Source organism: Anolis sagrei, chromosome Y, assembly GCF_037176765.1.
Source record: "Anolis sagrei isolate rAnoSag1 chromosome Y, rAnoSag1.mat, whole genome shotgun sequence".
In the NCBI taxonomy this organism is placed as follows: Eukaryota; Metazoa; Chordata; class Lepidosauria; order Squamata; family Dactyloidae; genus Anolis; species Anolis sagrei.
In genome coordinates this window covers 23721728-23860497 of record NC_090035.1, presented here as the reverse complement: position 1 = coordinate 23860497, position 138770 = coordinate 23721728, and the positions used below count along the sequence as shown (strand labels likewise).

The following is a 138770-nucleotide window of genomic DNA, read 5'->3' as shown; positions in this document are numbered from 1 at the left end:
GGTCACTGGATGACCCCTGGATGGTCGCTGGATGGACCCCAGATCACCTTTGGATGATCCCCAGATGGCTATTTCTATTTCCCCGGAAGGTTTTGAGGAATAAAGCCTTTCCTACGGGACTAGCTGATCTGCGTCCTATAGACTGGCTTCTTTTTGCGTGACTGAAAAATGGCCCCTTCCCTCCAAAAGGCAAAAAGGGGGCGGGACCAGGGACCTAACTATGACTGGCAGGTGGCTTACCCTATAAATGCAAATTATAACAGGAAACCCCCTGCTGCAAAATCCCAAGCATGGGTTTGCACACAAACATATAAACACAGCAAATAAATCTGGAGCTCCTGGAACAGCTGTTCCAGAACAAGAGACCATATGCAAATTTCCTTCTCTCATGTCTCTGTCATGAACCCTTTTCTCCACCAGGGGCTCCTGTAAAGCTGGCCAATCCAAGACCAATCAGAATGCTGGCACATACTCCTCCACACCGCCACACGTCCGCCGCATACAAACTTTGACTTTTATTATATGTACTAGCTTGGGGACCCGGTGCTGCCCGGGTTATTAGAGAAAGTGGGTAATGGAGCTTCTGTATGCCAAGTTTGGTCTTTTTGGTCATTGGATGATGGTGGCATTGTTTTCAGGAAGTGAGTGAAGGTACTTGAAGTGCCATCATCCATGGTCCACCCTCCTCCAAACAGCAGCAGGATATAGAGTGGGTCATGGGGCTCTGTGTGCCAAGTTTGGTCTTTATCAGCCATTGGATGAGGGTGGTAGTGGTTTCAGTAAGTGAGTGAAGGTAATGCAAGTGCCATCATCCAAAGTCCATCCTCCTTCAAACTGCAGCAGGTCATGGGGGCTCTGTGTGCTAAGTTTGGTCTTGATTAGTCATTGATTCGGGTCGCAGTGGTTTCAGTAAGTGAGTAAACGTACTGCAAGTCCCATAACACATGGTCAACCCTCCTCCACAACTGCAGCAGGATGTAGAGTGGGTCATGGGGGCTCTGTGTGCCAAGTTTGGTCTTGCTCAGTCATTGTATGAGGTTCGCAGAGGTCTCAGAATGAGACACATCGGTGTGAGCTGCAGCGGGGAGTTCCGCAGTTCCTGGTTGTCACAATTGGAAGAAACAGATGAAATGTGCCCCAACAGGCAGCTCAATAATAAGACTGCACTCAGCCTTTCTTTGCTTTCCCTTCTCCTTACATTGTATCATTCCCCTAATAAGGCACTTGAAACTTGCAACATTTAATCTTTCCGCTTGATACTTTTGTATCTTTCTTTGCCTCAAACTAACTTAACATTAAAATAACCCTTTTTCCAGGCTCCGGAGAGCCGTGAGCCTGCGGGGAGGTGCCTCCAGGCACCCCCCGGACCCTGGATCTGTGTTCGCCCAATTCGTGGATACTGAAACCGCCATTTTGGACCCCAGTAACCACTAAAACAGTACTTTTCTGCTATTAATTCTAAGACTAACTGCTATCTCGCTTTCCTCATTTTGGACTCCTGCGCTCAGGGATAATCATTTTTGTTTAAAGTATTATTATTAGACAGCAAACAGCTGATTGGCAAAGCTCTGCTGGCTCGGTGAAAGCGGCCAGGCCGGCCCCCGGCCCCAGCGCGGAAGATCTAGTTCGCCAAGGGCCGGGCAGTGGATTCTGTTGCTTCCTGACCCAGCGCACATAACTGGGTTCCTGTTTCCTCTTTGTGAACTCTCTGACTTATGCCCTGGACTATGGACTCTGCTACTACCCAACCCAGCGCCCATCACTGGACTTCTGCCTTTTCTTATTGACTCTCTGCTTCATGAACTGAACTGTTTGCCACATCCCTGGCCACGAACTTCCTTCTGGTGCTTGCCTTGAAATGCAAGCAGCCTCCGTTACCACGCACCTTTGCCGCAGGACTATGAGATCTCCAGTTTGCGTTATAATAAAGATCCAACATTGTAATAAACTTTGCTTGGGATGGGGATGGGATTGCCTTATGAAATATATGTAATGGGATATTATATGAAATGTACTCTGGTCCCCCTCCCTGCTTCTCCTCTTTGACCCTTGCCCCAAAAGGAATGTAACCTAAGGATTACTGTGACAGGGAGGAAACCCTTTGTCCTCCTGAAATGGTTCATATTTACATTTGCATGGGCCATGCAGTTGATCCCTTCTCAAACTAACTTTCAGAGCAGACAGTAAGGGAGGGAAGGGTCAACAAAAACTCAGGAAGAAAAGACTGATTGTATCATTTTTAGGTATTTGTTGATCCCCCTTGTTTACAAGGCCCTGAGGTCCAAATACCATCAAAAGCTCCTTTTCATACTTCCTCCCAAATCCAATCATAAACCAGGAAACTCATTGTTCTCCTATCCAACACCCCGCCGCGTAGAAAACAAAGCCACACAGATGCCCCAAAGGCTGTCATTTCCTCAGTCTTTGTCAGGCTTCGTCCCGCCTCCTGGCTGCCGATTGGTCCATCTTCAGAGGCACTAGAAAGGCACTGATTGGCCTCCCAGAGGCAGCGGAGCCCGCTGATTGGTCCAGAGGTGAGGCATGCTGCCAAGCCTCCTCCCAGCTGTTCCACGGCCAGCCAACCAGCCCGAAGCCGGCTGACAGAGGGTGGGCGGGGATTTTGAAACTGTTTTCCTTTGTCTGTGTACTATAAAAATGCTTGGAAATTCTGTAAAATTATGCTTGCAGTGGAATGATTCCTGCAATGCATCTGATCTCAGCTGAATCACAATAAACCTCAGTTGCTGAAAAGAAACTTCTTCCACTTGGATGAGGCATTATTATTTACAATATTTTTACTCTTTGGATTGGCTCTCGCTGGCCTCACCAAGGGACCCAGAGCCCTTTAGGCGTGGTCCTCGGGCTTCTCTCTCTCAAGGGGACCCCACTAAAAGCAGCTCGATATCAAGAATGTGAGTGAAGGTACAGGAAGTCCCATCATCTATGGTCAACCCTCCTCCAAAACTGCAGCAGAATGTAGAGTGTGTCATGGGGGCTCTGTGTGCCAAGTTTGGTCTTGATCGGACATTAGATGAGGGTTGCAGCAACCTTGAGGAGTGGAGATACTTGAAGTCCCATCATCCATGGTCTGTCCTCCTCTAAAGTGCACCAGGATGTAGAGTGAGTCATGGGGATTCTGTGTGCCAAGTTTGTCTTGATCAGTCATTGGCGAGGGTCTCAGTGATCTCAGGGAGTGAGTGAAGTGACTGCAAGTCCCATCATCCATTGCCAAATTCTTCCAAACCACACCAGGATGTAGAGTGGGTCATGTGGGCTCTCTGTGTAAATTGAGGTCCTGGCCCACCATTGTTGGCAGTTGTAATGGTCTTAGGAAGGGAGTGCAGGTATTGCAAGTCCCATCGTCCATGGTGCATCCTCTTCCAAACTGAACCAGGATGTAGAGTGCCTCATGGAGACTCAGTGTGCCAAGTTTGTCTCCTATGCTTTTTAACATCTACATGAAACCGCTGGGAGAGGTCATCTGGGGTTTTGGAGTTAGGTGCCATCTCTATGCAGATGACACACAACTCTATTACTCCTTTCCACCTAATTCCAAGGAGGCCCCTCGAGTGCTGAACGAGTGCCTTGCCGCTGTGGCTATCTGGATGAGGAGGAACAAGCTGAAGATCAATCCTGACAAGACAGAGGTCTTCCTGGTCAATTGTAAACCGGATCGGGGTATAGGGTGGCAACCTGAGCTGGATGGGGTTGCACTCCCCCTGAAGTATCAGGTCCGCAGCTTGGGAGTTCTTCTGGATTCACCACTTACGCTTGATGCTCAGGCGTCAGCGGTGTCTGGGAGGGCTTTCGCACAATTAAGACTTGTGCGCCAGCTGCGACCGTACCTTGTAAAGGCTGATTTGGCCGGGGTGGTCCACGCCTTAGTCACCTCCAGATTGGATTACTGTAATGCGCTCTACGTGGGGCTGCCCTTGAAAACGGCTCGGAAATTCCAACTAGTTCGACGGGCGGCGGCCAGGATGTTAACTGGTGCTCCTTACAGAGAGAGGTCAACCCACCTGTTTAAGGAGCTCCATTGGCTGCCGTTCACCTACCGAACCCAATTCAAGGTGCAGGTGCTTACCTACAAAGCCCTAAATGGTTTGGGACCTGCCTACCTCCGTGACCGCATCTCCGCTTATGTACCCACACGCTCCCTTCGGTCATCTGGAGAGGCCCTGCTTGCAATCCCACCTGCGTCGCAGGCGCGCTTGGTGGGGACGAGGGATAGGGCCTTTTCTGTGGTTGCTCCCCGACTTTGGAACGATCTCCCCAAAGACATTAGACTAGCTCCCACGTTGGCAGTCTTTAGGCCTGGCTATTCCGACGTGCCTTTCCAGAATAGGATAACACAGCACTTTTGTCCCAGAAGCACTTTACTAGAGTTTAAGACTCTCTGCACATTGCACTTGCCTAGAATTTCAATACACCTCCTGTCACACCCAGCACTTTTTTAACCTGTACCCATCATTGGACCGGCCATGGTTTTTATTGTGTAATAGTGTAATGTTTTGTTATTGCTTATGTTTTTAATTTGCTTTCTTTTGTATTGTTGTTGTTGACTGTTGTTGTGTTGAGGTCTTGGCCTTTGTAAGCCACATCAAGTCCTTCGGGAGATGCTAGCGGGGTACAAATAAAGTTTAATAATAATAATAATAATAATAATAATTTATCGCTAATTGGATGAGGGTTGCAGTGGATTGAATTGAGAAAAGGTACTGCAATTCCCATAATCCATGGTCCATCCCCAGCCAAACCACACGAGGACGTAAAGTGGGTCATGAGAGGTCTATGTGCCAAGTTTGGTCCTGATCAGTCATTGGATGAGGTTAACAGCGGTCTCAGAATGTGAGTGATGGTACTGCAAGTCCCATCATCCATGGTTCATCCTCCTCTAAACTGCAGTAGGATGTAGAGTGGGTCTTGTGTGCTCTGTGTGCCAAGTTTGGTCTGTATTGGTAATTTTCTGACAGGGCCTTTTCCTTTCCTCTCTTTCTCATCTCGGAATCTTGGAATTGAGGCTGGCCAGTCAGAGACCATATGCAAATTTACTTCTGTCATGTACCCGTTTCTGTCATGAACCCTTTTCTCCACCAGGGGCTCCTGTTGAAGCAGGCCAATCAGGGACCATATGCAAATAGCACCACAGCAGCAGCCAGTCAGAATCTTGGAACTTTCAGGCTGGCCAATCAGAAATCCGGCACATACACCACCACACATCCGCCGCATACAAACTTTGACTTTTATTATATACTAGCTTGGGGACCCGGCGCTGCCCGGGTTATTGGAGAAAAGAATTGTGTTTCAAGGTTGGTCTTTATCAGTTATTTAGATGGCTCGCAGTGGTCTCAGGAAGTTAGTGAAGGTACTGCGAGTCCCATCATCTGTGGTCCATCCTCCTCCAAATTGCACCAGAATGGAGAGTGGGTCGTGGGGGCACTGTGCGCCAAGTTTTGTTTTTGATCAATCATTGGATAAGGGTCACAGTGGTCTCAGAAAGTGAGTTTAGGTACTGCAAGACCCATCCTCCATAGTCTGTTTTTCCCCAAACCTCACCAGAATGTTGAGTTGGCCAAGGGGCTCTCTGTGTCTTTCTTGGTATTTGGATAAGTGACAATGTGTTTTCAGGAAGTGAGTGAAGGTACTGGAAGTCCCATCATCCATCGTTCGTCCTTCTCCAAAAAGCATTGGTATGTTGACTGGGTCATAGGAGCTCTGTGTGCCAAGTTTGGTCTTGATCGGACATTACATGAAGGTTGCAGCAGTCTTGGGAAGGGAGTGGAGGTACTTGAAGTCCCATCATCCATGGTCTGTCCTCTTTGAAAGTGCACCAGGATGTAGAGTGGGTCATGGGGACTCTGTGTGCCAAGTTTGGTCTTTATCAGTCATTGGGGAGGGTCTCAGTGGTCTCAGGAAGTGAGTGAAGTGACTGCAATTCCCATCATCCATCGTCCGTCTTCCTTCAAACCACCAGGATGTAGGGTGGGTCATGGGGGCTCTGTGTGCCAAGTTTGGTCTTGATTGGTCATTAGATGAGGGTTGCAGCAGTCTTGGGAGGGGAGTGGAGGTACTTGAAGTCCCATCATCCATGGTACGTCATCCTCAAAAGTGCACCAGAATGTAGAGTGGGTCATGGGGACTCTGTGTGCCAAGTTTGGTCTTGATCAGTCATTGGCGAGGGTCTCAGTGGTCTCAGGAAGTGAGTGAAGTGACTGCAAGTCCCATTATCCATTGTCTAATTCTTCCAAACCGCACCAGGAGATAAAGTGCGTCATGCCGGCTCTGTGTAAATTATGGTCCTGATCCATCATTGTTGGCAGTTGTAATGGTCTTAGGAAGGGAGTGCAGGTATTGCAAGTCCTATCGTCCATGGTGCATCCTCCCCCAAACTGCACCAGGATGTAGAGTGCATCATGGAGACTCACTGTGCCCAGTTTGGTCTTTATTGGTAATTGGATGAGGGTTGCAGTGGTCTCAGGAATTGAGCAAAGGTACTGCAAGTCCCGTAATCCATGGTCCATCCCCGGCTAAAACACACCAGGACGTAAAGTGGGTCATGAGAGGTTTACGTGCCAAGTTTGGTCCTGATCAGTCATTGGATGAGGTTAACAGCGGTCTCAGAATGTGAGTGATGGTACTGCAAGTCCCAACATCCATGGTTCATCCTCCTCCAAACTGCAGTAGGATGTAGAGTGGGTCATGGGGGCTCTGTGTGCCAAGTTTGGTCTGTATTGGTAATTTTCTGACAGAGCCCTTGGTCTTTCCTTTCCTCTCTTTGTCATCTCGGAATCTTGGAAATGAGGCTGGCCAATCAGAGACCATATGCAAATTTCCTTCTGTCATGTCCCTGTTTCTGTCATGAACCCTTTTCTCCACCAGGGGCTCCTGTTGAAGCAGGCCAATCAGGGATCATATGCAAATAGCACCACAGCAGCAGCCAATCAGAATCTTGGAACTTTCAGGCTGGCCAATCAGAAATCCGGCACATACACCACCACACATCCGCCGCATACAAACTTTGACTTTTATTATATACTAGCTTGGGGACCTGGCGCTGCTCGGGTTATTAGAGTAAGGAATTGTATATCAAGGTTGGTCTTTATCTGTTATTTATATGGCTCGCAGTGATCTCAGGAAGTTAGTGAAGGTACTGCGAGTCCCATAATCTGTGGTCCATCCTCCTCCAAACTGCACCAGGATAGAGAGTTGGTCATGGGGGCTCTGTGTGCTAAGTTTGGTTTGATCAGTCATTGGATGAGGGTCACAGCAGTCTCAGAAAGTGCAGTAGGATGTCAAGTGTGTCATGGGGGCTTTGTGTGCCAAGTTTGGTCTGTATTGGTAATTTTCTGATGCAGCCCCCTCTGGCTTTTTCCTTTCCTCTCTTTGTCCTCTCGGAATCTTGGAATTGGGGCTGGCCAATCAGAGACCATATGCAAATTTCCTTCTCATGTCCCCGTTTCTGTAATGAACTCTTTTCTCCACCAGGGGCTCCTATTGAAGCTGGCCAATCAGAGACCATATGCAAATAGCACCACAGCGGCAGCCAATCAGAATCTTGGAACTTTCAGGCTGGCCAATCAGAGACCACAGTGGCAGCCAATCAGTAAGCTAGCACATACACCGCCACACTTTTGTCCTCCGCATACAAACTTTGACTTTTATTATATACTAGCTTAGGGACCCGGCGCTGCCCGGGTTATTAGAGAAAGTGGGTAATGGTGGTTCTGTATGCCAAGTTTGGTCTTTATTGGTCATTTGATGACTGTTGCGTTGTTTTCAGGAAGTGAGTGAAGGCACTGCAAGTCCCATCATCCAAAGTCCATCCTCCTTTAAGCTGCAGCAGGATGTAGAGTGGGTCATGGGGGCTATGTGTGCTAAGTTTGGTCTTGATCAGGCATTGGATTAGGGTCGCAGTGGTTTCAGTAAGTTAGTGAAGGTACTGCAAGTCCCATCATTCATGATCCACCCTCCTCCAAACTGACAGGATGTAGATAGGGTCATGGGGGCTCTGTGTGCCAAGTTTGGTCTTGATCGGACATTAGATGAGGGTTACAGCCATCTTGGGAAGGGAGTGGAGGTACTTGAAATCCCATCATCCATGGTCTGTCTTCCTCGAAAGTGCACCAGGATGTAAAGTGGGTCATGGGGACTCTGTGTGCCAAGTTTGGTCTTGATCAGTCATTGGCGAGGGTCTCAGTGGTCTCAGGGAGTGAGTGAAGTCACTTCAAGTCCCATCATCCATTGACAAATTCTTCCAAACCGCACCAGGATGTAGAGTAGGTCATGCGGGCTCTCTGTGTAAATTGTGGTCCTGATCCATCATTGTTGGCAGTTGTAATGTGCAACGTGTGCAACTTGTGTCGAATCTCTGCCATCCATGTGACGCCTACCATCGCGTCCACTGTTCCACCTCCGGAAGGACTAGTTTTAATCGGTGGTCATTGTATTATAATTATATGCTATAATTAATTTTTATCAACGATTTGAACGGTGCTGTTATTTCTATCTCGGCACTTTAATCTACCAATCACTTATAATTATATGTTACAATAATTCTTATCAACATTGAACGGTGCTGCTAAATTTCAATCCTAGCACTTTAGCTGCCAGCACTTTAGCTCATTTGCACTGAAGTGGTCCTTTTAACCTGCCTTACCTCAGCACTTTTTCTCCCTCCATGATGCACTTTATGTAGACACGTCAGAATCAAGTGTTATGCCTATTGCACTTTAACAAGTGCTATGCCTATTGCACTTTAACAACTTTCTATATCTGTGTTATGCCTATTGCACTTTAACAACAAGTGTTATGCCTATTGCACTTTAACAACTTTTTATTATCTGTATAGTTGATATAATTTTGTGTGCACTTTAAGAACGAGGGATAAGCGGATTGACAGTGTTTTATTGTGAATTTTCTACATCCCCACCCATGCTACTATCCATTCCCTGGTATTGGTATCTGTTAACCCTTCTTGTAACCAGTGGTAGTATAGGTAAGGAATGGAGTGGACTGAGGAGTCCCGGAAGTAATATAGCATGGGATGAAGCTATGAATGTAGACTGCGTCATGGAGGAGGGAGGGTGGCCGGGGAGCCCCCATAGAAGTCGTGGTGGGGAGGGGGAGATACGGGAAAGGGAGACCTTTAATTCGGCCTAGGGAGTGTGGATCAACATTAGTAATTCCAAAGCGGTCTCCTGATGTGGGAAGTCGGTGTAACCAGGAAGGCGGTCCCTCCGGGTTGAAGGTGGTGCTGTTGAACGCCAGATCTGTCAATGGTAAAACAGCTTTCATCCAGGATTTGATCCTGGATGAACGGGCAGATCTGGCGTGCATCACAGAGACCTGGCTGGATGAAGCTGGAGGAGTGAATTTGACCCAGCTTTGTCCACCAGGTTTCTCTGTGCAGCACCAACCGAGATCCGGAGCGCGGGGAGGCGGGGTTGCAGTGGTCTATAGAGATTCCATTCGTCTGACCAGGGGCCCCATCCCGCAGTCAACAAAATTTGAATGCGTCCACCTGAGGGTGGGTGACCGGGACAGTTTAGGGATTCTGTTAGTGTACCGTCCACCTCGCTGCACTACAGACTCCCTGACTGAGCTAGCGGGGGTGGTCTCAGACCTGGCGTTGGAGTCCCAACGGCTACTTGTGCTGGGGGACTTCAACGTCCACGCCGAGGCCATCTTATCGGGAGCGGCTCAGGACTTCATGTCTGCCATGGCAACCATGGGGCTGTCCCAACAGGTATCTGGCCCCACCCACAGTGCTGGACATACATTGGACTTGGTTTTCTGTCAGGGATGGGAGGAAGGTGGCGGTGTTGAGGACCGACCGTTGCCATGGACCGACCACCACCTGGTCAGCTTTAGACTCACTGCACCCCCTAACCTCTGCAGAGGTGGAGGACCCATTAAGTTGGTCCGCCCCAGGAGGCTTATGGATCCGGATGGATTCCTGACGGCTCTTGGGGAATTTCCCGCCTCCTCGGTTGGTGATCCTGTCGATGCCCTGGTCGCTCTCTGGAATGGGGAGATGGCTAGGGCAATAGACACGATCGCCCCAGAACGTCCCCTCTCGAGTAGCCGAGCTAAACCAGCTCCTTGGTTCACTGAGGAGCTGGCAGCGTTGAAGCGAAAGAAGAGGGTACTAGAGAGCGTGTGGTGTTCGGATCCGAGCGAGCCAAATCGAACACGGTTTGTGTCCTTTTTAAGGGCATACGCCGCGGCAATAAGAGCCGCAAAGAAGACCTTCCTTGCGGCCACTATTGCGTCTGCAAAGAACCGTCCGGCTGAACTGTTCCGAGTTGTCAGAGGCCTGTTAAAGCCCACCATGCAGGATGGGTGCCCTGATGATTCGGCAGCTCGCTGTGAAGCCTTTGCTCAGTTCTTTGCAGACAAAGTCGCTTTGATCCGCTCTGGTCTGGATACCATATTAACGGCAGTCTCTGAGGATGTAACACGAGCATCTGCTTGTCCGGTTTTGATGGATTCATTTCAATTGGTTCAATCCGAGGATGTGGACAAAGTGCTTGGAGGAATGAGAGCTACCACATGCATCCTAGACCCCTGCCCATCCTGGCTTCTGAAGGAGGCCAGAGGGGGATTGGCCGAGTGGGTGAAGGTGGTGGTTAATGCGTCCCTTCGGGAAGGCATATTTCCAGCCAGCTTAAAGCAAGCTGTGATAAAACCGCTGTTGAAAAAACCATCACTGGACCCCACTCAATTCGTCAACTATCGGCCTGTTTCCAATCTCCTCTTCTTGGGCAAAGTCCTGGAACGTGTGGTGGCCTCACAACTCCAGGCATTCTTGGTAGACATGGATTATCTGGACCCGGCACAGTCTGGCTTTAGGCTGGGGCATGGTACCGAGACAGCTTTGGTCGCCTTAGTCGATGATCTGCGCCGGGAGATCGACAGGGGAAGTGTGTCCCTGTTGGTGCTGCTGGACCTCTCAGCGGCCTTCGATACCGTCGACCACGGTATCCTTCTGGGACGCCTCGCAGGAATGGGTCTTGGAGGAACTGTTCTACAGTGGCTCCGCTCATTCCTCGAGGGTCGGTCTCAGAAGGTGTTACTGGGGGACTCCTGTTCAACCCCACAACCTTTGTCTTGTGGGGTTCCTCAGGGTTCAATATTGTCTCCCATGTTGTTCAACATCTACATGAAGCCGCTGGGTGAGATCATCCGGAGTTTCGGGGTGCGATGTCATTTGTATGCAGATGATGTTCAACTCTGTCACTCCTTTCCACCTGCTACTAAGGAGGCTATCGAGGTCCTGAACCGGTGCTTGGCCGCTGTGATGGTCTGGATGGGGGCGAACAAATTGAAATTGAATCCAGACAAGACAGAGGTACTCCTGGTCAGTCGCAAGGCCGAACAGGGTATAGGGTTACAGCCTGTGTTGGATGGGGTCGCACTCCCCCTGAAGACGCAGGTTCGCAGTTTGGGTGTGATCCTGGACTCATCGCTGAGCCTGGAACCCCAGGTTTCGGCGGTCACCAGGGAAGCATTCGCACAGTTAAAACTCGTGCGCCAACTGCGCCCGTACCTTGGGAAGTCTGACTTGACCACGGTAGTCCACGCTCTTGTTACATCCCGTTTAGACTACTGCAACGCTCTCTATGTGGGGTTGCCTTTGAAGACGGCTCGGAAGCTCCAATTAGTCCAACGGTCGGCAGCCATGATACTAACTGGAGCGGAGCGCAGGGAGCACACAACTCCTCTGCTGCACCAGCTCCACTGGCTGCCGATTTGCTACCGGGCTCAATTCAAAGTGCTGGCGTTGGCCTTTAAAGCCCTAAACGGTTCTGGCCCAACCTACCTATCCGAACGTATCTCGGCCTACCAGCCCACCAGGACCCTAAGATCTTCTGGGGAGGCCTTGCTCTCTATCCCGCCTGCTTCACAGGTGCGGCTGGCGGGGACGAGAGACAGAGCCTTTTCTGTGGTGGCCCCTCGGCTCTGGAATGCCCTTCCCATGGAGGTAAGATCAGCCTTCTCGCTGATGGTATTCCGAAGAAGACTAAAAACTTGGATGTTCAAGCAGGCATTTGGCTAATTCGGTGCAATGAATGTGTTGATTACGGATTGGTAATATGGATGATGCAATTGGACCACGATTTTAGTTAGGAGATGTATTGGATTGTGATTTCGTGTAATATTGTGTATTATGTTTTTTATGGTTTTAATTGTATACTGTGCACTGTATATTTTGTTGTAAACCGCGTTGAGTTGCCAATTAGGCTGAGAAACGGCGGTATACAAGGACAGTAATTATATAAATAAAAAAAATTGTAATGGTCTTTGGAAGGGAGTGCAGGTATTGCAAGTCCTATCATCCATGCTGCATCCTACTCCAAACCGCACCAGGATGTAGAGTGCATCATGGAGACTCAGTGTGCCCAGTTTGGTCTTTATCGGTAATTGGATGATGGTTGCAGTGGTCTCAAGAATTGAGCAAAGGTACTGCAAGTCCCATAATCCATGGTCCATCCCCAGCCAAGCCACACCAGGACGTAAAGTGGGTCATGAGAGGTCTATGTGCCAAGTTTGGTCCTGATCAGTCATTGGATGAGGTTAATAGCGGTCTCAGAATGTGAGTGATGGTACTGCAAGTCCCATCATCCATGGTTCATCCTCTTCCAAACTGCAGTAGGATGTAGAGTGGGTCAATAGGGGCTGTGTGTGGCAAGTTAGTTTTGTCTGTATTGGTAATTTTCTGACACTTAAGGCCTTTTTCTCTCCTCTCTTGTCACCTCAGAATCTTGGAACTTTCTGGCTGGCCAATCAGAGACCATATGCAAATTTCCCTCTCTCATGTCCCCGTTTCTGTCATGAACCCTATTCTCCACGAGGGGCTCCTATTGAAGCTGGCCAATCAGAGACCATATGCAAATAGCACCACAGTGGCAGCCAATCAGAAAGCTGGTACAAAGTCTTCCACCCTACGTCCTCCCTCTGTCCTCCCTCCGTCCTACTTCCATCCTCCCTCTGTCTTCCCACACATACAAACTTTGACTTTTATTATATATATAGATGTAGATATAGATAGATATAGATATAGATATAGATATAGATATAGATAGACTAGCTTGGGGACCCTGCGCTGCCCGGGTAATTTGAGAAAGTGGGTAATGGCGGTTCTGTAGGCCAAGTTTGATCTTTATTGGTCATTGGATGATAGTTGCATTGTTTTCAGGAAGTGAAGGTACTTGAAGGTACTATATCCTCCAAACAGCAGCAGGATATAGAGTGAGTCATGGAGGCTCTGTGTGCCAAGTTTGGTCTTGATCAGTCATTGGTTCAGGGTTGCAGTGGTTTCAGAAAGTGAGTTTAGATACTGCAAGTCCCATCATCCATGGTCTATCCTCCTCCAAACTGCAGTAGGATGTGGAGTGGGTCATGGGGCTCTGTGTGCCAAGCTTGATGTACAATTCCTTTCTCTAATAACCCGGGCAGCACTGGGTCCCCAAGCTAGTCTATATCTATATCTATCTATATCTATATCTACATCTATCTATATCTATATCTATCTATATCTATCTATCTATATCTATATATCTATGTATATAATAAAAGTCAAAGTTTGTATGCAGAGGACAAAAGTCTGGCGGGAGGAGTATGTGCCAGCGTTCTGATTGGCTGCCGCTGTGGTGCTATTTGCATATGGTCTCTCACTGCGAGTCCCATCATCTGTGGTCCATCCTCCTCCAAACTGCACCAGGATGGAGAGTGGGTCATGGGGGCTCTGTGTGCTAAGTTTGGTCTTGATCAGTCATTTGATGAGGTTCACAGCGGTCTCAGAGTTAAGGTACTGCAAGTCCCATCATCTCTAGTCTCCCTCAAACATCACCAGAATGTTGAGTTGGCCATGGGGGCTCTCTGTGCCAAGTTTGGTCTTTCAATTTCCTTCTTTCATGTCTCCATTTCTGTCAGGAACCCTTTTCTCCACCAGGGGCTCCTCTCGAAGCTGGCCAATCAGGGACCATATGCAAATGGCATCACAGCGGCAGCCAATCAGAAAGCTGGCACATACCTGGTTGCACCGCCACACTTCTGTTTGCCGCATACAAACTTTGACTTTGGGGACCCGCCGCTGCCCGGGTTATTTGAGAAAGGAATTGTGTATCAAGATTGGTCTTTATCAGTTATTTATATGACTCACAGTTGTCTCAGGAAGTTAGTGAAGGTACTGTGAGTCCCATTATCTGTGATCCATCCTCCTCCAAACTGCTCCAGGATGGAGAGTGGGTCATGGGGGTTTTGTGTGCCAAGTTTGGTCTTGATCGGTCATTAGATTAGTGTTGCAGAGGTCTTGGGAAGTGAGTGGACGTACTTGAAGTCCCATCATCCATAGTCTGTACTCCCCCAAACCTCACCAGAATGTTGAGTTGGCCATGGGGGCTCTCTGTTCAAAGTTTGGTCTTTATTGGTTTTTGAATGAGTGTCGCTATGGTTTCAGGAAGTGAGTGAAGGTACTGCAAGTCCCATTATCCATTGTCCATCCTTCAAACAGCACCAGGATGTAGGGTGGGTCATGGGGGCTGTGTGTGCCAAGTTTGGTCTTGATCGGTCATTAGATGAGGGTTGCAGCAATCTTGGGAAGGGAGTGGAGGTACTTGAAGACCCATCATCCATGGTCTGTCCTCCAAACTGCACCAGGGTGTAGAGTGGGTCATTGGAGCTCCGTGTGCCAAGTTTGGTCTTGATTAGTCATTGGCGAGGGACTCAGTGGTCTCAGAAAGTGAGTGAGGTTACTGCAAGTCCCATCATCCATCTCCATTTTTTCCAAATGACACCAGGACATTAAGTGGGTCATGAGAGGTCTATGTGCCAAGTTTCGTCTTGATCAGTCATTGCATGAGGTTTGCAGAGGTCTGAGAATGTGAGTGAAGGTACTGGAAGTCTCATCATCCATCGTCCATCCTCCTCCGAAACTGCAGCAGGATGTAGAGTGTGTCATGGGGGCTCTGTGTGCCAAGTTTGGTCTTGATCGGACATTAGATGAGGGTTGCAGCAACCTTGAGGAGTGGAGATACTTGAAGTCCCATCATCCATGGTCTGTCCTCCTCTAAAGTGCACCAGCATGTAGAGTGGGTCATGGGGACTCTGTGTGCCAAGTTTGGTCTTGATCAGTCATTGGCGAGGGTCTCAGTGGTCTCAGGAAGTGAGTAAAGTGACTGCAAGTCCCATCATCCATTGCCAAATTCTTTCAAACCGCACCAGGATATAGAGTGGGTCATGCCGGCTCTCTGTGTGAATTGTGGTCCTGATCCATCATTGTTGGCAGTTGTAATGGTCTTAGGAAGGGAGTGCAGGTATTGCAAGTCCCATCGTCCATGGTGCATCCTCCCCCAAACTGCACCAGGATGTAGAGTGTGTCATGGATACTCAATGTGCCAAGTTAGGTCTTTATCGGTAATTGGATGAGGGTTGCAGTAGTCTCAAAAATTGAGCAAAGGTACTGCAAGTCCCATAATCCATGGTCCATCCCCGGCCAAACCACACCAGGACATAAGGTGCGTCATGAGAGGTCTAAGTGCCAAATTTGGTCCTGATCAGTCCTTGGATGAGGTTAATAGCGATCTCAGAATGTGAGTGATGGTACTGCAAGCCCCACCATCCATGGTCAACCCTCCTCCAAAACTGCAGCAGGATGTAGAGTGGGTCATGGGGGCTCTGTGTGCCAAGTTTGGTTTGTACTGGTAATTTTCTGACAGAGCCCCTGGCCTTTTCCTTTCCTCTCTTTGTCATCTCGGAATCTTGGAATTGAGGCTGGCCAATCAGAGACCATATGCAAATTTCCTTCTCTCTTGTCTCTGTTTCTGTCATGAATCCTTTTCTCCACCAGGGGCTCCTGTAAAGCAGGCCAATCGAAGACCATATGCAAATAGCACCACAGCGGCAGCCAATCAGAATATTGGAACTTTCAGGCTGTCCAACCAAAATGCTGGCACATACACCGCCACACCGCCACACCTTTGTTCTCCGCATACAAACTTTGACTTTTATTATATAGATAGATAGATAGATAGATATAGATATAAATATAGATAGATAATGTAATACAATATAATACTAATAATATGATATTATAATTACATATTATTATTATTAGAGGAATCCTATTAGAGTCATGGGTTGTACATGCCTGTAAAAGCCCATCTCAAACAAAAAAAAAGTTGGAGAGGTAAACAAGCTATAGGATGCATGTTTGGAGACCTCCCTTTTTCTTTCTGATCTTGGTGGCCTCTTTTGGGGCCCTTTCCAGGTGATAGCCAGAGGAGTCCCATTGGATCCAATGTGTTTACACGAGTGCAAAGCCTTTCCCCAATCCTGGTTTGTAAACCACTGCGGTTGACTTGTTGTTGTTGTTCATTCGTTCAGTCGTCTCCGACTCTTCATGACCTCATGGACCAGCCCACGCCAGAGCTCCCTGTCGGCCGTCACCACCCCCAGCTCCTTCAAGGTCAGTCCAGTCACTTCAAGAATGCCATCCATCCATCTTGCCCTTGGTCGGCCCCTCTTCCTTTTGCCTTCCACCTTCTCCAACATAATTGTTTTCTCTAGGCTTTGCTGTCTCCTCATGATGTGGCCAAAGTACTTCAACTTTGTCTCTAGTATCCTTCCCTCCAGTGAGCAGCCGGGCTTTATTTCCTGGAGGATGGACTGGTTGGATCTTCTGGCAGTCCAAGGCACTCTCAGCACTTTCCTCCAACACCACAGCTCAAAAGCATCGATCTTCCTTCGCTCAGCCTTCCCTAAGGTCCAGCTCTCACATCCGTAGGTGACTACAGGGAATACCATGGCTTTGACTAGGCGGATCTTTGTTGCCAGTCTGATGTCTCTACTCTTTACTATTTTATCGAGACTGGACATTGTTCTCCTCCCAAGAAGTAATCGTCTTCTGATTTCCTGGCCACAGTCTGCATCTGCAGTAATCTTTGCACCTAGAAATACAAAGTCTGTCACGGCCTCCACATTTTCTCCCTCTATTTTCCAGTTGTCAATCAATCTTGTTGCCATCTTGGTTTTTTTGATGTTTAGCGCAACCCAGCTTTTGCGCTTTCTTCTTTCACCTTGATTAGAAGGCTCCGCGGTTGACTTAGTCTCTACTTTAGAGGAGCCCCATTGTAGGAGGGGAAAGGAGGAGGCGGGGCTTCCTCCCAATCCCTCCTCCCACCGGGTTTTCTTCCCGTGATGCTCCACGCGCCTCGCTGGCAGTTTAAACCTGGGCCAGCCAATGAGGAACGCGTTTGGGGGCGGCATAACGCTTCGGCTCCGGGTTTGAAATCCTCGAGGAATGGCGAAGGCGGAGGAAGGAGGACATATACCAAGCCCGGGCCGGGTAAACCGTGGGTAAAAAAGGCACCCAACTCGGTCCCAAATCTCTCTGAAGAAGGAAAGATAGAAGAAGAAGAAGAAAAGGAGGGAAAGAGGAGAAGAAGGAAAGAAAGGGAGGCGCGTTAGCTTCCTTCCAAACTGGAAACCCTCGAGGATCGGGGCCGGGAAACTTGTGCGTTGAGGCGGCACCAAAACTCAGCCACACTGTGCGGAAAAGCGGAGGAAGAAAAAGAAGAAGGGAAAGAGAAGAGGGAAAAGGAGGAGAGCAGCAAGGGAGGCGTCTTCGCTTTCTCCTCGACTGGAAACCCTTAAACTTTCCATTGTCACCGGGCGAGGATCGAGGCCGGGAAACCGCGAAAGAGGCACCAAACTCAAGCCAACTTTGGTGCGTAAAAGCGCACAGAGCAAGAACCAAGGAAGGAGAAGAACAGAAGGAGACGAGGAGAGGCGTCTTAAAAGGAGGGGAGAGGTGTCTTGGCTTCCTCCTCGACTGGAAACTCTCGAAGTTGGGCGAGGATCGGGGCCGGGAAGCTGTGCGTAAAAGAGGCACCAAACTCAGCCCAACTTTGGTGCGTTCAAAGCGCACAGAGCAAGAACAGAAGAAAGAAAGCAAAGAAGGAAGGGAAAAGAAGGAGAAGTATCTTAAAAAGGAAGAGGGAAGCAAGAGAGGCGTCTTGGCTTCCTCCTCGACTGGAAACCCTCGAAGTTGGGCGAGGATCCGGGCCGGGAAGCTGTGCGTAAAAGAGGCACCAAACCCAACCCAACTTTGGTGCGTTCAAAGCGCACAGAGGAAGGAGAAGAACAAGGAAAGTAGAGAAAGAGGAGAAAAGAAGGAGAAGCGTCTTAAAAAGAAAGAGAGAAGCAAGAGAGGCGTCTTGGCTTCCTCCTCCACTGGGAAGCCTCGAAGTTGGGCGAGGATCCGGGCCGGGAAGCTGTGCGTAAAAGAGGCACCAAACCCAACCCAACTTTGGTGCGTGAAACCACATAGAGCAAGAATAGAGAAGGGGAAACGAAGAGGAAAGACGGCAAAGCATCTTTAAAAGGAGGAGAGAAGAAATATAGGCGTCTTTGCTTCCTCCTTGACTGGAAACTTTCAAAGTTGAGCAAGGATCGGGGCCGGAAAGCTGTGCGTAAAAAGGCACCAAACTCAACCCAACTTTGGTGCGTCAAGGCGCACAGAGCAAGAACAAAGGAGGAGGAAAAGGGGGAAAGAAGGCGAAGCGTCTTAAAAAGGAGGGAAGCAAGACAGGCGTTTTGGCCTCCTTCTCGATTGGAAACCCTCGAAGTTGGGTGAGGATCCGGGCTGGGAAGCTGTGCGTAAAAGGCACCAAACCCAACCCAACTTTGGTGCGTCAAAGCGCATAGAGAAAGGGAAACGAAGGGGAAAGACGGCAAAGCATCTTAAACAAGAGGAGGGAAGAAATATAGGCGTCTTCTCTTCCTCCTTGACTGGAAACCTTCAAAGTTGAGCAAGGATCGGGGCCGGGAAGCTGTGCGTAAAAAGGCACCAAACTCAACCCAACTTTGGTGCGTCAAAGCGTACAGAGCAGGAACAGAGGAAGAGAAAAAGGGGGAAAGAAGGCGAGGCGTCTTAAAAAGAAGGAGGGAAGCAAGAGAGGCGTCTTGGCCTCCTTCTCGATTGGAAACCCTCGAAGTTGGGTGAGGACCGAGGCTGGGAAACTGCGCGTAAAAAGGCACCAAACTCGACCCAACTCCGTGCGTAAAAGCGCGCCGAACTTGGCACCATGAGCGCCGCTGTGCCCAGCCGGGCGCCTCCTTCCTCCGCGAAGGAAGCGGCGGCTAAAGCCTCGATCCCGGAGCAAGTGCTGGACCCTCGGAGCCGGCGCCGGTACCGCCTGGGCCGCTTCCTGGGCAAAGGGGGCTTCGCGCGGTGCTACGAGCTGACGGACACGGCCACCGGGGAGGTCTTCGCCGGGAAGGTGGTGCCCAAAGCGCTGCTGCTGAAGGCGCCGCAGAAGGAGAAGATGTCCATGGAGGTGGCCATCCACCGCAGCCTCCAACACCGGCACGTGGTGGCCTTCCACGGCTGCTTCGAGGACCCCAACTTCGTCTTCGTTGTCCTCGAGCTCTGCAGGAGGAGGGTGAGCTGTTGCATGGTCCAGCGTCTGACACTCTAGAGGAGTCTACACCAGGTATGGGCGAACTTTGGCCCTGCAGGCCGTGTTGGACTTCAACTCCCATTATTCCTAGGCTGAGGCTGTTAGGAATGGTGGGAGTTGAAGTCCAACATCCCCTACAGGGCAAAAGTTTGCCCAAGCCTGGCCCACTGTCAGATAATAATCTAGTTTGAGTGCATGGTTTCTGGTCCCCTTTTATGTTGTCCTTAGAATGTCCAAAAGGGGATACTGCAGGGCCCATCATCCACACACACACACTCTTCAGCTGTGGGGCTTGGAACCCCCACTGGCTTTCTCAAAGGTCAGGGGTACATCCAGCTGTAAACTGGGGTTTAGTGTTGGTTGGGGATTACAATTCCTAACAACACAACTTTTGGACCAAGGGGATGGGTAAATGGTGTAAATTGTGGCCCCTTCAACCCTGTCATATAATCCGGATTAAAGGAGATAATCCGCATTATTCACTTTGAGTTGGGTTATATGAGTCTATGCTGCTAAATAATCCAGTTCAAAGCAAATACGGATTTTATACATCAATGTAGAAGGATCTTGAGTTGTCCTATAATGCTCAGAATGTTTACATTGTAAGGGGATCCCCATAGGGATAGTCCAGGGCCCATTATCCATGCACTTACACTTAGGCCCCTTCTACACTGCCATATAAACCATATTATATCCACTGAACTGGATTATGAGTCTACACTGTTAAATTGTTGTTGTTGTTCATTTGTTCGTGACCTCACGGACCAGCCCACGCCAGAGCTCCCTGTCAGCTGTCACCACCCCCAGCTCCTTCAAGGTCAAGCCAGTCACTTCAAGGATGCCATCCATCCATCTTGCCCTTGGTCGACCCCTCTTCCTTTTACCTTCCACTTTCCCCAGCATAATTGTCTTCTCTAGGCTTTGCTGTCTCCTCATGATGTGGCCAAAGTACTTCAACTTACTTCAACAATGTTAAATAATCCAATTCAAAGCAGATAATATGGATTTTATATGGCAGTGCAAAAGGAGCTTGAGTTGTCCTTATAATGCCCAGAGTGTTTACATTGTAAAGGGATCCCCATAGGGACAGTGCAGGGCCCATCATCTATACTTTTGCTCTTAGACCCCTTCTACACTGATATTTAATCCAGATTATCAAAGCAGATAATGCACTTGATCCGCTCTGAGGCTGTATTATATGAGTCTACACTGCTTAATAATCCAGTTCAAAGCAGATAATGTGGATTTTATATGGCAGTGCAGAAGAGGCCTGAGTTGGCCTTATAATGCCCAGAGTGTTTATATTGTAAAGGGATCTCCATAGGGACAGTGCAAGGCCCATCATCCATACTCTTGCTCTTTGGCCCCTATAATCCATATATTTCCCACCGTGGTCAACTGTGAATCACATATATGGTAAATTGCTTTGATCTGCTTGGAACTGGATTATATGAGTCTACATTATATAATCCAGTTCAGAGCAGATAATCTGGATTTTGAATGGCAGTGTAGAAGAGGCCTTAGACTTTGGGGCTTGGAAACCCACCAAAGCCTTGACTGGCAGGCATTCTCAAAAGTCAGGGCTCACCAAGATGTAATGGCTGGGGATTCTGGAGATTGCAGCCCCAACAGTACACCTTTGGGGTGAGGGGGTGGGGTCCCTGGTTATACAACAAGGGCAGCTCCTGCCTTCTAGGTGCCCCTAAGTGTCTCCTGCTCTTTCAGAATGGCAAAGAATGTGCTACAAACAAAGCCTGGGTTGGGTCCTGTCAAAAACCTGGACATGCCTCAATGTAAACAAGGTTTGGTGCTGGTTGGGGATTCTGGGGGCTGCAGTCTGGATAGAGTACTTTTTGCCAAAAGGTCCCTGGGAGCTTCAGGTATCCTTAAGTATCTCCTGTGCTTTCAGAATGTGAGCAAGTGGTCTCTGGTATTGTGCAGAGTGTTTACATTGTTCTTATAGGGGTGGGGGCTGGCTTTCCTTAGTCTTCAAATGTATGTGTGTCCTTATCTTCTCCAAGTCAACAGCTGCCTCACTTTTTTATTGGAAACTCCATTCAGTCCCAACAAAGACAGTGTGACCAAATGGAATTTCCAGCCAAACAGCCGGGAAAACTCACAGCAACGCAAAAAAGATCCATTCAGTTCCACATTCATTTGGTGGCTTTGAGTGAGAAAAGAAGAAAAATAAATCTCCAGCATATTTGGCTTGGATGCAAATCCATCTTGTGTCTGGAGAGCATATGAATCTTGCATTTTAAAAGGGGGCTAGATCTGTTTTAGGAGCAGCCTCTAGGTTTCCTGGGAACAGGAGAAGCCATGCCAGAAGCAGCCATTGGCTCCCTGTTTTGAAAACTCAACAGCTGGCTGCCCTTGGAAAGGAATGCAAGACGCCTCTCCATCCTTGGCCCCTTTGTACAGCTGTGTCCAGACCAGCCACTTATCCCTCATTCATGCCTTGTTAACATGATTTCCTGGTTTCCTCTGTTGAGTTTTGGAATTTGTAATTTGAGAAGGGAAGGGCTCAGAATTCTCAGAACTCATTCAGAGAGAGTTGGAAAGCACTTGCCAAACTGGAAATCCCAGGCTCGTGCGACTCCTGAGAGTTCTCAGTCTAGAAAACAAACTTTCTCAATCTCATGTAGGAGGTTGTGAGTTGCATTTAGCTAAACTGGGATCTGGGAAAACTGGGTGAAAATCCAGATGAAACTGACATTCCTTTGAAGAGAGGAGAAGTCCTGTTGGGAACTCCCTCTCAAAGGAGAAAGATGAGAATCCCAATGCACTTTCTGATTCCTGGCCTTTATTATTAGTATTCTTAATATTATCAGTCATTTACATCCCACTTTTTCCCCATTATTGGGATTTGTTACAATTTATACCAGGGAGCAGGGTGAGCTCCCGCACTTAGTCCCAGCTTCTGCCAATCTAGCAGTTTGAAAACTTGCAAATGAGAGTAAATCAATGGGTGAGCTCCCGCTGTTAGCCCTAGCTTCTGCCAACCTAGCAGTTTGAAAACATGCAAATATGAGTAAATCAATAGTTACCGCTCCAGTGGGAAGGTAAACAGTGCTCCATTTAGTCATGCTGGCCACATGACCTTGGAGGTGTCTACGGACAATGCCGGCTCCTCGGCTTAGAAATGGAGATGAGCACCATCCCCCAGAGTCAGACACGACTAGAGTTAATGTCAAGGGGAAACCTTTACCTTATACAAATTTAAAACCAGAACATATATTTAAAAAAAGATTTAAAATGCAATTCCAAAGTTTGAGAGCAGCCACCGATGAGGCCCCATCTCCCTCCCTTTTTTCTACTGGGCTTCCTTTTCTAATGGTGGGTTTTTCTGGTCCTCTTCCCTCTCCTTTTAGTCCCTTTTGGAGCTGCACAAGCGCCGGAAAGCCCTGACGGAGCCAGAGGTCCGATACTTCCTACGCCAGATCATCCAGGGCTGCCAGTATTTGCACAGCAACCGGGTCATCCACCGGGACCTCAAGCTGGGCAACCTCTTCCTCAATGATGACATGGAGATCAAGATAGGTAAGGGCTGAAGAGATTAGCGGCTGGTGTCAACTAATACAATCCCATCAAAGGGGCTTAAATGTCTTCAACCGAAGGCCTGATTCATGTCAAACTTCATTTTTAAAGAACTCAAATCCCACGATGCAGTGTGTTTCTGAGGACTAAACCGAGGCTGTTCTTGGTCTTTCTTGCAGGCGACTTTGGCTTGGCCACCAAAGTGGAGTATGACGGGGAGCGGAAGAAGACCGTCTGCGGGACCCCCAACTACATTGCCCCCGAGATCCTGAGCAAGAAGGGCCACAGCTTCGAGGTGGACATCTGGTCCCTTGGATGTATCATGTACGTACATAGGACACATGCATGGGTCAACCATGCCCACTTTGTCATGCTAAATTGGATGTAAATGCTGAGCACAAGTTTACTTACAGCTCCCTTGTGTCTAGGACATAGTTTTTGCACTTTGGGACTCTTTTTTCCTGTGCAAAAAATAGCCCCCAGCATTTCTTTCGCATAGAAAACCATTTATTTAGTGTTCCGTATGTACTCTTTCTGATATGAAACAAAAGTTGCATTTCACTGGAGTTTTGTGCAAAGAAGCAACCAGATAAAAAATTTAAAAAATGTTTTAGCACGAACACATTTTTGTGAGTGTAAAAAATATGATCTCTCTGACGGCTCATTTACTCAGCTCAAGGCATCCTTTTTCCCCACCAAGGTTGAAAATGTTTTGCAAGATAAATCTTGGTTTATCTGCTGCTGAGGCGATATTCATTGGTTTCTTTTTGCAGGTACACCCTTCTTGTTGGCAAGCCGCCGTTCGAGACCTCGTGCCTGAAGGAGACCTATATTCGGATCAAGAACAACGATTACACCATCCCACAGGTACAGCCTAGGTGCTAAATGGTGGCATGAAATCCTTGGTCTTTAATGCAGCCCAAAGGAGAAATTCCAGGCCTCTCCCAAAGCCACAGTTGGGTTGAAACTTTGATGAGAACAAAGGCAAGAAAACTAGAATAATACTAATTAAAATGGGTCCCAAAGGCCATCTAGTTCAACCCCTGTATCTGTGCCATTATTATTATTATTTGTAGTTATGCCCCACTTTTTCTCTCTCAAAGGGGACTTAAGGTGGCTTCGCTAAGACATATAAGTAGTAGTAGTAGTAGTTGTAATATCCTGCTTATCCTCTCCCAAAAGACACTCAAAAGTCCCGATTTCATGAAGGCATCATCATTATTATTGCTGCATGTAGTTATCTCTTGCTTCTTTTTTCTCAAAGAAGACTGAGATCCCTTCTACACTGCCATATAAAATCCAGATTATCTGCTTTGAACTGGATTATCTGGCAGTGTGGACTGATATAATGGTGGATTATCTGATTTGATAATCTGGATTACATGGAATTGTTGAAGGAACCTCAAAGTGGCCATAGAATCATAAGAGTTGGACGAGACCTCGTGGGCTATCCAGTCCAACCCCCTGCCAAAAAGCAGGAAAATTGCATTCAAAGCGCCCCGACAGATAGCCATTCAGCCTCTGCTTAAAAGCCTCTAAAGAAGGAGCCTCCACCACACACCAGGGCAGAGAGTTCCACTGCTGAACAGCTCTGATGGTTAGGAAGTTCTTCCTGATGTTCACATGGAATCTCCTTTCCTGTAGTTTGAAGCTATTGTTCCGTGTCCTAGTCTTCAGGGCAGCAGAAAACAAGCTTGCTCCTCCCTATGACTTCCCCTCACATATTGATACATGGCCCTCATCCTGTCTCCTCTCAGCCTTCTCTTCTGCAGGCTTAACATGCCCAGCTCTTTAAGCCACTTCCCAAAGGAATTGCTGCCGCTGGTGCTATATGTATTTATATCCCACTTTTTCTCTCTCAAAGGAGACCTGAAGCAGTAAACACTAGAAGTCATGCAATGTGTACACTTAAACCTAAACATTAAAATAGAATGAAATACAAGGAATTATGAAATACACATAGCTAAAGGCCTCCAAAGATGGAGAACCCTCAATTCCTGTTTCCAAACCCAGATTGGGGGTGGGGTGGGAATTACGTAATTGTGGCATGTGGATGATAGAAGTGGCTGCCATGGCACCTCCATTCATGAGACAGATTTGGGCAGACTTTACAAGGGGAAGCTGGGAGCTCCGGCGCCCACTCTGCTCTGGGCCTGGCCTTCATCCTCTTCCTTTTCCTGCAGAATGTCAACCCTGTGGCTAGCAACCTGATCCAGAAAATGCTGCGCTCGGACCCGGCAGCCCGCCCAACAGTGGATGACCTCCTGGGAGAGGAGTTCTTCATGACCGGCTACACCCCCTCACGGCTGCCCACCACCTGCCTGACCGTGCCCCCCAGGTTCTCCCTGGCCCCCACCAGCCTGGACCTCACCACCAGGAAGCCCCTCACCGTGGTCAACAAGGGTGAGTGCCAAGGAAGGAAGAAAAGGGCGGCGGCATGAGACGGAAAGGTGGGTGGTGAGGGGGTCAGGCTTACAATTCATAGGGTTACAAAGTTGGATGGGACCTCTATCCAACAGCTCTAATGAAATAGATGGATGAAGGAATCTTAAGAATGTGAAGGGTTCCCAAGGGGCCATCCAGTCCAACCTCTTTCTGCCAGGCAGGGATACTTAACAGATGACCATCCAGTCTCAGCTTAAAGATGTCCAGAGAAGCACTCTGTCACAATCTGAATCTGAGAGTTGGAGGGAACCCCAAACGCCATCCAGTCCAACTCCCTTCTACTAGACAATCCAAGCCCTCCTAACAGATCACCTGCTGTACTTTAAGAGCTTCAATGATGGAGACTCCACCACTGTTCATTCCATCTTGAACGTTTCCAGAGGCCCAAACACCTGAAATAACAAAGCACAGTGAGAGGTTTTTCAAGTCCCCTGCCTCAAACTGCAAATGTGGAACCGTGGTGGGAGTTAAAGCTGAAATCAATGTGCAGTAATTTTGTTGTGTGGCTCAAAAAGGACAATGTGTGGGGCTCACCTGAGTACCTTGTTTCCCAATCCAGGCCCGGAGAGCCCTGCGCTGGAGAAGGTGGTGGCCGAGAAGGAGGAGGAGGTGGCCCTGAGAGAGACCACTGACAGCCACTTGGCCGACCTGCTCCAGCAGCTGGCCCTGGTGAATGCCTCCAAGCCCTCCGAAAGGGCCACCATCCGGCAAGGTGAAAGCGGCTGGCAGTGGAAGGGGAAAATGGGCTTTGAGCTGGCATGATTCCCTCTAGTAAACTGTCTGTTTCTCTTCCAGAGGATGCTGAGGACCCGGCCTGCATCCCCATCTTCTGGGTCAGCAAGTGGGTGGACTACTCAGACAAGTACGGCTTAGGTGGGTAAGAATAAATTCTGAGTCTGGGCCTGCTTTTTCTTGACTTTGGGATCGCTTTCTTCGCGCATTTTGGCCATTGCATCCTGTAGCCTCATGGACCCTCAGCCCACAATCTCAGTGGGCCTCTCCTCCTTCCTCCCCACATGCTTTTTATCATTGGCTGGGACCAATGAGCCCCAAATATATTTCTCATCCATGCTTTCAAAAACAGACTTAACTAAAAGTAGTGTGTCTCCTCTGAATGAAACTGAAGCCATGACTATACAGAGGTGTTTTCCATTAAGGGTCTTAACTTTGTGTTTGGATGACTTGTATTGTTATGGTGATTGAACAAGAGTGTAAAACATTAAAACAGAGTTTTTGTTTTTTTTAAATCCCCTACCATGAGCATACATGCCCACGCAGTATGGAGAGAGTAGAAACTGCCAGACATGTCCTTTTACAATGGCACTTCCATAAGGATATTCAATCTGTTTTTATTACTCCCATTGTGCAGAAGATCCCTGGCAGAAATGAAGAATATTATCTAAAACTCTCATAAAGGATGGGGATCAACTGATCACTTCTTTTTATTGTGTCAGAAGCAAATTCAGAATATACTGCAAGTTGCTTCTGGTGTGAGAGAATTGGCTGTCTGCAAGGATGTTGCCCAGGGAACACCTGGATATGTTACCATCCTGCTGGGAGACTTCTCTCATGTCCCCACATGGGAAGCTGGGACTGACAGGCAGGAGCTCACCCCGTCTCGCAGATTCAAACCTTCAGGTCAACAGTTCAGCTGTTCAGCTCCAGTGGGAAGGAATCCCACTGGAGCATTGCAACACACCCAAATACCTGGGAGTCACTTTGGATCGTGCTCTGACCTACAAGAAGCACTGCCTGAACATCAAGCAAAAAGTGGATGCTAGAAACAACATCATAGGAAAGCTGACTGGCACAACCTGGGGATCACAACCAGATACAGTGAAGACATCTGCCCTTGCGCTATGCTACTCTGCTGCTGAGTACGCATGCCCAGTGTGGAACACATCTCACCACACTAAAACAGTAGATGTGGCTCTTAATGAGACATGCCGCATAATCACAGGGTGTCTGCGACCCACACCACTGGAGAAATTACACTGCTTAGCTGGTATTGCACCACCTGACATCCGCTGGGAAGTAGCAGCCAATGGTGAAAGGACCAAGGCAGAGACATCTCCAGCTCATCCCCTGTTTGGGTATCAGCCAGCACGCCAACGACTTAAATAAAGACATAGTTTTCTTAGATCTACAGAGACACTCGCTGGAACACCCCAGCAAGCGAGAGTCCAAAAGTGGCAGGCCCAAACCCAGCATCTCAGTCCATGGGTGATACCAGATGAGAGACTCACCCCTGGGCACACAGAAGACTGGGCGACTTGGAAGGCGCTGAACAGACTGCGCTCTGGCACCACGAGATGCAGAGCCAATCTAAAGAAATGGGGCTACAGGGTGGAATCCTCCGCATGCGAGTGCGGAGAAGAACAAACCACTGACCACCTGCTGCAATGCAACCTGAGCCCTGCCACATGCACAATGGAGGACCGGAGGACCTTCTTGCGGCAACACCAGAAGCACTCCAAGTGGCCAGATACTGGTCAAAGGACATTTAACCAACTACCAAGTTGCAAAATCTGTGTGTTTTTTTTCTTTTCTTTTTAATCTGTGTGTTTGTTTTGTTCTGTTAGAATTGAAATACAATGGTATGGTTGCTGATGACACGATAAATAACAGTTCAGCTGGGTTTAGCCCATTGCACCACTGCAGCTCCCCATCGATCACTTACTGAGTGGCTGAGCTATAGGGCCCCCTTGTGGTGCAGCAGGGTAAGCCACTGAAGGTTGGTGGTTCAAACCTGGGGAGCTCCCACTGTTAGCCCCAGCTTCTGCCAATCTAGTGGTTTGAAAACATGCCAATGTGAGTAGATAAATAGGTACAGTGCTTCATGCAGTCACGCTTGCCACATGATCTTGGAGGTGTCTATGGACAATGGCGGCTCTTCGGCTTAGAAATGGAGATGAGCAACACCTCCCAAAGTTGGACACGGCTAGACTTCATGTCAGGGGAAACCTTTACCTTTAAGTTATAAAAATAAAGGAAGCAGTTTGTGGATGAATTTTAGCAGATGAAGTATTAACATACTCATTTTCTGTATTGTCGAAGGCTTTCATGGCTGGAATCGCTAGGTTCTTGTGGGTTTTTTCGGGCTATAGAGCCATGTTCTAGAGGCATTTCTCCTGACACGTTTCGCCTGCATCTATGGCAAGCATCCTCAGAGGTAGTGAGGTCTGTTGGAATTAGGACAATGGGTTTATTTATCTGTGGAATGGCTGGGGTGGGGCAAAGAGCTCTTCTCTGCTGGAGCTAGGTGTGAATGTTTCAACTGACCACCTTCATTAGCATTTGAAGGCCTGGCAGAGCCTGGGAAAATGTCTTGCTGAGAGGTGTTAAGATGTGCCTGGTTGTTTCCTCTCTGTTGTTTTGCTGTTGTAATTTTAGAGTTTTTTAATACTGGTAGCCAGATTTTGTTCATTTTCATGGTCTCCTCCTTTCTGTTGAAATTGTCCACATGCTTGTGGATTTCAATGGCTTCTCTGTGTAGTCTGACATGGTGGTTGTTGGAGTGGTCCAGCATTTCTGTGTTCTCAAATAATATGCTGTGTCCAGGCTGGTTCATCAGGTGCTCTGCTATGGCTGACTTCTCTGGTTGAAGCAGTCTGCAGTGCCTTTCATGTTCCTTGATTCGTGTTTGGGCGCTGCGTTTGGTGGTCCCTATGTAGACTTGTCCACAGCTGCATGGTATCCGGTAGACTCCTGCAGAGGTGAGAGGATCCCTCTTGTCCTTTGCTGAACGTAGCATTTGTTGGATTTTCTTGGTGGGTTTGTAGATTGTTTGTATGTTGTGTTTCCTCATCAGCTTCCCTATGCGGTCAGTGGTTCCCTTGATGTATGGCAGGAACACTTTTCCTCTGGGTGGATCTTCATCTTGACTCTCGTGGCTTGTTCTTGGTCTTGCAGTTCTTCTGATGTCTGAGGTGGTGTATCCATTGGCCTGGAGAGCCCAGTTGAGGTGGTTCAGTTCATCTTGGAGGAGGTGGGGTTCACAGATTCTTTTTGCACGGTCTGCCAAGGCTTTAATGGTGCTTCTTTTTTGACTTGGGTGGTGGTTGGAGTTTTTATGTAGATATCTATCTGTGTGTGTGGGTTTTCTGTAGACGGCGTGACCCAATTGTTGATCTGGTTTGCGGATGACTAGGACATCTAGAAAAGGCAGTCTTCCTTCATTTTCATTTTCCATTGTGAATTGGATTTTTGGGTGGATGCTGTTAAGATGGTCCAGGAACCTGTTGAGTTCTTCTTCTCCATGGCTCCAAATGGTGAAGGTGTCATCCACATATCTGAACCATATAGTGGGCTTTTTGGTTGCTGTCTCCTACCAGGAGACAGCAAAACAACAGAGAGGAAACAACCAGGCACATTATAACACCTCTCAGCAAGAGATTTTCCCAGGCTCAGCCAGGCCTTCAAATGCTAATGAAGGTCAGTTGAAACATTCACACCTAGCTCCAGCAGAGAAGAGCTCTTTGCCCCACCACAGCCATTCCACAGATAAATAAACCCATTGTCTTAATTCCAACAGACCTCACTACCTCTGAGGATGCTTGCCATAGATGCAGGCGAAATGTCAGGAGAAATGCTTCTAGAACATGACTCTATAGCCCGAAAAAACCCACAAGATCATTTTATTATCCATACCCACTCTTTATATGCGTCATAGATGAAGCTGTGTAGATTGACTCCATATTGTGGACTTTCTGCTTTTAATATCCTAGTCTTAATGTTAACCTTTGCGTTTCAACTGTTGTTGTTTTGTTGTTGTTGTTGTTATTATTAGAAACACAACAAGATGAGTCCACAGCAGACACTCTGCTGGCTGTTGAATTGGATCACACGTCAGACACTTCCCAAGTGTCTAGGACTGTGTGATGTATCGGCGAATAATGCGTGCAGATCCCTGTAAGGTGGCCTTCTGCAGATGGTAATTTTCTCAGCACTGATTGTGTTTAAAGTGCAGGCCAAGGTCTTTAGGCACTGCACCCAGTGTGCCAATCACCACTGGGACCACCTTTACTGGTTTGTGCCAGTCTTTGCAGTTCGATTTTTCAATCCTCATATTGTGTCAGCTTTTCTAGTTGTTTCTCTGCAATCCTGCTGTCACCTGGGATTGTGACATTGTGTGGAAGGGCCTTCTGTATCTATTCTTGTGCCCCACTCAATTCCCAGGCCAAAGGGGAGTGTGTTTTGTTTTGTTTTTTGGGAAGTGGGGCGGCAGGAAGGAAAGGGCACCCAAAGTATGTGGACTCCATACTTTGTTTTTTAACATGATTGTGAGGTCAGGAGTATTATGTTCCAAAACTATCTTTCTGAATCCGGAAGTCCCATCGGAGTTTGGCGTGTTCATTCTCTGTAACTTTTTTCGGCTCGTGATCCCACCAGTTCTTTGTCGCAGGCAGATGGTATTTGTGGCACATGTTCTAATTAATCATCTGAGCAACGGTATTATTATTGTTATTATTATTATTATTATTATTATTATTATTATTATTATTCAGGTTACCAGCTCTGTGACAACAGTGTCGGGGTGCTCTTTAACGACTCCACCCGCCTCATCCTCTACCAGGATGGCGACAACCTCCAATACATTGAACAGAATGGCTCAGAGTCCTACTTCAACGTCCGCTCGTACCCGGAGTCCTTCAACAAAAAGGTCAGTCAGTTACCAATAAGGGGGGGGGGGGCAGGTTGGGAGCTGCCAAAAGCCTTCCTGCCTGAGTGGAGAGGACTGGCCCCAGAGCCTTATGTTTCCCAAAGCCCTGACGCTTCCGGTCTCCTTGCAGGTGACGCTGCTGACATACTTCAGCAACTACATGAGCGAGCACCTGTTGAAGGCTGGGGCCAACATCATCCCAAGGGAAGGGGACGAGTTGGCCCGCCTACCCTACCTCCGGACCTGGTTTCGCACCCGCAGTGCCATCATCCTGCACCTCAGCAACGGCACTGTCCAGATCAACTTCTTCCAGGTGAGGCCTGGTAGGACCTTCCTGCCGCCCCACTTCCCAAAAAACAAAACAAAAAACACTCCTCTTTGGCCTGGGAATTGAGTGGGGCACAAGAATAGATACCGAAGGCCCTTCCACACAGCCGTATAACCCAGAATATCAAGGCAGATAATCCCACAATATCTGCATTGAACTAGGCTATCTGAGGCTGGTTGGCCATCTGCCGGGAGGGTTTGGACGGTGCCATCGTCCTGCATTTAAGATGGGCCTTAGCTTTCCAAAAAAGCTATGATTCTATAGCCCTATTTCTGCATGTCCCTTCTAATGTCTGTGAGGCTGGATGGCCATCTGTCAGGAGGGCTTGTATGGTGCTTTCTGTATTTTGGAAGGTCCTTTGGGTGCCCTTTCCAAATATATGATTCTGTAGCCCTATTTCTCCATGACCCCTCTAATGCCTTTGAGGCTGGATGGCAATCTGTCAGGAGGGCTCGGAAGGATGGTGCCTCCCTCCTGTATTTCAGAATGGGGTTGGACCAGATGGCCCTTGGGTGCCCTTTCCATCTCTTGGATTCTTTAGCCCCATTTCACCTTCACTCTGTTTGAAGAGGTTGGATGGCCATCTGCCGGGAGGGCTCAGATAGTGCCTTCCTCCTGTATTTTGGAAGGGCCTTTGGGTGCCCTTTCCAAATCTATGATTCTATAGCCCTAATTCCCCATGACCCCTCTAATGCCTATGAAGCTGGATGGCCATATGCTGAGAAGGGTCAGAAGGATGGTGCCTTCCTCTTGTATTTCAGAATGGAGTTGGACCGGATGGCCCTTGGGTGTCCATCTCTTGGATATTATAGCCTCATTTCTCCTTGACTCGTCATTAGAAGAGGTGAATGGCCATCTGTTGGGAGGGCTCGGATGGTGCCTTCTGTTTTTCAGATGGGCCTTTGGGTGCCCTTTCCAAATCTATTGGAAAGGGCACCATAGCACCATTTCTCCATGACCTAATGTCTATGAGGCTGACCTTCCACCTCTCAGACCCTTTTTAACCCCTTCCTGCTTCATCTCCCTTAGGACCACACCAAGATCATACTGTGTCCCTTGATGGGGGCCGTGTCCTATATCGATGAGCGGCGGGGCTTCCGGACCTACCGCCTGAGCCTGTTGGAGGAACACGGCTGCTGCAAGGGGCTGGCCAGCCGCCTCCGCTACGGCCACACCATGGTGGAGAATCTGCTCAGCTCCAAGTCAGGGGCCATGGCCTGCCCCAAGCTCCCCGCAAACTAGACCTCCTGCGTGGCAAGACAGCCTCCACCACCTCCTGTTGAAAGGCCATTTGCACACAGGCAGAAGGGCTCTACCTTGGACTGGAGAACAAACGCTGCTGTTTCTGTTTCCCAAAATGGATCTGTTTCCTCCCCTTTTTTTGGCCGAGAAAAAGTGGCCCTCCCTTCCCACTCGCCTCCATAGTAGCTGGACCCCAGAGCATTATTTCTATATGGGGTCAGGGTGAGCCTTTCTCCAGGGAGGGTTGGCCTTCCTCTTCTTATCGTTCCTGCCCTTGGCCATCGTTTTGTCGTTCTTGAGTCTTTTGAACTTACACACTTTTTAAAAATATTGCACCAAATTAAAATGTCTGTTTTCTGTCGTCCCCCTTTTGTACTTTACTCACTAATGAATAAAGAGAATTCTCAAAAATTGCAGGTCCATGGAGGTCCTCCGCATGGCTTTTCTAGTTTGAAATCTAAGGCCAGCCCTGGTGAAATTTGGGGATGGGAGGGGAATTTCAGTTGGAGAGTTCAAAATTAATTGCCTTATCAGACAGAGTAATCTAGGAGAGCTTCAACTGTCCCAGGCAGTAAGAAAACACTACTACTACTACTACTACTAGAAGATGATGATGATGATGATGATGATGATCAAAATGTAAAGACTCTGGCACAAACAAGTAAAGGTGGTCCCAGTGGTGATCGGCACACTAAATGCAGTGCCTAAAGACCTTGGCCTGCACTTAAACACAATTGGCGCTGACAAGATTACCATCTGCCAGCTGCAAAAGGCCACTTTACTGGGATCTGCATGCATTATTTGGTGATACCTCACACAGTCCTAAACACTTGGGAAGTGTCTGACATGTGATCCAATACAACAGCCAGGAGAGTGTCTGCTGTGGACTCATGTTGTTTCAAGTAATAGTATTTCATTGATTGCAAAGTGCCATTGATTTTAAAATGCAATTTTGGGGCTCCGATTTCAGGTGGAGAAAAGTTGTCTCAAACCCAATCCTTGTTTCCACAACAAGCCATTAAAAAAAAATCTAATTATTACAGGGACACATAGCGGGGTGAAATCCTCTGAATGTGGCCATAGACAGCCAAACAAACATCACTTGGTTGTTGTGTGTTTTCCGGGCTGTATGGCCATATTCCAGAAGCATTCTCTCCTGACATTTGCCTGCATCTGTGGCAGGCATCTTCAGAGATTATGTCAGACCCCACATGTTGTAGTAGAGCCTGTTAGTAACACTGCAAGTGCTAGTATGAGTGTCAGAAGGGGGGAAATGGGTGTTTCCTGTCGTAGTTAACTGTGAATTGCACATTGTGGTATTCCTGCGCCTGCGCAGGCCAGCCTCGGAACCTTCTAGAAAGCTTAAAGAATTGTATCCCCCTCCTGGCTCCACCTCCCTCTCCTCGAGTATATATGACCCCTGGGTGGAGCCAGCCTCCATCCTCTTTTTTCCGCAGTAGCAAGATCAGCAACGAACCTCTAGATTCATCTCTTGGCTTTTGACTTGGACTGTTTTAACGGACTTTGCAAGGTACTCTATCCCCCTTCGACCCGGATCGCAACAGGACTTCTCTCTCTCGCTTCCCCGAAGTTGGGCCTGCTCGAAAGGATGGCGACTACTTCTTTTAAGATGTGTTCGGCCTGCCCCAATGTGATCCCCGACACAGATGGCCATACCCTCTGCCTGGCTTGCCTGGGAGAGGGGCACCTCTCTCAGGCCTGTGCTGTGTGCGTGGCTTTCACGCCTCAAACGCGCAAGAACAGGGAGCTTCGCTTAAAGGCTGCCCTGTACGAGAGGGCCCTGCTACCCCCTCTCCCCAGCCCCCAAGCAACGGGAGAGAGGCCTAACTTACCAGCGGCAGCTAGGCCGGAGCCTGCAGCCCCCAAAATGAAGGCGAAGAAACAAGGGGACAAAACCCGGCAAGATGGCCGCTCACAAACCGCCCAGGGAAAGATCCTCGAGAAAAGAGCAGGAAAATCTGCGGCCGTTCTCCCAGTGGCCACACAGAGGAGCCCTCCTCCAATGGCCGACCACATGGTGACGGAGGCCCAGCCTTCCCCCAGGCCTGTCCCCTCGCCGGCATCGATGCGCTCCCCGGCTTCAGCCCAGTCTCCGCCTACCTTGTTTCCAGTACCGAGAGAACCAAACGCGGCTGAGCGACTCCCGGACGCGCCGCTGCCGACTCCCGAGATCGACTTGCTGAGCTCGGCCAAGCTCCACCTCCTTGAGCCCGAGATGCCTCCCTCTCCAGGGGGCGTGGCTTCTGGCTGGGAGCCACCTGCCCCTCCCGTCAGGAGGGCGGAGGAAGGGGTGGCGACTCCAACAGGAGTTCCCTTGGCGCTGGTGAACGGGGCCGAGTTCGCGGTCCCTATAGCGCCGGTACCGAGGGCACAGAAGGGGAAGCGAGCCAGCAGCAAGAGGAGGAGGTCGAGGTCGCCTTACCGCCACAGCAGGAAGCGCGGCCATTCCCGGCGCCGGCGCGCATCGAGAGGAAGATCGGGTGCAGCCTCGCGCTCCCCTTCCTCCTCGAGTGACTCTTCTTCCTCCTCCTCCTCCTCCAACGATAGTTGGGCCAGTATCACCACGGACAAGTGGGTACTAGCAATCATCCAGGCTGGTTACACCATCGAATTTGAGACTACCCCTCTGGTGGGAAAGGTTAGGAGTACTACTCCTTCGGAAGTTTTACTCAGTGAGATTAACACTCTCCTGGCAAAGGGTGCTATTTCACCAGTTCCGGATCTACGGGATGCCTACTTTCACTTATCTATAGTGCCTCACCACCGTAGATTTTTGACGTTTATGGTGGGTACCAGAGCCTTCCAGTACAATGTCCTCCCATTCGGACTCAGTACTGCCCCGAGAGTGTTCACAAAGTGCATGGCGGTGGTGGTAGCACACTTACGAACTCAGGGAATAGTTATTTACCCGTATATTGATGACTGGCTTATTATCGGGAAATCAGCTCCCCAGGTGCAGAAACATGTGCATATTACTTTATGTCTCCTCCAGTCCTTGGGCCTGATCGTCAATGTGGAGAAGTCCTCTCTGGAACCATCCCGTGGCATCCTGTTTATTGGGGCGTTCCTCGATGCATTGACGCGCAGGGCCTACCTCCCAGCGGAGCGTTTCTCCAACCTACAAACACAGGTGAAGTCGACCCTGGATTCTGCCAGTGTCAGCCAAACAGGTTCAGACACTATTGGGGTACATGGCTTCCACTACCTCAGTGACTCCCTTTGCACGCTTGCATATGCGCCCCCTCCAGTCATGGTTTGGGTCGGTCTTCAATCCCCTCAGGGACTGTCCCCAACTCAAATTTACACTACCGGAGGAGGTCCGTATGTCCATAGCATGGTGGCTGCAACTCCAATTCGTATGCTCAGGCCTCCCTTTCCAACTACCATACACCACCAGAATAGTCACAACGGACCCGTCCCTGACGGGGTGGGGTGCCCATTCACAAGGGCTAGTCGCACAGGGCAAATGATCCCCAGACGAAGCACTCCTTCACATAAATGTTCTAGAGTTGCTAGCCGTCGAAAGAGCACTAAAGTCATTCGAAAGGCTCGTTCTAGGCCAAGTCGTTCAGATCCTGACAGACAACACAACTGTGATGTTTTATCTGAACAAGCAGGGAGGCACACATTCTCCCCAGCTATTACGACTAACGTTGAGCATTTGGGAATGGTGCATACAGAGGCAGGTGTATCTACATGCCACTCACCTCCTGGGACAAGAAAACTCATTGGCAGACGCCCTCAGCAGAAACCCATTAAGCCATTATGACTGGTCCCTTCATCCCCTAGAGGCGAACAGACTCTTTCGCCTTTGGGGGCATCCGTTGGTCGATCTGTTTGCCACCAGGGACAACAGGAAATGCGAGATGTATTGTTCGAGACTTCCAACCCCCAGAGAACAGGGTTGTCTAGGGGATGCATTTCTCAGAGAATGGAGAGGGGGACTGGCGTATGCGTTCCCTCCCTTCCCTCTCCTTCTGAGGGTGGTGGCAAAATTGCAAAGGGACAACGCCTATTGCATCCTGGTCACTCCGTGTTGGCCTCGCCAACCATGGTTCGCCCCCCTGTTACAACTATCGAGGGGAATCCACATGAGACTAGGGAAGAGAACCGATCTTCTGACGTCTCAGGAGGGGCAGGTTCTGTATCCAGACGTCCACCTTTTGAAGTTGACAGCCTGGCTAATTCTGCCCCAAGATCAGATATGCCCTCCAGTCTTCCTCAAAGTATGAAGCGTATCATTGAGGCAGCGCATAGGCCCTATACTAAACGGTCATACTTGTTCAAGTGGTCGCGCTTTAGAAGTTTTTCGAGGGCAAGAAATCAGGAACCTTAAGCCGCTCCTATCTCCACGGTGTTAGAATTTTTATCAACACTTCATGAAGCAGGGCTCTCTAACTCTTCTCTTAAGTGTTACCTAGTGGCCATTTCCTGGTTTAGGAGAAAGGTGGGGTTACCATCCTGTTTTATGGACCCGTTGGTCAAATGGTTTCTGAGGGGTCTAGGCAATATTAGACCCTCCGTGGCCCCAATTGCTCCCTCTTGGAGTTTAGAGTTGGTTCTCTCGGCCCTGATGAAGCCCCCTTTCGAACCTATGGCTACGTCAGAATTGGGTCCTCTGACCTGGAAGGTAGTCTTTCTAGTGGCTATTACATCTGCCAGAAGAGCTAGTGAGCTTTGTGCGCTCAGAGTAGACCCCCCTTACTTGAAATTTCATAAGGATAAGGTGGTACTTCGTACTGATATTGCCTTTTTGCCTAAGGTAGCCACAAGGTTCCATATATCACAGGAGATAGTTCTCCCTGCATTCTTTCAGAACCCGGAGACTCCCATGGAGAGGGGTTTGCACTCTCTGGATGTGAGAAGGGCTTTATCTTTTTACCTACAAAGGACTGCTGATTTCAGACAATCCTCTAGGTTGTTTGTAAAATATCGAAAGGATACTAGGGGCCTCCCTGTTTCTTCTCAGAGATTATCTGCTTGGATTGTTTCTGCTATTCGTACCTCCTACAGAGTGGCAGGCAAGGAATTTTCCCGTCAGGTTAAGGGCCATTCGACGAGGGCTGTAGCGGCCTCTACAGCGTTCATGAGGGGTGTCCCTTTGGAGACGATTTGTAGGGCTGCCATATGGGCCTCTCCTTCCACTTTCGTTTCCCACTATAAGTTGGACTGTGTGTCGAGAGGAGAGGCGAGATTCGGTAGGGCGGTGCTGTTCTCGGCAGTGGCATGATCCCACCAGCCATTACATAGCTCGCTAGTCTACCACAATGCGATTCACAGTTAACTACGACAGGAAATGGAAGGTTGCTTACCTGTAACCGTGGTTTCCTGAGTAGTTACCTGTGAATTTGCACATACCCTCCCTCCCCTCGAGTATCATGCCACTTCTTCTGGCTGCTTTAGCAGCGGAAGAGGATGGAGGCTGGCTCCACCCAGGGTTCTTATATACTTGAGGAGGGGGAGGTGGAGCCAGGAGGGGGATACAATTCTTTAAGCTTTCTAGAAGTTTCCGAGGCTGGCCTCCGCAGGCGCAGGAATACCACAATGTGTGAATTCACAGGTAACTACTCAGGAAACCACGGTTACAGGTAAGCAACCTTCCACTCGTGAGCAAGAACTAGATGAGGAAAAACAAAGGAAAAGGATCCAGGATATACTTATGTCACCTACCGATGAAGGGTTTTCTGATAGCGAAGGATCAATGAGTGAGGGAGTGATTGCAAAGTGGACTCATGTTGTTTCAAGTAATAATATTTCATTGATTGCAAAGTGCCATTGATTTTAAAATGCAATTTTGGGGCTCCAATTTCAGGTGGAGAAAAGTTGTCTCAAACCCAATCCTTGTTTCCACAACAAGCCATTAAAAAAAATCTAATTATTACAGGGACACAAAGCAGGGTGAAATCCTCTGAATGTGGCCATAGACAGCCAAACAAACATCACTTGGTTGTTGTGTGTTTTCCGGGCTGTATGGCCATATTCCAGAAGCATTCTCTCCTGACATTTGCCTGCATCTGTGGCAGGCATCTTCAGAGGTTATGTCAGACCCCACATGTTGTAGTAGAGCCTGTTAGTAACACTGCAAGTGCTAGTATGAGTGTCAGAAAGGGGGAAATGAGTGCTCGTGAGCAAGAACTAGATGAGGAACAACAAAGGAAAAGGATCCGGGATATACTTATGTCACCTACCGATGAAGGGTTTTCTAATAGCGAAGGATCAATGAGTGAGGGAGAGGAAAGAGATACAGTGGATGTGAATAGGGGAACTAAGAGGGTTACTCGGGAGCAGAAATCGGATGAGGAGTGACAAAGGAAGAAAGATCCAGGATATACTTACTGCTCCCACAGATGAAGAGTCATTCATGGGTTTCTCTGGGAGGGACGGGGACACACACTGGATTAGACTAAGGTACAAGAGGTTCAAGATGTATGTGCTCAGCCAATGTCTAGTGACACTTTTGTGGGGTTTTCTGGTGGTGGAGATTGGCAGTCGGGACATACTTCTGAGTCTTGGGGAGATCTAAGTCTTGACAAAAGGTGGAGGGGTTGGCATCGGAGTTCAGATGTGGAGTCAAGGACAGCTGTAAGAGATGATGGCGGGGCGGAGGTCAGCTTTCCCCTTGTGACCACCTGTGATTTGCACCTATGGTAATTCTGCACGCACACGCAGGCAGCATCAGACATTCTCGAGACTCCAAAGATCTGTTAGCTAAGCCACGCCCACCTCCAATTACATAAATAGCTCTCAATGAAGCTAACGGTCAGTTCTTTTAAACCGCCGCAAGTTCAGGCAGCTGGATACTGAGACTTGTTACTTTCAATTATTATACATCGATCGACGCAGTAGGGCCTGATTGTGAGATCTTCAATTTAAATAATGTCTCACACCATGGGCTTCAAGCGTTGTATGGCTTGCCAGGCTAATTTTCCAGACAATGATGCACACTCGCTCTGCATCGTATGTCTTGGTGAGGGTCATATGCTCCAACAATGCAATATATGCCAACTCTTCACCCCCTCAAACGAGGAAGAAGAGAGAGATTCGCCTTAAAGCTGCTCTTTATGAGCAGGCACTTCTCCCTCCAATGCCCACAAAGCGGCAAGAAAGCGACGTGAGTGCATCGTTAGAAACTAACTTACCTGAGTCGTCGTTTTCTGCTCCAGCGAAGGCACGGCCTAAGAAGGTTAAAAAAATTAAAGATAAAGCCACTGGCTTGCTCCATGATCCAGGCAATAAGCCAGCAACACAAGCTAAGCCTAAACAGCCAGCAAGTTTAAAAGTAATGGGAGCGGGAGAAGGCTCCACGCCTTCGCATGCTTCCCAAAGAGAAATGGAGCCGGGCTCGGCAAAACAGACAAAGCTCCGGGTCCAGATGGATATACAATTCTTAAACAAGAATTGATACCTTTATTTAAAAAAGGTATTAAATGAAGTGATGACTGAACAGAAAATTCCGCAAACTTGGATGAAGGCAGAAATAGTAAAAAGGTAAAGGTAGGTAAAGGTAGTCCCCTGACATTAAGTCCAGTCATGTCTGACTCTGGGGTGTGGTGCTCATCTCCATTTCTAAGCCGAAGAGCCAGCGTTGTCCGTAGACACCTCCAAGGTCATGTGGCCGGCATGACTGCATGGAGCGCCGTTACCTTCCCGCCAGAGCGGTACCTATTGATCTACTCACATTTGCATGTTTTCGAACTGCTAGGTTGGCAGAAGCTAGGGCTGACAGCAGAAGCTCACGCCGCTCCCCGGAATCGAACCTGCGACCTTTCGATCAACAAGCTCAGCAGCTCAGCAGCTTTAACCCACTGTGCCACCGGGGGCTCCCGCAGAAATAGTACTGATTCATAAAGAAGGAACCTGTGAGATGGAGATTTAAAATTACAGACCAATTTCTTTATTAAATACGGACTATAAGATTTTGGCGAACATATTGGCAGAGAGAGTAAAAAATTTCTTAAGAAACTGGATTGAAGAAGACCAAACAGGATTTCTACCAAATAGATTTATGAAGGATAACATAAGGCTAGTATTGGATCTAATAGAATATTATGAACAGAATCATCAAAAAGAATTTGCCATACTAGCCTTGGACGCAGAGAAGGCTTTTGATAACCTAAATTGGGATTTCTTTAAGATATTAATACAAGAACTGGACATGGGAGATAAATTTACTAATGCAATAAAAGCAATATATGATTTACAAAAGGCTAAACTAAGAATAAATGGTCAAACGACGGAAGAGTTTGATATACTGAAGGGAACTAGACAGGGATGTCCCCTGTCCCCACTTATATTTATAATTGCATTAGAACCATTAATGAAGGCAATAAGAGAAGATCAAATGATACAGGGATCCAAAGTTGGTAAATATGAATACAAAATAAGAGCCTTTGAGGACGATGTACTTGGGATAATGGAAGAACCAAGTAAAAATATATTAAGATGGATGCAGAAGATAAAAGAGTTTGGTTCAGTTGCAGGATTTAAAATCAATATATCTAAAACAAAGTTATTAACAAAAAATGTAGAAAAGAAAAAACAAGATATGATTAAAGAGCAAACAGGTCTGGAAATAGTCAAGAAATTTAAATATTTAGGCGTATGGATCATGACAAAAAATGGTCAATTATTAAAGAATAACTATGAAGAAGTCTGGAAAAAAATACAAAAGGACTTACAAAAGTGGATACAGCTGAAGTTGTCACTTTTAGGCCGTATATCTTTGATTAAGATGAATGTACTACCGAAATTGATGTTCCTTTTTCAAAACCTCCCGATAATTAAAAGCCAAACACTTTTTATAAAATGGAAAAAAGAAATATTGAAATTTATATGGGCCGGAGGAAGACCAAGAATAAAGTATGATAATTTGATTGATAAGAAGAATAGAGGAGGTCTGGGCCTCCCAGATTTTAAAGCATATCATGACGCATGTGCGTTGATATGGATAAAGGATTGGATATTGTTGAACAAAGAAGACTTTTTAAATATAGAAGGAAATGACTTAAGAGTAGGATGGCATGCTTATTTATGGTACGAAAGGGAAAAGAAAGAAAAGAGTTTTGGTAACCACTTTGTGAGAGCATCCCTATTAAGAGTATGGCAAAAATATAAAAGACATGTTTATTCTAAAACACCTTTATGGGTTTCTCCTATGGAGGCAAATCAGCGAAGACTTTTAGGATGGAGAAAATGGCCAACCTACAAAGATTTGTTAAGTAAAGATACAAACAATGTTAAGACTTATGAGGAATTAAAACAAAATTTTTCTAATACTACTTGGCTACATTATATGCAAATTAAAGAATATTACAATCAAGATAAAAAACTTGGCTTCTCTTGGGAGGAAACAGCATGGGATAAAATTTTAAAATTAGAAAAGAAAGTAATATTGAATATTTATAACATATTACTTACCTGGCTGACTGAAAAAGAACAGGTTAAAAACTGTATGATAAAGTGGGCTCAAAATTTAAGAAGACCAATTCAAATGAGGGAGTGGGAACAGATGTGGAACAAAAAATTAAAATATACATACGCAATGGATTTAAAAGAAAATTGGATAAAAATGTTCCACAGATGGTATACCACACCGAAACAATTGGCTAAAATGTATAAAACAGTTTCTGATAAGTGTTGGATATGCCTGTAACAGGTTGGCTCCTTCTACCATATGTGGTGGACTTGCAAAGAAGCAGTAAAGTTTTGGAGGGTAATTCATGAAGAGACACAAAAGATTTTTAAAAGAACATTTATAAGAAAACCGGAGTATTATTTGTTAGGTTTTACAGATTTAGATATACAATTGACGGAACAAGAGGATAAACGTTTTACATATATGACAACTGCCGCTAGAATTGTTTTTGCTAGAGAATGGAAGAAAGACTCAGTACCACCCGTACAGGAATGGGTGGAAAAAATCAGAGAAATAAAGGACATGGATGAATTGACTTTTTTGTTGAAAAAAAATACAGGTATGATACTAAGAAGAACGAATTGGGATAATCTCCATGAATATCTGGACAATTTGGGAAAATAAGAAACAAGAGAGACAATTTCTTTTTCAACTTACTTTATATTTTTGAATAATAAGAAGATATGATCCAAGAAGATGGAATGGAAGTCATTTTTTTTGTTTTTCTTTTTGTGTGTTTTTTGTGTATTTCTGTAGAATTTTTTTTTAGGGGTTATTTGGGATTTTAGTAAATTTTTGTGTTTCTTCTTCTTTCTCTTTTTTTCTTTATTTCCTCACTTTCCTATACTTTATTGTTCTCAGTCTTTTGATGTAACATATAAAAATTAATAAAATTCTAATTATAAAAAAAGAGACGTAGCAATGCCATATGACTCTGTAGCAGAACAATATGTTAACTCTGATGCGCCCATATCAGAGCAAATAGACATATCAGATACTTCAGATGATGAAGTAGCGACATATGATCAATCAAGGAAGAGAAAACCTGTTGTTAATGCGAATGAGGACATCGCAAAATTTACAGCATTATTGGCAATAATGATTAAAGCTCTTGACCTACCTACCCCAAAACCACCAGAACCAGTAGACAATCCCATGTTCCCGGCAGACCAGCAAGAGGCATCAAATAATATCACGTTACCTGTTTTACCATATCTTTTGAAACTTACTAAAATACCGGAGGGATCTCCGGCATCAGCCCCAGCCATACCTAAAAGAGTGGATAATCTTTATAAGCTGGATTTGTCTAATACTGACTGGGTTTACAAACCATTTACACCCAATACAGTCATAGCAGAGGTAGATCAGGGAAAGAAATCAAAGAAGACAACACCTTCTGATAAGGAAGGGAGAAAGATAGATAACTTGTAAAAGAGGGCTCATATGGCTGCAGGACTTGTTACGCGGATGGCACATTATGCCACATACATGTCTGCTTATCAAACGTTCTTATGGAACAAAATGTGTCCCTATATCGACTTACTGCCACAAAATGAACAACGTTTACCTAAAGCTTTCCAATCAGAGGCATTATTGTTGGCAAAATTTCAAAAGGACTTTGCTAAACATTTAGCAGAAACTTCAGGGAAAATATTTGCAACTGCAACAGCAGTTAGGCGCCATGCCTGGCTGCGGGCGTCTTCATTGTCGGAGGATGGGTGCACTCTTGCTGAAGATCTGCCCATGAATGAGAATGGCCTTTTCAATCCATTAACGGATGAAAGACTTAAGCACACACAGGAAATGAAGAAAACCATTCAGGTTTATGGTTTTCCACATCAGACAAGTTACCAACAAAAACCAAGATGGCAACTGCCCTACTACAAGAGATATCCTGGTAACTACTATAATGGGCAGCCACGCCAACGCAACTTCCAAAATAACAAGTCTTTCACTCAAGGAAGACAAACCTATGGAGCGAAAAATCGCTTCCAACCGTATCAGAATAAGCCTAACCGTTTGGGAGGCAACAAACAGCGTTTTTGATATTCAGTCACAAATTATACCAGCGGCTGCATCTCCAGAGAGAGTTGCATCTTTATCTAATGTTTGTTTGCCACCAAGTATATAGTCAAATGTTGAATGTTATTTTAAACAGGTCTTAGACGTAGGTCACTTGAGTTTTCCCTGTTTTGGGTCACGTTTGACCTCTTTTTATGATGTTTGGGCCAGTATTACAACTGATGCTTGGGTTTTGGAAATAATTAAAAACGGTTACTGTATTGAGTTTGAGAATTTACCTCCAGTTGGACATGTGAGGTCCACACTTTCCTCCGGTCCCTTGTTAGAAGAGATTAGCAAATTGTTAGAAAAAGGGGTGATTAGTTGTGTAAATCCTTCGACACATAGTCAATGCTTCTTTTCGAGATACTTTTTAGTGTCCAAGAAAGGTGGTAGTCAACGCCCTATTCTTGATTTGCGTAATGTTAATAAGTATATCATACCAAAGAAGTTTAGAATGGTTTCACTTAAAGTAATTTTGCCTTTACTAAATAAAAATGTTTGGTTCGCAACGGTGGATTTGAAGGACGCTTATTTCCATATCTCAATTAGTGAAGGACATCATAGATATCTGACTTTTATGATTGACAACCAGGCATATCAGTTTAAGGTGCTCCCCTTTGGGCTGGCAACAGCACCACAAGTATTCACAAAGTGTATGGCCGTAATAGCGGCATATCTTCGCACAGCTGGGGTAACCATTTACCCGTATATTGATGACTGGTTATTGGTGGCTAATTCTAGGGAAAGATTACAAACTGACATTAGCAAAACATTGTATTTTCTCCAGTCCCTAGGTCTGATAGTGAACTGGGAAAAATCCCATCTCACCCCGACAAGGAGAATTCAATTCATCGGAGCACTGTTGGATTCGGAAGAGCAGAAGGCATTCCTGCCCAGCGACCGATTCCAGAACCTACAAACTCTAATTTTTCAAACATTAAGGCAAAAAAGAGTAAAAGTAAAACAGGTCCAAAGGTTATTGGCCACATGGCATCAACCACAGGGGTGACACCACATGTGAGGTTACACCTCAGACCATTACAATCATGGTTCCTGTCAGTTTTCCAACCTTTATATCACGGGCCCAACACCCAATTTTCTCTCCTGGGGGATTTACGCAGAACTCTGCTGTGGTGGCCAGAACAGCACAATGTTTGTGCTGGCCTACCTTTTCAAACACCAAAGCCAACAATAGTTCTGATGACAGACTCCTCGCTCAGAGGCTGGGGTGCTCACGTGGAAGGTTTAATTGCCCAGGGTTTGTGGACCATGCAAGAATCAGAGTTCCACATAAATCTGTTGGAACTACTGGCTGTAGAAAAAGCCTTGAAAGCCTTCCAGTTGCTTTTTACAAATCAAACTGTCCAACTAGTCACGGACAACACCACGGTAATGTTTTACATAAACAAACAGGGAGGGACTCATTCTCCAACATTACTGACGTTAACACTGAAGATATGGCATTGGTGCATAGAAAGGGGCATACATTTAATAGCAGTCCACCTGCCAGGAGAGCAGAATGTACTGGCAGATTACCTGAGCAGATCACCTTTAACACACCACAAATGGATGCTGAACAGAGAGGTAACATCGCATCTGTTTCAGACATGGGGATGGCCAAAAATAGATCTGTTTGCATCACCGGAGAACAAACAATGTCAAATGTTTTGTGCTCATCTAAGCAAAAATTTTCTACACAACTGTCTGGGAGATGCATTCCTGCAGGACTGGGGGGGGGGGTACTGCAGTCTACGCCTTTCCCCCATTCCCCCTCTTGTTACAAGTAGTGTCGAAACTGTTCCAGGACAGAGCCCAGGGAATCCTGATAGCTCCATGGTGGCCTCGGCCACCATGGTTTTCTCTGCCGCTACAGATGTCACGGAAGGTTTTCATACACCTGCCGAACAGGAAGGACCTCTTGGCAACACAGAACAATTTGGTCATCTATCCGGATGTTCAAGCCCTAAAACTGACGGCTTGGAGGATATTCCCGAGCCAATGACTTTTGTTTCTACCTTGTCTAGACCGGTGCAAGCAATTTTGGAGGCTGCTCATAGGCGGTCAACAAAGAGGTCTTACACTTATAAGTGGGTGAGATTCACTAAGTTTACTCGAGAGAAAGGTGTCAGTCCCCTAGAAGCATCTACATCTGTGATACTAGATTTTTTGGTGTCCTTGATGGACTCAGGTCTTTCCATATCCTCGCTAAAGTGTTACCTTGCAGCTTTGTCTTGGTATAGAAGGAAAGCTGGTTTAACATCTTGTTTTAAAGATCCTTTGATATCCTTATTCCTGAAAGGGGCAAGGAACATGAGACCAGCTATAACACCAGTGGCCCCGCCATGGCACCCCTTCGAACCGCTAGCAACTGTAGACATGTCTTTTTTGTCATGGAAAACGGCTTTTTTGGTAGCGATAACCTCTGCCCGGAGGGCAAGTGAACTTTGTGCACTAAGATGCGATGAACCTTATATGAGGATTTATAAGGACAAGGTGGTTCTTAGGACCGATGTAGCCTTTTTGCCAAAAGTAGCTAGCTCTTTCTATATGTCCCAGGAGCTTGTTTTACCGGCTTTTTTCCAAAATCCAGCAACATCTTTGGAAAAGTTTCTACATATGTTAGATGTTTGCAGGGCGATAGCTTATTATGTAGATAGAACAGCAAAATCTCAGAAAACGCCGAGGTTATTTGTAACTTATAGAAATGATACCGTAGGTTTGCCAATATTATCGCAACTGATTTCGAAGTGGATTGTATCAGCTATTTGTACAGCTTACTGTGTGCCTGGCAAGATTTTACCTTCACAGGTTAAGGCGCATTCCACAAGAGCGGTGGCGACGACCACAGCCTTAATGAGAGGAATTCCGATTGATGTGGTGTGTAGGACGGCGACCTGGTCCACACCTTTGACCTTCGTGACGCATTATAAGCTGGACCTGATGTCTAAGAGGGATGCCGCCTTCGGGAGAGTAGTCCTTTTTTCGGCAGTGGCATGACACCCTCCATCCAAGGTTAGCAGCTCATTAGTCTATTACCATAGGTGCAAATCACAGGTGGTCACGAGGGGAAAGTGTAGGTTGCTTACCTGTAAACATGGTTTCCCGAGTGACCACCTGTGGATTTGCACAGCCCGCCCATCCTCACCGCAGCATCATGCCTCAGGACTTCTGTCTGCAGATTGCAGCGGAAGAACTGACCATTAGCTTCATTGAGGGCTATTTATGTGATCGGAGGTGGGCGTGGCTTAGCTAACGGATCTAATGAGTCTCGAGAATGTGTGATGCTGCCTGCGCGTGTGCGCGCAGAATTACCATAGGTGCAAATCCACTGGTGGTCACTCGGGAAACCATGTTTACAGGTAAGCAACCTACACTTATTATTGGATGATGAGGTGTAAGATAAAAGTAGGCTTTGAAATGGGGAATCTTTGCAGAAGGCAAAGTGTTGGTTTCGTGCCTTGGGTTTTGTTGCTGCCATTTTCGTGTTGGGTTTGGGCCCTGGATCTTCAGGTTGCTGCTTCTCTTCGTTTGTGTTTCACCTCGGTGCGGATTCTCGTGAGTGTGGATTTCCCCTTCTTTGACTTCGGACCGGTTTTGACTACGACGCTGCCTACGTGGACTTTGGAACCTTGCAACTTCGGACTTGGCTTTCTTCAACCTCGGACTTTGTTTGACTACGTCTTCTTCTTTGCGGCTCTTTGTTTGTTCACCCTTTACTTGCTGTGTTATTTTGTGTGACTTTTGAAGCGCTTTAGTTTAATCCGGATCTTTTCTTCGGATAATCTGGATTATTGCCTCAGTTTACCTTTTGAACTGGAACTGATTGCTACTTTTAAGTTTTGACCAGGCACACTGAATTAAGTGTCTTGAGTCCCTTTTGCTTTGTGTTAATAAACACTACTTTTGGACATACTCTTGAGTCTGGCTATTTAAGGCATCTGGGTTCTGACACCACAACCTCTGATGATGCCTGGCATAGATGCAAGTGAATCGTCAGGAGAAAATGCTTCTGGAACATGGCCATACAATCCAGAAAACTCACAGCAACCCTGTGATTCCAGCCATGAATGCCTTTGACAACACACTAACAGGGAATCCCTATGTCATGTAAAGCCCTATCTATAATTTTAAACTATGTATCTGATATATATATATATATATATATATATATATATATGGCTTCTGCATAATTTCATTTTGAAATCGAATTTCATTAAAAAATTAAAATTAATGCATACGAAGCAATAGTCAAAACATGCAGGAAGGGGGGGGGGTTAGAAATTGAAACACCCATGTTTTTTTATTAATGTTCTGTAACAACTGAATGTTTCCCAAGGTCATTTTAATTTTCAATATATTGATTAAGCAACTTTGGTAAAGCCAGAGAACTGTGCCGTCCACCCAGATGCTATAAAAAATAAAACTGCAACGTGCTTCTCTCTATGTCTGAGTGAACTGTTGGTGTCTTTCTTGAGAAGCTTGAGATACTCAACAACTGAGGCTATTACTGGTTTTAAACACCAAAAAAATTTAGGTTGCTTACCTGTAACCGTATTTCTTCGAGTGTCCATCTGCGAAATTCACACCTATGGGTTTCCCTTCGCGCATGCGCAGAAATCCGGAACATTCTAAGTTTGATGAAATAAAAAATGATTATTTTGAGGCTCCGCCCCCCTCCCCGCCCCCTCGTATATATATCCCTCCGTGTGCGGGTGAGCTCTAGTTCCCCAGCGCTAATCACAGCTAGGTCTAGAGGCATGACAGAGGGGAGGAAGGGCGGGTTGTGTGAATTTCGCAGATGGACACTCGAAGAAATACGGTTACAGGTAAGCAACCTAAATTTATTCTTCGTGTCCTCTGCGAAATCCACACCTATGGGTGAATAGCAAGCTACTGACCTGGAGGTGGGTCATGCCACGCAGGAGAAGAGGACGGCTCTGCCAAAAGCAGCGTCTTTCTTTGCTTGTATGTCCAACTTGTAGTGGGAGACAAACGTGGAAGGAGTAGACCACGTGGCTGCTCTACAGATTTGGTCCAAGGGGACTCCTCGAAGAAAAGCTTGGGACGTGGACATCGAACGTGTCGAGTGAGCCACGATGTGAGAAGGAGGTTCTTTCTTTGCCAATTGGTAAGCTAGTTGGATCGTCGAAACAATCCAAGAGGCCAACCCTTGAGATGATATAGGGTGGCCCAGCATGTCTTTTCTGTATTTCAAAAACAACTTAGGGGACTTCCTAGAGGTGGAGGTCCTATGTAGATAAAAGGAGAGTGCTCTCTTAACATCAAGGGAGTGTAACGCTACCTCCAACGGGGAGGATGGGTTAGGGAAAAAGGCCGGGAGAACAATATCTTGTGACATATGGAAATGAGAAACAACTTTGGGCAAAAACGTAACATCGGTCCGGAGGACCACCTTGTCGTCATGGAACCTAATGTATGGAGGGTCTGAGCGTAGAGCTGTCAACTCACTCGATCGCCTAGCAGACGTAATGGCCACGAGAAATGCCGTTTTCCAAGACAAGTGGGAAATGTCAGCAGAGGCCATAGGTTCAAAGGGCGGTTTTGACAACTGGGATAATACTAACTCTAGGCTCCACTGAGGTGAAGGAAGGGACGTAGGAGGGTGAACGTTTTTATAGCCCTTGAGGAACAACTGGACAAGGTTGTCTTGAAAAAGGGACGGCAAGCCGAATTTCCTGCGAACAGAAGAGATTGCTGCCAAGTAGCACTTAACCGAGGAAAGGGAGAAATTCTTGTTAGAAAGGGTAACAAGGAAATCTAGTATCACCGAAATAGGTGCTGAGGTGGGCGTGTAGCCCACTGTTTGAGTATACTTTTGAAAAGATGACCACTTATAATGATATGACTTTTTAGTGGTAGGTTTATGGGCGGCCAACAGAATTCTGGAAACATCGTCGGATAGGTTCATTGTGGTTTGATCCTCCACGCCGTTAGGGAAAGGGAGTGGAGGTCCGGATGGAGGACCAGGCCGTTCTCTATTGAGAGAAGGTCCGGGGTTGGGGGGAGGCGGAGGAACTCCTTGTTGGAGATGCAGAGGAGAGGAGCAAACCAGTGCTGACGCGGCCACCAGGGGGTGATCAGGATGCAATCGGTATTGTCCTGAATTATCTTGGCTATGACTGGGGATAGGAGAGGGAGAGGTGGGAATAGGTAAAGGAGGCCTGGAGACCATAGGAACAGAAAGGCGTCTCCTAGACAACCTGGGGATTCGTGAGGGCGGAGCCTTGCGCAGTAGAGAGGGCAATGTGTGTTTACAGGGGATGCGAATAGGTCTATGATGGGGGTGCCCCATTTGTGGGTGAGAGTTTTGAATTGTGTGGGATGTAGTTGCCACTCGTGGTTGTTCTTTGAGGACCTGCTTAGAGAGTCCGCCAGTATGTTGTCCTGGCCTGGTAGGTGGATGGCTGTGAGGAGGATGTTCCTCTGGATGCACCATTCCCAAATTCGTGTCGATATGGCTAGTAAGGTGTGAGAGCGTGTTCCCCCTTGTTTGTTGATGTAGTATTTGACTGCAGTGTTGTCTGTCACAATTTGGAGTTTGCGGTTCGAAACGATACGGACAAACGCTCTGAGGGCCTTTTCTACCGCCATCATCTCGAGTGCGTTTATATGTAGGTTTCGGTCCTGAGGGGACCAGTGGCCGCTCACTTTGAAACCTTTGAGGTGCGCTCCCCAGCCCGAGTTGGAGGCGTCTGTCGTGAGGGACATGGATGGGTGAGGTTGGGTGAAAGGCATACCCGATTGAACATTGTATTGCTTTGTCCACCATGAGAGGGAGTGGAGGACGGAGTGGGGTGGGTATAGGATTCGGGATTGAGATTCTCGTAGGGGGTCGAATGACTTGATGAACCATCTCTGCAGCGGCCTCATCTTTAGGCGGGCAAATGGGGTTACATTTGTGGTAGATGACATGTGTCCAAGGATAGACTGGATAGCCCAGGCCGAGGCCCGACGGGATTGTTGGAGATTTAGGATTGATTGCTGAAGGTTGGTGAAACGGTCGTCTGGAAGGAAGGCCTTTTGGAGGGTGGAGTCTATGATGGCTCCGATGAACTGGATTCGTTGGGTTGGGGTGAGATGGGATTTTTCCTGGTTCACAACCAGACCCAAGTCCTGTAAGAGAGATAAGGCGTAATGAATATCTTTGCACAGCTGCGTTTTTGATATAGAACAAAATAACCAGTCATCCAGGTAAGGAAAAACCACGATGTTTTGTTGGCGGAGGTGCGCCGCTATGACTGACATGCATTTTGTAAACACTCTGGGTGCGGTGGACAAGCCAAACGCGAGGGAGTTGAACGAGAAGTGTTTGTCTTGCACTGCAAAGGTGAGGAACCTGCGATGGGAGTTCCTAATTGAGATATGGAAGTAGGCATCTTGTAGATCCACCGTCGCTAGCCACGCTCCCGGTGGGATGAAGGGTAGTATGTTAGGAAGTGTAACCATGCGGAATTTGCGTGGTGTGATGAAGGTATTAAGCCTACGAAGATCTAGGATGGGGCGTAGTCCCCCGTCCCTCTTGTCTATTAGGAAGTATCGAGAAAAAAAGCAGGTGTCGGTATTGTGTGTGGGGTTGGGAGATATGGCGCCCTTTTGAAGGAGCGAGTGTATCTCTTCCCAAATCTCCTGGGAGGGTTGTGTAAGGAGGACCTTTCCAACAGGTGGGTATGTGTCAAACTCTATCGCATATCCTCTTTCAATTATGTCCAAAACCCAGGCATCTGTGGTGATAGATTGCCATGCTGGAAGAAACGGCTGTAGTCTATTGAAGTATGTGAATGGTGGTGTGTGTATGGAAGGATGAGTGGTAATGGTTAGTGATGTGCTAAAAACGACGTTTATTGTTATTGGAGGGTCTGGTACCACGGTACTGACCTCTGAAAGGAAGCTGAGGCCGTCTCGGGGCTGTAGACTGGGTGTAAGATCTCTGTCGTCCTCTGTAGAAGGAGGTGTTATAAGGTCTGTTGTAGTAATGAGGGCGGTAGTAATATGAGCCCCATCGTTGGCGTTGGTAAGAGTGAGGTTGTTGGTCATATTTGAAGACCGTTTGTTTCATTTTATGAGAATGCTCGAGTTGCGAATCAGTCTCCGGGTTGAAAAGTCCTGCTTCGTCCATAGGCAGGTTTTCGATGAGGTTGCGTTGTGATTGAGAGAGGATAGCAGCCCTTAGCCAGGCATGGCGGCGAAGGGCCACCGAGCCTGCAATGAGTTTGCCAGCAGTGTCTGCTGTATTTCTTGCAAGATCCTTTTGTAAAGATGACAAAAGTAGGGCCTCTTGCTTAAAAGCTAGAGCCAGTGGCTGATCAGCTGGAGGTAACAGTTCCAGGTAGGGTGATATTTTGTTCCATAGGTGGGTTTGATATACACTCATATAAACCCCATAATGAGCCATGCGTGCAAACAAGCATGCTGAGGAATAGAATTTCTTGGCCATGGAGTCAAGTTTCCTTCCCTCTTTATCAGAGGGAGAGGTCTGGTTAGTTTGGACAGGTTTTGGTTGAGCATCAGTTACAATGGAGTTTGCTTTAGGCATTTTAGAAAGCCATGAAGCTGCGGAGAGATCAATACGGTATAAATTTTCTGCTCTTTTAGGAGTTGCCGGGATCATAGCCGGAGCGACTCCAGTATTTTTTAAAATTTTTAGTAGAAATGGTAAGGTGGGCAACACAGTAGATGTGGGCTGTTGTTGTTCAGTAGAAGTAAAGCAGGGGTCTACCACAGTGTCTGTGGGTTCAGGTGTAGCCAGATTTAGGGTCCTAGCTAGCCTTATTAGCAGGGCAGAGAATTTTTTAAATTCTTCCAAGTTCTTGGGAGAAGGGTCAGGGTCTGGGAGTGGTTCATGTATAAGTGGAGTCTCATCTGTTGATTCCAAGTCCACTATCTCTGATTCTTGGTGAGTCTGAATGAGGGGGTCTTGGAGTGGTTGGGGGGGGTCTGGAGCAATGTGTTCCTCTGGAGGATGAGAAAGTGTGGCTGTAGGGGCTGCATGTGGGGGTTGTGGGTATCCAAACTGGGGTGGATAATGGGCACTGTAGTCCCTGGTGGGGTTGGGGGGAGGGGGATAGTAGAAGGGGTACATAGGGTAAGGAGGAGGGGGAGGGTAGAGGTGATAAGGGTAATCCTGTGGGCTATAAGGATGATATTGTTCGTGTCTGGCCCTTTTAGAAGGGTGGGGGCTAGGAGAGGGATGAGGGGAAGGGGAGAGAGAGCGCTGGCGGCGGCGCGGAACGCGCGCTGCTGAAGCTTGCTGTTCCGAGGGAGGAGTCTCCCTCGGTACCGGCGAATCCGGAGGGCTGGGGGAGGGAGGAGATGACTGGGAGGGAGGGAGGGGCGGAGGAGAAAGCTCCGTATTAGGATCAGTTTGCAGCGGATCCAGGAGCTCCAGCGGGGGAAGGTAGGAAGGATCTTCCAAATGAAGCAAGGAGGGAAGGGGATCCTGAAGCTGTGTGACGGAACCGGAGAGATGGGGCATCGGTTCCAGGGTAGGGGGGCTCAAGGGCTGCTCGCCAGTGAGTTGCCGTCCCTTTTTTTGCTTTGAGGCTTTCTCTTTTGTTTTTGTCGCCCTCGCAGCTTGTTTTGAGGGCTTGGATTTTTTTCTTGGCGGCTCCACTGAGGAAGCGCTCGCCTGGCCCGGGTCTCGCCTATCTCCAGCACGTGGAGAGGAAGGCTGAGGGGGCTCTTGGGTTGGGGAGGAATGGGAGGGGGCAGAAGAAGCCTGAGGAGCCAAAGCGCGCTCATATAACAGCGCTTTCAAACGGCTATCTCTGCCTTTGCGAGCTCTAGCTGTAAAGCTGAGGCAAATGTCGCATGACTGGGCCGGTAGAATGGAGAGAGAACGTTCCAAGATGCTGCCTGATTAGCGCGGAAAAATGAACTAGAGCTCACCCGCACACGGAGGGATATATATACGAGGGGGCGGGGAGGGGGGCGGAGCCTCAAAATAATCATTTTTTATTTCATCAAACTTAGAATGTTCCGGATTTCTGCGCATGCGCGAAGGGAAACCCATAGGTGTGGATTTCGCAGAGGACACGAAGAATAAGGATATTTATACAAAGTCCTTGCAGACCTAGCACAGTTCATCGAAGTTGCAAACAAACAACCAAAAGGTAAAGCATAGAGATGAGTTCTCCCTTCCTCCAAAAGGTAAAAGGAATTCTGGAATCCCTTACCCTAACCCCTGAGCTCCTATGGTCAGAAAAAAGCAGGTTTCTTCCCTATCTATTGCTCAAAGTTAGCTTTGGAGGCAAATGCTCAATACTATCTATTTAACTTAATAGTTCTTTCTCAATAAACTCAATACTCAAAACTTTCTCAATAGCTTTTCTATTAATCTATCTATAATTTATATAGCTCAATACACAATATACTATCTGTATTAACTTAATATAGCTTAATATACAATACACAATATATAATGTATAGCTTAATACTCAATATATAATGTATATTAAATTAATGTATAATGTATAGTTTTTGCAATGGTTTTCCCAGAGCTACCTGCCTAACCATCAGCACGTCTGAAGTCTTTCCTCTAAACTAAAAAGGCAGGGGAGATTCCAAAATGGAAATCTCTTCCCTGGGAGAAAAGGCGGTCCCTAGATCCAAAGAGATAATTTTCTGAACCAATAGCTGTAAAGGAGGTCTACAACTGGATTTGCAGACTCTGATACTATTAACTTTCAGGGCTCTTGCAAAGCTTCAGCAGCCCTGGGAGAAAATGCAAGAGGGAGCAACCTCAAGCAACTGCAAAGTAAGGCAAATCAGGCTCCTGGGAGACGGAACAAGAACATAAAGTGTTTAAAAACCAATTCTCTATTGTGGTCCACTGTGAATCATACATAAAATAAACTTAATGGAGACTGAGAATGTAAAAGGCCCTGTTATAAACTACATTTCTCAGAATGCAATGCTGCTCAGGACCCAAATGAGGGCTGAAGGACACAAATAATAGCTGGATGCAGCAGTCGCTGTTTAGAGTTAGTCTAATCTATATAAATAAATATGTAATGTTTGTGGGATTAACATAACTCAAAAACCACTGGACAAATTGACACCAAATTTGGACACAATACACCTATCAGGCCAGTGAGTGACCATCACTCATATAAACACTGAAAAACACAGCAGAATAGACTTAAAAGCCAAAAATAAAAAATACATTACAATACATGTTCAAAACCACATATATACACATACACACACAAAACACATACACAGATGGCCACAGAAATGCGTGGCAGGGCATAGCTAGTAATAAATAAAATTATTGAATCTGCAAAGAGGAACAAAGTAAGCAAGCATTAAGCCACTTTGGCAAGGCCAAGAGAAAATAAAAGTGCTTTAAAACCCATTTCTTTTATTTTGGACCATTGCCATAAGGAAGGCACTGTGGAGGGCAGCCAGCCAACCGTTTAGAGCAGGCATTGGCTAACTTTGTCCTTCCAGGTGTTTTGGACTTCAACTCCCACAATTCCTAACAGCCGGTTGGCTGTTAGGAATTGTGTGAGTTGAAGTCCAAAACACCTGGAGAGCCCCAGTTTGCTTATGCCTGGTTTACAATCAGTCTAATAATAAATTATTGAATCTGCAACGAGGATGTAAGTAATAGTATAACTGTGCTAAGTTGAGGTTACGTGGTTGTGTGTCAGAAAGACATTATTATTATTATATTATTATAACTTTATTTGTACCCCACTAGCATCTCCCGAAGGACTCGATGCGGCTTACATAGGTCGAAGCCTCAGAACACAATACAACAATACAATACCTAAAGCAAATTAAAAACAGTTAAGCAGAATAAACATTAACAGTAACAATACATCGAAACATTATTAAAACTGGGCCGGCCAGAGTAGTGGGTACAGGATTAAAAGTGCTGATGTGGCGGGAGGAATATAGGATTATAAAATAAGTGCAGTGTGCGGTGTGCAGTGATCATGGTTCTACTAAAGTGCTTCTGGGACTTGGTATTGAAGGTTCCTAATCTGAAAAGGCACATCGGAACAGCCAGGTTTTCAAATTCTTTCTGAAGACTGCCAATGTAGGGGCCTGTCTAAGATCTTTTGGGAGGGCGTTCCAAAGTCGGGTGGCCACCACAGAAAAGGCCCTGTCTCGCGTCCCCACCAAGTGCGCTTGCAACGCAGGCGGGATCACGAGCAGGGCCTCTCCAGATGACCGGAGTGAGCATGTGGGTTCATAGACGGAGATGCGGTCACGCAGGTAGGGTGGCCCCAAACCGTTTAGGGCTTTGTAGGTAAGCACCTGCACCTTAAATTGGGCTCGGAAAATAAACGGCAGCCAGTGGAGCTCCTTAAACAGGAGGGTTGACCTCTCTCTGTAGTGAGCCCCAGTTAACATCCTGGCTGCTGCCCGTTGGACCAGTTGGAATTTCCGAGCCGTTTTCAAGGGCAGCCCTACGTAGAGCGCATTGCAGTAATCCAGTCTAGAGGTGATCAAGGCATGGACCACCCCGGCCAGATCAGCCTTCACGAGGTACAGTTGCAGCTGGCGCACAAGTCTCAGTTGTGCAAAAGCCCTTCCGGAAACCGCCGACGCCTGAGCCTCAAGCATGAGCGATGAGTCCAAGAGGACTCCCAAACTGCGGACCTGTGGCTTCAGGGGGAGTGTAACCCCCTCCAACACAGCTAGCCACCCTATACCCCGATCCGGTTTGCTATCGACCAGGAGGACCTCTGTCTTGTCAGGATTGATCTTCAGCTTGTTCTTCCTCATCCAGATAGACATAGCGGCCAGGCACCTGTCCAGCACCCGAGAGGCCTCCTTGGAATTAGGTGGAAAAGAGTAGTAGAGTTGTGTGTCATCTGTGTAGAGGTGGCACCCAACTCCAAAACTCCGGATGCCCTCTCTCAGTGGTTTCATGTAAATGCCATATGTATGTATGTATGTATGTATGCGCCATTTCCTGCCACGCATCGCTGTGGCCCAGTCTGTGTGTATATGCTATGTGTGTATGTCTGTATATATATTTGTGTATATATCTGTGTATATGTATATATGTGTATTTGCACATATATATATGCGTGTGTGTGTGTGTGTGTGTGTGGTTTTGCACATGTGTTATGTACTTTTTTTTTTGCTTTTTAAGTCTCTTATTCTATTTTTCAGTGTTTTTATGAGTGACGGTCACTTGTTGGCCTGATACGTGTATTGTGTCCAAATTTGGTGTCAATGCATCCAGTGGTTTTTGAGTTATGTTAACCCCACAAACGAACATTACATTTATATATGTGTGTGACTGGAGTGATGCTTCAAAATGTACCTGTTTTGACTCACATACAAATTGAACTGAAGAACAAACGTACAGGACCTACCTTGCTCATACCCTCAGGACTGCCTGTAGTAAGAACAACAGGAAATGTAGAGAGATGGTCTTTAAACCACTTCTTTCAATTCAATAAACCTTGTGATTCTAGGACTCCATCGATTCTAAGACACATCCCTTTTTTTAGAGCCTCCACTTTGGGAAAAAAGTGTGTACGAGAATTAATTAAATACAGCACTATTATTACCATCCCCATCCTACTTTCCTCTCTTAAGCAAGACTCAAGGCAGGGAACTGTGTGAAAACATAACCAGATTAAAAGGTGAGCTCCCCTTACTGTGTCGGTCAGACTACGAGTCTTCCCCTTCTCTTATGGATGCGCGCATGCACATACACTTCTTGGACAAAATGGTTTATTTATTTACAATATTATCAACGGAGTATCTCTCAGACCTTTGGAGATGAACTTCCAAACACATTAATGGCAATTTTTTGACATTTGCTGGGAACAGAATTTTCCTTGTTTGGCCAGCCATTTCCCAGGTGCTCCAGAGGTAGAGCAGGTGGAGGTATATCTTTTCTCATAGACTCTCATCTGGGAGATGTATCCAAAGGGTTGGGTCTCCTAAAGACATCCCCAAGGACAGCAGAAGGCAGCACCGACCACATTCTGGTAGTAAATACAAAGGGTGGATGCAGCCCAGGTGTCCCCATCTTCCTCTGCAAATTCCCCTTCCAGGAATGACACACTTTATTTACTCAGGTGGAAAGAGGACACCCATTGCTCCCCTGGACTGACTTCAATATATGGCAGCCCTATGGACTTCTAAAAGACCTCAGGTTTTGCAAACTCAGGGCAGCGGCTATCTCAATGGAGCCCATTTATTTTTCCCACTTTTTTGCACTCAGTGCAAATCTTCTGAACGGCTCTGAGCAAATCTTGCAAATTCTTGCTGTGGCTTCCTTCATAGGACCAATTTACATGAAGCATGTTCTTTTCCCAGTTTTATCCCTTTTCCAATGAGCTATGTTTTCCAAGTAATATGTTCAACATACAGCAGCCTGAGTTGAGCATTTTGGCTTCCAGGGAGAGTTCTGGTTTAGGTAGCTGTGAGTTTTTCAGGCTGTATGAGCATGTCCCAGCAGCATTCTCTCCTGGCGTTTTGCCTGCATCTGTGGCTAATGACATCTTCAGAGGTTCTGTTGTCAATGAAGCAATAAATATCTGTGGAATAATGTCCAGGATGAGAGAAAGAACCCTTGTCTGTTTGAAGCAAGTGTGAATGTTGCAATTAGCAAGCTTGAATAACATTGAGTAGTCATGAAGGTGCATAAAAATGAACAAAATCTGGTTAATGCTACTAAAAAAGACCAGAATTGAGACAGTAAATAATGAATACCGCTCATAAACAGGAGAACTCCAGACAGCTAACAAACAAATGTCAGTTAACACCTCCCAAACAGAGGGTGTCTACAGGCAACAAAGGCCAGGCTACTCTATGCAGATACCCACACTGATTGACTTTGCAGCTTCATGGCTACTCAATGCTACTCAAGTTCACTTATTGTTTAAACAGACAGTGGTTCTTTCGGCCTCTCTGGACATTCAACAGAGATACACACACTCCGCTTGCTTCACTGCCAGCAAATCCTCTGAACATGCCATTAGCCACAGATGCAGGTGTGATGCCGAGCATCCCTCCCAAGTACTTATAGTTCTGCCAAGGGCAAGGGCACCAGACTACACAGCAAGGATCAAGTCTTGGTCACATTGCCAAAGCACTGACAATAACAAGGACCCCACGAGGCTTTTGGGAAACGGCTGGACCTTGGGACTTCTGCCCTCCATGAGAGTTATAGTTTCCCAAAGACCAAGCTATGGATCTTGTTACCAGTCAACTCAGCACCCATCTGCTAACCTTAACCAGGAAAAATGACTTTCTGCTTGCTTGCTTTGAACTGCAAGCCACCTCCATTTCCACAAACTTTCTCCAGAACCATGGGACTCCAAGTTTTCAATTAAAATCAATTCCTCTATTAAATATACTTGGGATGTGGGACAAAGATGGGGTTTTGTTGCCATGAAATGCTTATGATTTGAATGTATGTATCTTGCTGTGTAGTATGGTCTGTCCCCCCTTTCCCCTTGACCCTTGCCCCACAAATGATGTGACCAGGAACTGCCTGAGGGAGAACCTCTGCATCTCCCAAGACTCGCCTTTGATTAATTCACCCTGCATGGAACTATAGCCATAATGGCCCCTCCCCATTCTCTGAGCATGTCTGATGGGATAAGGGGTCTTATGGACACTCGGAATAAAAAGATTGTATTTGCATAAGGCATCGTTGATCCCCCCTGAGGTCCGATGCCGAAATAGTCATTCATATCCCCCCCAAAGCTCATCAAGGGACAGAAAGACTTTTGTTTCATAAATCACACCCTGCCAGCGAGGACAAAAGCCTCGCATTCCAGCTGGCAGATGACTCGTAAGCCCATTATTTCCCTTCCCATTGTCAAGGTTCGTCCCGCCTCCTGGCCTCTGATTGGTCCATTGTCGGAAGTGCTAGGAAGGCACTGACTGGCCTCCCAGAGACGGCAGAGCTCGCTGATTGGTCCGGAGGTGAGGTGGGCCGCCAAGCCTCCTCCCAGCTGTTTTGCTGCCAGCCAATCAGCGCGAAGCCGGCCGGCAATGGGCGGGCGGGAGTTTTGAAACTGTTCTCTTTGTCTTTTTGCTATAAAAATGCTTGGAAACTTTGTACTGGCATGCTTGTGGTGGAATGATTCCTGCAATGCATCAGCTGAATCGCTAAATAAACGCCTTGGTCGCTGGACTTCTTCCGCTTTGCTGAGGTCTTATTATTTTAATATTCCTCGCGGCTCTGATTGGCTCCTGCTGGCCTCACCAAGGTTCAAGGGCCCTTTTGAGCGGTCCTCAGGGATCTCCTCTGCTGGGGAGACCCTCCCAAAAGAGCTCGATATCATTTGGCTTTACCACGAAGGGACTCCTGCTTGAGGGTCCAGACCAAATTATAGCCTAAATTTCAAGCAGGCACCTTGGTCCAGGATCTTGGGCCAGGCTACTAGGAGGAACGGCTTGGGAAAAGAGGCGCCTCTCTTAATTTGGACTCTTCTTTCTGACAAAACTACAAATTCTCTCATAGCTAATTTCCTCCCAGTTTCTGACCCAGGGTCCCGGTACAAAGGAGTGCCAGGGAAGCCCTGCCAAGGGACTTTCAGGAAGAAGGAGCGACCGACGTGAAGGGGGAAGATGTCAGAAGGGTAAGCAAAAGCAACCGGGGTCGCCCCAAGATTTGCCAGGTGGGAGGGGTTCCAAATTTCTCGGTCCAGCATCGGAGTAAGCCCACTGGGAAGGGGGATTTTGGGACTCGGTAACAAATCCTGGTTGAGGGGTGGCGGTCATCTGGCGTTTGAGGTCCAGACCTTGCAATTCAGCTCGCCTGTTGCGGACCTGAGAGGGGCTGTGTGGGAAAGGGAGTCCTCCCCTTTTGACTGCCTAGCCATTCAGGTGCTGATCGCTCGGAGCTCTCTGACCAGGTACCTTTCTGTGGGTAGTTTTTCCTGTTACGATTGGCAGAAACTCCCCTGATTAGCCACTGGACTGTGGGGCTGCTTCAGAGAGATGAGGGACTGCCAGTCTGGGATCAAACATCCTGTCTCCAAGGAAACACCTTTAAGAATGTCTCTGGCTGGATGGGGACAGGCGAGCATCATGTGCTTTAGTTTAGGCCAGAAGGGTCAAGCAGGGTGTGCATAGGTGGCCCCAGAAGTTTTTGGGAGGTGCAAGCCACTTGGCCTCCTCTTGGCGGCTCGGGCCAGGAGCTCATTCCCTGTCCAGCCACGGAGTTGGACCACTGGATGGGGAGGTTGGAGCCCCAGGCGGGCCGCCATGATCAAGCCAAGAGGGAAGAACTCACTTGTGTTTCATGCTTCTTGACAAAGTCGGAGGGGGTGGAGGGAGGAGATTGTGCCCAACTTTTACCACGCAAAAGGAAGGCCACAAGGCCCCCTTCTCCCAGAAACCCCTCTCCAGACCCTTTTGCCTCCTCCAGAAGAGGAGCCCCCCTCTAAGAAATCGCTTGTCCCCCTGCCTATCACCCCATTCCATTTGCCTAGACTCCCCCTGAGGAAGAGCTCCTCGAAATTTTGCTTGCCCCCTCACTACTGCCCCAAACTTCCTGCAGCAGAGAGTTCCTCTTCCCAATCCCTTGGCCCCTCAATCCAAAGCTCCTCTACCTCCCTGTAATTCCCCTGACCCAGCCACCCTCCCTTCTCCCACAGGATTCCCCTCAAACCTCTCCCTTGGCTCTCAGCCCCTCCACTTCCCTATTTCTTATTCATGTAATGTCCGAATTATATGCCCCTTCTACTTTTTTCTGCTCCTTGAGGAAATGCACCAGGGATGGGTAGTTCTCTGAAAAAGGGGGCCGGAAGTAGATTCTTTGCTCTCTCCCTCTCCTGCTTTCTCCTGTGCCACCTTGCCTTCCTCCCCTTTTCCTCCCTTCAGATGGGAGAAGAAGGCATTGCTCATTCCCTTCTTCCCCAAGCTACTACAAATCCCCTTCTTTCTAAAGCTAAATCTTCAGTGCCTTTGTCTTCTCTTCCCCTCCTCCCATTTCTCCCCAACTTCCTTTTTCTCTCTCTCTTTGCCTTCAACCCCTCCTCCCTTTCTCCTCTTGCAGACAAGGGAGGTGTAAAAGGGTTTTTTTTCCTATTCCTGTTTCTTTTTGCTAAGAAGGGGGGGGGGGGTGATCAATGCCTCCAAGTTTGCCTTTTTTTTCTTCTCTCTCTCTCTCTGTTTTTCCCCTTTTCTCTCTAAGAACCAGGCCTCACAAAAAGAGTTCCATGTGCTTGTAAAATGTCTATGAAACCCATCCCTTCTCTCTCTCTCTTCTCCCTCCCTTCCCATCTTCTAAGAAGCCAATATTCTGTGAATTCTTTCCTCTATCTCCCAGAGAAATCCTGCTGCTCCCTCTTACCTCCTTCTTTTTCAAACCTAAGAAAGGGATGTTCCAGAAGCATTCCCTCCTGACATTTCACCCACATCTATGGTTAAGTCTCTCTCTCTCACACACACGGTCCCTCCAATGCCTTTTTCCTTCCTGGCCCTTCCTCCCTCCCTTTTCCCTGAGTGCATGTATGTGGGTGTTTATTATCCCTCTAACTGCCTTAATTATGAGGGGGGCAGCAGGGTCCGAAAAGGTCTCCCCTGCACAGGGAACCACCGAAACATGAACTCAAACTGTGGGACCCATAATCCACTCCTGCCGCTGAGGACAACTACCTGGGTGAGGCACTCTATGGACTTTCCGGCAGGCAGTTCGTGGTAGTGATGCTTCTGCAGAGACACAGAGAGACTAGCCATTCATTGCTCCTCCGGTAGAGGATTTGAGCCACCAAACCCTACCTACCTCTCTCCATTATTTCTAAGATTTCTAAGATCCTGGGTGACAGTTCTGGATTACAGAGGATCTGAGATCACAGAGTGGCAGAGCGGTTTGAGCACTGGATCGTTGTGCGGAGAGGTGGGTAACAAATGAAGTTTATTATTGTTGTTATTATTATTATTATTTCTCTGGAGATGAGGGTTCATCTTCACTGTACAGTTAATGCAATTTGGCCCAACTTTAACTGCTATGGAACCCTGGGATTTGCAGTTTGCTGAAGAACAGGCCCTATTTGGCAGAGATTGTTGTTGTTGATAATAATAATAATAATTAATAATAATAATAATAATAATAATAATAATATCATGTCTTACCCTCCTGTCCTTGTGGTTTGAGGCAGGTTCCATAATAATTAAAACACATAAACATTCTAAGAATACTACACACTTATTAATATATATTTATATAAAAGTTCCATATCAAAATGTTTTTTCTATAAAACAATGGCCTTGTAAAACTACAACTCCACAGCATTGAGCCAAACTGTGATAATTTTGCAGTACAGGTGCACCCTAAGTCACTCTCAACCATACAGAGTGTCAGTGGTTTTGAATGTTAGCCACTTTGGGTTTATTTTAAGAGATAGAAAGCAGGATAGAAATAAATAAAATAATAATAGAGGAAAGAAAATACATCCCCCTCTTGTTAACAAATCTTACAATGAAAAGGCATTTCTATGATGACCAGTGGTTGGGGAATATAGGTGCTCTATACTACCCACTGCACTATATTTGGGCCCCCTGGTAGCGCAGCAGATTAAACCACTGAGCTGCTGAACTTGCTGACCGAAAGGTTGGTGGTTCGAATCTGGGGAGCGAGGTGAGTTCCCACTGTTATCCCTAGCTTCTGCCAACCTAGCAGTTCGAAAACATGCAAATGTGAGTAGATCAATGGGTACCACTTCTGTAGGAAAGTAATAGCGCTCCATGCAGTCATGCAAGCCACATGACCTAGAAGGCATCTGTGGACAACACTGGCTCTTCAGACTAGAAATGGAGATGAACATCACCCCCCCAGAGTCGGACAACACTAGACTTAATGTCAGGGGAAAGCTTTACCTTTTTTATACTGACCACCAGCCGCTCCTGGAAATATTCCATGGGCTGTCCATGGAATATCCTGTCCATGGGCTTATATATCCAGCCCCTTTTTAATTCCTGCAACTTGGGCTGGGGGTCAGCAATATGGCTACCTTGTTCCTCATGGCTCGGAGGAGGTTGCGTACAAAGTGGCCTTTGTACGTCCGGAATTTGCGGGGGTCTGTGGTGGAAGAAAAGAAAGTCATGAGAAAATATCCTATTGTGGATCTGGGGGGCAGTCTGGGGTTTCCAAGGCTATCTTTGAGACCATACCTGTCTGCAGCGGGAGGGAGATGTGGGAACGCCAGTCACCTCGCACCACTTCATGGTCCCCAGCTTCCAATGCACTGACAATGGGTCCTTCCGCTGGCTCCTTTTCAATGTGGTCGCTGACATCCTGTGACCAAAGCAAAGGTACAAGAAAATACAGAAACAGAAATGCACCTTCGAATTGACTCTGACTGATGACAAACTTAACATAGAGATTTCTTGGGAAGATCTATTCAAGAGACTGTGGCTTGCCCAAAGTCACCCAATGAGTTTCCATGACCTGTAGAGAACGTAGAACCCAAGGCCAGTCTTCTACATTGTTCTCTCTTAAAAACCCTGAATGCATTTTAATCCGTAAATGTATCATAGATTCATAGATAAATAACAGCAATCAGGTTAAAAGCAGTCTGCCTCTTAATGTAGGTTGGAGTATATTATGACTTTGGGGGTCTGATCTGGAAGAACTGCAGCTGCTTTTCAAGGTTCTAGAAAAAGGGGTGCAGGAGGACCTGGGTGGCGGAGGGGCGCAAATGGGGGTCACTGTCAATCATGGCTTCTATCAGATCTTGTCCAACAACGTTGTCTTTGGGGCAGAAGCATAACAAGTGGGTTAAGACAAGTGAAGTGCATTGTAAATCCTTTCATGACTGCTATAACATTCCTGCAAAACAAGTCAGTAATACTATCAGACCCATAGTGCTGATGGATGAAGGCTAAGTGAATGTGGATTATTCAGTGTTGAATTAAGATAACAAGAATTTGAATTAGGAGCACAATTCAGTCTATAAACAAGTGACCTCTTCTATCCTTCCAGACCTTGGTGGACTACCAAAATGTTTACAGTGGGTGGGGGTAGCAGTTCAAGAGGGTGACTGTCCCTGATATGCTGGGCAGGTGGAAACACTGGCCACTTGAACCCAGATGCACCTTGCCAGGTTGGCCCTCTACACTGGCTGGAAGAGGGCCAAACCCATGGTACCCAATCCTCACCGTGGCTCTCCTGCTGCAGTCACTCCAGACTGTAGGCCCCGGACAGTATGTTGGCTTGGTGCGGAAACTCTGGCCAAAGGGGTTCCGCCCGCCAGACACAACGTAGTAGAAGACACAGCCAGCCGAGAAGAGGTCCACTGCACAGGTCTGCCAGGAATGAACCAGGGATTAAGAAACTGTTTGGCTACCCAGGATCCGAATCAAGGGCTTCCATCTCAAGGATAGGGAACTGTCTCAGTCTGGTCCCAAAGGGCTCCACAGAGGGTCAGACTCTTCCTTTCCCCATATCATCCTTGGCTCATCCCCACTTGGCGTTTCAGCCCAACCTCCTCCTTCTGGTCAGGATGGCACAATCTAAGCCCTCCCAACAAATGACCATCTAGCCATAGACAGCCATAGATATGATTGCAAGAGAGAGAGATGATAGATAACTGTACTGTATTTACCCGAATCTAACACTCACCTTGGCAAAGGCAAAGAGCAGCTTCAGGAGATGCACCTGGAACTCCTCTTTGAGGAGTGTCATCTCTAATTTAATGGGCAGGGTTCAATACTATGCAATCCTGGGATTTGTAGTATACTGAAATGCCAGCATTCTTTGGTGGAGAAGGCACCAGATCTTGTAAAACCACCACCTTCATGACTCCATAGCACTGAATCAAGGCAGTTAAAGTGGATTCATTCTACAGCATAGATGCATCCCAAGATTTTCCTTTTCCACAGCTGGAAGCTTTGTTGTCCTAACACTTTTGTTTTTAGAGAAGGAATTCTAAGCAGGGAGCAACTGTATGGGTCATATTACAAACAGGTCACCTTTTGCTGCTGTGCATAATATTAGTCAGCAAATACTTTTTTTGGTTTCAGGATTTTGAAAGTAGAGATGTGCATGAGATTCAGTGGCGCATTACACCAGAGTAAATACAGGTAGTCGAGATATAGATATACAGTAGAGTCTTGCTTATCCAATATAAATGGGCCGGCAGAACGTTGGGTAAGCGAAAATGTTGGATAATAAAGAGGGATTAAGGAAAAGCCTATTAAACATCAAATTATATTATGATTTTACAAATTAAGCACCAAAACCTCATGTTTTAAAACAAATCGACAGAAAAAGCACTTCAATACATGGTAATGTTATGTAGTAATTACTGTATTAACAAATTTAGCACCAAAACATCGCAATGTATTGAAACAGCTGTGGATCCAAGTGGGAGGCAGACTGCACTGGACATTACAGAACGTTGGATGAGCGAGGGTTGGATAAGTGAGACTCTACTCTATATACACATGTATATACAACATATGATAAATATATCATAGACTCCTAGAGTTGGAAAAGACCTGCCAAGCCATCCATTCCAACCCCCAGCCATGCAGGAAAAGCACAAAGCACTCAATCAGGTAGCTATCCATTTTGCACTATTGGAACTGCTTGTCCCTGGAACCTGACTGCCCTGATGTAAGCGTTGGTCCCAAGTAGCCGGAGAAGGGCCTAGAAAGCAATGGGATAGCTCTAGGGTTGCCCTCTCCTTGCTGCTGCACTCTCCGTGGGGTCCTCCCTCAGCAGCTCTGGTGCAATACATCACTTGGTGCCTGGGACCCCTGACAGGAGGCTGAAGCTCTGGCAGCCCCCTTGGAGCTTCTTGCAAAGGCCAAAGTCAGAGATGACTGCATGGATCCGGCTGTGGCCATCGGGGGATGAGATCAGGATGTTGCAGGGCTTCAGGTCATGGTGGACTAAGGAATAACATCATTAGAGAAAGGAGGTAACACTCTCTCACAAATCTCCTCTAAGAAAACCTTACCCAGAATAAATCTTAGAGGGTGTCAGGGTTAGAGTGTTAGATCCCAGGGTTTCAATGTTATGCAAGTCACGCTCTCTCAGCCTTTGAGGAAGGCAACGGAGGTGAAATCCTGCCTAGAAAACCCAAGGAATGGAGCTGGGGTACTAAATAACAAAAAGTCCCCAGTTAATTGCTTGCTCCTTCTTACCGATACTAAGGGAATGGAGGTGAGCCAAGCCAGACATGGTTTGGTAAAGCACTGTTTTCAGATCCAGGCCTTGCCGTGGGAAGTCTGGGGTCTACACATACTACAAATGCAAAAGAGAATACAATCAGGAGGAAATCTTAATTGGGAAAAACAAACAAAGCAGGTAAAATACACAATGATATTTCCTTCTTTGGAGTCCTATGCTCAATAGATGGAGGTGGGTTTTGTCAAAAGGAAGAACAGCAAGCCACCTTTTTCATGGACAGAATCAATGTTTGCTTTCAGCCTTGAATATTTCCACGAGCGAGTGGCAAACGGGAACCCAATGAAGCAAGAGGACAAGGACTTGCGCTCCTTTGCAATGCACAACTACCTCTACCTCTACACTTCCTCCTTTGGGGAAGGAGGCCCGGGGGGGAGGGGGTGCACCCATCTCCTGATTCCCAGGAAGAGAAGGGGGCACTCTGTGCCTTGAACCCAGAGGATCCCTGCTTTGAAAGCCCTGGCTGCTCACCTCTTGCAATGTGGCAGAGCAGAGCTCAGTGGTGATGTAGTGGAACTGCTGGTCAGCCTCTGTGCAGAAATAGCGCACAACATAGATGTTCATCTGACTCCCGGAGCAGCTGCACCTCATGGTCCACCAGTGATTCGCAGGAAGGCAGCAGGCGTTTCACTGCCACCGGACGGACCTCAAAGCGGCCCCTAGAGAAGGGGAGGATCAGGAGAAGGATGCAGACCCCAAGAGTTAAAGCAGATCGAAGTAAAGTAATGGATACTTGCACAGGGAAGGTAGGTAGGTAGGTAGGAAGGGGGAAGGAAGAAAAAGAAAGAAAGAAAGATGATAGGAAGGAGAGAAAAGAGGGGCTGGAAGCAACCAAGGAAGGAAGGAAGGAAGGAAGGAAGGAAGGAAGGAAGGAAGGAAGGAAGGAAGGAAGGAAGTCTTCTGCATTTGGCATTTGATTTTTGCCAGGTCACTTGGGCAAGGATTTTTTTGTTTGTTCTGGCTCACATTGAGTTCTCCAATGCTGTCTGTGGATGGGGTTCATTGTCCTGGAGGAAGGAGGGAAGGAAAGAAGGAGAAGGGGGAGGGAAAGGAAAAGGGAAGGGAAAGGGAGGGGAAGGGAAAGGGGAAGGAAAGAGAATGGAAGGGGTGGGGAGGGGAGGAGAGGAGGGGAAAGGAAAGGAGGTAATGGAAGGATGGAGAGAAGGAAGGACATAGAGGAAGGAGGGAAGGGAAAGGAGGGGAAGGAAGGGGAGCTCATTTTGAACACACACACACACACACACACACGTTGCTCCATTACCACTCACCTGAAAACAAAGGTGCCTCCTGCCCCTGGGCCCAGCACTTCCTTGGGGCTGAAGGAGATCTTCCCCACCACATTGTCTTCTGGGTCAGTGCCTGTTGGGAAGGGAGACACAGAGGAGGGACTCTGAGGAAAGCAGTGAGGCCACATCCTCCAACAGCAGTGAGGCCGCATCCTCTGCAGAAACTGAGAACTTCTCAGTTTCACCTAACCCCACCTGGGCAGGTGCTTCCAAGGAGAAGACTCTGACTGGGTGTCTGGTTGGCCGGTTCCAATGAAGAAGAGGAGGAGGACGAGTCCAGGCTCTGATCTGTCAACTTTGAGGAACTCCCTGGTGTTTCTCCTTGGCCTTGGCTGGAATCTTTCTTTGGCAGATGGTCCCTGGAGTGGGGTTCAAGAGAGGACCCTGTGTTCACTTGCTGCTGGAGCCGCTGGAGCCGCTCTTCCAGATGCTGCTCCAGGTACAACTTCTGCTTGCAGTTCTGTTGCTGCAAATGTTGGAGCCGGGAAGGAAGAGAGAGTGTCGCTATCACTCCGCAGTTCCCCAGAACCAGAGCAAACAAGGTTCTCTCCCTCAAGGGTCCTCCTCCAAAGGCCCACCTCACTCACCCAAAGCATGAAGAGGAAGAGCCCACCACCCCAAACCACAGCCACAAGGCCCGCTGCCACCGGCTCCCAGCTGCCAGAATCTTGGTGGACCTTGACCTGCTCCGTTTTCATAGAAAGAAACCCACGGTAGGGGACGCCTGTGTTGGGGGGTTCCTCCAGGAGCTGAAACAAACACAAGGGAGCATTTATGGAGAAGCACCAATGAAGGACACTTCACCTACTTCTTCTGGTGTCACAAGGGGAAGGGGCTTGATGGGGGGGGGGGAGTTGGGGTATATTTATTGGAATCTCCTTTTCTGGAGGCTTTCAAACAAAGGTTGGATGGCTATCTGTCAGGAGGGTTTTGAATGTGTCTTCCTGCCTGTCAGGAGTTTGGACTGGATAGCCCTTGGGGTTGCTTCCTATTGTATGATCTTACAAACTTTTAATTCCCCTTTGCATTTGTGATTATTACTGTATGTTTACGTTCATGCGTGATATTATTTATGTGCAATGTCCCCCCCCCCCCCCCAAAATTGTATTCATTTTGCTGTTTTGCTTTGTAGACTCATCACCAAACAAGGATTGTGTTGGCAAAGGCCAATTCATGCCATTTCCAGGGATGGTTTCTCGACACATGAAACCCCATTGAGGCTATGAACCCCGTCCCCATTATGACATATTCCCACTGGAGATGCTTTCCAAGGACGCTGAAAAGTCTTCTGCCTAGAACTAAAAGGAAGTCCATCTTTTGGGATTGGCAATAATATACATGCAAACTGAGAAGCCATGCATAAAAGCCTATATGGGCAAGGGATATGGTTGTGGGATGAGCCCAGACTGGGTCGGATTTGGCTCTCAGGGCCCCTGACTAAACTACCGCACAAACTGGTTCTGGAATAGAATTCACACACTTCATCAAAAAGGGAGCTGTGAGGTGCGACGGTCCCTGGGTTCTTCGGCAGGTGTTCTGGAAAGGCCCTCAGCATTGTAGTATGGACCACCAGTGGGAGCTCATGGTGCCCTGAAAAAGGAAGGAAGGAAGGAAGGAAGGAAGGAAGGACAAGGAGGAAGGAATAATAACAAAACTTTATTTATAGACCACCTTCTCTCCCCAAGGGGATTCAGGGTGGTTTACACACAAAAATGGCAAACATTCAATACCCAACTCAAATACAAGAAGGAAGGAGATGCTTGAGGCCTGTATGCTGTCCAGGGTGACTATGATAAAGGAAATCCCAGCTGGAGAAGAATGCACTGTGGAACATAGTCCAAGCCAGTATCCTTCTCTGCATATTGGAGGATTCTGGATGTCATAGTCCCCAAAAAATTAATTTGCAATGTTCAGATGAAATGGTGAGAAGAGACGAGAATGGCTGAATCTGTACGAGCTGCAGTGTGCATATGTTCAATAAGTTGTCAAAGGCTTTCAGGGCCAGAATCACTGGGATGCTGTGAGGTTTTTTTAAGGCTTGTATGGTCATGTTCCAGTAGCATTCTCTCCTGATGTTTTGCCTGCATCTGTTACTGGCATCTTCAGAGGTTCTGTTGGCAATGAAACAAGTGGAGTGTCTGTCTGTCTGTCTGTCTGTCTATCTATCTATCTATCTATCTATCTATCTATCTATCTATCTGTGGAATAATGTCCAGGGTGGGAGAAAGAACCCTTGTCTGTTAAAACAAGTGCGAATGTTGCAGTTAGCAAGCTTGAATAGCATTGAGTAGCCATGAAGCTCAAAGTCAATCTGTGAGGGTATCTGCACAGAGAGGTAGTCTGGGCTTGGTTACTTGCTAATTGCAACATTCACACTTGTTTTAAACAGACAAGGCTTCTTTCTCCCACCCTGGACATTCCACAGGTGTGTGTGTGTGTAACACACACACACTCAACTTGCTTCATTGCCAACAGAACCTCTGAGGATGCCAGTAGCTACAGATGCAGGCAAAACATCAGGAGAGAATGCTACTGGAACATGGCCATACAGCCTGAAAAACTCACAGCAATCCTGTTAATATTTTGCTGGGTTTGCACATGTGCCTTTCTCTTTTCTTTGGAATATTAACTTTTTGGAGCAAGGCAGCACAAGTGGTGAAGAGGCATCAAGAAAGCCCTTGCAGAGGTGACTAAAGTGGCACTAAATTGAGATTATAGTTGCTCCAAGGAAATGCCCTAAAATGGAGGAAAGACATCTCTCCAAAAATAGACACCTAGCACCGAGAGGACACACTTTTCCCCCTGTGGAGGGCAATAGAGAGAGGCTTACCAATCAGGAGCCACTGGCTATGATGAGCAGAGATGATGCGCCCTTTGGGTACTTGACACTGGTGCTGGAGTAATCTCGCGCTCGCTGGACTCTCGCAGCGTCACGTCACTGGTGGTGGGCACCTCCAAACTGCGCCAGAGTGACCCCCTGGGGCTGCAGGGAAAGGCACAAGGGGCCCCATCTGCACTTTGGCCGGTGCCCCATCCCCAAGTGACCAATGCCTTTCCCAAGGAGAGAGGGAGCTCACCACCAGAGCCACTCCTTCATGGACCAGAGACTTCAGGGCATAGAAGCCCAGTGGGGATTTGCCCACATAAAGCGTTGGCCTGGAGAAAGAACACAGCAGAAGAGGAAAGGGTCCCGGTTAGTTTTCAATAAACAACTAGACATCCAGGGGAAACATGACGGCACAGCCAGGGTCCCTCCTCATACTCTCCATCTGCTACAGAATGGCATTTCAGGTGGGCTGCTAAAGTACCTTAGGTGAAATTTGGCTTTTGCAAGGGCAGGAAGGGAAAAGCAATTTCTACAAGAATCAAAAGAACCAGAAGAAGGGGAGATAAGAGCCATGTTTCAATATTTGGAAGGATGTCCCATTGTGGAGGGGGCTAAGCTTGTTTTCTGCCACTCCATAGAGACCAGGACACAATGGCGCCACGGATTCAGATGGCAGGGAAAGAGATCCCACGTAAACATTAGGAAGAACTTCCTGACAGTCAGACTCTTTGAGATTCGAATACATTATTGCCTCCTTCTCTGGAGGTTTTTAAGCAGAGGCTGGATGGCCATCTGTTAGGAGGGTTTGTGTCTTCTTGTATGGAAGAATATGGCTGAACTAGTTGGCTTTTCCTCCAGCAAAGGATCACCGCCTTGTCGGGGCGCTGGAGCTTGAGCACCTCAATGATGTCATGAGCGAAACCAGTCCATCCTCCAGGAAATAAAGCCCGACTGCTCACTGGAGGGAAAGATACTTGAGACAAAGTTGAAGTACTTTGGCCACATCATGAGGAGACAGGAAAGCCTAGAGAAGATAATTATGCTGGGGAAAGTGGAAGGCAAAAGGAAGAGGGGCCGACCAAGGGCAAGATGGATGGATGGCATCCTTGAAGTGACTGGACTGACCTTGAGGGAGCTGGGGGTGGTAACGGCCGACAGGGAGCTCTGGCGTGGGCTGGTCCATGAGGTCACGAAGAGTCGGAGACAACTGAACGAATGAACAACAACAAAGTTGGCTTTTCAGTGTCCCTTCCACATATAGGATTTGGATAGGTAGAGATAGATGGATGGATAGATAGATAGATAGATAGATAGATAGATAGATAGATTAATTTATTGACTAGTCCTCTAATGATATCAATAGTTAAAGACAAAAGACAAGTATAGAAAGATACAATAAACACAAATCCTTATCCTAACACTCCTGTAATAGTTCGCTAAAATTCATTTGAGCACTTAAAACTTGATTAAATAATAAATTTGGTAAAATCGGATTAAATTAAATTACAACATGATTTCAAATAAGTTTGTTGCCATGACAAGAGACCCTGTTTTGTGAGAGAAAGAGATCACTCAGGTGAGCAGCTTTTATGATTTTATGATAAATTTGGCTGTGCAGCGGACTGAGTGTAGATTCTCCCCAGAAAGAAAATAGGACAGTTTGGGATTTGGATCCCAGTTGGTCGTGGGATTTGGAGTGTGATGGGGGTCTCTTTCTCTAGAGTTTTTTTTATTTAACCAGAGGCTAGATGAGTCTCTGTTGGGAGAGATTGGATGGTGTCTTCCTGCCTGGCAGAATGAAGCTGGATTGGATGGGCCTTGGGTTCATTTCCAACTTTAGGAGCCTGTGATTCTATGAAACAGAGGCTGGATGGCCATCTGTCAGGAAGGCTTGGATAGTGCCTTCCTGGCTGGCAGAAAGAGGTTAGACTGGATGGCTCTTGGGGTCCCTATTGACTCTAAGATCCAATGATTCAGAGGTTGGCGGGTCATGTGTTGGGAGAGCTTGGATGGTGCCTTCCTGGCTGGCAGAAATGGGCTAGACTGGATGGCCTTTGGGGTCTCTATTGACTCTCAGAGCCTATGATTCCCTGCTACAGTGTGCCAAGTGCCCAAGCTTCCCCCACCCCTTCCTCTTTCGAAGCAGCCCCCGCATGTAGCCACATCAGCTGGGCGCTGGACTCCTTGGAGGAACGGTAGTCCCAGTGGAGGAGGCGTAGGTGCTGGGAGCGCAGGAGGAGGAAGCGCAGGCTCTCGGGGGCCACGTTGAGGAGCGGGGCCCTGCGGAGGATCTCCTGGTTCCAGGCAAAGACCCCCCACCACTGGGGACCCCAAGTCCTGCATCCATAGCACTTCGCCCTTGGCCCGGGACACCGCCCCCAGTAGACCCTCCCCACTGGAGGCCAAGTGAGCAATTGCTGCAAAGAGAAGAACAGAGGGAGAGCAGAGGGTTAGTCCTTGCCCATGTGAGGAAAGGGGCAGCAGAGTGAGACTACAGCAGCTGACCACATCCTTCACCCTAGTAAATACTGGACATTATCAGCATGCCATCCAAAGCTTGGGAAACGGGGAGATGTTACCAGTCCTAGCAAATATGTAAAGATTTACAGTAGACTTAAAAAATAGCATCCATGGGGTTTGGTAAATGTTGGGTAAATGTCGTCGCTGGTTACGTGAAAGTGGCAATTAAATCTAGGTCTGACTAATACTATGCTCCATAAGCTCTGTCTCAATTATTTATATTGAAATACATGCATTAACAACAAATGAAGACAAATATAAACTGAATGTGACCCTGTTTTTGGGCCCCCAGGTGGCACAGTGGGTTAAACCACTGAGCTGCTGAACTTGCTGACCAAAAGATTGGCGGTTTGAATCCAGGGAGCGGGGTGAGCTCCCGCTGTTAGGCCCAGCTTCTGTCAACTTAGCAGTTCAAAAACATGCAAGTGTAAGTAGATAAATAGGCACCACTTCTTTGGGAAGGTAATGCTGCTCCATACAGTCATGCCAGCCACATGACCTAGGAGGTGTCTATGGACAACACCGGTACTTCAGCTTAGAAAAGGAGATGAGCACCAACCCCCCCCCCTTTACTTTTACTAACCCTGTTTTACTGTTTCTTCAATCTTTTTTGATGGTTGCTTGAGAGTTCCTGTTAACTGAGAATCTACTGTATTTCTAGAGAAAAAAAGAGCAATGAATAGTAAAGAGATTTGTGGCAAGTCCCAGAAGGAGTCCCCTGCCCTCCCCACTGTATTCCCCTCTTTGCTCACCATCCTCCTCACTCTCGTCTGGGAGAGGCGCTGCGGCTGAATAGTCCAGGAAAGTGGCATTCCAGCGCTGTTCGCGAGACTTGGTGTCGTACATAGTGATGACATACTCTGGGATAGAAGAAAAGGGAGTTTGGGGTGCTCAGGGGGCATAATATTTGGCAAAGCAATGGGCTGGTGCTTGGAGCCCAAGCAGAGGTAGGATGGCCATCTGTTGGGTGGGCTTGGATGGTGTTTACTTGCCTGGTCAAAAGGGGCTGGACCAAATGGCTCTTGAGATATCTTCCTACTGTAGGATTCTATGATTCCATCATTGGAAGGTTTTTAAACAGAGGCTGGATGGCCATTAGTCAGGAGGGCTTTGAAAGTGTTTTCCTTTATGGCAGAATAGAAATGGACTGGATAGCCTTTGGGGTCCCTTCTAACTCTAGGATTCTACGATTCTATAAAACAGAGGTTGGATCGCCATCTATCGGGATGGCTTGGATGATGTCTTCCTTTATGGCAGAATTGGGATGGATTGGATAGCCTTTGGAATCCCTTCCAACTCTAGAATTCTAACATTTTATCTTGTGCATTTGGTCCGCCTTTTGTGTTTGATTTTATTATGTTATTTTGCACTATTTTAGGAGCCCCTGGTGGCGCAGTGGGTTAAACCCCTGTGCCAGCAGGACTGAAGACCAACAGGTCGCAGGTTCGAATCCAGGGAGAGGTGGATGAGCTCCCTCTATCAGCTCCAGCTCCTCATGCGGGAACATGAGAGAAGCCTCCCACAAAGATGGTAAAACATCAAAACATCCAGGTGTCCCTTGGGCAACGTCCTTGCAGACAGCCAATTCTCTCACACCAGAAGCGACTTGCAGTTTCTCAAGTCGCTCCTGACACGACAAAAAAAATTATTTTTTTTATTTTGTTACTTTATGTCTTTTGTTTTTGATGTAATTTTTCTGTTGTTTTGTGTCTAACTTTGCTGTATTATTTTTGGGCTTGGCCTCATGTTAGCCGTCCCGAGTCCCCTTTGGGGAGATGGTGGGGTATAAATAAAGATGATGATGATGATTATTATTTCTATAAAATAGAGGTTGGATGACCATCTGTCGGGAGGGCTTGGATGGTGTCTTCCTTTTTTTAAAATAATTTTTATTGATTTATCACATTTATTACATACTATTGCATTTTGTACATCAGCCTCTTTAACATGTTGTTTTATTATTTTGCTTTAACATTTCCCCCCTTTTCTCTTTTTTTCCCTTTTTATCACCACAGTGCTCCCCTCCATCCGTCTCAAGCCACAATTCTTACATTTCATCTGTCCAAAATTTCATTTCTTCTTGTGACAGTAATTTTCCTTCCTTATTTTTTAATCCATTTACCACAAATCTTCCCCATACAGTATCAAAATCGCTTTGTTTCCATATACCTTTTTTTTACCTTTAATATACATGCCAATTTATCATTTATTGCTATTTTCCATGCTTCCTTATACCACTCCTCTATTTGTATATTCATTTCTTTTTTCCAATTCCTTGCTATGAGCAGTTTTGCTATAGTTAGTAAGTTTGTTATCACTTCTTTATCCTCCTTTCTCAATTGCTTATGGATGGTGTCTTCCTTTATGGCAGAATAGAGATGGAATGGATAGTCTTTGGGTCCTTTCCAACTCTAGGATTCTACGATTCTATAAAACAGAGGTTGGATGGCCATCTGTCAGGAGGGCTTGGATGGTGTCATCCTATATGGCAGAATAGTGATAGACTGAATGGCCCTTGGGGCCCCTTCCAACTTTAGGGTTCAATGACACTATTTCCCACCAAAAGGGGGGCGGAGAGCATGCAGCAATGGCATTTCCCCGGGTGCCAAAATCTACTCAACATAGAGGCCCATTCTTCAGAGGCAGTCTGTCCTGAATATCTGGCATCCCCCCAGGCATCTGTCGACAGCATGGTCTGTTTCTGTCCCAAGGCGGGATCCACCATGAACTAGGCATCTTCCTTCTTCCCTGGAAAAAGTGGAGAGCTCTCAAAGCCTCACAACTCGGGCCAGATACCCTTACTGATTGACTTTAAAGCTTCATAGCTATTCAGTGCCATTCAAGCTTGCAACATTCACACATGGTTCAAACAGACAAGTGTTCTTTCTTCCACCCTGGACATTATTCCACAGGTATATATACACTCCACTTGCTTCATTATCAACAGAACCTTTGAAGATGCCATTAGCTACAGATGCAGGTGAAACATCAGGAGAGAATTCTGCTGGAACGTGGCCATGCAGCATGGAAAATGCACAGCAACTCAGTAATTCTGGCCATTAAAGCCTTCGACAACACTTCTGGGAGTCTTTTGTGGTGTTATCCCCTTCTCCTTGTACCTGTGTAGATGATGCCATCGGAGCTCCGGCAGGGAGAGGACTGGACCAGCTCTGGGATGGTGAAAGGCCGCTTCTGAAGAAGAGGGCAGCAAAGGAGAGAGTCAAAGGGGTCCCCCTTGAGGCCCCCAACACCACGCACCCAGGCTCCATCCCACTCACCATCAGGCCCTCCTTGTTCTTGCCCCCCACAACATAGAGACTGCTGTCATTTGGGTCTGGAAGGAAGGCTGGCCTGGAGAAGAAAATGGTTCCATGTTGGCCATCACGTGGGATCCCCCAAATATTAATGCATGAAAACTGAGGCACATCTGGCCAAGCAACCTCAATGCATATCTATGAAGTTCCACCTTGTCTCCTGCGCTATTCTTATAGTATAATATAATGTAATGTAATATAATATAACATATTGTATATACATATAATAGTTACAATATTATCATGTAATGCAATATAATACTACTAATAATAAATTATAATTATATATTTATATTATATGTAATATTACTAATAATATTACAATATAATGGTATAGTACAATATAGTAATATTTAATACTGATATTGTACTATGCTAATATAATATATTGGGTTGTTGTAGGTTTTTTCGGGCTATATGACCATGTTCTAGAGGCATTCTCTCCTGACGTTTCGCCTGCATCTATGGCAAGCATCCTCACTACCTCTGAGGATGCTTGCCATAGATGCAGGCAAAACGTCAGGAGAGAATGCCTCTAGAACATGGTCATATAGCCCGAAAAAACCTACAACAACAGTGATTCTGGCAATGAAAGCCTTCGACAATACAATATAATATATTGCATGTATATATATCTTGTAAGCCGCTCTGAGTCCCCTTCGGTGTGAGAAGGGCGACCTCATCAGCGCTGCCTCTGAAAAATCCTGCAAATCTCTTGGGAAGACAAGCGGACACATGTCAGCATGCTGGAAAAAGCAAAGACCACCAGCATTGAAGCTATGGTCCTCCGCCATCAACTCCGCTGGACTGGCCATTTTGTCTGGATGCCCGACCACCGTCTCCCAAAGCAGTTGCTCTATTCCAAGCTCAAGAATGGAAAATGGAATGTTGGAGGGCAAGAAAAGAGATTTAAAGATGGGCTCAAAGCCAACCTTAAAAACTCTGGCATAGACACTGAGAACTGGGAAACTGGTCCTTGAGCGCTCCAGTTGGAGGTCAGCTGCGACCAGCAGTGCTGTAGAATTTGAAGAGGCACGAATGGAGGGCGAAAAAGAGAAACGTGCCAAGAGAGGGCACGTCAAGCCAACCCCGACTGGGATCGCCTTCCACCTGGAAACCGATGCCCTCACTGTGGGAGCAGCTGCAGGTCAAGAATAGGGCTCCACAGTCACCTACGGACCCATTGCCAGGACACTACACTTGGGAGGACCATAATCCTCTGACTACGAGGGATCGCCTAAGTAAGGAAGTATAAATGTAATAAATAAATAAATAAATAAATAAATAAATAGGAAAGGAAAGCCAAGGCTGGGAGAAGCTGCAGCAGTTTGCTTTTGCCTGAGCCAACTGGGAAGAACTAAAATACTGCATTTCTTCAATTCTAAGACTCACTCCCATTATATATACATTTCTAAAGACGGAGTGTATCTTAATTGTAGGTGTGTATCTTATGGATTTTTGTCAGTGGTGATGGCACTGAGATCAGAGTGAGTCTTATAATTGATGGCATCTTACAATTGTAGAAATATGGCATCATCTGTCCTTTTCTTGTTGGCATTTTGAAGTCAGTTTGCGGGAACTGAAGTACGCCAAGGACAAAGGAGGAAAGTGGAAGCAAGCGAGAGAAACTGGGAAAGATTAAAAGTGGGAAAAGTGGGTTAAGAAATAGGGCCACTGAGAGGGTCTGGGTAGCCTTTGTATTCACTGGAATATGAAAGACTGCAGTGCAAACATTTTGCACTAAAAGGACTCCTTCTGGCAAAGGAAGCTGGCTGTTGTACACACACACACAGTTGTACATATGAAAACCTGCCAGTCCATCCTGGCAGCCCATTTGCTCCCCCAAAATAGTCATTGAGCCCCACAAATCTGTGTCCCTTTCTGGGCCTGGATCCCCTTCTTTTAGTTGGTGCCAAACCTAAATTTCCAGCCATGTTTTACTTATTGGGCTCCAACATCGATCAGAGCCTGCAGAACTGGGTCTGAAATAAGAATCGAGAAAGACAAGGCAGACCCCAGATTAGAACAGAAGGCATCTCTGGTTCAAATTGCCCCTCATTTTTGCACCCACCGGGGAAAATTCCAATATCCACAAATTGTGTATGTCTCAAGCCCTTTTGGCCTGTCCATCCTTCCTTTCTTGGCGAAGGAGGCACATCTGAGACGAAGGACAGGGCCTTCTCAGTGGTGGCCCCCGGCCATGGAACTCCCTCCCCAGGGATATTAGATCGGCCCCTCCCTCCTGACTTTCTGGAAAAAAAGTAAAGACCTGGCTCTTTGAGCAAGCTTTTGGGAATGCAGCGGAATAGATAACACAGAACTATGAATGATGAACATGGGCTGGCCAGACGATGTTACTGGATAATGTTTTTAACAGGTTGACATCAATGATTATATGTTTTAATGATTTTTATATAAGTTTTATATTGTAATGTTGATTGTTTTTAATTGCACTTTTATGAATGCCTGACATCAAATTGTGCCAATCTGTAACTCGCCTTGAGTCGCCGTATGGCTGAGAAAGGTGGGCTATAAATATCGTAAATAAATAAATAAATAAATATTTGGTGCCCACTGGACTCTTGTGTGACACACCCACCCTTTCCTGGGCCCTTCTTATTTGCACCCACCGTCCTTCAGGGTCCAAGCGATGTCACCCGTTGTCTTGCTCACGGCGTGGAGGCTCCCGTCCAGTGTGGAGATAAAGACCAGCGAGTCATGGGCCACAACGGTGGGGCTCCCTGCCAGAGACAGAAGGGGATTTGGGGAGAGGAGGCAAGAGAGGTGAGGCCAAGAGGAGAAACTCTGGAACTCAGGAGCAGGGGTCTTCCAAGGAACCAGAAAAGAGCAGTAGCTAGTCTTCCCAATTATCCGTCTTCCAGCTATTTCATCACTTCTCAAGGAATTGGTGGGGTCAGCTAGCGCCAAGGGCTTCTTCTCCTTGGTCTTCATTGTACTGGGAAAGCTCCACTGCCCCCTCCCTTTTGCTGAAGTGAGGCGGTCAGCGGAAGAGAATGATTATAAAAATGTATTTAAAATGAATATAGGAAAGAATACCTTGAGAGAGAGCTCTGCGGCAGGGAGGTTTGGTAGAGGAGCGAAGTGTTCCAAAGACAAAAGTAAATGTGTAGGCTTCAGAGATCAAGGAAGTTAAATATTAATGGGACATGACATTTGGGAAACAATAGTAAGTGAGATGTTTGTCGTCAAGGGAATGTTTTTGGCAGCTAGACAAGAACACCTGCATGAGTAATTGATCTAAGACTAAAACACCTAAAAGGTCAGCTAGCGCCACCTTGCGCTGCGTTGATGTAAATAGCAGGCAAGGTCAGATCTAAAGGAATCAATTCTAGTGAATTACGAATATGGGAATAATTAAGATTTGAAACAATTAGAAGTACGTCAATATAACACGTCATCGTGATGTATGGAAAAAGGTAATGCGTAAGGCCTCTGTTAATGATTATATCTGTGTAAATGTCAAGACAGTTCTACGCATGTCTAGACCAGTGGACTTCTGCTATAAATATTGTAACCTGACTGACTTTTAGTACGCTTCAGATCTTGTTTCTGAGCGTCCTATCAACTTGATAGTAAATTTGCCTGGAATCAAATTGCAGTCTCTGTCTCCTTCTTGCTTGCTTGTGCTCTAAAATGATCTCGGGTAAAGTATGTGCCGCAACAAATGGGGGCTCTTTCCAGGACCTGAGCCAACAAGGAGAGGAATAGAGACGAAGCTTCTTGAGAGCTTGATTACCCCCACTCAGCGGGTTGGGTAAGACGATGATCAGAAGGGGCGATATGGGTACCCATTGAAAGAAACGACCCGGCTGATCCTCGCCTTCCCTGCCTCCAGACTGGGGATACATTGAGAATTAACAGCTTTGATTCCATGGCACAGGTAAGGGAAAAAGGCCTTAAAAGGAAAAGGGGTACATGGGAAGTACCTGGGGAATATTTCACTGTGAGATTACTGCAGAAATCAAGTGAAAACCCCCCGAGTGATTGTTTTCGCTACAGAAATCACACTCACAGGTTGGAGGAATACCCTTTCAGGGGGAAAGTGATAAGTCTGTTTTGTGTTTTGTGGTTGTCTTGGTTAATGTTGTTTGTGTCCATATGCTTTACCCCTTCTTGTTGCTTTGCAACCCTATGCACACATTTGTGTATCAATGCCTGTTTTTGTTGTGAGATGTGTATAATGAAAAGAGACAAATAGTTTCAGGCTTCGGGGAAAAAGCCAAGATGGGAAAAAGAAAAAGAAAAATGAAAAATGAGAAAAATGAGAAGAAAAAAAAAAAGGGGGAAACGCTACGTGCAATATGGAGAAATGGTGCCTGTCTTTTGGGACAAGGAGAAAATGTTCGTTTACATTTTCTGGACAACTTGAATGTATGTGGATGGCTAGCCAAAAAAAGGAATGTGTGGAAACTGTTTGTGTTGGGAAAAAATAATCTTTACAGGTTTCAAATAAAAAGGAATAAGAGGATAATTCAGGAAAAACCTGGAGAAATACACATGACGATGGGAAATGCCAAGTTTATATGTTTTCATGTGGGTAAGCAAAACCAAGAAGAAAGTTAAAGGTATGTGAAGAAGGTAGGTGTAGGGAAAGCAAGGAAAAGCAAGTCAGAATAAGAGAATAGGGTCAATTACAGGAGAAAAACCAAGATGTGTAATTGCCTAGGACAAGGTAGAATTGAAATGAGAAATGTAGCCAGAGAGTATAGAGAAAGTGATACAGTGGTGATGAAGTGATAGGAAGAGAAATGTAAAGATCTAGCATTTGCTTAATAATAGAAACCTGAAATGTTGAGATGTGAATGAATAGATTCCCTTTGTGAAAGTTTAGATAAATGTGTGGTAATGTTGCAGTTTAGAATAAGTGAATGCATGTATGAAGACAGATTTGGATGCATCAAGACTGTTATGGGAGGTTGATTGGGGGCACTTCCGGTTCCGGTCATGGTGGATAGTAGCAGGACACGGAGCTGCGGCTGATAAGAATTGAAATCCGAAGGAATCCGAGGCGCCCGTCCCCTTCGCTACCCCCAAACTCAAGTAAGAGGATCCGCAACAGCCAGGGGTCTCGAAGGAGGCCCTGGCAGTCCGGAATTTCACAAGAGTAAGGGAGGAGAAGAGGAAGAAGGTGAGGAGGGAGGAAGGTTGAGCGCCGCCACTCCACCACGGCAGCTCCCTCAACACTTAACAATCAAGCTCTCACCTGGGCATCGGAGCTCCGGGCCCTCTCCTGTCGTGGACTGTGGGCAAAATAACATCTCGGCTGCTGCTGCCGCTCCCTCAGCCCACCGGAGGGAAGCAGGGCACAATTTGGATCACCAGCGCGGCCGCCATTACCGCCGCTGCTCTCTGGGAACCCTTACCACGCTGCCGAGCCTCGCTCGAGCCACCGCGCCGTTGGGGTGGGGTGACTCGTGATTGCATCATCCCCAACGGGCCCAAGCCCTTTGCTGGGCCTAGGCAGGGAATCTAGAGGAATCTCGCGGGTGATCCCTGGTGCTATCAGCGGTGCCTTTCCTCCTCGCTGCAGCCAGCTGCTGGTGGCTGAGCGCCATTACGACATCGCCCAGTGGCTTGAAGGCGGCGCCCCAGTACATCTCCCCGGCGTGTCCCGGCAGCGCCCCTAAGTGCCTCTGGCGGCGCCACTCATCGGCAGCCGCCTGCTTCCCACCAACAGCGCTTTCAGGCTGCACTTTTCGGGACTTTTCAGCAGCGCCGCTTCCATTACCAACTGTCGTCTCTCCATCAGTGGCGGTGGTGCAACACGGCCTCTCAAGCACTAATTGGAGAAGAGGCTTGACCGTGGCCTGGAGCCTGCACCCCCTCTGCCGGGATTCCCCCGCGCTCCTGCCTGGACTTGCCACTCAGGCTGTAGCGCCTGTGAGCGTGCCCGGCTGGGCCTGTGCCATTGGACCGTCCAGCCGGGGCCTTTTCCATCTGGCCTGCATTAGACGCCCATTATCGGGCCCAACATCGCCCAGCAACGCTGCTTCCTTCGGAGCTTACTCCAGACGCTAGTCCTCTACCACCTAGGCCCCGCGAGCAAGCCGTTGCATTGCAAGAACTACTGGAACGGGCCCTGAGCTACTCGAGCCGGGCCCTGACCGTCTGGCCCTTCACCATCTTCCACCATCTGGGCCTTCACTAGCTGGGCAAGCAATGTGTAGATCTCTTTGTGCTGACCTGTTGTGTTGACCGATATTGTGTAGACCTTCTGTGTTGACCGATTTTGTGTAGACCTTTTTGGGCTGTCCTTTCTCTGTGTTGAATTGATATTGTGATAGACCTATTGTGCTGACCACGGCCGTGTTGTCCATCTCCGGAAGATTGAAGACCCATCCGCTTTTTACCAACCGTCTAGAGATTACACCTGAATCATAATAACCTAACCTTATCTAATCGTTATCATCGACATCTTCTTAATAGTGTGTTTATATATTACCAACATAGTACGTTCCTTGGTTGTCTTTTGCTGCTAATTTGATATGAGAACGCAATATAGCACTTTGTCCTTCACTGCTAATCTGATATAAGAACGCAATATAGCACTTAAGGTGCCTGCCACTTGCTGCTAAACTGCACTAGCACTTGCGCCCCCTTCCCTATCCCTCCATGCTGCACTTTAGTTAGCGTTGAGAACCAGATTCGGGTATCTGTTGCACTTTAAGATCTCTGCACTTTATGAATTGCCCCAAGGGCACGCAGTTGTATTGCGGACTGAGTTGTGTTGTCGACTGTGTTGCACTTTAAGACTCTTGCACTTTACGAACTCTCTAACTGTCGTGGCTGGAACGCTTACTACCATCTGAATCTACTGCCATCCATGTGGTTCCCCATCCCCCTATTTGTGCTGTCCCTGTTATTATTGACCAGTGGTAGGGGCAAGGGAGGAGGTGGGCTGGAGCCCGTGAATAATAATGAGGTGGGGAGGGGGGAGAAAGGGGAGCAAGGGAGTTGGCAAAGGCCAACAAACCAAACATTTATCGAAACAGAAACTAAGACCTTGGTTTTGGATTGCGGCATGGAGGAGGGGAGGTGTTCCACTAGCCGAGGGGCCCCCATAGAGGTCGTGGTGGGGAGGGGGAGATGCGGAAAAAGGAGACCTCGAATTCGGCCTAATTCGGACCGCTTATCTACATTAATAATCCCAAACCGGTGTCCTAAGGTAAATTGGTGTAACCAGGTGAGCGGGCCCTCTGGATTAAAGGTGGTGCTGTTGAACGCCAGGTCTGTCAACGGAAAAACGACCTTTATCCAGGATCTAATCCTGGATGAGTGGGCAGACCTGGCGTGCATCACGGAGACCTGGCTGGATGAAGCTGGAGGCGTAAATCTTACCCAGCTTTGTCCTCCAGGCTTCTCCATACAGCACCAACCGAGATCCGGGGGACGGGGAGGCGGGGTCGCAGTGGTCTATAGAGATTCCATCCACCTGATCAGGAGTCCCATCCCGCAGACCACAAATTTTGAATGCGTCCACCTGAGGGTGGGAGACCGGGACAGAATAGGGATTCTGCTAGTGTACCGTCCACCTCGCTGCACTACAGTCTCCCTACCTGAGCTAGCGGGGGTGGTCTCGAGCCTGGCGTTGGAGTCTCAACGGCTCCTTGTGCTGGGGGACTTCAATATCCATGCCGAGGCAACCCTCACAGGAGCGGCTCAGGACTTCATGTCTGCCATGGCAACCATGGGGCTGTCCCAACAAATAGCTGGCCCCACCCACTGTACTGGACATACATTGGACTTGGTTTTCTGCCGGGGATGGGAGCAGGGTGGCGGTGTGGAGGAGTTGTCCATCTCTCTGTTGCCATGGACTGACCACTTCCTGATCAGATTTAGGCTCACTGCGCCCCCTAACCTCCGCAAAGGTGGAGGACCCATTAAGATGGTCCGCCCCAGGAGGCTTATGGATCCGAATGGATTCCTGACGGCTCTTGGGGATTTTCCCGCCACCTCGGCAGGTGACCTTGTCGAGGCCTTGGTCGCTCTCTGGAATGGGGAGATGACCAGGGCAATTGACATGATCGCTCCGGAACGTCCCCTCTCAAGTAGCCGAGCTAAACCAGCTCCTTGGTTCACCGAGGAGTTGGCAGTGATGAAGCGAAGGAAGAGGGAACTAGAGAGCGTGTGGCGCTCGGACCCAAGCGAATCAAATCGAACACGGTTTGTGTCCTGTCTAAGGGCATATGCCGCGGCAATAAAAGCCGCAAAGAAAACTTTCTTTGCGGCCACTATTGCGTCCGCAAAAAACCGTCCGGCGGAGTTGTTTTGGATTGTCAGAGGTCTTTTAACTCCCACCACCTCAGGCGGGAGCCCTGACAATTCGGTCACGCGCTGCGAAGCATTTGCTCGGTTCTTTGCGGACAAAGTCGCCTTGATCCGTTCTGGGCTGGTCACCATGTTAAACGCAGTCTCCGAGGATGTGACACGAGCACCTGCTTGTCCTATTTTGATGGATTCTTTTCAGTTCGTGAAGCCTGAGGATGTGGACAAGATACTCGGAGGAATGAGGCCCACCACGTCCATCCTAGACCCCTGCCCATCCTGGCTTCTGAAGGAGGCCAGAGGGGGATTGGCTGAGTGGGTAACGATGGTGGTTAATGCCTCCCTTCGGGAAGGCAAGATTCCAGCGAGCTTAAAGCAAGCTATTATAAAACCGCTGTTGAAGAAACCATCATTGGACCCCACTAAATTCGATAACTTTCAGCCTGTTTCCAATCTCCCCTTCTTGGGCAAAGTCATGGAAAGCGTGGTGGCCTCACAACTCCAGGTATTCTTGAGAGACACGGATTATCTGGATTCGGCACAGTCTGGTTTCAGACCGGGACATGGAACCGAGACGGTCTTGGTCGCCTTAGTGGATGATCTGCGGCGGGAGCTAGACAGCGGGAGTGTGTCCCTGTTGGTGCTCCTGGACCTCTCAGCGGCCTTCGATACCGTCGACCACGGTATCCTTCTGGGGCGCCTTGCGGAAATGGGTCTTGGGGCACTGCTCTGCAGTGGCTCCAGTCATTTCTGGAGGGTCGTACCCAGAAGCTGTTATTGGGGGACTCCTGTTCAATACCACAGTCTTTGACCTGTGGGGTTCCACAGGGCTCCATACTGTCCCCCACGTTGTTTAATATCTACATGAAGCTGCTGGGTGAGATCATCCGGAGTTTCGGGGTGTGGTGTCATCTGTACGCAGGTGATGTCCAACTCTGTCACTCCTTCCCACCTGCTACTAAGGAGGCTGTCGAGGTCCTGAACTGGTGCCTGGCCGCTGTAATGGTCTGGATGAGGGTGAACAAACTGAAATTAAATCCAGACAAGACAGAGGTTCTCCTGGTCAGTCGTAAGGCCGAACAGGGTATAGGGTTACAGCCTGTGCTGGACGGGGTCGCACTCCCCTTGAAGGCGCAGGTTCGCAGCTTGGGTGTGATCCTGGATTCATCGTTGAGCCTGGATCCCCAGGTTTTAGCGGTGACCAGGGGAGCATTTGCACAGCTTAGGCTCGTGCGCCAGCTGCGCCCGTACCTCGGGAAGTCTGACTTGGCCACGGTGGTACACGCTCTGGTCACATCCCGCCTCGACTACTGCAACGCTCTCTATGTGGGGCTGCCCTTAAAGACGGCCCGGAAGCTTCAGCTGGTCCAGCGCGCGGCAGCCATGTTGCTAACAGGAGCGGGACGCAGGGAGCACACAACGCCCTTGTTGTTCCAGCTCCACTGGCTGCCGATCTGCTACCGGGCCCAATTTAAGGTGCTGGTGTTATCCTACAAAGCCCTAAATGGTTCCGGCCCAAAATACCTTGCGGACCGCATCTCGGCCTATGAGCCCACGAGGACCTTGAGATCGTCCGGGCCCTTCTCTCGATCCCGCCTGCTTCACAGGCACGTCTGGCGGGGACGAGAGAGAGGGCCTTCTCGGTGGTGGCCCCCCGGCTGTGGAACACCTTCCCTGTTGACATCAGACAGGCGCCATCCCTTATGTCTTTCCGTAAGGGCCTAAAGACATGGCTATTTGAGAAGGCATTTAACTGAGTGCTACATCTACTGGTAATGACAACTGGAACGGAATATGGTTTACGAGCTTGGTTATGATTCTGTGATAAGTCGGAGCGGATTATTTAGTGTAATTTATTATTGTGTATTAGTGGATTATTGCTTATTGTAAATGTGTTTTTATATGTTGTACACCGCCGTGAGTCGCCCTAGGCCTGAGAACGGCGGTCAACAAATGCAGCAAATAAATAAATAAATAAATAAATTATGTTTAATTATTATATGTTTAAACATTTGATGGGTTAAGAAGAGAAATTAATTATTATGTGTTGAGAGTATTCAAGAATGGCCAACTTGAATGCCCTCACTAGGAAAAGGGAAAGGAAAAATTGGAAACTTTTTGAAAAAGAAAAATTGAAACTGTCCCACACAGGAGAAAGGTGGTGACAATTTGAGATACATTTAAATTTAGAAGATTTTGTGGGAAGAGCGGTGAAGAAATTTTTTTTTGATGTTATGAAGGTATTTGTTAATATATTTTAGAAATTGACATGTACACCCCCTCTTAAAAAGTCCAAAAATGTCGGCAACTGAATTAATTAATAGGTGAATGAAGATAGATGAGGGTAATATGATGTGGAAGTAAAGGGGAATTAAGCATTAAGAAGTACAAATTTTGGAAATGTTAATGATTCTACATTGGCCTGTTACAGTACCCTCTGTTGTGTTAGAAGACCCAGAGTGGCTGGAAAAATTTTGGAAGTGTGATCCCTGTCATAGAAAAAGTGGAAAGGGTCTACTGCTTGATGAATGTCCTAATGCTAAGAGGGAATGCCAAATTGCGGATGAATTAAGCCTGCTTAAAAAGGAGACCATACAGTGACGGGCCCTGACTTACAATTTAGGAGTTGATCGACGGTATAAAGAACTAATTACATCGTACATAAATAAGAAGACATATTTCAAAGACTTAAAATATAAGAGGATAAAAGTTGCTCTAAATAAGAGAGAGATCCAGCTGTAAGAAGAAAGAAGAAAGAAGATTGGATGGACTTTCAGGGTTGGGAGTGTGTTATTGTGGGACTCCTTATCATCTCGGGGTTGGTATGGTTGTGTTACAATTATAGGCATGTTTTTGGGGGAAAGTGTATTCACGTAGGCATGTGGTATATTTATTACCTGATTAAGTTGAGTGTACTCATCCCGAAGGTAGTACAAGGAGGGATGGGAACAAAAACATATTCCATCAGATGAGTCAGGATATAGCAAAGGAGACAGAAGTTACTGAGTGTTGGATTTGCAGTCATGGGCCTACTTCCCAGCGTGAGGGATGGCCACTAATGGTAGGGGACATTATTAAGTCAAAAAGGATGGAGCACCTTACAGCCTCAAAATTATGAGATGATTGAAATCTTACTTGATCCAGAACAAGCTATAGTGACACATAAAGGGATCTCACCGGAGGCCCCAGCGTGTGTCACTTGGGAAGATAGAACTTGGTCATTATCCCTATTGCAATCTCCTTCTTCATGTATTTAAAACAGAGGCTTCCAAGGACATTAGCCTCTTAGCCCATCTAGAGCATTCTAAAAGGATGAAAAGATTTGATGGTGCTGTTTTACTGGAACTGGGTACCCACATTAAACAGGCCCAAGCAAAAGCTGCCAGCAAAAACTGTGACCAGCCAAGGACCCCCAGCAGGGAGGTACCGCAGGGTCAAGGGGAACCCCACTTTGAGAGACCACCAAATGAAAGATCACAGCAAAGTCGAGGGGAACCAAATCCTGCCAGAGTGGTAAAAGAGGTGGAAACCCGTCAGGCTGTGCCAAAAATCTCTGGTAACAAAGGGAAGGTTACCCACCCTGGGCTGTATCGGATTTGCGGGCAGTGGGCAGGAAAGATTTTGCCACCTTTTTGGGTTGGAACATGCACGATAGGTACCCTAATGCTAGCAGATGTGACAATATATATAGAACAACCATCCTAAATGACTTGGAAAAGAGAACGTTTAAAAGGAGTTTATGATGAAGGGGTTGGATATGATCCAGACAGAACTTATTTAAATGAAGGAAAAAGGTTGGGAGCCATCTTGTTCCCTGCTATGGGTTTAGCTTTGAATATAAGACAGATTTGGAAACTCTCAGCTCAAGTTGAAAGGTTGGAAAGAAAGAAAAAACTGTGGCTGGAATAAGGGCTTTGCAGCTATAATGATAAAACCTCTTTATGAAGTTACAAAGGGGGGTGAAAGGGAACCATTTAATTGGACCCCCAAATGTGCCCAAACATTTGCATAGTTGAAAGCGAGCTTTGATGCAAGCATTGGCTTTGGGCTTGTTTGAATTGAAGATGCCATTCACACTTTATGTTGGTGAACAAGACGGAATAGCAGGAGGGGTGCATACCCAGCTATTAGGAACCTGGCCGAGACCAGTAGCTTACTTGTCTAAGCAAATTGACCCTGTAGCAAAAGGATGGCCAACTTGTCTATGTGCTGTAGCTGCTACGGCCCTGTTGACTCAGGAAGCTGATAAATTGACTTTGGGACAAGAGTTGATAGTTAAAACCCCTCATTCAGTAACGGCTATCATGGACTATAGAGGATATCATTGGTTCACAAATAGCCGTATGCTAAAATATCAGATTTTATTAGGTGAAAAACTCCTAAATCAAGTTACAGATTTACAGTACATTAAAATCTTGATTCACTCCTGCCTGTTGAAAGGGAAATGCTTCAACATGATTGTTTAGAAATTATGAATGAGATATATTCCAATAGACCTGATATAAAAGATTAACCATGGCCTGAGGTAGATGCCACTCTTTTTACAGATGGAAGCAGTTTGGTTGAAAAAGGGAAAAAGATATGCTGGATATGCAATAATAACTGCAACTACTGTGTGGGAAGCAGAACCACTTCCTCTAAATACCTCAGCTCAAAAGGCAGAACCGATAGCACTTATTAGAGCTCTGGAGTTATCAGAAGGAAAAGTAATCAACATTTATACAGATTCTAAATATGCATTCACTACCTTATATGCATATGGAGCATTATATAAAGAAAAGGGACTACTAAATTCTGCTGGGAGATAAATACAACATAGTGAGACCATTCTGAGATTGTTAGATGCTGTCTGAGTTCCTGCATCAATAGCAGTAATGCACTGCAGAGTACATCAATGTGACGAGGAATGTGTGACCTATGGAAACTGGTATGCTGACACCACAGCAAAGGCCGCGACCCGAAAGGGATGAGGAAAAGAGCAGGTCATGGCCCCTTTGCAGGTAAAAGACTGGATACATTATACTAGAATAAAGAAGGCATCACCTGAATGGACTGCGACTCTTGATCCAAAAGAATCCCCTTGAGACTTCGTATCATTAAACCAGCAGTGCCATGAGACTAAGAAAGAGGACTACGGCTCTGGTTTTGACCACATACCTGGAAGCTGGTTAAATACATCAGACAGAAGGTTGAGGAGCACTGTGAAAATGCCAACGTGTATGGAACATTCTTCAATCACTGTGATAAATGATTGTGTTAAATGTTATTTTCGCTAAGAATGTAATTGCGTGAGTTTGCGAGGCTACTGTAGAACATCCGCTCGCAAAAAGGGGGGAATGTAGCGGTCAGCGGAAGAGAATGATTATAAAAATGTATTTAAAATGAATATAGGAAAGAATACCTTGAGAGAGAGCTCTGCGGCAGGGAAGTTTGGTAGAGGAGCGAAGTGTTCCAAAGACGAAAGTAAATGTGTAGGCTTCAGAGATCAAGGAAGTTAAATATTAATGGGACATGACATTTGGGAAACAATAGTAAGTGAGATGTTTGTCGTCAAGGGAATGTTTTTGGCAGCTAGACAAGAACACCTGCATGAGTAATTGATCTAAGACTAAAACACCTAAAAGGTCAGCTAGCGCCACCTTGCGCTGCGTTGATGTAAATAGCAGGCAAGGTCAGATCTAAAGGAATCAATTCTAGTGAATTACGAATATGGGAATAATTAAGATTTGAAACAATTAGAAGTACGTCAATATAACACGTCATCGTGATGTATGGAAAAAGGTAATGCGTAAGGCCTCTGTTAATGATTATATCTGTGTAAATGTCAAGACAGTTCTACGCATGTCTAGACCAGTGGACTTCTGCTATAAATATTGTAACCTGACTGACTTTTAGTATGCTTCAGATCTTGTTTCTGAGCGTCCTATCAACTTGATAGTAAATTTGCCTGGAATCAAATTGCAGTCTCTGTCTCCTTCCTGCTTGATTGTGCTCTAAAATGATCTCGGGTAAAGTATGTGCCGCAACAGAAGGACTTTTGGGAAATTGGCGGCATTTATCAACTCAAGGGCTTTCTTTAGCATGTCAACCTGTGTATGCATGTGCCCCTTTGGATGTATGACAAACCTCATGCGTTTTGTAGGGTTTTCTTAGGCAAGAGATGCACAGTGGTTGTCCTGCCAGTGCTTTCCTGTGAAAGGCCAACCAGTCATTGGGATTTTCTTTTTTCTTTTTTGGGGGTCCCTTTCAGTGGCAGTGGAGGCCCTTGCAAACTCCCTGGGCATCCAGCCAGCCAACCCTTCTGCTTCCAGTCCACTTGCCTACCTCAAGCCACTCCCTCTGGGCAAACAAAAGCACCAGGAAGCCGTTCCCTGCTGGGCTCTTTCATGCTTTTGCTACCAGAAGTAAAGGGGTCCCCTAAGAGCATCTAGCCAGACCCCCTGCCAGAGGGAAGTGCAAGGAAGCAGTTTCAAAAGAGCCCCACCTGAGAATCTCCATTGCCCAGTCACCCTACCCTCCAGTGGGAAAGATGCCCACCTTGATGCTCATGTTCCCTTACCTGCAGAAACAGCAACAGCAGAAGCAGGAGTACAGTAGTGGGGCTCAGGCAGAGAACCCCCTGGATATCCCAGGGTTTTTGGCAGGAGCCCATGGGCAACCTCTGGAATGCTTTTCCCAGCCAGGTGGCTGCTGCTCCCGCTCCTCCTGGGTCTGCCTTGAGGTCTCCGCCTTGAGACAGCTCCACGCCTTGGATGTCACTCCGATGGCTTTGCCTGACTCCCTCCTCCCCGGATCCGGCTCCCTGCCCTACCCAGGCGGAACCGGTGCTTGCAAGAGGAAGGCCTTCCCGAGGCCAGGTGTCCCCTCCCTCTTCCAAATCATTTTCTCATTCTGATAAGATTGCACTCTGCACATGGTCAGAAGTGGCCTGATTATATCCCTGGATCTCTTAATGAACGATGCCTCCACTGGATCCACCAAGGAGGAAGCGGGTGTGTTTGCTTTCAGCTTGTCCATGCAAAGTGCTCCTGAGCATGTGCAGAGCACCTCATCAGCCCCTTCAAACTCTAGGTGGAACATCATTAGCAAGGAGGCCCTTTCCAGAAGAGGCTCCTTAAATGTGTGTGTGCCCACAGGTAACTTGGCACACAAACCTAGTTGTCCAGCCCATCTGCCAGGCCATAAAACCTTGCAGGCAGGAAACCCATTATTTGTAGGTGTCCCATGTGACAGCAACAAATCCAACATATGCTTCTGCCTCTTGAATTGGTTCCTTTGCCCTGTTTTGTCTGTGTAGTGACCAAAAGAGCTATTTGAGGCCAATATAGCTCTTTTTGATAAATAAACCTACGTCTACTCCAGAGCCCTGGGTGAATGCAAAATGGCTTAGGGGCACATTCCTGCTCAAAGAGCCAAGATGCAGCAGTGAGGTTACGCTCTCTCAGCCTGAAAGGGAAGCAAGAGTAACCTGATCCTTCTGAAGAAGCGTAGCCAAGAAAACCCCAGGAAAGTCAACATGATTCTTTTCAAGTCAATCTCAGGAGCAGACACGTGGAGGCTGAGAATTCTCTTTTGAATTAACTATAAAACACCATCTGATACTTTCTGGGTTAGAGGAGGGGGTGGGGGGCTTTTAAGTAGCAGATCAGAGCCAAAGAGGAAGGGCCAAAGCTCCTTTGGAAACAAATTTCCAACCAACAGTGTTTCCTGGAAACTCCATTCCGGCAAGTTTAGATGCCGTTTATCGGGAGAGGTTTTCTTGATGGAAAGAGAGGTTAAGGTTAACCACACAACTGAAAAGAGAGACCCCATGGACTTCCTGGACACATCTTGCTGGCCAGAAATAGTCTTGCTATGGCACACAGAGGGGAAATGCCACTAACATTTCTTTATGACGAGAATGCACTGGCCAAGAGCAACAAGAGGATGCAGTTAGAAGGATATCTGTAAAGTGTACACAAGGGAGATTTCGGCACAGAGTTTGGAGCCATAGCAAAGTTTCTGACTTGCAGGATACTTTTACCTGAATGAAATGCAGTAAAGTCCAGCTCCATTTGGCAAGAGAGCCCCCTCCCTAAACACATTATTTGCCCTGTTTGACCCAAAAGGTTTCTTCCCATCCCAGAAAAGGCAGACAGGCATTTTATTTTGAGTTTTCCATGTTTTGGCCTCAGAGCAACCTTCCACCCCTGCTTCACTCTCAAAAGGGAAAAGGCTATGTAATTGATTGGCGGCTGAACCAGGCAAAGGAAAGCAAAGCAGTTCATTATCAAAGTTTAATATGGACATGGCTGATCAATCATACAGAACAGAACCAAGGCGGACAATAAACGGGATGTGGTTACACTTTGACAAATTCCCAGCGGTGTGGCGGTGCTTAGCCCCCACCCATCTGCATCCCCCCTTTTCCATTTCTCCTTTCCAGCTGCTCTGTAGAAGAAGCAAAATGCGACAGGGACATGGCTGGGGACACGCTAGAGCTCTATCCAGAGACTCAGAGGAACAATGGAAGGCCCTCCCCGACACACAGAAACAGCAGAGATGCAAACCACTTCCTGAAAGGGATGCCAATGCAATATCCCACGCCTGGAAAACAGCCAAAGCCACGTGGAAACAGCAACCTGGATCTTGGCAGCTACCAAAGGCATAAAGGGGGGAAGCGACCCTGCGCTTGTCCTTAAAGAGAGGACAAAGGAGGGAATGAAGGCATCTCAATGCAGGGCCCCAAAAGAGAAGGGGGCAAGGAGGGGGGGAGGAAACTCTAAGAAGGAAATGTGATAGGAATATTGCACCTGGGTGGAAAAAGGAACGTATTGCGAAATTCACCTCAAGACCTTGGGCCTGATGGCACTAAGGAACAGACCAAGGCCTACCCACAATTCAAGGACTGGGCCCGGTGACATTTCCCCTGGCCCTAGGCTACAGCGACAAGGTTTCCTGAATCACCAAGTACTGCATTTGCACAGAATAAGGAAGCGTCCCTTTTGCAGACATGACCTGGACCCAAGCGTAGGGTCCTCAAATGCAAAAGAGAGACTAAAGGGGAGTGAAGAAGCAGTAAAACCACCCTCCCTTTCCCCATTCTTCTTCTCTAAAAATATATGGCAGGGTCTGTGTGTCAAACGCAGGAAACAGAAGCCCCTTCCTACATTTCCTCCTGGCAGAGAGGGCTCTTTTTGTAGCAGGAGGACAGATCTGGACAAGATCCACTTAGGCCGAATGATTCAAGGATTCCCCGGCTGAAGCATGGCTGCCAGGTACACCTTTTAATTCCCCAATGTCCTACAAGAGAGAATGTTCCTCCTGATGAAACAAATGAGTGCAGAAACAGTGCTGGCTGAGGCAAGAAAGGAAAGGCTATACGGCTCCAGGGAGGCCCCAACTGGAGCCAAATCAGGGCACCTCCGGACCAAATGCTACAGGAGGAATGCCACCAAAGATGCTGGGCTTATAGTTTGCATCACACTGCACAGGTTTTCACTCTCTCTAAGCTGAGGCATGTCCAAAGAGACTCGCTAGGCCCAAAAGAGAACACAAAGCAGCACCCTAAAGCTCTAAAAGGAGGACGAGGCACTCGCAGAGAAAGGAGGAAAGAGAACAGTCATTGAGGGTCACCAACCCACAAAGAAGGGCCTAACAGCCATACCATAGGTCTATTGCATGATGACAAGGTGGGACATGCCACGTTTCCCACATCAGAATAGAATGGGGTCTGTTGGGCCTGGAGGAGCAGCTCACCAACATCTGGAGGGACTCAGCCTCCCTGCTACTGCCTTCCAGGGTTGGCGTGCAAAGTCCACAAAGGCAGGCTCACGGGAGCGGAAAGTGCCATCCATTTTGCCCTGTCAATAGCAAGGTAAGCTACTAATACAAAGGCAAGAAGGGCTTTGAAAACATTTGAGAGTCCAAGAGGATGGAAACGTGCCATTTTTCTGAACAAAGACAGATACTCTAGATTGGGTTTCCAGGGTTCAGTGACTGTGGTGGATTGGTGTTGTTATTATGGCAGCTGGGCATAAGCTTGTTACTAAGAGGAGAAGATAAGGAGGGTTGTTGCAGCCACGTAATAGGAAGGCTCATACTACTACTACTACTACTACTACTACTACTACTACTACTAAACCAACCATCCGATCCAGGTGGAAGCCTCCAATCTGACTTAGGATCACAACAGGCCTCACTTCTGAGTCAACGGGTCCAGGTCTGTATTGCTGGACATCCAGCAGACTGAGCAAATGGCTACTTTCTGGAGTCTGCCCTCCCTCACAGGCTTGGCATAGTACCAACACAGTTAATATTTAAGATAAGTACGCCAAAAAGGAAAAAGAAGTCCTTAACCAGTAGAACCGGTTTAGCTTTGATAAGGAACTACTGCCAATAATTCCTTTTTCCCAAAGTGCGTCGTGGGAGGGGAAGGATAGTTGTTCTTTCTTATGGCTTCACAAGTTAGATGTATTTTAGGTATTTAGTCACTGGCCAATGTATCAATAGAATGAAAGATGACTTATCGGTAGTTCTGGTCACCTACTGCTTGAGTCTGACACAGAAGAGAACAAAGGAGAGCTGAAGAAGGAAGACCAACTCAGCCCAAGAGGAAAGTAGAATGAAGGGATAACTCTAGGCCACATTCCTCAGGGCTGTTCCCATATAACAACATGCACTTCTCTTGGACTAATAGGTCTCCTTTTCATTCATATCCTTAATTTTATCTTCATGATCTCTGACTATGCTCGATAACACAGACAGGCAGGTGACTTCCTAGAGCTCCTTCCAATAAATCTACTGCTTTATGTCAGGAAAAACAAACAATGGTTCAGCACAGGAAAAGACACTGTCTGCTCTTTCATTCAAGTGCTGCAGGAAGAACACAACTAATGTAGGAGCGACTGGGAAAATGCCACCATTTTTGATAAAGACGGCACCCCTAGAATAAAAGCGGAGCCATTCACATTTACAGACTTTTCCCATCTCTTCCCAGAAAGGCCTCCCTTCTGGCATAGGGAACAGAAGAATAACTATTTTTATTATAATTATAATTTATCAGAAAAGAATGATTGAAAGAGTGTTGCAGATACTGGGACGAAGCAAAATAAGGCCAATAGAAGAGCATAGAAAGCAAAAAAGAAAGGTGACAAGGCAGCAGCAAAGTGAGCTATTCCAAAAGAGATGGAGTCTAAAAGGGGAAAGAAAGTCAAGGAAAGTGTTAAAGGGAGCTGGCATAATATCTGTTTCCCCTCCAGCTATGACCCTTTTCTCAGTGACAGGAAGAACTCCCTGGCACCACTACTAGGAGTTAAAAAGAGTTGAGCACATCTTTGGGTTAAGAGATGAGGGAAACGTAGCACTATCTTTCTACAAGAAAAACAAACCAAGAAAGATATGGCTTATGCGACCCCGAGTTTGCATACTGTTTCAAAGATTCTAAGAAGAGGGTGAAACCTATTCCCCAAAGCTTCGCTTGTCACAAGCAAACAGCTCAAATCATAACAATGAACAGCAAAAAACAACGGTCTTGTGTTCAAATCGTGTAGAAAGATCCACGGCAGTGTGTCGGCCTTTTCCTCGCAGAAGGGCGAGGCTTGGCAGAGTTAAAAGTGTATGACACACACTTCGCGGTTTGGGAATTTAAGATTTATTGATTTCTATCATGTTTGTTTTTAAATAGGGTCGAACGAAGCTGGCTGCAGAACAGGGGCGGCTGCTGTTCTCCTTTCTTTTTTTAAGTTAAAAATAAACTAATGGGGGGAGAGAGAGCGTGTCCCCACCTCTGGCGTCCTTCCTGGCCCCTCTGGGATCGAACGGAGGCAGATGTCCCGGGATGACCCCCGTTCCAGGCCCCTCTCCCAGCAGTGTCCCTTGGTCCGTGAGATGGTCTCCCCAGCGCCAGAGGTGAGGCGTGCCTTCAAAAGAACTGCCACTTGCCCAGCACGGTGTCCTTGATGGCATCCACGTATTGGGTGGGGACCCAGTAGACCCAGTAGTAGGAGGCTTCCGTCGGCCCCAGCTGGAAGGCCTGGAAGGAGAAGGAGGAGAGGCAGCCAGAGGAGGAAATGGGGCAGGCCGAGGGCTATCTGACCAATGAGGAAGAGGAGCAGAAGCTTCCTCTGGACCTCAACACTTTAGCATGTTTATGATCAACTTTGGGGGAAATGACCCAGGATGTTGGAAGTTGTAGTTCACCCAAAATCAAAAAGCACAGTGAACCCAGACCAAACTTGGCACACATCACCACAAAAACCAACTTTAAGGACTGGCAAGATAGGTGTGAGGGGTTACCCAGGATGTTGGGAGTGCTGGAATTCAACCCCACACTGCCCAAGTCTCTAGTCTTCAACAAGTAGTTAGTTTAGTACAAACTAAGGGTTTCCCTTCCCCAATGTCTCTTGAATGACAGTTGAGAATCTAGTTATTTTCTCTCTCTCTGTGTTTCTACTCTCATTCTGATTGGTTGTGTAGAATGGTTACTTTTCTACTGTAAGTCTTTTTAAATCTGAGTTCTGTTTTTTACATCTGTATATGTGCTGTGTGCTTTGAGATCTCTCTCTGCTTGTGTGTCAGGAGAGATGTAGTGCTTGGGTGATTTTTCCTCTCTTAAAACCTTAGACGAAATGGGTGTTAGAGTAGCTCAGACCCAGCTCTTTAACTATTAAGAAATGCAGTTATTTTTATTATTGTAAATAAATCGTTTGTGGTTATTAAGATTGGTCTCTGCATCTTTGCCTGCCTAAGCTCTAAATTCTTTACAGTCACAACCAACGGCACTTCATACTTTGCTGTTGATCAATTTTTAGTATCCTGTTTGTATTTTGGATACTCTTCTTATTTTTGGGTAGTTTTCCCTAACAGGAAGTTGTTGTTCACCCATGTCCAGAGCAATGTAAACCCCACCAATGATGGATCTGGATTAAACTTGGCAAGCAGACCCACCATTACCAACTTAAAATACTGATGGGGTTTGGGGGCAATGATGGATGATGATGGTGAGAATTGCAGTGACAAATGTACAGTATACATTATGACAGACCTAAGACGGCTTGCAATTCTGTAAGGCCCCTTACCATCATGTGATAATCCTCATGTCCTTCAATGGGTTCGCTCACCACATTCTTGATGGACCCCATCGGTAACTTCTCTGTCCTTTCTGCAAGGAAGTAAGACAACCAGACATCTTATGCTTTCTTTGTGTCTCAGTTTGGGAGCTCCTAGTGCCTCGTGGAAGAGGCAAGGTGGGAAACAGTTTCCCTAAATGGCATGCAGTGTGCTCCACATCTGTCTGTATCCAACCCCCATCCTCAGAAGAGCAAAAGGAAAACATAGTCTGTGGCAGCCATCTAAATGAAGTTTCTGGGTAGAACAACTACTTTCAAAGTATGCACCACACAATTAACCAGAAAAAAAATAATCCTTTCAAACCAGGAACAGATTTTTTTTCAAATCTTGTTACGTAGAGTTGTTATTGATATATAGTGCTATTTATTTAGTGGCATGACAACTCAGAAATAAAAAAATCAAACAATCAATCAGTCAATTTGACAAAGACAGGAAAGAGGCTTTCAGAGGCAGGTGCAGTCTTTAAAATGTCAAAAAGGTTCTGATCAAAATCATAACGTGAACTCCAGCCATCAGAACTTCCACATATTGCTCACAGACCACAACAAGACACAGTGAAAGACCCAGCCAAGAGACGTCGTTACAAATCCAGGGACATTTAGATACTTGTAAGGAGTCTCCTGCAAAGCAACAAATGCAGCATTTGCTTCCCCACAAAGATATGTGTCTCAAGAGTTGAAAGGACAGACTCAGAAGCCCTCACCTTTAGTGCCAATCCAGAGCTGATCCTGTTCTAGTTTAAAGGTGAGCCGGACTTTTCCACCAGACTTGTTGTACATGCCCGATAAAGGGATAGTTGGCAGTCGTTCCTGAAGAGGCAAAGAACAGAGATCAATCAGGAACAAACCAAACAGCTGCTTGCTCTGCAATCACAAAAACCATTATCCTTTGTTCTGTCGGCAGAAAAGGAAGAACTCAGAAACAAAAGCTGGCCTTGGCACTTACCTGGGCACCTTTGACAGAAGGCATCACGTCGTCCGGTTTGCCTTTATCTAATACTTTCCTGTGTTGCTGTAATAAAGAAGAAATCAAAATTGAAATTCAGTTGGAACTCAGGCCCGTTCCACACAGCTGAATAAAATCCCACGTTATCTGTTTTGAACTGGAATATTTGGCAGTGTGGACTCAGATAATCCAGTTCAAAGTATTGTGGGATTTTCTGCCTTGATATTCTGGGTTATATGGCTGTGTGGAAGGCCCTCAGAAGGACTGCCCTTCTGCCCAGATGATAGAGCCTACATGAGTGGTTTACCAATTGCAGCAGGCAGACTTTTGAGAATGAGAGACATGATATCTAAAAATTAGAAGATACTTTGTTATATCTCACTTGTACAATTTAAAACTAGCTCAGAAGTATATTCCCTTTATCAACAACCTCTTCTAAACAGCATGGGGATTTTGAACTGTCTTTAATACTATGGTCCCTATTCTCGAGACTAACAGAAAGAGTCAAAGGGGATGCACAGTACAGAGAAATGTTCAAAGAACCAATGAATACGAAAAGAAATATTTCGACTTTGATAGTATATACTTTGTAATATTTCTTCATTGGCAACACTTCAGTTTTGTCAACAGTGAAATGTTTCAAATGAAGAAAAATAGATATCACCATTTGCTAGCACTTTGTAAACATTTCCACTAAATTAATTAAGATCACACAAATGTCAGCAATATTTTACTTTACAATGCCATTTACCAAGAAAGTGTGATAGCTACTTTCTCTGAAGTCAAAGAAGTATTTCAGATGCCAACTCAGTCATGAATATGCTGACACTTTGGAGGAACATATCTTTACTATTATTTTTAACTTTACTTATATCCTGCCTTTCTCTCCATTGAGACTCAAAGTGGCTAACAACTAAACAACTGACTAACAACAAAAAACAAAGCAATTTTAAAAACACTTAAATATTAGTGGTTGGATATATAGTTAAAGTACAATTAAAGTACATACATAAATAAATACAAAACAAATTACATGTAAAACTCACCACCACCCCTCCCCCAAAGCATCTCTTTTTCCTGTCTGTTTCCCCAGACGTAAAACTGGAAAAGCAATTTACCCTGCAAGTCTGTGACCATAATGACCCGAGAGATCAAATGCTTCAGGACAACTTGCCGCTGCATCAGCACATAAGCGGAAGGGCTTCTTGTCTAAGCAGTTGAACGACCAAACTTTCTATGTTTTACACAGCAAACCAGGCACAATTACAAGCCAACCTGCCCAGGCCAGAGACTGACCCACCTTTTGTCTGCAGAGAGGTTCCTTTTTACTCTCTTCTGGCTTCACTTCCTGTTGCGTGGCATCCTTTGGCGTGTTCACGGCCAGGACATCATTGATCGTTGAGCCGACCACCATGATTTTGGCTCCGCTGATTACCTTGATTTCCCGCAATGTCTTCTCCTCTGGCACCAGTCCTTTGAACATGACCTTTTGCATGGCGGGCGGGAGGCCTGGCAAAGAAGGGACCAACAGGGGTTGGACTTAATGTCTCCTGGAAGCGAAGGTCAGCAGAACAGCCTCTCAGGGAGACACAAAAAAGCTCACCTGTGAGCGAGTGGATCTTCTGCTTCAGGTCTGCCCCTGTGCTGTCCAGCGGGAACTTCAAGTCGTACTTGTTTTTGTTCCAGATTATTTTGAGTTCGACCAGTTCTTTCTCCGTATTAGCTTCCCCTCCATTGCTGACAGAGTCTGGGGGGTCACCAGAGGGCTTCTCTGGCAGTTGCTCAGCCTGAAGAGAGTTGTTTGGGCTAACGTCCCTATAGCTTAAAGATGGATCCTGGGTCTCCGGGTCCATGCTGGCGTCTTCTGAATCTGGGAAGGAGAGGAACAAATGACTACAACATCCAGAACAGAAGCTTAATCTGTTTCCTTCCTGACATTCCCTTTTCCTTCTCTACTGCATCTTATTTAGATTGTAAGCTTGATGGCAAATTCACTATTTCATAAACTTATAAGACCACTTAAAAACAGGATGAGTGCTAAATACATACAAACAAGGGTAAAAACACTGCAAATATATACAAGGCAAGTTTCCCTAGTAAGCAAATTGGATCTTTGGACCATAATGAAGATTGATTGATGGCTTCCTTTATAATAAAATAATTGAAATTCACTATTTGTAAGATGATCTTTGTGGATTAAGAATGGGGTACAAATATTCACGAATAAATGAAACAATTAAAAAGCAGGGTAAAAATCCTCTAAACCAGTGTTTCCCAAAGGCCCCTTTTACACAGTTGTATAGAATCCAGATTATCTGGCAGTGTAGACACAGATAATCCAGTTCGAAGAAGATAATGTGAATTACCTAACTTGATATTCTGGATTATATGGCAGTGTAGAAGGGGCCAAATTGTGTTCCTCCAGGTGTTTTGGACTTCAGGTCCTAGAAATCCCAAACAGTTTACCAGCTGTATTGTCGAAGGCTTTCATGGTCAGAATCATTGGGTTGTTGCAGGTCATGTTCAATCTAGAAAACACCTGGAGGAGCCCAGCTCGAAAAACCTACAACAACCCAGTTTACCAGCTGTTAGAAATTGTGGGGGCTGAAACAGTTGAAAACACCTGTAGGAGCCCAGTTACAGAAACACTGCTCTAAACAAATAAATACAATATCACAATATAAATACTGTAAACCAGTCGTTCCAACCTTATTTTTGCCTTGCACTACCTAAGCTTCTCTAAAGAAAAACCAACAAACCCTCATGACATATAATAAGTATTATTCCAAAAGAGAACTTCAGTTTATTCATATGGAAGAAGTCAAAATTAATTTAATTTATTTGGGCATTTCTATAACAATAGATAAAACATAACAGCATAAATAACCCATTAAAATAATCCCAAGTCAGTCCTTGTTGGACATAAAATTACCAAAAATGATTAAAAACACTCTAAAATGTCCAGGAAGGCAAAATATAATTAAAAAGTGTAGGCCCCAGGCTTCTGTCGCCTTAGTTAAAAGCTATTCCACATAGGAAAATTTTAAAGTTTTTCCTCAAGGCCAAGAGGGTGGGGGCTGCTCTTATCACTTCTGGCAAAGCACTCCACAGTTTGGGTGCCACGCCCAAGAATGTGCCATCTCTAGCCAATTCTAAATGACGGCTGTCCCTAAACTGAGTTGAAAGGAGTGTTTGACTACTTGATCTTAATAATCTACCCGGTTTATATGGTAGGACACAATGTCTCAAGTATCCAGGACCTAATTGGCTATTAACCTGGTCCAAACAAACCTCCAAAGAAGTTGGCATCCACGGAAGAGAAAAAGAAAGAAACAGTTGAAGTATTGAGGAAGAAATCGCTAAGGAAGTGTTGAAAATTAATATGCCAGGAATGGGCAAACTTTGGCCCTCCGGTGTTTTGGACTCCAATTCCCAGAACTCCTAACAGCCTACCGGCAGTGTAGACACAGATTTTGAGTCCAAAACACCGGAGGGCCAAAGTTTGCCTATGCCTGCTACTAAACAAATAAATAAAACAAGAGAAAAGCAGGGTATAAACCAGATATGGGCAAACTTCGACCCTCCAGGTGTTTTGGACTTCAATTCCCACAATTCCTAACAGGAATATTAGAAAGTGTGGGAGTTGAAGTCCAAAACACCTGGAGTGCCAAAGTTTGCCCATGCCTGGTACAAATCCTCCATGCAAATAAATAGAAAGACAGCTGACTGGCAAGGTCAGGGCCTTTGCCCCTGATGTATAACGTGCTTCTCTGCTTTGGTTGCCTCCATTAGCAGCCATGTAAGGCCTTTAGGTACTTCGAGGAGGAAGCAGACCTTGGCCTGGGATTCAGGCCTCTTCGCGGTGGGCTAAATGCCCTCTGACACCCCTCTGCAGCCCTGGGAGTTGTGGTTCGACAAGGTCTGGCGCCTCTTCTGCTGCCGCTTTGGGGCCGCTGCCTCCCCAAACTAGAGCTCCCAGGACCCCGCCCCGGCTCCCTCCCTGCTCGCCGTCCCCGCGGTGGCTCCTCTCCTCCTCCTTGGCCTCCTTCTCACCGGGAGAACCGGACGCAGAGGAGGCGGCGGCGGCGGCCATGATGATTGTGTACAACCCAGCCGCGGGGCATGATGGGAAAAAGCGCCTCTTCCGCCCTGATTGGCCCTCACCCGCCGCCGTAGACCGCCTCTTCCGCTCCTTGGCCAGCCTTGGTGGCTTCCCAAGCTCACGTGTCAAAGAGGCGCGGCGCCTTTAAGAATGACCCCGCCCCTCGCTCGGATTGGAGCCAATCACTGACGATAGGGGGCGGAGCCATCCTTAAAGGCGCCGCGCCGATTTCTGAGCCTCTCGTGGAAGTGTAATGGGAGGCAGCGCTGACCTTCGGGAGGCGGTGCGGGTGAGATTCGCCCCCAGCCCCACAGGTAAATTTGCGACTGAGGGTTTATGGAAAGGGGTGGCTTTGGACTACAATTCCCAAAATCCCCTTTAAGAGCCAGCCCTCCAGAGATAGCAGGACTGCAGATCCCAGCACTCTCTTTCCAGAAGGGGCAGGGCTGCCGCTCTAAAATCCCTTTTCACACGAATTCATTCTTCCTGTACTACAGTTCCCAGCATCCTCTAGCAGACAATGTGATTGCAAGGCCCAGGAATAGGAATGAATGCATGTTTGAGCCCATCTGAGCTGCTATTACTCAGTGCTATGGAGTAATGGGAACTGTAGCTCCGTGTATTGCAGTTCCCAGCATCCCCAACTAGGCAATGTGATTGCAAGGCCCGGGAATAGGAATGAATGCATGTTTGAGCCCATTTGAGCTGCCATGACTCAGTGCTAATGAGAGCTGTAGCTTTGTGTACTGCAGTTCCCAGCATTCCCAACCAGCCAAGGTGATTGCAACCTCAAGAATAGGAATGAATGCAGTTTTGAGCCCATTTGAGCTAGCATTGCTCAGTACTATGGGATAATAGGAGCTGTAGCTCTGTGTATTGCAGATTTCAGCATCCCCAACCAGCCAATATGATTGCACGCCCCAAGAATAGGAATGGATGCAGTTTTGAGCCCATTTCAGCTGGCATTAGGTTCTTGTAAGTTTTTTCGGGCTATAGGGCCATGTTCTAGAGGCATTTCTCCTGACGTTTCGCCTGCATCTATGGCAAGCATCCTCAGAGGTAGTGAGGTATGTTGGAAATAGGAAAATGGGTTTATATATCTGTGGAATGACTGGGGTGGGGCAAAGAGCTCTCTGCTGAAGCTAGGTGTGAATGTTTCAGCTGACCACCTTCATTAGCATTTGAAGGCCTGGCAGAGCCTGGGAAAATGCTATGTTGAGAGGTGTTGAGGTGTGCCTGGTTGTTTCCTCTCTGCTGTTTTGCTGTTGTAATTTTAGAGTTTTTTTAAATACTGGTAGCCAGATTTTGTTCATTTTCATGGTCTCCTCCTTTCTGTTGAAATTGTCCACATGCTTATGGATTTCAATGGCTTCTCTGTGTAGTCTGACATGGTGGTTGTTGGAGTGGTCCAGCATTTCTGTGTTCTCAAATAATATGCTGTGTCCAGGCTGGTTCATCAGGTGCTCTGCTATGGCTGACTTCTCTGGTTGAAGTAGTCTGCAGTGCCTTTCATGTTCCTTGATTCGTGTTTGGGCGCTGCGTTTGGTGGTCCCTATGTAGACTTGTCCACAGCTGCATGGTATACGGTAGACTCCTGCAGAGGTGAGAGGATCCCTCTTGTCTTTTGTTGGACGCAGCATTTGTTGGATTTTCTTGGTGGGTTTGTAGATTGTTTGTATGTTGTGTTTCCTCATCAGCTTCCCTATGCGGTCAGTGGTTCCCTTGATGTATGGCAGGAACACTTTTCCTCTGAGTGGATTTTCATCTTGACTCTCGTGGCTTGTTCTTGGTCTTGCAGCTCTTCTGATGTCTGAGATGGAGTATCATTGCTCAGTGGCATTGCTCAGTGCTGTGCAATAATGGGAGCTGTAGCTATGTGTACTGCGGTTCTCAGCATCCTCAACGAAGCGATGTGACTGCAAGGCTCTGGAATAGGAATGAATACAATTTTGAGCCAATTGAGGGGCCACTACTCAGTGCTATGAGATAATGGGAGCTGTAGCTCTGTGTATTGCAGTTCCCAGCATCCCCAACTAGCCAATATAATTGCAAGCCCCAGGTATTGGAATGAATGCAGTTTTGAGCCCATTTGGGCTGGCATTGCTCAGTGCTATGCGATAATGGGAGCTGTAATTATGTGTACTGCAGTTCCCAGCATCCTCAATTAGGCAATATGATTGCAAGGTCCCAGAATATGAATGAATGCAGTTTTGAGCCAATTGAGGTGCCACTACTCAGTGCTATGGGATAATGGGAGCTGTAGCTCTGTGTACTGCAGTTCCCAGCATCCCCAACTAGCCAATATAATTGCAAACCCCAGGTATTGGAATGAATGCAGTTTTGAGCCCATTTGGGCTGGCATTGCTCAGTGCTATGCGATAATGGGAGCTGTAGCTCTGTGTACTGCAGTTCCCAGAATCCCCAACCAGCCTAGGTGATTACAATTCCCAGGACTAAGGTTGCATCTGCACTGCAGTGTGGCCCCATTTGAATTTTCAGGCCTCGCTGCTGTGGGATCCTGGGAGTTGTAGTTTTATAAGGCCTTTCACCTTATACAGACTATGACTCCTAGGATCCCATAGCATTGATTGAGCCAGGGCAGGTCAAGTGGAGTCAAGCTGCATTCATTCAACAGTGACAATGTGCCCTACATGAGAAAAGGTTCAGATTTGCAAGCTTTTGGCCTTCTTTTATCTCACCTTCATCTTCCGAAGGCTTCCTGCACCTGGGGGTCCTGCGGACCGCGCTGTACAATTACCTCTTTGCCCGGAAACACAATGGCCGCTTTGTCCTGCGCCTGGAGGACACCGAACAGAGCCAGGTGGTGGATGGAGCCGCACAGGGCATCGAGGACATGCTGGAGTGGGAAGGCGGGGTACCCTCCCCATATTTTTTCCCTATGGGGTGGAAACCCATGAGGCTACATCATTTGTGCATGTGTTTATCCTCTAGGGATGATGGGACCTGCCATGGAGTCTTACAGAGGACCCCAGGTTTGGAGGAGGCTCTAAGGGCCAGCTGGTCCAAACCTAATTCTGATAGACACAAAGGAACAATTCAGTCTCTCTCAACAGATGGCTACCCAGCCTCATAGAAATTAGAAGTTTCATGGAGAAGTAAAGCTATAGAATCATAGGGTTGGAAGGGACCCCAAGGGGGCATCCAATCTAAACACCTTTAAGCCTGGCAGGAAGACACAACCCAAACCCTCCTGACAGATGGCCATCCAGCCTCATAGGCATTAGATGGTTCATGGAAAAATAGGGCTATAGAATCATAAAGTTGGAAGGGACCCCAAGGGCCATCCAGTCCAAACCCAGTTCTGCGAGCTACAAAGGCACAATTCAACCCCTCTCAAGAGATGGCCATCCAGCCTCATAGGCATTAGATGGTTCATGGAGAAATAAAGGTTGCTTACCTGTAACCGTATTTCTTCGAGTGTCAGTCCGTGAAATCCACACCTATGGGTTCTTCCTTGCGCATGTGCAGAAACTCGGAACATTCTAAGTTAAAATGAATTAAAAATGATTATTTTGAGCCCCATAGGCTCTGCCCATCTCCCCGCCCCCCGGATATATGCGCCGAGCGGCGCCGCCATTATTTAGTTTCTAGCGCTAAACAGCGGCCAGGAGAATGGCATGACAGAGGGGAGGACGGGCGGGTCATGCGGATTTCACGGACTGACACTCGAAGAAATACGGTTACAGGTAAGCAACCTTTATTTATTCTTCGTGTCGTCCGTGAAATGCGCACCTATGGGTGAATAGCAAGCTACTGACCTGGAGGTGGGTCATGCCACACAGGAGAAAAGAACTGCTCTGCCGAAACCAGCATCTTTCTTTGCTTGTATGTCAAGTTTGTAGTGGGAAGCAAACGTGGATGTTGTAGCCCATGTAGCTGCTTTGCAAATTTGGTCCAAGGGGACTCCCTTGAGAAAAGCTTGAGATGTGGACACAGAGCGTGTTGAATGTCCCACAAGGTGGGATGGAGGGTCTTTGCCTGCAAGTTGGTAGGCTAGACGGATTGTCGCAACAATCCAGGAGGCTAGTCCTTGGGAGGACATAGGTTGGCCAAGTACGTCTTTCCTGTATTTCAAAAACAATCTAGGAGACTTCCTATAGGCGGAAGTTCTATGTAAGTAAAAGGAGAGTGCTCTCTTAACATCAAGGGAGTGCAGAACTACCTCCAACTGGGAGGATGGGTTGGGGAAAAAATTTGGTAGAACAATGTCTTGAGACATATGAAAATGGGAGACCACCTTAGGGAGGAACGTGACATCGGTGTGGAGGACGACCTTGTCTGGGTGGAATCTAACATAGGGGGGGTCTGAGCGGAGGGCCGCGAGTTCGCTGGCTCTCCTGGCTGAGGTAATGGCCACAAGGAAGGCCGTCTTCCACGATAGGTGGGAGATATCATTAGAGGCCATAGGTTCAAACGGTGGTTTGGATAACTGGGATAACACTAACTCTAGGCTCCACTGGGGGGGAGACGGGAGGGTGGATGTTTTTGTAGCCCTTGAGAAATAATTGTACCAAATGGTCCTGAAAAAGGGACGGCAAACCGGACTTTCTTCGGAAAAAGGAAATTGCTGCCAGGTAGCATTTCACCGAAGAAAGGGAGAAACCCTTATTGGAGAGATGGACTAGAAAGTCCAGAATCATGGGTATGGGTGCAGAAATGGGGCTGTGTCCCAGTGACTGAACAAAGGATTTGAAAGAGGACCACTTGTAGTCATATGATTTTTTAGTGGCGGGTTTATGGGCCGCCAAGAGTATGCGGGAGACTTCATCAGAGAGGACTAGTGTGGCTTGATTCTCCACGCCGTTAGGCGTAGAGATTGCAAGTCTGGGTGTAAAACCAGGCTGTTCTCTACTGTGAGAAGGTCCGGGGTCTGGCTGAGATGGAGGTATTCCTTGTTGGAGATTTGGAGAAGGGGGGCAAACCAGTGTTGTCTTGGCCACCAGGGTGTGATTAGAATGCAGTCCGCGTTGTCCTGGATTATTTTGGCTATGACTGGGGATAGAAGAGGGAGGGGTGGGAAGAGGTAGAGGAGGCCGGGCGACCATTGGAATAGGAAGGCGTCTCCGAGACAGCCTTGGGATGCGCGAGGGTGGAGCCGTGCGCAATAGAGGGGACAGTGGTTGTTCATTGGAGATGCAAAGAGGTCTATTCTGGGTTCGCCCCACTTGCGTGTGAGGGCTTTGAACTGTCTGGGATGTAGATGCCACTCGTGGTTGTTTTTCAATGATCTGCTTAGAGAATCTGCCAGGGTGTTGTCCTGGCCTGGCAAGTGGATGGCTGAGAGAAGGACATTCCTCTGAATGCACCATTCCCAAATGCGTTGTGAGATGTAGAGGAGTGTGCGTGATTGTGTTCCTCCCTGTTTGTTGATGTAGTATTTGACAGAGGTGTTGTCTGTTACTACTTGTATTACATGGTTGGATACAATGCGTGCGAAGGCCCGAAGAGCCTTCTCCACTGCCATCATTTCTAGAGCATTGATGTGGAACTTCTGGTCTTGTGGGGACCAGTGGCCACTGACCTGAAATCCCTTGAGATGTGCTCCCCAACCTAGATTGGAGGCATCGGTTGTGAGGGACATGGAGGGGCGGGGATGGTTGAATGGCATCCCCGATTGAACATTGTATTGCTTTGTCCACCATGAGAGTGACTGGAGGACAGAGAGGGGCGGTTTTAGGACCCGTGACTGGGGTTCGTGAAGGGGGTCGAACGCCCTGAGAAACCAACTTTGAAGGGGTCTCATTCTCAGGCGAGCAAGGGGTGTTACGTTTGTGGTAGAAGCCATATGGCCAAGGATAGACTGGATAGCCCAAGCTGATGTTTGGCGGGATTGTTGTAGGGTCAGGATAGATTGGCACAAATTTAGGAAGCGATCTTCTGGGAGGAAGGCTTTCTGAAGTGTGGAGTCTATTACGGCTCCTATGAATTGGATGCGTTGTGTTGGGGTCAGGTGAGATTTTTCGTGATTCACGACCAGACCCAGATCCTGGAAAAGAGATAAAGTATAATCAATATCTTTACACAATTGTGGTCGAGAGGATGAGCAGAACATCCAGTCATCCAGGTAAGGAAAAACTGTGACGCCTTGTTGGCGGAGGTGTGCGGCTACAACAGACATGCACTTGGTAAATACTCTTGGTGATGTGGACAGTCCGAATGGGAGAGAATTGAAGGAGAAGAATTTGTTTTGGACCGCAAAGATCAGGAACCTGCGGTGGGAGTGTCTAATTGAAATATGGAAGTAGGCGTCCCGTAGGTCAACCGTGGCTAACAATGAGTCTTTGGGAATGAAGGGAAGAATTTTGGGAAGTGTTACCATGCGAAATTTACGTGGTGTAATGAAAGTGTTGAGTTTACGTAGATCAAGGATGGGGCGTAGACCACCATCTTTCTTATCTACCAGGAAGTAACGGGAGAAAAAGCAGGTGTCTGCATATTGTGAAGAAGTAGGCGAGATGGCGCCTTTCTGAAGGAGAGAGTGAATCTCTTCCCAAATGGTTTGGGAAGGTGGGGTTAGTAGTATATTGCCCACTGGAGGGTAGTTGTCAAATTCTCTGGCGTAACCCCTTTCAACGATGTCCAAGACCCAGGTGTCTGTGGTTATGGACTGCCATGTCGGGAGGAAGGTAAGTAATCTGTCCAGGTATGTAAGTGGTTGGATTGGTAGGAGAATGGCAGTAGGTGTAGGTGTGCTAAAAACGACGTTTGTTGGTATTGGGGGATCTGGTACCGCGGTACTGACCTCTGGATGGCAAGGGTGGTCGTCTTGACGATGTGGAGGGGTTGTAAGGCCTCTGTCGTCCCCTGTAGAATGAGGTGTTGTAGGGCCTATTGTAATATTGAGGACGGTAGTAGTAGGACCCCCATCGCTGGCGCTGGTAAGAGTATGGTTGTTGGTCATACTTGTATACTGTTTGTTTCATTTCATGGGAGTGTTTCAATTGAGAATCTGTTTCAGGATTGAAAAGGCCTGCCTCATCCATGGGGAGATTCTCAATCAGGGTGCGTTGTGATTGAGAAAGGATAGCTGCTCTTAGCCAGGCGTGGCGGCGAAGGGCCACTGATCCTGCAATGAGTTTGCCTGCGGTGTCAGCAATATTTTTGGAGAGGTCTTTTTGTAAGGAGGCCAAAAGGAGAGCTTCTTGTTTAAAAGCTGTGGCCAGAGGTTGTTCGGTTGGAGGTAATAGGTCTAAATATGGAGCTATTTTGTTCCACAAGACAGTCTGGTATACGCTCATGTATACTCCATAGTGAGCCATGCGTGCAAGGAGGCATGCTGAGGAGTAGAATTTTTTGGCCATAGCATCCAATTTCCTTCCTTCTTTATCAGAAGGAGAGGTTTGGTTAATTTGAGTTGGTTTAGGTTGAGCATCAGTCACGACAGAATTTGCTTTAGGCATTTTAGCCAGCCATGAAGCTGAGGAAAGGTCAATACGGTACAAGTTTTCAGGCCTCTTAGGAGTTGCCGGGACCGAAGCTGGGGCAACTCCATTATTTTTGAGAATTTTTAATAAGTAAGGTAGAGTGGGCAACACAGTGGATGATGGTTGTTGTTGTTCAGTGGAAGTAAAACACGGGTCAGCTACCGTATCGGTAGGTTCCGGAGTGGCTAAGTTTAAGGCTCTAGTCAGTCTTATTAAAAGAGCTGAGAATTTTTTGAATTCCTCCACATTTTTAGGGGAGGGGTCAGCATCAGGTTGGGTATCCAGGATGGCAGGTGTGTCATCATTGGATTCAAAGTCGATGGTTTCTGAGTCTGGCAGGGGTGGATTGTTGGGATCCTGCTCGGGTGGGTGAGTTTGGGCCTCAGTTTGGTCTTCCTGAGGGCGAGAGAGTGTGGCCGTGGGAGGCGCACAGGGGGGAGGGGCTGAGGGTATCTGGGGTCCTCCAGATGGGAGGCATCAAAGCCCCTATAGTGAGGATAATAGGGTGGGGAGGATAATAGAAAGGGTATGGAGGGAAGGGAGGAGGAGGGGGATAGAGGTGGTAAGGGTACTCTGGGTACCCATATGGTTGAAAGTGCTCAGAGGAGCGAGGACGGGGCCTTTTGGGCGGAGGAGAGGAGGGCGCTGTCGGTTCCGCCTCAGGAGAAGGGGATCGGCGGCGGCGGCGGGAAGATTGCGCAATCGGCGCAGACGGAACGGGGGAGGGAGTTTCTCTCGGGGCCGGGGTTTGTGGAAGAGGGGATGGGAGGGGGGAGGCTTGGGAGAGGGGAAGCGGAGGGGGAGAAGCCGATCGGCCTGCAGAGGGCTGGGCTTCCAACTCCAGCTGAGGAGCCAGGAGTTCGAGCGGAGGGAGGTGGGAGGGGTCATCCAGTTGGAGCATGGTGGGGAGTGGCTCCTGGAGGTGCAGCACGGAACCGGAGGAATGGGGCATCGGTTCCAGTCTGGGAGGACTCAAGGACTGTGTGTCAGTGAGTTGCCATCCCTTTTTCTGTTTACTTGCTTTCTCTTTTGTTTTCCCCAGCCTCGTGGCCTGTTTGGGGAGTTTTTGTTTCTTTGCAGGCGGTTCCACAGGGGAAACAGTTGCCTGATCCAACTCATGCCTTTCCCCAATGCGTGGGGAGGGAGGCTGAGGGGGCTCTATCAATGGGGAAGAAAGGGAGGGAGTAGGGAGGGATTGTGGAGCCAGAGCACGCTCATACAACAGAGCTTTTAAACGGGCATCCCTTCCTTTACGATCCCTTGTAGTAAAGCTTAAACAAATCTCACAAGATTGGAGATTATGGGATTCTCCCAAACAAAGGAGGCATTTTGAGTGCCTATCAGCTTCGGGGAGGGTGGCCCCGCAAGCTGAGCAATTTTTGAAATAAAGGGAAGACATCTTAGCCCGAGGGTGAAGAAAGAGAGTTGTCAGCCGGTCCGAATCGGGGGTTGGAGAAAAGAGGCAGCCAAAGTCCAGAAATCAGTCCAAGTCAGTCCAGTTAGTCTGAGGAAATCGAGGAGAGTTGTTCCGAGATGCTGCTAGTTTAGCGCGGAAAAGGAAACTAAATAATGGCGGCGCCGCTCGGCGCATATATCCGGGAGGCGGGGAGATGGGCGGAGCCTATGGGGCTCAAAATAATCATTTTTAATTCATTTTAACTTAGAATGTTCCGAGTTTCTGCGCATGCGCAAGGAAGAACCCATAGGTGCGGATTTCACGGACGACACGAAGAATAAATAGGACTATAGAATTGTAGAGCTGAAAGGGACCTCAAGGGCCATCCAGTCCAAAGCCAGTTCTGCTAGAGACAGTAAACCACATTCCAATTCCTCCTGACAGCCATCCAGCCTCTGTTCCAAAACCTCTTAGTGGAGGAAGCTCCACAGAACTCCCAAGCAGCAGGATGTTCCACAATTGAACAGCTCTTGCCATCTGGGAGTTCTTTCTTTAGCTGTGTTGTGCCCCACTTCAAGCCATAAGGAGAAGCAGGCAATAAATAGTATTTACAATTCATCATCATCATCATCATCATCATCATCATGTTTAGGTGAAATCTCCTTTCCTGCTATTGGGATCCAGTTCTCTAATGTGTCCCAGGGTCCTTCCAGACAGGCTCTATATCCCAGGATCTAATCCCAGGTTTTCTTTTTATCCCAGATTATCCGGCAGTGTGGACTCATATAATCCAATTTAAAGCAGAAAACCTAAGACCAGATTCTGGGATATAGGGCATATCTGGAAGTGCCCCCAGTCTCCAAAGCAGCAGAAAACAAGCTTTCCCATTCCTCAATGGGATATCCTTTCATAAAGTAATAGGCTGGATCTACAGTGCTGTATATCCCAAAATCTGATCCGAGATTATCGGCTTATCCCAGATTGTCTGTCAGTTTAGAGTCATATAATCCTGTTCAAATCAGATAATCTGGGACCAGATCCTGGGATATACTGCAGTGTAGATCCAGCTATGGAGTAATCGTTGGAAGAGACCACATGAGCCTTCTAATCCAACCCCCTGCCATACAGGAAAAACACAATTGAAGCACCCCTTACAGATGCCCATCCAGACTCTTTTTAAAAGCCTCCAAAGAAGGAGCTTCCACCACACCCAAATATTTAAACCTACCTGTTCTCTCCCCTTCTCTTCTTGAAGCTAAACATACCCGTGTCTCTAAGCTGCTCTTCAGATAGTTTCATTGTTTAATGTATTGTTGAAGGCATTCATGGCTGGAATCACTGGGTTGTTGTAGGGTTTTCGGGCTATATGGCCATGTTCTATAAGCATTCTCTCCTGATGTTTCACCTGCATCTATGGCAAACATCTTTTAATCTGTTTCTCACAACCTCTGAGGATGCTTGCCATAGATGCAGGCAAAACGTCAGGAGAAAATACTTCAAGAACATGGCCATATAGCCCGAAAAACCTACAACAACCGTTTCATTGTTTCAGATCTTTGACCATCATCGTTATTATTATTTTGGTGGCCATTCCATGGACCCATTCCACCTTGTCCCCATCCTCCTTGAATTGCCCAGGGTTATTATTCCAGGTGACTAGTACCAAAGAGAGTGGGACTATGATTTCCTTCAGTCTATTGACTCAGCCCAGCTTTGCATTCACCTTTTCAGTCCCTTGTTTCCTTTGCTTCTGCGATGGCTTTTCCGATCTCTTCCTTCTCTCTCTTGCAGGCATCCCTCCGGATGAGAGCCCTCGCCGAGTGGGCCCTGTGGGGCCTTACCTGCAGTCTCAGCGCCTGGGCCTCTACCGGGAGGCCTCCGACTTCCTCCTGGAGAAGGGGGCCGCCTACCGCTGCTTCTACACCCCACAGCGCCTGGAGCTCCTCAAGAAGGAGACCCTGCGCAACCGGCAGACCCCACGGTCAGGAGCCATGGAGGGGCTTGCATGGGATCTCTGAACCGGGCAGCTAGTTGTGGGGCAGTGTGCCTCATTTCATCCATTTTCGTGTTTAATTTCTCTCCAAACGTGGCTCATAACGTTGCCCCCAGGAAAGGCTTGAACCAAGCTGAAACACAGCAATTGCCATTAAAAGGTTTAGCAAACAGTTCAGTTACACATACATAATTTATGCTGTGATGCCCATGCTGGAAGAAAGCAGGGATATATATGGCTTTATTGCTTTCTGGGGGTGCATCTAAACCACATAATAATAATAATAATAATAATAATAATAATAATAATAATAAAAATAATAATTACCACATAACACATTAAATATAATGGTTGTGAAAAAGAAAAATGTTTTTTTAATAGACATTATAGTACAAGGAGAGAGTAGAGTAGAAGACAAAGAATAGAATCATAGAATCATAGAATCAAAGTGTTGGAAGAGACCTCAAGGGCCACCCAGTCCAACCCCCCGCCAAGAAGCAGGAATATTGCATTCAAATCACCCCTGACAAATGGCCATCCAGCCTCTGCTTAAAAGCTTCCAAAGAAGGAGCCTCCACCACACTCCGGGGCAGAGAGTTCCACTGCTGAACGGCTCTCACAGTCAGGAAGTTCTTCCTAATGTTCAGATGGAATCTCCTCTCTTGTAGTTTGAAGCCATTGTTCCGCGTCCTAGTCTCCAAGGAAGCAGAAAACAAGCTTGCTCCCTCCTCCCCGTGGCTTCCTCTCACATATTTATACATGGCTATCATATCTCCTCTCAGCCTTCTCTTCTTCAGGCTAAACATGCCCAGTTCCCTAAGCCACTCCTCATAGGGCTTGTTCTCCAGACCCTTGATCATTTTAGTCGCCCTCCTCTGGACACATTCCAGCTTGTCAATATCTCTCTTGAATTGTGGTGCCCAGAATTGGACACAATATTCCAGATGTGGTCTAACCAAAGCAGAATAGAGGGGTAGCATTACTTCCTTAGATCTAGACACTATGCTCCTATTGATGCAGGCCAAAATCCCATTGGCTTTTTTTGCCGCCACATCACATTGTTGGCTCATGTTTAACTTGTTGTTCACGAGGACTCCAAGATCTTTTTCACACGTACTGCTCTCGAGCCAGGCATCCCCCATTCTGTATCTTTGCATTTCATTTTTTCTGCCAAAGTGGAGTATCTTGCATTTGTCACTGTTGAACTTCATTTTGTTAGTTTTGGCCCATCTCTCTAATCTGTCAAGATCGTTTTGAATTCTGCTCCTGTCCTTTGGACTATTGGCTATCCCTCCCAATTTGGTGTCGTCTGCAAACTTGATGATCCTGCCTTCTAGCCCTTCATCTAAGTCATTAATAAAGATGTTGAACAGGACCGGGCCCAGGACGGAACCCTGCGGCACTCCGCTCGTCACTTCTTTCCAAGATGAAGAGGAAGCATTAGTGAGCACTCTCTGTGTTCGTCCACATAACCAATTACAGATCCACCTCACCGTAGTTTTGCCTAGCCCACATTGGACTAGTTTCCTTGCCAGAAGGTCATGGGGGACCTTGTCGAAGGCCTTACTGAAATCCACGTACGCTACATCCACGGCATTCCCCGCATCTACCCAGCTTGTAGCTCTATCGAAAAAAGAGATCAGATTAGTCTGGCATGACTTGTTTTTGATAAATCCATGTTGACTATTAGCGATGACTGCATTTGTTTCTAAGTGTTTGCAGACTGCTTCCTTAACAATCTTTTCCAGAATCTTGCCCGGTATCGACGTGAGGCTGACCGGACGGTAGTTGTTTGGGTCATCCTTTTTTCCCTTCTTGAAGATTGGGACCACATTGGCCCTCCTCCAATCTACTGGAACTTCTCCCGTTCTCCAAGAACTCTCAAAGATGGTTGCCAATGGTTCCGAAATAACTTCCGCTAGTTCCTTCAATACTCTGGGGTGTAGTTGATCTGGCCCTGGGGACTTGAACTCATTAAGAGTGGCCAGGTATTCCTGGACGACTTCTTTCCCAATTTGGGGTTGGATGTCCTCCAATCGCTCATCCACTCCATCTTGCTGAGGTTGAAGACTTTCTTTTTGTGAGAAGACCGAGGCAAAGAAGGCATTAAGTAGTTCTGCCTTTTCCCTATCCCCTGTCAGCATTGCCCCATCTTCTCCTCAAAGAGGTCCTATCGCCTCCTTGTTTTTCCTTTTCCCACTGACATAAGAATAGAAGCCCTTTTTATTGTTTTTAATGTCCCTGGCAAGTCTGAGCTCGTTTTTTGCTTTAGCCTTGCGGACCTTTTCCCTACAGGTGTTGGCTATTTGTTTGAATTCTTCTTTGGTGATTTCTCCCTTTTTCCACTTCTTGTGCATGTCTCTTTTGTGTCTTAGCACAGTTAGAAGTTCTTTGGACATCCATTCTGGCTTCTTTGCATTTGTTCTATTTTTTCTCTTTGTTGGCACGGTTTGCAAGAGCTGGAAAAGATCACAAAACACAAGGACTTACAAATTGAAATTGGATGGCTATGACAAAAGAGAACAACAGTCGTACCAATAGTGTTTGGTGGTCTTGGAGGCATTCCAAGAAACCTTGAAAAACACTTGAAAAGCCTTAATTTGGACAGAACATCAACCCACATGCTGCAGAAGGAAGGTAGCACTTCACGGAACTGTGCGTATTCTGCGAAAATGCCTCTAATATCCTAGGCCCTTGGGAAGAACCCGATATTCAGAGACAAATCCCACACACTTGGACATAATGTGCATATGTGCTGTGATGTTACGTACAAATAATAATAATAATAATAATAATAATAATAATAATAATAATAATTTATACTCTGCTTCATTTCTCCTGAAGGAGATTTAAAGTGGCTGAATGAATACAGTTTGGCCCCACTTTAACTGTCATGGCTCAGTGCTATAGAATCTTGGGATTTGTAGTTTGGTGGGGCACCAACACTTTTTTGGTAGAGGAGGAAAAAGACCTTGTCAAACTACAACTCCCATGTAAGCAGAGGCCCGATGGGCAAATGTCAGGAGTGCTTTCATTGAACTGGATGTCCCTTGGGGTCCCTTCCAACAACTTTATTAGTCTATGATTCCATAACATTGAGCCATGGCAGTCAGGCTGCATTGCAATGTAGAGGCACTCTTGGTTTCCTCACAAGCCCTAATTTTCCCAAAATCTTGGATTCTTCTGTGGGCCAAATGGAATGGGCGCTTGCCACTTGAACTGGAGTCACACCATTCCGCTGACTCAATTTCACTGGTGGATCTCCCTCTCTTCTCACCATTAAGGTATGACAACTGTTGCCAGCACCTGAGCCCCTCGCATGTGGCGGAGAAGCTATCTCAGGGTACGGAGCATGCGGTGCGCTTCCGCCTGGAGCAGGATGCCGAGGAGCCCTTCCTGGACCTGGTCTACGGGTGGAGCCGCCACGAGGTGTCCAGTGTGGCGGGGGATCCGGTGGTGTTGAAGAGCGACGGCTTCCCTACCTATCACTTGGCCAACGTGGTGGACGACCACCGGATGGGTATCAGCCACGTCCTGCGGGGCACGGAGTGGCTGACCTCCACCTCCAAGCACCTCCTGTTGTACAGGGCCTTTGGGTGGCAGCCCCCGCGCTTCGGCCACCTCCCGCTCCTCCTCAACCGCGATGGGAGCAAACTTTCCAAGTGGCAGGGAGACCTCTTCGTGGAGGGCTTTGCATGGGAGGGATGCCTGCCGGAGGCCCTGCTGGACCTGCTCACCAACTGTGGCTCCGGCTTTGTGGGTAATTGAGGCCGACTAATGGGGCAAAACCTTCCACTTGCTGCGATGCCAGAGCAGGAATATAAGGAAGGCCAGGCACTTGGGGTTTGTGTAAGAGGAGTTGCAAGAGGAAGCCCAAGGGCCTTCTGGGAGACAGGATAACAGACTTTTTTTTTCAGAGAACCGGGTGAGGAGGACACTGCCAGAACTGATAGAGGAGTTTGACTTCGGCAGAATTGAATGACACTCAACCCTTTTGGACTTGGAGAAGCTCCCTGAGTTTAACAGGTGGGGAGCGGCCAGGCGGGACTCACGCTATTCCTTTTTTATTTGGCAGGGCCTTTACGTGCATTGAAATATGTCCACTCCAGGCCATTGATGCCCTTTGGAAATGATTCCCTAGTATACTCTTCTCTTTGTTGTTGTTCTTGTAGCTGTTGGGTGCCTTAAGGTCATTTCTGACGTATGGCAATCCTATCACAAGGTTTTCAAGGAATTATAGAACCATCCAGTCCAACCCCCCGCCAAGAAGCAGGAAAATCACATTCAAAGCACCCCAACAAATGGCCATCCAGCTTCTCCTTAAAAGCCTCCAAAGAAGGAGCCTACACCACTAAACTTGCTCAGCTCTTTAAGTTGCTCCTCATAGGGCTTGCTTTCCAGACCCTTGATCATGTGAGTCTCCCTCCTCTGGACACATTCTTGGGAGGAATTTTCAGTTTGCTTCTGCCTTCTTCTGAGGCTGAGAGCCTGTCACTGTAGGATTCAGTGACTGGGCAGGGATTCAAACCCTAGCCTCTAGCATTGCGGTTGAGCACTCAAGCCACTAGACCACACTGGCTAATTATTATTATTACTATTACTACTACTACTACTACTACTACTATTATTATTATTACTTGAAACACAACAAGATGAGTCCACAGCAGACACTCTGCTGGCTGTTGTATTGGATCACACGTCAGGCACTTCCCAAGTGTCTAGGACTGTGTGATGTATCGGTGAATAATGTGTGCAGATCCCAGTAAGGGTGCCTTTTGCAGTTGGCAGATGGTAATCTTGTCAGCGCCGATTGTGTTTAAGTGCAGGCCAAGGTCTTTAGGCACTGCACCCAGTGTGCCAATCACCATTGGGACCACCTTGACTGGCTTGTGCCGGAGTCTTTACAGAGTCGATGATGATGATGATGATTTTTTCTTACTCGCTTCGTGGCTCTCTCTCTGGAGTTGGCTTTCTCTTTCTCTCAGCCGGGCTCCAATGTGATATTTTGCCCAGGACCCACTTCTCCCAGAGGATCGGGGACGAGGTGCTGCGGTGGGAGCTTGTGTCCGAGCTGCAGACGGCCATAGAAGAGACCTTTGGGCAGTAGCTGGTGGACAGAGGGGTCCTGGAGGCGCCCTATGTGGAGCAGGTCCTCTTCCTGCGGAGGGTGAGTCCAGCTGTACAGGAAATGGAGGAGCAGCTGGAGAAAAGGGTGATTTCTCCACCATATATGCATGCTTTGGATAATATAAGAAGGCCTAACACCCCTGTGGTGTTTCCTTTGCTGCCTGTGCCCCTGTTCAGAAGATTTCACCTCACTTTTTGTCCCTGTGACAATTGGATTTTGAAAAAAAATGGCTTGCTGTGGGAACAAGTAGTGGGGGTAAAGCTTCACTGGAGATCCCTTTTCCCCATGATAATGACTCTTCCAAGAATTAATTTCCCTTCCAATGGGTAGATTTCTCTCACTTCCTGTAGTCTCACCCCCATTCTTAACTATGACTTGTTTCTAAGTTGGATGTTTGTAACTCGGGGGCTGCCTGTATTAGGAAACTTAGAGGGGGAAAGCTTAAAAAATGTATTTTATGCACATAAATGCCCTGTAATTTCCATGCAAAAATATCACATGGGTTTCAGGACAGAATAGCCTATTTTATTCCCACAACAGAGAGAAAATTAGAAAAATGCAGGACCCAGTCTAGGGTAGGTGTTTTGTTTGTGTGTACATGGTTGCCAGTTCGAAGCCTGGGTTGGGGTGAGCACCCGACTGTCAGCCCAGCTCCCTGTTACCTAAGAAGTTTGAAAACAGCTTAGAGCTGTCAGTAGATAAATTAGGTACTGCTAAAAAGTGGGGTACCTTGAAGGAGCTGGGGGTGGTGACGGCCGACAGGGAGCTCTGGCGTGGACTAGTCCATGAGGTCACGAAGAGTTGGAGACGACTGAATGAATGAACACAAAAAGTGGGGGAAGTATTTTATGACCCCATAAAAGAAAAAAAACCCAGAAAATGCCGGTGACCAAAAGGAAGTCCTGGTAGCTCTTTGTCATAGAGGATGGAGTGACAACACCCCCTGTGGCTGGATTTGCGCACAACCTCCAAAGGCACCAAAAAGCTGGACGTCAACATAGCATACCTCCTTTCTCTCCTATCTGTCCAAACGGCATTGAATGTTTGCCGCGTATGTGTACTGTGATCCACCCTGAGTCCCCTTTGGGAGATAGGGCAGAATATAAATAAAGTGTTGTTGCTGCTGCTGCTGCTGCTGCTGTTGTTATATACGTATGTATCTTCCCCACTGACTCACAGGCTTCCTTCCTCCTTCCCAGGGCCACGTCAGCCAGCTCAAGGACTTAGTGTCCCCCAAGTATGCATTTTTGTGGATCCGTCCCTCTGTGTGTCCCATGAAGAGTTGCATTCAGTTTCATCTGAGGCAGAGAAGATGGGGACACTGGTTCTCAGGTGAGTGGAAAGGTCAGGGCTATATGTGAACTGCTGACCTTTGGCAATATGTGGAGTAGTTTGAGTGTCAGACTAGAAGTGGGGTCTGAATACCTGCTGGGCCATGGAAACCCACTGGCTGACTTTGGGCATATCACACTCTCCCAGCTTCAAAGGACATAAAGCAATCATGATCAAACACCTTTGAAGAAATCTTTCTGAGAAAACCCTGTATTCAGTTGCTCTAAGATTGAAATGACTTGAATTATGACAACCCTACAACAACAACAAAGTATGGGAGAGTTGGGACAGTTAAACTCATTCTACCCCCCCCCCTCCACTTTTGTGTTGTGTTTGTGAAGCAGGTATTTCCAAAAACAAAAGACTGGGAAGGGATCCCAAAGGGTCATCTAGTCTGGCCCCTTCGTCCAGGCAGGCATACACAAAACACCCCTGACAGATGGCCATCCAGACACTGTTTAAAACATGTGGACAATTTCAACAGAAAGGAGGAAACCATGAAAACGAACAAGATCTGGCTACCAGTATTAAAACATTCTAAAATTGCAACAGCAAAAACAGCAGAGAGGAAAAGGCAGGGACATCTAATTACCTTTCAAGAAGAGTTTGCTCCAGGCACAGTCAGCCTATTGTATGCTAACCAAGGTGGTCAGTTGAAACATTCACACCCAGCCCAACTGACAAAAGTCCTTTGTCTCACGCTGGTCATTCCACAGATATATGAACCCCTTTTTCCCAGTTTCAACAGACCTCACCTCTGAGGATGCTTGCCATAGATGCAGGCGGAACGTCAGGAGAAATGCCTCTAGAACATGGCCATATGGCCTGAAAAAACCCACAAGAACTTAGTGATTCCAGCCATAAAAGCCTTCGACAATACACTGTTTAAAGACCTCCAAAGAGGTTTCCATCTCTATACAACCCCAGTTGGAAGGGACTCTAAAGTCATCTAGTCTGACCTCATTCTTCCATGCAGGAAGGCACAATCAGAGCCCTCCTGACAGATGGCCATACAGCCTTTCTTACAATCCTCCAGTGAAGGTAATCTGTTCCATTTGTGAACAGATCTTCCTAAAGTTTAGCCAGAGGTTTGTTGCACCATCTGAAGTGAGCCTGAGTGTGCCTTTGGAATCTGGTACTATGCCATAATTCTGTCTGTTCCTTTTCCCATCAGGCTTCTAGACCAGCTAGTGGCCCCTCTAACTTGGAGGAGCTTAGCAGGGACCTGCGGTTGCTGATGAAGCAAATCAAAGGAACCCATTTCAGCAGTGCGATGAAGCTGCTCCGCTTGGCCCTCAGCGGCCGACAGATAAACACTCTCCCTCCCCAAATACTTTCTTTTGCTGCTCCAAAATGCATTAGTTGCCTTCTATGTTTCCAAAGAGTCTGATGGTGGTGGCAGCATGGACTTTTCCAGTTAACACAACAATGTACGCTCCCACCTTTTCCTCCCACAAGTGAACCATAAAACGGTCAGAGAAACAATACAAGTGAAATCAGTAGAACTGACCATCCATAGAATCATAGAATTCTAGAGTTGGAAGAGACTCCTAAAGACCATCCAGTCCACCTTCCATTCAGCCAGTCAGGATGGCACAATCAAAGCACTCCCAGCAGATGACCACCCAGTCTCATAAACATTAGAAGGTTCATGGAGAAATATTATTATTTATTATTTACTTCATCTCTATCCCACCATTCTCAACCCCAGAGGGGACTCAAGGCAGCTTATAAATCTGGCAAAATTTCAACGCTGCACAGGTAAACATGGGCAAAACGGGCTCTAGCACACACTAAAGAGGCCCTAAACAACTTCTAAAAGGCACTAAATGGGCAAAACGAGCCCTGGCATGTACTAAAGAGGCCCTAAACAACTTCTAAAAGGGAGCAAATGGACAAAACTGGCACTAAACTAAACTAAAACTGGCACACACTATAGAGGCTTATGACTTGACCTTCTGTCAGGACATTTACAGCTTTAGGATCTTGTTTTGTTATAGTTCCATGTAGATTCCTTTCCCCAGAGCATTGAAATTTACTCCCTGGTCCTGAGGACCTTCTCCCTTTGCTTTATGCAATAGCATCTATATCTCTTTCAGGAAGGACCCAGTGTTGCCGAAATGATGGTCTCCTTGGGGCGTAGAGAGACCTGCGCCCGGATCCAGAGGGCCCTGTGCAGGTGACCTTGCAGTCAGGGAAGAGAAACAGCACAAAGGACCCATGGATTAGGAAGAATGCACTTGTCCTGGACCACTTGTGATAATGGATTTTCAGAAAGAGAGGACTCAATGGGATTTGTGCAAGAACTTCCAATACACATGTGTGGAATTGAAATGCACCCCAGGGAAAGGAGCAACTTTGGGAATATATATTCCCTGGCTCCCTGGTTCAGTGCCTCACTATTATGGCAAAGACTGCCATCACAATGTGTTCTGTGCATGAATAAAGAAAGGGGAATCATGGATGCTGGGTGCTTCAAAGCTAGTAACCTGTCATCTAAGAAAGCTTTGCATCTTCCAGGGTTACTGTGGATGGTTTTGGATGTGGAAAAAGTTTTTGAACAGTTCATGCAAAACCTGGAAATTACCTCACATAAAGCTCTCGGTGTTGGTTTGGGGATTCTGGTTCTGAACTCTGAAGCTCTCCATAAAAACAAAAGAGCAGAAATAAATTATGTCTATTGAGAAAGAGATTCCTAGCTGACATCTTTTTTGAGCGGATTCAGTTCTTTAAAAAGAAAAATGGAGGAAAACAATTTTAATTTTTTTGGATTTGGGCTGTATTGACGTTGCCTTTCTTCTGCCCTGCCGAACAAAACCCTCTCTAGGGCCACCTTCCCTGTAATAAAAGTTTTACAAGGAGGGCATTCAGTATTAAGAAGGGTTTGTTTTGGTAGCTATATTGATGCAGTGCAGGAAGAGGGAGGATCTGCCCGTGGGGGTGGGTTCAGCAGAAGGAAAGGCCAATTTGTTGTCAAAGGCTTTCATGGCCAGAATCGCTGGGTTGCTGTGAGCTTTTTAGGTTGTCTGGCAGTGTTCCAGGAGCATTCCTTCCTGACGTTTTGCCTGCATCTGTGGCTGGCATCTTCAGAGGTTCTGTTGGCAATGAAGCAAGTGTATATATACCTGTGGAAGGTCCAGGGTGGGAATTTTGTAGTTTTGTTGTTCATTTGTTCAGTTGATTCTGACTCTTTGTGACTTCATGGACCAGCCCACACCAGAGCTCCCTGTCGGCCGTCACCAGCCCCAGCTCCTTCAAGGTCAAGCCAGTTACTTCAATGCTAATCAATCTTGCTGATTGCAACATTCATATTTGCTTTAAATAGAGCAGAGTTGAGTTGCTGTGAGTTTTCCGGGCTATATGGCTATGTTCCAGAAGCATTCTTTCCTGACGTTTTGCCCACATCTATGGCAGGCATATTCAGAGATTGTGCATAGAATTACCAAAACTAACTTTCCAGTGAGCAAATTAGAACTGTGTTGTTAAAGGCTTTAATGGCCGGAATCACTGGGTTGCTGTGAGTTTTCCAGGCTGTATGGCCATGTACAGACGTTTTGCCCACATCTATGGCAGAGATCCTCAGAAGTTGTGAGGTCTGTTGGAAACTAGGCAAGTGAGGTTTATATATTTGTAGAAAGTCCAAAGTGGGAGAAAGAACTCTTGTCTGTTCGAGGCAAGTGTGAACGTTGCAATTGTCCACCTTCATTAGCATTGAATGGTGTTGCTGCTTCAAAGCCTGGCTGCTTCCTGACTGGGGGAATCCTTTGTTGGGAAATGTTAACTGGCCCTGATTCTTTCTCCAGGGTTCTTTCTCCCAGCCTGGACATTCCACAGGTATATATGCACTCCACTTGCCTCACTTCCAACATACTTCTGAAGATGCCAGCCACAGATACAGGTGAAACATCAGGACAGAATGATACTGGAACATGGCCATAGAGTCGAAAAATTCAGAGCAACCCAAAGGCCAACTTCTCCAGGGAAGGTTCAGGAACTGGACCACTTTGTAGGGCCATTAAAGTGAGACTGGAGAGTGAAATGAGTGGATGATGAAAGGAAAGGGACCATTACCATCACAAATCAGCTCCTGACCCAAAAGGAATCTGGTCTAGTCCTTGACTGGGCAGCCTTGGAAAACAGGGATGGCCTCCCAAAAGCCAGTTGTGATGCACCTGGAGAGGAAGGAAAGGGGAAACCAAGCTTCTTAGGGGCCTTCAAAGTGACTCCAGAGACTTCCTCATTGCTTTGCCAAAGAAGGAGGGCCCGCATTGCTTTTCCTGGGCAGCTGGAAGCCCCGCCTGATGAAGGGCTGGGCAGAGAAGCAGTGGGCGGTCAGTCTGGGCCCAAGAGGGCAGCTGACCTCTGCCTCTGCCTCTTCCTCCTCTTTGAACCGGGGCGGCTCCCCCAGGGGCCCTGGAGCTCCTGCTGCTTAAGTCCCAGGAAGGGATGGGCAGAGACCCTGGGGTCCCCTTTGGAGGGTGGAAAGGGAGCCTGAACTCCTTGACTTCCTTCCTCTCTCCTTTGCATCCTGTTTTCACAGTTCCAATCCTTCCTTCAAAGGGCCACAGAATCTTCCCAGCAGGATCCCATGGCATTGCCCATCTGGCAGTTTGGGCCCCCTCCCATTAAAGAAAACTAGAATTCTAGAGTTGGAAGGGGCACCTAAAGGTCATCCAGTCCAACCCCCCCCCTGCCATAAAAGAATCCTAGGATTGTAGGTTGGCTGTTTTGAGTCCTATTCAGGGAGAAAGGCAGGATAAAAATAAACAAATAATAAATTATGTCATCAAAATTTATATGTCATATAAATGTCATCAGTTGGGGACCCCCTCCTCCCAGCACCAACTGCTGCTCTGGGGCAGAGTGAAAAGAGAGGGGGCCGGGGGGACAGTTCCACCTTGTCTCCTGTGCTATGCTAATAATATAATAAAAAGTAATAAAATATATTGTATATACATTTAATATTTATAATATAATGTAATACAATATAATTCTACTAATAATAATAATATATTATAATTATATATTTTACTAGCTGTGCCCTGCCACGCGTTGCTGTGGCCTATAGTAAAACTTATCAAAATTGAAGTAGATATCTGGACTCTTATGAAAGAGAGGTCCCTACCTATTCCTTCTCCCTTTTCCTCCCCCTTTCTCTCCTTTCTTCCTTCTCTACCTCTTTCTTTCTTTCCTTCTTTCACTACTTGGTTTCATCCTTCTCTCTTTCCTTCATTCCCTCCCCCTCCTTCCTTTGCCTTTCTTCCCTCCCTGTTTGCTTCCTTCTTTCACTTTTTATTTCCTTTTATTTCACCACCATCATAACAATAACAATAATGCAATGCATTGCCTCTGGGACCTGACACCTCTCCCATTCCCCCTAAAAGGGTCTCAGAGGAAGAATCATAGCATAATAATAATAATAATAATAATAATAATAATAATAGAAATAACAACTTTTACCCGCCACGTGTTGCTGTGGCCAATCTTCCCTCTTTCTCTCCTTCTTTCCCTCCCTCCCTCCCTCCTTCCTTCCTTCCTTCCTTCCCATCTTTCCTTCTCCTCTTCTTTCTCTATCTCTTTCCTTCCTTCCCCCTTTTTCTTTCTCTTCTGCTGTCTCTCTTTTCTTTCCTTCCATCTTTCCTTTTCTTTCCTTTTCTTCTTCCTCTAACTTTCCTTCCTTCCCCCTTTTTCTTTACCTCCCTTTCTCTTTCTTCCTTCTTTCCTTCCTTCCTGTCCTTCCTAGATTTTGACAGGGCGGGAAGGGGCGGGGTGGGGTTTGGAGGTGGCGTGAAGTAAAAGGAGGTAAGATTGGGGCAGGGGAGTGATGGAGCGTGGGGCTGCGTGTGTGTGTGTGCGGCAGTGGGGGGAGTGATGGAGCGTGGGGTTGCGTGTGTGTGTGTGCGGCAGCGGGGGGAGTGATGGAGCGTGGGGTTGCGTGTGTGTGTGCGGCGGCGGGGGGAGTGGGGTTGCGTGTGTGTGTGCGGCGGCAGGGGGAGTGACGGAGTGTGAGTTTGCGTGTGTGTGCGGCGGTGGGGGGAGTGACGGAGCATGGGGTTGCGTGTGTGTGTGTGGCGGCGGGGAGAGTGGGGTTGCGTGTGTGTATGCGGCGGCGGGGGGAGTGATGGAGCATGGGGTTGCATGTGTGTGTGCGGCAGGGGGTGTGTGTGTGCGGGAAGCGGCGCGGAGGGGCTTGGAGTGGGCATGGTTTCCGCAGAGGGAACGTTGGCCGGAAGACTGTGTGCGCGCGCCAAGGAACTTGCGGCTGGGCGCCAATGCGCATGCTCAGTTGTTTTGCCGTTTTGTGAGTGTGTTGTTGTGTTGTTTTTCATTTTGAGTAGATATGTTTGTACCTTGTGGGTTGTGTTATGGGCACGGGGATTTTGGTTAAGTTTCGTTGGGGGATGTTTGAGTTTTGTTGTTTTGCCGTTTTGTGAGTGTGTTGTTGTGTTGTTTTTCATTTTGAGTAGATATGTTTGTACCTTGTGGGTTGTGTTATGGGCACGGGGATTTTGGTTAAGTTTCGTTGGGGTTTTTTTGAGTTTTGTTGTTTTGCCGTTTTGTGAGTGTGTTGTTGTGTTGTTTTTCATTTTGAGTAGATATGTTTATACCTTGTGGGTTGTGTTATGGGCATGGGAATTTTGGTTAAGTTTCGTTGGGGGGTTTTTGAGTTTTGTTTCCTCATTGGATGCCCCTAACAAATTTATATATATAGATATTACAGGTAATATTACTAATAATATTACAATATAATTGCATAGTACAATATAATAATAAATAAAACTGATATTGTACTATCCTAATAATATAATGTATTGTATGTGCATATACCTTGTAAGCTGCCCTGAGTCCCCTTCGGGGTGAGAAGGGGACTCAGGGCAGCTTACAAGGTATATGCATATACCTTGTATATACCTTGTATGCATATGCATATACCTTGTATGTATATAAATGTTGTAAATAAATAAATAAATAAATATTATTTTGTGTCAGGAAAACTGCAAGTTGCTTCCAGTGTGAGAGAATTGGAAGAATTGGCCTTCTGCAAGGACATTGTCCAGGGTACGCCCAGATGTTTTGATGTTTTACCATCCTTGTGGGAGGCTTCTCTCATGTCCCCACATGGGGAGCTGGAGCTGACAGAGGGAGCTCATCCGCACTCTCCCCAGATTCGAACCTCTGATCTGTCAGTCTTCAGTCCTGCTGGCACAAGGGTTTTAACCCATTGTGCCATCAGGGGACCCTATATTACTATAGAAGAACTAGAAGACATCCTCAAAAGGTCATCCCGTCTGACACAATCCAAACCTTTCTGACAGATAGCCATCCAGCCTCTGCTTCAAAACTTCCAGAAAAGGAAGGAGACTGCAACACAGTCCCAATCTTAAGAATTGGGGTTCCCCAAAGGCCATCTAATCCAATCCGCTTCTCCTGGACAGGAAAGCACAATGAAAGCATTCCTCAGAGATGGCCATCCAGACCCTGCTTAAAGATCTCCAAAGAGGTTTCCATCTCCCTACAATCCTAGAGTTGGAAGGGATCCCAAAGGCCATTCAACTTGATGCCATTTTCTATGCAGGAAGACACAATCAGAGCCCTCCTGACAGATGGCCATCCAATCTCTGCTTCAAAATCTCCAGAGAAGGAGACTCCAAGGCAGTTCTTACAATCAGGATATTCTTCGTTATGTTTTGATGGAATCTCTTTACCTTCAATTTAAACCAGGTGTGGTCAAACTTTGGCCCTCCAGATGTTTTAGACTCCAACTCCCACAATTCCTAACAGCCTCAGGCCCTTTCCTTTTCCACCTCAGCCGCTTAAGCAGCCAGTACCATGTTGCAATGCTCCAACCTCTGATGTGGATCTCTTCTCTTCTTTCTCAGCCCTTCCATTGCCCTCTGTTTGCTGGAACATAAGATCCAGTCGCCAAAGGAAGCAGAGGCTCTCCGAGCCCTGACCGTAAGTGGCACCACAATACTAAGCTTTCTCTGCTTTCTTGGGACCACAAAGAAATGAGATGCACCTCAAGATACTGAAAATGACATCCAGTAGATCTAACAGTTCTAATTTGGGTTGCTGTGAGTTTTCCGGGCTGTCTGGCCATGTTCCAGAAACATTTTTTCCTGACGTTTTGCCCACATCTGTGACAGGCATCCTTAGAGGTTGTGAGGTCTGTTAGAAACTAGGCAAGTAGGATGGATGTGTGTCTGTGTCTGTCCCCGTCCTCTGGAATAATGTCTAGGATGGGACAAAGAGCTCTTGTTTGTTTGAGGCAAGTGTGAATGTTACAATTGGCCACCTTGATTAGTATTGAATGGCCTTGCAGCTTCAAAGCCTGTCTGCTTCCTGCCTGGGGAAATCCTTCACTGGGAGGTGTTAGCTGGCCCTGATTTGTTTCTTGCTCGAAATTCTCCTGGTTTATTTTAGTGTTGATCTTTATTTACTGTCCTGATTCTAGAGGTTTTTTTTTAAATACAGGTTATACCTCCCAACAAAGGACTCCCCCTGGCAGGAAGCAGTCAGGCTTTGAAGCTGCAAGGCCATCAATGCTACTCAAGGTGGCCAATTGCAACATTCACACTTGCCTTAAACAGACAAGAGTTCTTTCTTCCACTCTGGACATTATTCCACAAAGACCACTTGCCTAGTTTCCAACAGATCTCACAACCTCTGCGGGATCTCTGCCGTAGATGTGGGCAAAACATCAAGAGGGAATGCTACTGGAACATGGGCATACAGCCTGGAAAACTCATAGCAACCCAGGGAATCCGACCATGAAAGCCTTCGACAACACAGTTTTAATTTGCTCATTGCAAAGTTAGTTTTGGTAATTATGTGCGCATACAGTGTGCTGATAGCCATCTGGATGGCTGGGGTGCCTTCCACCTAAAGGTTAAAGAATCCGCAAACAGTTCTGCTCAGAGCTATTGCAATCCTTTGCAATCAATCAAATAGTTTTACTGTACAAGCCCAAAGACAGAAAGGCACTACAGGCGAATAATAGTCCCCTCAAAGCAAACAGGAAACAAAAGACAACATACGTCATGCTCACACAAAGAGCAAAAACAATGCAAACCATCAATAATTACAAACATTTTCAAGGGAGGGTCAAATTAGCCTTTTGAGTCTCCATGTCAGTTGATGGCAGTTTTATCTTTATCTTTCTGATCCTTTTTTTTTTTGCAGCCAAAGTGAAAAGAAAGAACCACTTTATATGATACATATTAGAATCATAGAATCATAAAATCAAAGAGTTGGAAGAGACCTCATGGGCCATCCAGTCCAACCCCCTGCCAAGAAGCAGGAATATTGCATTCAAATCTCCCCTGACAGATGGCCATCCAGCCTCTGTTTAAAAGCTTCCAAAGAAGGAGCCTCTACCATACTCCGGGGCAGAGAGTTCCACTGCTGAACGGCTCTCACAGTCAGGAAGTTCTTCCTCGTGTTCAGATGGAATCTCCTCTCTTGTAGTTTGAAGCCATTGTTTCACGTCCTAGTCTCCAAGGAAGCAGAAAACAAGCTTGCTCTCTCCTCCCTGTGGCTTCCTCTCACATATTTATACATGGCTATCATATCTCCTCTCAGCCTTCTCTTCTTCAGGCTAAACATGCCCAGCTCCTTAAGCCGCTCCTCATAGAGCTTGTTCAGACCTTTTATCATTTTAGTCGCTCTCCTCTGGACACATTCCAGCTTGTCAATATCTCTCTTGAATTGTTGTGCCCAGAATTTGACACAATATTCCAGATGTGGTCTAACCAAAACAGAATAGAGGGGTAGCATTACTTCCCTAGATCTAGACACTATGCTCCTATTGATGCAGGCCAAAATCCCATTGGCTTTTTTTGCCGCCACATCACATTGTTGGCTCATGTTTAACTTGTTGTCCATGAGGACCCCAAGATCTTTTTCACACGTACTGCTCTCGAGCCAGGCATCCCCCATTCTGTATCTTTGCATTTCGTTTTTCCTGCCAAAGTGGAGTATCTTGCATTTGTCACTGTTGAACTTCATTTTGTTAATTTTGGCCCATCTCTCTAATCTGTCAAGATCGTTTTGAATCCTGCTTCTGTCCTCTGGAGTATTGGCTATCCCTCCCAATTTGGTGTCGTCTGCAAACTTGATGATCCTGCCTTCTAACCCTTCATCTAAGTCATTAATAAAAATGTTGAACAGGACCGGGCCCAGGACGGAACCCTGCGGCACTCTGCTCGTCACTTCTTTCCAGGATGAAGAGGAAGCATTGGTGAGCACCCTCTGGGTTCGTCCATTTAGCCAATTACAGATCCACCTCACCGTAGTCTTGCCTAGCCCACATTGGACTAGTTTCCTTGCCAGAAGGTCATGGAGGACCTTGTCGAAGGCCTTACTGAAATCCAGGTACGCTACATCCACGGCATTCCCCGCATCTACCCAGCTTGTAGCTCTATCGAAAAAAGAGATCAGATTAGTCTGGCATGACTTGTTTTTGATAAACCCAAGTTGACTATTAGCAATGACCGCATTTGTTTGCAGACTGCTTCCTTAACAATCTTTTCCAGAATCTTGCCTGGTATTGACGTGAGGCTGACCTGACGGTAGTTGTTTGGGTCATCCTTTTTTCCCTTCTTGAAGATTGGGACCACATTGGCCCTCCTCCAATCTGCTGGAACTTCTCCTGTTCTCCAAGAACTCTCAAAGATGGTTGCCAATGGTTCCGAAATGACTTCCGCTAGTTCCTTCAATACTCTTGGGTGTAGTAGATCTGGCCCTGGGGACTTGAACTCATTTAGAGCAGCCAGGTATTCCTGGACGACTTGTTTCCCAATTTGGAGTTGGATGTCCTCAAATCCCTCATCCACTCCGTCTTGCTGAGGTTGAAGATGACTTTCTTTTTGTGAGAAGACCGAGGCAAAGAAGGTATTAAGTACCTTCTCCCTATCCCCTGTCAGCATTGCCCTATCTTCTCCTCGAAGAGGCCCTATCGCCTCCTTGTTTTTCCTTTTTCTACTGACATAAGAAAAGAATCCCTTTTTATTGTTTTTAATGTCCCTGGCAAGCCTGAGCTCGTTTTGTGCTTTAGCCTTGCGGACCTTTTCCCAACAGGTGTTGGCTATTTGTTTGAATTCTTCTTTGGTGATTTCTCCCTTTTTCCACTTCTTGTGCATGTCTCTTTTGTGTCTCAGCACAGATAGAAGTTCTATGGACATCCATTCTGGCTTCTTTGCACTTGTCCTATTTTTTTCTTTTTGTTGGCACGGTCTGCAACTGCGCCTTGAGTATTTCACTCTTGAGAAACTCCCATCCATCCGTAACTCCCTTGTCTTTTAGTATCTGTGTCCACGGAATGCTGCTCAGTGTTTCCTTCATTTTTTGGAAATCAGCTCTCCTAAAGTCCAAAATGCGGGTTTGACTTAGTTTCAGCCTTTCTTTGTACCTCAAATTGCAGGAGCACATGGTCACTTGCCCCTAAGGATCCTACCACTTCAACCGCATCGATCAGGTCCTCCACATTTGTTAGGATGAGATCATTTGAGTCATTTGAGTCACTCAGCAAAAACTGAACCGTTTCCACAAGAGTTCCTGTTTTCATTTATCAGCAAGAGTTTCAAATATCTTTCTCTGAGGTCACTATACAAAATGCACTTTAACATATAATGCTATCCTTTGCAAGGTGGTGAATGGGGGCGGGATGTATCTGCAAAGCAAAATGAGTGAATACAGGGTTGTTGTAGGTTTTTCGGGCTGTATCACTATGTTCTAGAAGCATTCTCTCCTGATGTCTTGCCTGCATCTATGGCAGGTCAGATCTCAACAACCTCTGAGGATGCCTGCCATAGATGCAGGTGAAACGTCAGGAAAGAATGCTTCTAGAACATGAACATACAGCCCGAAAAACCTACAACAGTGATTCCAGCCATGAAAGCCTTCAACAATACATTGAATGAATGCAGTTTGGCACGACTTTCATTGCCGAAACTCAATGCTGTGAAATAATGGGATGTATAGTTTGGCAAGGTCTCAAGCCTTCTTGGGGGTGTGCAAATTGCAACTCCCAATGGTGGTTAAAGTGGTGTCAATGCATCAGTTCTACAGAGTAGATGCACTCTGGGAGGCCAAAGGAAAGTGATGCGATGTCGTTGCAAAGGGTGCCCCCCATAGACATCAATGGGCTGAGGTACGTTGCTTGAAACATGGCCCATGCATCCCATTTGTCTCAAGACTTTTCTTTCTTTCTTTCTTTCTTTCTTTCTTTCATAGAATCATAGAGTTGGAAGAGACCCCATGGGCCATCAAGCCCAACCCTCTGCCAAGAAGCAGGAATGTTGATTCAAATCACCCCTGACAGATGGTCATCCAGCCTCTGTTTAAAAGCTTCCAAAGAAGGAGCCTCCACCACACTCCGGGGCAGAGAGTTCTACTGCTGAACGGCTCTCACAGTCAGGAAGTTCTTCCTCGTGTTCAGATGGAATCTCCTCTCTTGTAGTTTGAAGACATTGTTCCACGTCCTAGTCTCCAAGGAAGCAGAAAACAAGCTTGCTCCCTCCTCCCTGTGGCTTCCTCTCACATATTTATACATGGCTATCTTCTCTTTCTTTCCAAGGTCCTGGAAATGTGCGTCAACCACTGCGGGGAGGTCTTCCACCATGAAATGAGCAAGTTCCGCTTTCTGAATGATCTGATCAAAGTCCTCTCCCCAAAGGTGAGCCAAGGGGCCCTATGGAAGGTTGAATAGAGGACCAAAGAGGGGTCAGACTGCCTTCCTTCCACTGTGTAGATGCGCCCTGTGAGCATGACCTTCTCTCCTTCTTAGTATCTGGGCTCCTGGTCCACAGAGCAAGTCAAGTCCCGCATCGTAGAGACCCTCTTCAGTTGGACTGTCTAGTTTCCTGAGGAAGATCCGAGACGCTTATCAGATGCTGAAGAAACAAGGTCTGCATTCTCTTATTTTCCCTTCCCTCTTCACAAATAGCCTCTGGCCACAAGGCGCCTGACCCAGAGTTTCCGGTCGCTCGCTTTGATCCTTTCCTCTTTAGAGAATTTGGTAGAGTTTTCATGTTTTTAATTTTAATGTTGTTCTAGTGATGGTAAAACTGTTCGCCAATTGATGAATTTAAAAGTGTTTACTGCTCTGTATTGATGACAGCACCTTTTGCTACTACTATAATAATGATAATGATATTATTATATAATGGAGCTTGCAGTGGGTTAAAGCGCTGAGCTGTGGAACTTTCTGACCAAAAGGTCACAGGTTTTAATCCAGGGAGCGGCATGAGCTCCCGCTGTTAGCCCCAGCTTCTGCCAATTTAGCAGTCCAAAAACATGCAAATGTGAGTAGTTCAATAGGTAAGGCTCCTGCAGGAAGGTAATGGTGTTCTATGCAGTCATGCCGGCCACATGGCCTTGGAGGTATCTACGGACAATGTCGGCTCTTCGGCTTCAAAATGGAGATGAGCACCAACCCTCAGAGTTGGACATGATTGGACTTAATGTCAGGGAAAAACCTTTACTTCTACCTATTATTATATTTGGATTTATATCCTGCTTTTATCTCTGGATGGAGAATGAAAGCAGCTCCCAACCTTGAAACTCTGAGTCTCCTTTGGGAGAGATAAAGCGCTGAATTATTATTATTATTATTATTATTATTATTACTATTATTAATAATAATAATAACTAGCTGTGCCCTGCCACGCATTGCTGTGGCCTATAGCAAAACTTATCAAAGTTGAGGTAGATATCTGGACTATTATGAAAGAGAGGTACCTACCTATTCCTTCCCCCTTTTCCTCCACCTTTCTCTCCTTTCTTCCTTCTCTACCTCTTTCTTTCTTTCCTTCTTTCACTACTTGGTTTCATCCTTCTCTCTTTCCTTCATTCCCTCCCCCTTTCTTCCTTTGTCTTTCTTCCCTCCCTGTTTGCTTCCTTCTTTCTCTTTTTATTTCCTTTTATTTCACCACCATCATAACAATAACAATAATGCAATGCATTGCCTCTGGGACCTGACACCTCTCCCATTCCCCCAGGGTCCAATAGGAATAATAGCATAATAATAATAGAAATAACAACCTTTACCCGCCACGTGTTGCTGTGGCCAACCTTCCCTCTTTCCCTCCTTCCTTCCTTCCTTCCTTCCCTCCCATCTTTCCTTCTCCTCTTCCTTCTCTATCTCTTTCCTTCCTTCCTTCCCTCTTTTTCTTTCTCTTCTGGTCTCTTTTCTTCCTTCTCTCTTTCCTTCTTTCCTTCCCTCCCTCTTTCTCTACATCTTCCCCCTTCCTTCATTCCCTCTTTCCTTCCTTCCTTCCCTTTTTTCATCCTTCCCCCTTTTTCTTTCTCTTCCGGTCTCTTTTCTTCCTTCTCTCTTTCCTTCCCTCCCTCTTTCTTTACATCTTCGCCCTTCCTTCACTCCGTCTTTCCTTCCTTCATTCCCTTTTTTCTTTCCTTCTCTCCTTCCTTCATTCTCCCTTTTTCTTTCCCTCCCTCTGTCTCTCATTTCTTCCTTCTCTACCTCTTTCCTTCCTTCCCCCTTTTTATTTCTCTTCTGCTGTCTCTCTTTTCTTTCCTTCCATCTTTCCTTTTCTTCTTCCTTCTTTCTCTAACTTTCCTTTCTTCCCCCTTTTTCTTTACCTCCCTTTCTCTTTCTTCCTTCTTTCCTTCCCGTCTTTCCTGGATTTTGACAGGGCGGGAAGGGGCGGGGTGGGGTTTGGAGGTGGCGTGAAGTAAAAGGAGGTAAGATTGGGGCAGGGGAGTGATGGAGCGTGGGGTTGTGTGTGTGTGTGCGGCGGCGGGGGGGAGTGGGGTTGCATGTATACGTGCGGTGGCAGGGGGAGTGATGGAGCATGGGGTTGTGTGTGTGTGTGCAGCGGCGGGGGAGTGATGGAGCATGGGGTTGCGTGTGTGTGTGCGGCAGCTGGGGGAGTGATGGAGCATGGGGTTGCATGTGTGGCTGCGGTGGCGGGGGAGTGATGGAGCATGGGGTTGCGTGTGTGTGTGCGGCAGCAGGGGGAGTGGGGTTGCATGTGTGTGTGCGGCGGCGGGGGAGTGATGGAGCGTGGGGTTGCGTGTGTGTGTGCGGCGGTGGGGGGAGTGATGGAGCGTGGGGTTGCGTGTGTACGGCAGGAGGGAGTGGGGTTGCGTGTGTGTGTGCGGCGGGGGGGAGTGATGGATTGTGGGGTTGTGTGTGTGAGTGTGGCGGGGGTGTGTGTGTGCGGGAAGCGGCTCGGCGGGGCTTGGAGTGGGCATGGCTTCCGCAGAGGGAATGTTGGCCGGAAGGCTGTGTGCGCGCCCAGGGAACTTGCGGCTGGGTGTCAATGCGCATGCTCAGTTGTTTTGCCGTATTGTGAGTGTGTTGTTGTGATGTTTTTCATTTTGAGTAGATATGTTTGTACCTTGTTGGTTGTGTTATGGGCATGGGAATTTTGGTTAAGTTTCATTGGGTTTTTTTGAGTTTTGTTGTTTTGCCGTTTTGTGAGTGTGTTGTTGTGTTGTTTTTCATTTTGAGTAGATATGTTTGTACCTTGTGGGTTGTGTTATGGGCATGGGAATTTTGGTTAAGTTTCGTTGGGGAGTTTTTGAGTTTTGTTGTTTTGCTGTTTTGTGAGTGTGTCGTTGTGTTGTTTTTCATTTTGAGTAGATATGGTTGTACCTTGTGGGTTGTGTTATGGCATGGGAATTTTGGTTAAGTTTCGTTGGGGTTTTCTGAGTTTTGTTGTTTTGCCGTTTTGTGAGTGTGTTGTTGTGTTGTTTTTCATTTTGAGTAGATATGGTTGTATCTTGTGGGTTGTGTTATGGGTATGGGAATTTTGGTTAAGTTTCGTTGGGGGGTTGTGGAGTTTTGCTGTCCCGTTGAACCAACCTAACAGATTTATATATATAGATTTAATGTTTGCAGGCAAAAGTGTGATAGCTGGGACCCAATGCTGGTTGCGCAACAAAAGTCAGAATTACACATGCGTAGTGAGTGAGAGACGCTGGTGCCAGGCATGTAGCCGGGGGGAGGGGGCTTGGGGGCTCCCCCCCCCTCCAAATTCTGATGGTGGTCCGCAAGAAGACCTTACTGGTACTGGTATTATTTAAACTGTTATGTATATTCATATCATGATCTGATCACCATGCTCAATATATCCCATATGCATGGCGGTATTGGGGTAACGATACAAAAAGGTTTGCTATCTATCCCCATCTTACCCAGGGCCTCTTCATCCTCCACCGTTTCGCTGGCCACCCGGAACATCAGGGACTTCAGCTTCTCACATTTGGCATGAAGTTCCTGCGGAAGGAGGGAGACGGGGCATGCAAATGCTTGCAGAAGGCCAACTTGGAGTAAAGGCTCTCTCCAAGCTCTGCCACAAAGCCTCATTCACTGAGACACAGGCTCAAGGCACGGTAGAAGCACTCTGCACATGCCCAGAGGCAAAGGAAAACCCTAGATTCTGGCCCAAGCTACCTATCCGACCGCATCTCTGCCTATGAACCCACCAGGACTTTGAGATGTTCTGGGGAGGCCCTGCTCTCGATCCCGCCTGCTTCTCAAGCATGGCTGGCGGGGACGAGAGATAGGGCCTTCTCGGTGGTGGCTCCTCGGCTGTGGAACGCCCTTTCTACAGACATTAGACTAGCACCATCTTTAATGGTATTCCGCAAAAAAGTGAAGACCTGGCTGTTTGAGCAGGCATTCGAATAATTAGTGCAATGATTGGTTAATGAACACTGGAATGGAACAATGGATGATGAATCTGGAACATGTTTTTGATGATGAGACGACAGTGAATGGGTATTGTAGTAACTGTTCATTAATTGTGTAATGTGTTAGGTTGTTAACTGTTTTTATACTGTAGCACTGAATTTTTGCTGTTCGTATTTGTTGTGAAGCGCTGTGAGTCGCCTTCGGGCTGAGAACAGTGGTATATAAGTAAGGTAAATAAATAAATTAATAAATAGATTGCAGGGTCTGGATACTCAGAGGTGACTGTCCTTGTTTCCCAATCGCATACCTCAGATATGCCTCCATCATCCCAAAAATCACACATCGGAAAGACTCTCACCTGCAGAGCCTCCATGGCTGGCTCTTCCATTGCCTTATTCCTCCTCAGCATCTCCTCCAGAGCCACAGCGGAATTGTGTGCCTCCTTGATGGCATTCATGCGCCTGGAGACCTTGGCGGATTTCTCCTGCTCCTGAATGGTCCAACAAAGCCTATTCCCGAAGCCCCCGTCACCAAAAAATAGAGCAAAGCCCAGGATCATACAAATGGTCCTGTTTTGGCCACTTCCAACACTCCGGGAGATAAGGCCATGGTGCAGGGGCCATACGCTGTAATGCATTCCCTGGCCTTTTGGTGGCAATGCCTACATACCTCTTTGATCAGCCCAGGGGTCCCCAAACTATGGCCCGCGGGCCGTATGCGGCCCGCTGAGGGCATTTCTCCAGCCCCTGCGGCCTGGCCTGGCCAGGCCACGCCCACCCGGCGCCGCTCCGCCAATTACGGACACCCTCTGCTCCGGCCGCTCTGCCTGTGTGGGAGGGAGAAGCCTCCCAGGTGGGTCCTCTGGAGCAGAGGGTGTCCGCAATTGACGGAGTGGCGCTGGGTGGGCATGGCTAGGGAACACCGGCGTGGTGAAGGCAGGTGAACTACAACTCCAAAACTCAAGGTCAATGCCCACCAAACCCAGTATTTTCTGTTGTTCATGGGAGTTCATGGGAGTTCTGTGTACCAAGACTGGTTCAATTCCATCATTGGTGGAGTTCAGAATGCTCTTTGATTGAACTATAAATCCCAGCAAATGCAAC

The 138770-nt window shown here is 46.9% G+C and overlaps 3 protein-coding genes, 3 long non-coding RNA genes and 2 pseudogenes across 8 annotated transcripts; 2 read left to right on the top strand and 6 right to left on the bottom strand.

Moving 5' to 3' along the window:
- Positions 1–19088: 19088 nt before the first annotated feature.
- LOC137095346 (serine/threonine-protein kinase PLK1-like) lies at positions 19089–33090 on the top strand. The gene is made up of 10 exons (XM_067461890.1): positions 19089–19445; positions 22835–23003; positions 23180–23324; positions 23774–23867; positions 25184–25403; positions 26005–26157; positions 26241–26318; positions 30953–31107; positions 31238–31420; positions 32465–33090. The coding sequence occupies exons 1-10, from the start codon at positions 19089–19091 to the stop codon at positions 32675–32677; spliced, it is 1767 nt and encodes a 588-aa protein (XP_067317991.1). The 3' UTR covers positions 32678–33090.
- Positions 33091–39837: 6747 nt separating this feature from the next.
- On the bottom strand, positions 39838–65683 carry LOC137095706 (uncharacterized). 2 transcript variants are annotated; one of them, XR_010908880.1, is made up of 4 exons: positions 65289–65683; positions 64302–64425; positions 64142–64209; positions 39838–39873 (listed from the first exon to the last, which is right to left on the bottom strand). It is a non-coding gene; the product is annotated as an uncharacterized lncRNA (long non-coding RNA). The 2 variants fall into 2 exon arrangements; XR_010908879.1 differs by lacking the exon at positions 39838–39873 and having other exon boundaries at positions 63931–64209.
- A 1187-nt stretch (positions 65684–66870) lies between these two features.
- On the bottom strand, positions 66871–72009 carry LOC137095555 (serine/threonine-protein kinase/endoribonuclease IRE2-like; annotated as a pseudogene).
- An 809-nt stretch (positions 72010–72818) lies between these two features.
- Positions 72819–74811, bottom strand: LOC137095707 (uncharacterized). Its single transcript, XR_010908881.1, has 3 exons — positions 74709–74811; positions 74540–74613; positions 72819–73853 (listed from the first exon to the last, which is right to left on the bottom strand). It is a non-coding gene; the product is annotated as an uncharacterized lncRNA (long non-coding RNA).
- Positions 74812–77088: 2277 nt separating this feature from the next.
- Positions 77089–80004, bottom strand: LOC137095708 (uncharacterized). Its single transcript, XR_010908882.1, has 3 exons — positions 79901–80004; positions 77235–77307; positions 77089–77148 (listed from the first exon to the last, which is right to left on the bottom strand). It is a non-coding gene; the product is annotated as an uncharacterized lncRNA (long non-coding RNA).
- A 13814-nt stretch (positions 80005–93818) lies between these two features.
- Positions 93819–103769, bottom strand: LOC132781904 (ubiquitin domain-containing protein UBFD1). The gene is made up of 7 exons (XM_060786443.2): positions 103665–103769; positions 101215–101481; positions 100912–101120; positions 99612–99677; positions 99370–99475; positions 98615–98697; positions 93819–97569 (listed from the first exon to the last, which is right to left on the bottom strand). The coding sequence occupies exons 1-7, from the start codon at positions 103702–103704 to the stop codon at positions 97459–97461; spliced, it is 882 nt and encodes a 293-aa protein (XP_060642426.2). The 5' UTR covers positions 103705–103769; the 3' UTR covers positions 93819–97458.
- A 170-nt stretch (positions 103770–103939) lies between these two features.
- LOC137095137 (nondiscriminating glutamyl-tRNA synthetase EARS2, mitochondrial-like) lies at positions 103940–123697 on the top strand (annotated as a pseudogene).
- LOC137095135 (ADP-ribosylation factor-binding protein GGA2-like) lies at positions 116952–138414 on the bottom strand. 2 transcript variants are annotated; one of them, XM_067461434.1, is made up of 4 exons: positions 138026–138414; positions 137169–137250; positions 125079–125179; positions 116963–117006 (listed from the first exon to the last, which is right to left on the bottom strand). In XM_067461434.1, exons 1-3 carry the CDS (start codon positions 138302–138304, stop codon positions 125088–125090), a joined length of 453 nt encoding a protein of 150 aa, XP_067317535.1. In that variant the 5' UTR covers positions 138305–138414; the 3' UTR covers positions 116963–117006; positions 125079–125087. The 2 variants fall into 2 exon arrangements, with proteins under 2 accessions (XP_067317536.1, XP_067317535.1); XM_067461435.1 differs by lacking the exon at positions 125079–125179 and having other exon boundaries at positions 116952–117006.
- Positions 138415–138770: the final 356 nt, after the last annotated feature.

Coding starts and splice junctions, on each gene's coding strand:
- LOC137095346 (XM_067461890.1), top strand. CDS start 19,089: ATGAGCGCCGCTGTGCCCAGCCGGGCGCCTCCTTCCTCCGCGAAGGAA. Junction 25,404..26,004: donor CCTCACCGTGGTCAACAAGG/GTGAGTGCCAAG, acceptor TTCCCAATCCAG/GCCCGGAGAGCCCTGCGCTG. Junction 26,319..30,952: donor CTCAGACAAGTACGGCTTAG/GTGGGTAAGAAT, acceptor ATTATTATTCAG/GTTACCAGCTCTGTGACAAC.
- LOC137095135 (XM_067461434.1), bottom strand. CDS start 138,304: ATGCATTACAGCGTATGGCCCCTGCACCATGGCCTTATCTCCCGGAGT. Junction 137,251..138,025: donor CAGCCATGGAGGCTCTGCAG/GTGAGAGTCTTT, acceptor CTCCTTCCGCAG/GAACTTCATGCCAAATGTGA. Junction 125,180..137,168: donor GGAGGATGAAGAGGCCCTGG/GTAAGATGGGGA, acceptor CTTCCTCTCCAG/GTGCATCACAACTGGCTTTT.
- LOC132781904 (XM_060786443.2), bottom strand. CDS start 103,704: ATGGCCGCCGCCGCCGCCTCCTCTGCGTCCGGTTCTCCCG. Junction 101,121..101,214: donor GAAGATCCACTCGCTCACAG/GTGAGCTTTTTT, acceptor CTTCTTTGCCAG/GCCTCCCGCCCGCCATGCAA. Junction 99,678..100,911: donor AACCTCTCTGCAGACAAAAG/GTGGGTCAGTCT, acceptor TCTTTATTACAG/CAACACAGGAAAGTATTAGA.